The 144,179-nt window shown below is 43.5% G+C and overlaps 3 protein-coding genes and 1 long non-coding RNA gene across 10 annotated transcripts; all 4 read right to left on the minus strand.

Annotated features, from left to right (window-relative positions):
• Positions 1-623: 623 nt before the first annotated feature.
• TRIM45 (tripartite motif containing 45) lies at positions 624-9,274 on the minus strand. 5 transcript variants are annotated; one of them, XM_049095980.1, is made up of 7 exons: positions 9,081-9,274; positions 8,305-8,352; positions 5,711-6,444; positions 4,309-4,438; positions 3,602-3,716; positions 1,897-2,060; positions 624-894 (listed from the first exon to the last, which is right to left on the minus strand). In XM_049095980.1, exons 1-7 carry the CDS (start codon positions 9,272-9,274, stop codon positions 663-665), a joined length of 1,617 nt encoding a protein of 538 aa, XP_048951937.1. In that variant the 3' UTR covers positions 624-662. The 5 variants fall into 5 exon arrangements, 3 of the variants coding, with proteins under 3 accessions (XP_048951937.1, XP_025309177.1, XP_025309178.1); XM_025453392.3 differs by lacking the exon at positions 9,081-9,274 and having other exon boundaries at positions 8,102-8,894; XM_025453393.3 differs by lacking the exon at positions 9,081-9,274 and having other exon boundaries at positions 1,897-2,023; positions 8,102-8,891.
• A 9,117-nt stretch (positions 9,275-18,391) lies between these two features.
• On the minus strand, positions 18,392-20,323 carry LOC112664132 (60S ribosomal protein L17-like). Its single transcript, XM_049095982.1, has one exon. The coding sequence runs from the start codon at positions 18,866-18,868 to the stop codon at positions 18,428-18,430; it is 441 nt and encodes a 146-aa protein (XP_048951939.1). The 5' UTR covers positions 18,869-20,323; the 3' UTR covers positions 18,392-18,427.
• Positions 20,324-33,491: 13,168 nt separating this feature from the next.
• On the minus strand, positions 33,492-88,617 carry VTCN1 (V-set domain containing T cell activation inhibitor 1). 3 transcript variants are annotated; one of them, XM_025453396.3, is made up of 6 exons: positions 88,385-88,614; positions 58,000-58,064; positions 46,553-46,900; positions 42,909-43,187; positions 37,692-37,861; positions 33,492-35,027 (listed from the first exon to the last, which is right to left on the minus strand). In XM_025453396.3, the coding sequence occupies exons 1-5, from the start codon at positions 88,414-88,416 to the stop codon at positions 37,737-37,739; spliced, it is 849 nt and encodes a 282-aa protein (XP_025309181.1). In that variant the 5' UTR covers positions 88,417-88,614; the 3' UTR covers positions 33,492-35,027; positions 37,692-37,736. The 3 variants fall into 3 exon arrangements, with proteins under 3 accessions (XP_025309181.1, XP_035556354.1, XP_035556355.1); XM_035700461.2 differs by lacking the exon at positions 37,692-37,861 and having other exon boundaries at positions 88,385-88,617; XM_035700462.2 differs by lacking the exon at positions 58,000-58,064 and having other exon boundaries at positions 88,385-88,613.
• Positions 88,618-89,399: 782 nt separating this feature from the next.
• On the minus strand, positions 89,400-90,919 carry LOC112665044 (uncharacterized). The gene is made up of 4 exons (XR_007403239.1): positions 90,864-90,919; positions 90,586-90,710; positions 89,822-89,900; positions 89,400-89,636 (listed from the first exon to the last, which is right to left on the minus strand). It is a non-coding gene; the product is annotated as an uncharacterized LOC112665044 (long non-coding RNA).
• Between the last annotated feature and the right edge of the window lie 53,260 nt (positions 90,920-144,179).

Raw genomic sequence — 144,179 nt, forward strand, 5'->3', positions numbered from 1 at the left:
CAGCCAAGCAGGCACGTTCTAGGACTTAGGGCTTCTAGCTACCTTCCCAGCTTTACAGACAGAAGTGGAGACTCCTCTCTAAATAACAAAGGGTTGAGAGGGAGGAGGATGAAAGGAGCTAGGTGCCTGGCATGAGGAGAACTCATGCCATAAAGGGGGGGGGATGTATTGCTCCCCTTTATTTACTTACTACTTGTACACCCTTGGCCAAATAGTAATCTAGGCTTACGAGGACGAGATGGAGTGGTACAGGGGTGAAACTGGGGGAACTGCCCCTAAACAGCAAGATCACATTACAATCCACTTGAAGTGTGCTAGGGAAAAAAGGAGACACGATGAAAGGAAGTTTTAATTCTTTAAGGGAAACAGCAAACGTGTGGCACCGAGAGAAATACAAGAGTTACAGACCCAAAAGTCCAGAACTCCACTACCCCTGTGATCTCTTGAGTCCCAACAGCACAGATCGCTCCGTTCCAACATGAGAGAAGGGAGCCTCAGGTGTAGAACAGACACTGCCACCTGTCACGAAGAGAAATGCGATGTCTCTGGTGCCCAACCAACCATCCATCCATCCAATTAGCACATAACTCCCAGAAAAGGACTGAAACTCAGAGAGTAGAAGATAAGGTAATTTGTTTTTAATTCTATCCATTTCTTCAGCATTAGTCAAGGTCTGGGGTCCTCCGGTACCATGAAGTTGCTCTGGCTGCAGCTCTCGCAGGCTGGCCACCTGTCCAGGAAGGCGTCAGAGGGCCACAGTCCTGAGCAGACTCCTTGGTGCGCTCTGCCCACCTGTCCACGTGCATTCCGACTTCTCCGTGACCTTCCCACAGCACGACCAGTGCGGGCGACCCGGGTGGCCTTTGTGTCCGTGGCCACAGCCTAGGTACCCACCTGTGTGGTACAAAGAGGAGACAAAAGACAACCATTATCAGGCTGACCGTGGAAACTAAAGTTTCTGGCAACAGGTTGACTCGTGGATGTGAAAATATTCAATAAAAACCTGGCGAGAAAAAAGCTATTTGATGCCTCGGGAAGAGGACGCTGGCCAAGGATTGAAGACTGCAAATCAACAAAGGTTTGCTAAAGTTCCGAGAAGAGTGTTGTTTTAACATTCTGCTAACTTGGGGCACCTGGGTGGCTCAGTGGTTGAGTGTCTGCCTTCGGCTCAGGGTGTGATCCCAGGGTCCAGGATCGAGTCCCGCATTGGGCTCCCTGCATGGAGCCTGCTTCCCCCTCTGCCTGTGTCTCTGCCTCTCTCTGTGTCTCCGGGATCAGGACCTGAGCCAAAGGCAGATGAGCCACCCAGGCATCCCAAGCATCCAGCTCTTGATCTCAGCTCAGATCTTGATCTCAGGGTCGTGAGTTCAAGCTCTGTCCAGCATGGAGCCCATTTAAAAAACAAAACAAAACAAAACAAAAAACAACTTAGATCTCTTGCTTGAGTCAACTCCCCTCCCTGCAAGAAAAGAGCCAGATCTGGTCAACTGATTTAATCACCCACTTCCCCATCCCTGACGTGCTTGGACTTTCTTTAAGGTTTTAAAAGCAACAGAGCGGGTTTGGATTTTTTACACGGCCAGGTTGCTGGAAAGGGTAAGGAAGCAAATCGAGCCACCCAGGGAGAAGCACAGGGCTCTCCTAAGATTCATGAGCTGTATCCGAACTAAAAGGACTCAGAACTTTTAAGTTTACTATTTGACTTCTCAGAATAAAGAAGCTTTAAGTGAAATTTTTAGAACTGTAGTGTATTTATATGCACAGATTATATCGCTATAGAAAGAAAGTCTGAGTCTGAGTATCCTAAACCTATGGCATGTGGCCGTGGACCCCCACCGCTGGGAGACAGGCCCGGGGGGCTGGGGGGTAAGGACTTCCCAGAGCATTCCTCCTCACCTGGCATGGTGCCTCCACAGGCACAGCGAGCAGTTTTCTGGCCTCCGCTGGAGCAGAACGTGCAGCAGTGAAACACACCTGGGTGTGGGCGATGCCTTTTCCTCACGGTCACGGTGAACGGTGAGCCCTTCAGTGTTCAGAACAAGAGCAAAGAACAGGCGACCCTATGAGTCAACAGGGACGGTGCTGAGCATCACCCGTGCTTAAACACAGCCTAAGTCACAGGGCCTGGCCACGGGGAGACAAGGACAGCAGGAGGGAGACAGACGAGGAGACAGGGACTAGCTGGGTACTCAGCTGGGTGGCCCCAGCCACAGTGAGAGTCAAGGACCCTATGCTGCCCATCTATCATGTGGCCCACCTGATACACGAATGACCCCAGGCTGTGTTTTGTGTCCCCAGTGTCACTATCTTCTCCGTTCTCGAGGAGTCTCGGGGGTCACTAGTAGAGCGCTGCAACCACAAGCCTAGGCCATCCTGTGATCCTTCCTCCTCCCCTCACATACTGAGCCTCGCTCCCTTCCTTCCACCCCTCCGTCCTGGACATAATCAATTTTCCCACCCGATTATTCTCAGTCTGTGAGGATAGAGGCCAGGGAGAAAGGTAAAGAGTGTGTGGTTTAATAATTCTCAAATTTGAAACTCTCCTACCCTGCCCCTTCCTTTCCAGGACAACTTCTGTTCTCCACTTTCCATCCTTGTTAGACAATAAAAATTAGAGCGTAGCTTATGTGTCTATCCCTGAGCGAGAAGTACGCAGTCTGCAAAAGCACCAAACAGAGAGTCTGGCACATGAGACGCCTTTCAGATGTTCAATCTCTCTTCCTTTCAAGAGTTTATGATCCGCCTTAAAAACAACTTGGAGTTCAAAGAAAGGAGCTGAAATTCTAGTTTTGCGTTATAGGTACTGTGTACTGTGGGCGATGCTTCGCATGCCTGAGTGGCTTGGAAGAAAGGCGTAAGAATGTACTTGAAGGGACCTAACCCACTCCGGCATATGTGATTAGACAAGCAGTAAGTGGCTATAGAACAGGAGTCTTCCTGGTGCCCACACCACAGGCTCAACCTATCACACCACAGTGTTTTTATCATCTCTGTCGGTGTTGCTCTCTGGTCGAGGAAAACCTGAGACGACTCGAGATTCCATTGGACATGCTGACTATTGCCCAGTTTTTAAAAATTTGTGATCTCTGAACCAGAAAGTGTAATCCTTGTCTGTAGAGGTGGTGCAGTAACCCTGGTAACAGCAACGCACACATGTAAACAGGCTAAAGGGTTACGAGGGCAGATGGTCAGGCGGGTAGATGACTGGTCAGTTGCAGGGAGAGGGTGTAACTCCCCCAAATTGTGTTCTAGGACGTCTGCTCACGCTCTGAACCAAGCCTGGAAAATTCTGAGCTAGATTATATTGCTTGAATGTGTGTGCCTGTCCCCTGGCAGACTGCCCCCCTGTGATTAAGGTGCTTGCCCAAATGAAGCATGCTCCCAACTGGGACACTGCCAGGAGAAACGAGAAACAGGGATAGAGTTCTTATGGTCACCGGCAAAATCTGGGTCATTTCTAACATGGAGAGAAGACAGAGAATCCTACTCAATCCGTCCGTACAGCTGATCCTGGGCGACATGTCTCTGCATCCCGAGACGGGAGAGGCCAGAGGAACCAGGGAGAGAGGTGGCCAGGGAGGCGCACACAGGTCCTACTCACCTGCACATGCTGCTCTTTGATGCAGACCAACACGGTATAGACACCAGGCTCCTTGGGGGTGTAGGAGATGTAGTACGACCCATCCTTGTTATCTTGTACCAGCGTTCTGACCGGACTGAATATAGACGGGGTTCAAAAAACCACTCGCTCTCACAGGCCGGCTGCAGCTGCCCACCACTCTAGGATGCAAACTCTACACCATTCAACCCATTATTAATTTGAAGTGTCCCCCAAGCAGAGCGCTTCTTCCACTGGTTTCGGAAATTAATTTTACAATGTAGGGAAGTGACATAAATGCTGATTTTAATCTGTTGTACAGATGAATTGCTTTGAAAAATGCTGCTGTTCTCTTTGATGGGCTTCTGTTGTACCCTCCCTCTCTCCTCCCTCCTCTCATTCCAGACACATCTAAATATACTCCCGGCACAACACAAAAACCATTCCATCTAACGTGGAGTGTTGTTTCAGACAATCTGATGGGGGGAGCAGACCTCTGGGAGCGAATGGGGTGGTGGCATAAGACCCGCACAAGGAAAACACCTCTGCTCCGACTGGCCATATCACCTTTTTTAATAGCATCTGGAGGGCAGAAGAGGGGGTGGGTAGGACGTAACTACTGCAGGTGCACCTCCACTACCGCGAAGGGCCTCGAGTGTCCAGTTTCATCATCGCTTATCACCCTTGACACCTGACTGTGTAGTACACACCTGTCTTTCTTATCTTTAGGGACTACTGCGACTTGCACGCTGTCTCCTCCCCTGCCCATGCTCTCTCCTGCCGAGTCCTTACAAAGCAGGGTGAAAGAGGCTGTCTGTTTCTCCCGGGCTCGGTGGAGATCTGCGGAAGATAAACACCCACTCCTCACCTCAAAGGCCAGCCGCATCCCCAGAACGGACACCCACCATCTTGCTACTTCTCTTTAAAACAAAAGCCCATGCTTCCTGTTTACTGTAATCGCCCTGCTCCCTTTCTCTTCTCTTCCCGCTCTGTCCCCCAGAGCATACCCCTTGGGAGTCCCTCCTGGCAAGCCTGGTGCCTCTCAGCCAGGTGCTGTTCTTGGATCGCACAGGATCATGAGCCTTAACTGCAGCTCCCAAGGGAGCTTTGAAAATACTCCGGATAGACCTACGTGTTCAGAGTAGAAAACCTCCAGACCCCATGAGGGAAGCTCGTAACCCCCAAAGCTTCCCTCTCTGAGCTGCAGATCATGCTGTAGTAGGCAAGGGGGTACAGCTGATCAGCGTGGACTCCAGCACCTGTGCCAAGCTGCTGGGGGAACATTTGATAGGTACAGCCTCTGGTCCAGCAGATGCAAAGGGCCTTCTTGACTTGGGGCTCATGGACTGCCCTGTGGTCTCTGGAAGTCTTATGGGGAGTCTGAGAATCTCCTGAAGTGATGTGCCCAAATTAGTGGATGTTACTTGGAGAGAGATCATTCTCAAAGAGATCCATGACCTCCAAACAATGAGAAATTCCTATGCCAGAGTCAGGCTGTGTCTATGGTACAGTCTTCCCATCGGGACTGACCTCTCACATACATATGGTTGAATAACTGCCTCCCTTAGGAATAGAAGGGTCAAAGGAAACTGTTTCCCCCCAATAAACGAAATGCCTACCATCAACTTTTAAATGCCAGGATGTGGCTTCCAAAAACCAAGGACACAGAAGTACGCTCTAACCCTGTCTTCCTCACTCCTCTGAAACTCTTTGGAACTTGACCCAAGCATTCTGGGTCCTGCTCTCCTGCTCTCCAGGATTTCACCCCGGCCTCTCCTGTTATCATCTTTGGGCACTGTCTCTGCTCTATCATCTGATCGAAAGAGCATGCTCCTTGAGGTCCTTGCTAGTTACGACTTTGATCAACTGGAAAAGGGTCAGGCCTCACCCCCGTATGGAATACTAACTGGACCCTGCCAAGAACAAAACAGAAAGCAAGGGCAAGGGAGGGGTCACTGTCCTTTAGATCAGTATGGCTCTCTCCCTTGGTAAACTGGTCGGCAGGGAACTCTTTCTAGCTTAATGAAGGCCCCGGCTGAAAATGCCACACGTCTTTAAACAGCATGTCCCCGGCCACTGCCCTCTCCAGGCCAGTGGGAAATGCCTTCCTACCTTCTCCTTGAAGGACGCACTTGGCCGGATCGACCTCTTTGGTGTTGATGGCCCCATAAACTTCATAGCCGTGGCAGCGGCCTGCTTTCTGCTGAGGAGAGAAGCATATCTTATCGTTTACTCCAGGATGGGTGCTATATTCGACTTTGTTCAGCTTTGTGAGCCGTTCTACTACCACCCCCTTGGTGATGAGGATCTCCAAGTCTGAGCCGCTGGTCAGCAGGTGCTCCGTGAACTCCACGCCAGTCCGCATGTCTGCCAGCAGCTGCTCTAGCTGCGCCTTCTGCAGCTGCAAGGAGTTCTCCTTCTGGACCCGGATGTCTTCCAGCTGCTTCAGCAGCTTGTCCCGATGCTCCTCGATGGCCTTGATGTAGCCCTCGGAGAACGTTCGCACGTCGGCCGCCACAGCCTCCACTCGCTTCTGGAGGGCAGTGTTCGTCCCTCTGATCTGCGCTAGGGCCTCCTCCAGCGCCTCCACGTGCGGCTGCGTGCCCCTGAGGAGCTCCCGCACGGAGTCCCCGTGCTTGTGGATGACATTGCTCGTGAAGTCATAGGGATGCCCCCGGTGCTCCCCCACCACGCAGTCCCGGCACACAGGCCGGTCACAGAGCTCACAGAACAGCCTCAGCTCCTCGGCCGGGTGTGCGGGACACAGAATGGGCTTCCCGAGCCTGCTGTAGCCTTTCAAGTCCTTTAGGTCCACCATCGTATGGTAAGTCGTTTTCTTCTGCCGCCTACAGGCAAACAGAGTCAGGAGCAGGAAATTAGGGGCACGATTCAGTGGGGGAACAGTGCAGCCGTCTTCAGAGCATGGGCTCTGAAGCCAAACCAGTCTTGGATTTAATCCCTTGCTCTGACCCAGTTCCTCATCTGTAAGGGGGACAGGGGCAGAGTAACACCTACTCCCTACTCAGAAGGGCTACCACATCGAATAAAATGATAGTAGACTAGGGCTCCCTGGCCTGGGATGCGACTCTGCCAAAGGTGGCAATGCTAAGGCTACGCCCTGGAACTTTCTCTCAAGAGTTAGTTTGGCAAGTTGAGACAAGAGCCACGGCCTACTCCTTCAGCAAGCTAGAAGTGAGAGCACGGCGGGGGGGGGGGGGGACCCCAGTCACCAAGAGACAGAAATTATGCCACATGGCACAGCAATAAACCCCCTGCAATTAAAAAGTGTCTAGGTGGCTCCCACAGAAAGGCTCCTTCAACTTTCACTTGAGATTTTGGTAAAGCATTTCCTTGGACCAGCGCCTGCATCACCCAAAGCAGCAAGCTAGAACTTGCCCCAGGAGTCATCAGCATTATTTGCAAGAGTGAAATCAGTGGCTGGTAGAGCCATGGCTCCCTTTTCTGTAGCCCTCTAGAGACTCAAGGAAATCCCCCAGGAAACACAGGGACTATGGAGAGATCCCCCCGTTAGCATGGTATCAACTTGGAGCTTGCACGCCTATTCTGGCACCAGAAGAGTGGCTGTAGAGAAAACAGGGTCAGCTGTCTAGCTGGCAGAATGACAGTGGTAATTACAAGTTAAAAATAGGAAGACTGAAGACTACTAACGTGTTCTGTTGGTGAGACCAGAAAACAAATGGAAGGCAGAATTTTAAGAACTATTTTAAGCTAATCCTAAAACCTTGGCTATTTTATATTCTGATGTCCTAGAATGGGGGAGGAGCTTGAGAAAGGACCAAGAGTGATTCATGTGACCGACTATTCACCGAATGCCATAAAAGACATAAATCTGCACCCCAACAAGCACCGATGGGCCAACTTCACCAAGCTCCAGAGTCACCACTCTAGGGTGCAAGGCAAAGGCTGCGGTGCCCCCTGCCCCTAATACCACTTTATACTGGGAGGCAGCATGGATTAGTAGAAAGCACAGAATAAGGTCAGAAGAACTGGATTTAAACTTGGGTTCTGTTATATGCGACCTACCCGCTGTGGGACCTCGGCAAATCACGTATTGCTGAGCTTCGGTTTCCTCAAATAACAAATGGGAGCGAAAACAGGGCCTGCTTTTCTATAAGAGTTGCAAGGCAACAAATGAGATCAAGGCCAGGGGCTACGCTATTATTTTCATTCTTCTCTGTTTATCCAGCACCCACTACAATTATTCACTACACAAATGACTGATGATCCAAGGAAACTGTGAATGTGCTTTGCAAACTGAAAAGAACTATGCAAGCCTTTGCTTCTATTATTACTAGGGGTGTTAGGTAAGGCTGCAGGAGTTACCTGCCATTCTCAAGTACTTCTCAGAGCCTTCACTGCTCTTTGGCCTGACATGGCATTCGAGAGGGCTTTCCTTCCCATCTGCTCACCAAGGGATTTCTGGCTCAACACCTCTTTGTATTCTGCTTTGAAGCTACACCAGGTGGGGTGTCCCGTCTTTACCTATGAGCCTGGCAGCAGAAGTGGCAGAGATTGGCTTTGCAGGTCTGACACCTCTTCTCCACTTTCCTGTCGCTGCACAGGTCACACACCAGGCCCTGACCTTCCCCACGAAGGCTCTCCAGCATCACATCATTCATGGCCAGGTGATCTATGGTTAAAGCCTTCACTCCACCCATGGGCAGGTCCACCTGAGCGTCACATACCGGACAGAGGATGCCGATCTGGGGCTGCAGACTGGGTGGCTTGAGTTCCTGGAATATTGACCCCTCAGAGCTTGTGTCAGAGTCTCCCCCTCTGATGTCCACCACTGAGAAGGGTTCCAGCTGCTCCAGACACGTGGTGCACACTGTGTGCAAACAAGGCAAGAGCCTGGGGGCTTTGAAAAGCCCCATGCACAAAGGGCAGTGAGTCTTGCCTGAGTTCCCGGGTGCGGTCCCACCGGGGGGTTTGCCCACGAAGCCCAGCTGCGGCTTCCTGTTTTCTGACATATTCCCCACGCTCGCGCCCAGTATCAGGAAAGGCGCTGGGCAGCCCTATAAGGGAGCAGCAGGTGCTCGAGCGCGCCCACAGACGAGGCTCCCAGAATGCGAGCAGAGACCATGGGGGCTCGCGCTCCGGCAATGCAAAGGGCAAAACGGTAGGAGATCCGTCGGAGGACCCACCCGCGGCTGTCCCGAGGAGGGCCGCCGCCTCTCCACCGCATCCCGTACCAGGCGCGCGCACGCCCTCCGGCACCCCCGCCCCGGCCTCCTCCCCGGAAGCGCTCGCAGGTCTAAGCCCCGAGCCGGTCCCGCCGCCAACCCCGGGCCCCCCGCGCCCGACGCGCGACCAGCCCCCCGCCCCCGCTCCCTCCCTCGACCCGGCCCTCCGCGGGCGGCCCACGGCGGCAAGCGCAGCTCCTCGGCGCCGCCGCCGCCCCTGCCCCCGGGCCCCTCCCGCGCCCACCCCAGCCGGGCCCCGCTCGGGCGAGTCCAATCACCGTCCGGCGGGGGCGGCCCTCGCCGCTGGGGGCCCCGCCTCCCGCCAGAGTGACAGCAGCGGCCTCCAATAACGTCTGGAAGTCCCACATCTTCGGTCCACTCCGACGGCGAGGGGCGGGGCCAAGCCAGGGGCCGCGGGCCGCGGGCCGGGGGCCGGGGGGCGGAAGAGAGAGGGGCCGGGGGCGAGCGGCATAGTACAGCCAGCGTCACCCTTTTACGGGGACTGTCTATCGCTGTGGCGACCGGAGAAGCCAGGGGACCCCTTAAAAAGCCGCGCTGATAGGCCATGGGGACGACCTCCTTAGCGCCCTCGGATTGGGCCCACGGACCCAGACTGGGCCCTCCCATTGGCGGGGCGCGCTGTCAGTCGGCCCCGAGCTCAGCGCACTGCTTGCTGGGAGTTGTAGGACGAGGCGCCTTGCGGGCGGCGGAGGCCTCGCTGGCGCCGACGGTCGGGCCTGCTCTGCGGGAGTGAGCCCGCTGGTCCCCTCCGGGCCTCCCCGGCTTAGTTTAGTTCAGGAATCCCTCGGGCCTCGCGTGCCGGCCCCGGAAGCTCCGTTTCCCGGGGCTAGAGCCCCCGAAGCCCTGGTGAGCGTTGAGCCGAGGGCGAGGGCGGGCCTGTGCTGGGGGAGGCGGGGGCCGGGCCCGGGAGCCGTTGTTTCCCTCCGGGGCCGCGGCGGAGGCTTCGGGGCGGCTCCCCCAGAACCCGACGGCTGTGTGTGCCCGACGCGGGGCCCGTGGGTCCGGGCGGGGCCGGGGCCGGGGCCGGGGCCGCCGCGGGAGAGCCGGGGATGTCCGATGGCGACCGCTTTGTGGGCTCACGGGCGCGTCAGGCGGCGGCCGGTGGCCCTGGGCCCTGCCCCGAGTCTCCTCGCCGGAGCCTCCTGATGGGGCCTGGGGGCTCTGCCACGCCTGCGGTCGGGGGCCTGGAGCTCCACGGCGTCCAGCACCGGGAACACCGAGCGCCCTCCCCTCCGAGCTACTGTTCCTTCCTATCTCTGAGGCCTGATTATCTGTCTCCCTGCCGGTTTGGTTCATTCGCCTCCCCTGCTCCATCTGGACCCCTGGGCAGCTGCCTCATTGACGTCTGCATTACTCATCTCATGCCCCAGGCACGGTGCCTGCAGCCTAAGCTTACAAAAGTAGGGAAATCTGAAGCACACAACACGAAATAAAATAAAACTTGACTCCAAAATGCGAAGACTGTAAACATTTTTAGAAAGGAACTGTTGCCCATTTCCAAAATATAACATGTCAACGAGTCCAATGCCGCTTTAACATTTTTTTTTAAAGATTTATTTATTTATGAGAGAGAGGGAGAGAGAGAACATACACGGACTAGCAATCAGGGAGAGGAGGCAGGAGGGAGAGAGAATCGTCAAGCAGACTCCTCACTGAGGACTGAGCCCAACAGGAGTCTTCATCCCGGGACCCTGAGATCACTGACCCCAGCCGAAGTCAAGAGTTGGCCACCCAACTGACTGATCCCAGGACCCGGAGATCGCTGACCCCAGCCGAAGTCAAGAGTTGGCCACCCAACTGAGTGATCCCAGGACCCGGAGATCGCTGACCCCGGCCGAAGTCAAGAGTTGGCCACCCAACTGCATGATCCCAAGACCCTGAGATCGCTGACCCCAGCCGAAGTCAAGAGTTGGCCACCCAACTGCATGATCCCAGGACCCGGAGATCGCTGACCCCAGCTGAAGTCAAGAGTTGGCCACCCAACTGCATGATCCCAGGACCCGGAGATCGCTGACCCCAGCTGAAGTCAAGAGTTGGCCACCCAACTGCATGATCCCAGGACCCGGAGATCGCTGACCCCAGCTGAAGTCAAGAGTTGGCCACCCAACTGCATGATCCCAAGACCCTGAGATCGCTGACCCCAGCCAAAGTCAAGAGTTGGCCACCCAACTGACTGATCCCAGGACCCCGAGATCGCTGACCCCAGCCGAAGTCAAGAGTTGGCCACCCAACTGACTGATCCCAGGACCCCGAGATTGCTGACCCCAGCTGAAGTCAAGAGTTGGCCACCCAACTGACTGATCCCAGGACCCCGAGATCGCTGACCCCAGCCGAAGTCAAGAGTTGGCCACCCAACTGACTGATCCCAAGACCCTGAGATCGCTGACCCCAGCCGAAGTCAAGAGTTGGCCACCCAACTGCATGATCCCAAGACCCCGAGATCGCTGACCCCACCCGAAGTCAAGAGTTGCCACCCAACTGAATGATCCCACAACCCTGAGATCATGGACCCCAGCCAAAGTCAAGAGTTGGGCACCAAACTGATCCTAGGACCTCGAGAACACTGACCTCAGCCCAAGTCAGGAGTTGGCTGCCCCACTGACTGAGCCCCCCAGGAACCCCCAAGTGCCACTTTCATATAAAAATTACATGTGATTTCCAAAAAAATAAATATGCCTACAAGGTCCTAAAATAGTCCTTACCTAGATTTCTTCAGCTTCTCCTTGTCCTCACCTACTCTGACTCAGAAATCTGCTTTCGACTCTGGTGTGCTGGAGTAAGTCACAAAAGCCATGCAGACTTGTGTTTGCTATATATTTTTGGTCTGAACTTTACCTGATGCTTGGTGATGCTCTGCTTCATCTCTTATTCATGCTCTATCACATTTCCGATGGTAGGTGTTCCAAGCTTCTCTTGTTTAAGAACTGCTTTATAATTTACACGTGCATATTTCATGTAATCATTTAACAACTCTGTGAGGAAACAGTCTCAGGTCTGGTGGCCACGCCAGGGCAACACATCTGAGACTTGAACTCCTGTGCTAGATGCCATGTTTAAGATTCACCTCTAACTTCCCTTTCCTTTCGTAGCTTCTTAGGCATCTAATCCCTTATATACTGAGCAGGTAACTGCCTTTAATTGAGTGAGAAAAAGCAAAGAAAAGCAACACTATCCAGAGAACTCTTTTACTTTCTACTTAAAAATCTATGATTTGTTAGTGTGCCTGGGTGGCTCAGTCTGTTAGGTGCCTGTCCGACTCTTCATTTTGTTTTTTTTAAAGATTTTATTTATTTATTCATGAGAGACAGAGAAAGAGAGAGAGAGAGAGAGAGAGAGAGAGGCAGAGACACAGGCAGAGGGAGAAGCAGGCTCCATGCAGGCAGCCCGACGCAGGACTCAATCCTGGATCTCCAGGATCAGGCCCTGGGCGGAAGGTAGTGCTAAACCGCTGAGCCACCCGGGCTGCCCCTCCACTCTCGATTTTGACGCAGGTCGTGATTTCAGGGTTGTGAGATCAAACCCCATGTTGGGCTCTCCCTCTGCCCTCCTTCCCGCCAAAATTAAAAAATCTGTTTTGTCACACTTCCTCTTATGCACATCCTGACTGCCTCTCTTCTGTTCCTCAAGACCTTTGCTCTTTATTCCAACCTCCCCTGGCTCTTCAAAACCTTGCTGCTCCTGCATTTTCAATTGCTTTTTTACTAGCATGTTCTTTTTACCAGGAGTTATGATCAAGTCCTAAAGGAGGAAGCAAATCCTTCCTTGACTGAGCTGGCTTTCCACCTACTGACTTTTGTGACTCTCGCTCCTCTATTTCTCAAAAGAGTAGTCCCACTTTGTGTTCATCACCATCACCACCCATTTCTTTTCCACAGTTTTTGAACAAACTGCCAACTCCTCTTTTCCATTGAAACTTTTCTCTTGTAGGTTATAAGTGGCCAAGTCACTGGTCTTTTCTGAATATGCAATTTCTTTAGTACTCACCATAGTTATGTACTTCATCATCCTTCAGATTTGCTTCCTTCTTGACTTCTGAAATGCTCTACTCTCCTGGCCTTGGTATCTCTTGGGCTGCTTCTCCCACTCTCCTTCCTCACTTCATCCTCTTTATACCCTACCTTCTCTCTACATGCCCTCTTACACAAATAATTCCCAGATCCACACTTTCTTCCCTGAACTTTGGTCTTAACTATCTATTCTAAATCTGCATCCAAATGTGTCCCCATCATCAAGTCCCACATACCTTAAACTTCACTGAACCTTTTTTCTCACTAAGCGATACTCTCTGAATTTTTCTATTTTATTCTCTAAAGGATATCATTAGTCTCCCCTCTATCCAGCTTGAAACCTTATAGTGCTCCTGGCTTCTTTTCTCTTTTTCCATATCCAGGCAGGTATCAATTTCTTTCCATCCTCACTGCCAACATCTTACTGAATAGAACTTTAGGATGATACAGGACTTTCACCTCAATGTTGTAATAGTCTCTGGATTATCCCTGCCCTCTCTTTTTATTTTTTCGGTCATTCCTACAATTTTTCCCCAATTAATTGGGAAAACATGGTACAAGGGAGTCTTTTAAAGGTTCTGTAGCTCCCCATCTCCATAGGATAAAATCTGGATTCCCTATTGCACACATAAAACTGGCCTTTTAGGGATGCCTGGGTGGCTCAGCAGTTGCATGCCTGTCTTCAGCCCAGGGTGTGATCCTGGAGTCCTGGGATCGAGTCCCACATCAGGCTCCCTGCATGGAGCCTGCTTCTTTCTCTGCCTGTGTCTCTGCCTCTCTCTGTGTCTCTCATGAATGAATAAATAAAATCTTAAAACACAAAATGAAACAAAAACAACTGGCCTTTTAGTTATCCCCTAAACATTGCCAGACACACTTCTTTTTTGCCAGTTTTGTCTGCAGAATCCCTTATTATTTAAACCTATCCTTCCTTTGACGTCAGTCCTGCTTTACCTCCTTGAAACTCGCTGTTACTTTAGGGCTTCAGGTGTGAGTTGCAATGGTTTTTTTCCTATACTTTCCTCTTTTCAGTTTGTGTTACATTGTAGTAGTGTTTTTATTATGTATGTACTATACGTATATACAGGTGCATGTATATATATAGATGCTACCCACACATGCACGCACTTTGTCTCTGTATTAAGAGAGAAACCCTTAGCAACCAACCTAGTGCCTAATCAGTAGACCTATAATAAAGGCTTGTTACTGATGAGGCAGGAAATGATGATGGCAAATAGAGGAGAATAGACAGGACTACATGCAGCCAAGACTTTTGTGGTTAGTGCAGACCATAGGCGATGTGGGGTGAGATCACAGGAGAGCATTAGTTAAGGATTCTCCTTTCCCAGAATCAGTTCACCATTTTGCTCCATGCTCACATACATACTCATCTTTCTGGGGACCCCGGGGAAGCAAATAGAAGGAAGTACAGAAGTCACAGGATCACAGGAACAGTACTGATTAAAGTAATCAGGTCCATCAAGGCATCTAAAGAGCTTGAGCCCACTCTTGTAGCCCAAGACAAAGTACCGGGCGCAGGAAGGATGGGAAGGCAGGTCTTGATTGGACATTTTGATTGATTAGCACTATCAGACACTGCACAAGTATATAGAAAGTGAACCAGAAAGCTATGTCAGACTTAATCGTTCACCACTGCACCTCACTCATCATCCTTCTTGCTTGCTTCCTTCAAAGGAAAGAGAAGCCTTGTAGGATCTGTGCTCTGAAGCCTAACCTCATCTGCCTCCACCCTCTCCTCCGTTTTCATCCTTTGCTTCCTGGTGGATTTTTCTTTCAACGCATACTCGTGCTTCAGTCCCCTACTTTATGCTCCTCTCTAGCTCCTGATTTCCTTTGGCCTCTTAAAAAGAATAGTCTACATTTGCTTCTCTTAAGTCTTCTCCAGTTTTACTCCTAAACACTTGGATCTGGCTTTAGCTGTCACCACTCCTTCGAAAATTGCTTTCTCCAAAGTCTCTGATAACTTTCTACTTGTTAAATCTACCGGATACTCTTCAGGTGTTACTGAGGAGAATTTGCCATAGTTTTATTTTAAGTAAGTTCTTTGCCCATCTTGGGGCTGAAATTCACCACTTGGAGATCAAGAGTCCTGTGCTCTACCAACTGAACCAGCCAATCACCCCTTCTTGTGACATTGACAAGTTTCTTCTCAAAACTTTCTCCTCCCTTGGTGCCATAACGCTATTCTTGATTTTCTTTCTACTTCTGGCCTCTCTAACCATTCTTTTTTTTCTCCCTGCACAGCAAGACTTCTCCCACCCAGCTCTTAAACATCAGTATTTCCCAGAGTCCTCAACCCTATTAAAAAAAAAAATCTTCATCCACCCTTGATTGTTGTCAGATTTGGAGGTGGTGTTTCCAGAGCATTAGCCAGAGTTTGATACAGGGGCTCTTTTTAGTGTTATCATTATTACCCACATCGTATCTCTGAATTTACTCCTTCCCTTCCATCCCCACTATTCCTACTTTAGTTCAAGTCCTTATCATACTTCATTTGGATTATTAACTGGTATCCTTGTTTCCAATCCATTCTCTATAGTCCTGTCAGGTATCTTTCTGAAACTCCAATTGGAACATGATCTTCAGTGGATCTTCAGGACCTTCATTTATTCATTAAATATTCTTTAAGCACCTGGAATGTGTTTTCCCTGAATGTCTTCGTGGCTTGCTACCCCCTGGAATAGTAATGAGGGTGGGGCCTTTTGACTGTGTGCCAGGCTACATCATTGTTCTAGGACAAGCAAAAATCCCTACTTCCATGGAAGTTATCTTCTATTAGGGACTAACCTTAACTCTACCTCTGCCTGCTCCTCAACCTCATTTCTTCTACTGCCCCACCCTACCTTTTCTTAAGGAGCCTGATTCCTAAGAGAGTCTTTATTGCCATCTAGTGGAAGGAGCTGCAATAAAATGCTATACTACTTAAAAGTGTGGACAGTGCACACTTTTATTTTCCTTATTTTGAACTGAGATGGCCAAGAGAAAACTTGGTTGCATTGCGTTATGGCTGCTTTGTATCTCATCTAGAAATTCACTGTATCTTGAGATGTTATTAATTGTGAGATCTAACAAGTATAAGTAGTTCCTCATAACTGATTTTATGTTAAGTGGTCAACTCTTCAACCTTGAGAAGGTGTAGGATGAAATGGCTAGAATGATCTGAGCTTTGGAGCTCTCCTTGTGTAACTTCTTTTAGGTCAGACTGGAACTGCATGAGACATAAGTTCCATTATTACTTAATTACCCACCCTTTCAGAAAAAATTCTCCAGTCTTCTTTAAGATCTTTTAGCTCTTCTCATTTGACTCCTAGATGTTCTGCCCTGACCCTGATCATTCCAGAGTTGATGTAGTCAGGAAGCTGCACCCAATCTTAATTGGTTTGGCATAAATATAAGCTATTCTTAGACTGTACTTTATTACACACTTTATTCATCTTTCTGTGAATTCCTTTTTTTATGTTTATCAAATAATAAAGCTTATTAACCTTTCTTGAAATAAATGTTTCATAAAGCACCTGATATATTAACATATTTACTAAAAAATTAATGTGGATAAATGCTTTGTGATTACATTATCTTTATATAAATTTATCTTCCACATAAAATATACATAAACTGGGTAATAATAAAAAGAAAATGGCACATTTAGTGATTGGATTTTGAATTGTATATGGTGATAATTCTTGTGATTAAAATTAGAGCAGCGGTTGTGGATTGCTCATACTGGTATATTAGAGAACAGATATTAAAAGGCATGTTTTAAATGAATAAACAAACAAAAGGCAGAATCACACCTGTTACACAGAGAATAAACTGATAACCGCCAGAAGGGTCGGGATGGGGGATAGACAACATGGGGAGTGGAAGACCCAGGCTCCAGTCATGGAATGAAAAAGTCACAGGAATAAAAGGGACAACATAGGGAACATAGCCAGTGATATTGTAATAGTGCTGTAGGGTGACAGCTAGTTGCTATACTTAACAGTGAACATAGCAGAATGGTTAAACTTGTCAAATGACTATGTTGTACAACCGAAACTAATGTGATGTATCAACTGCACAAAAAAATTAACAAAAAAAAGAAGAAAAAATAAAAGGCATGTTTTGCACTCTTTATAGTACTGCATCATAATTTAACCTGTGCTCTTTTTCCCCTTAGGATTATTTTGTTATTTGTATTTAATGAACATGTCAACTTGTAAGATTAATCGTGGAAATTTTGATTAAGAAGAGACCCTTTGTCTGGAATACATTTGCCCGTGATGTCTTCATGGCGTGTTCCCTATCAGATTGGTAAGGCTTTGAAGGCAAGGACCATTGTCTGTGTATTCATGGTATCTAGATGCATGGCTGGCCCATAACTGGAGCCCAATAAATATTTCTTATATGGCTATATGAGAAAATTGAGGCACAGCTAGGTAAAGACATGCTCTGAGGTCACATAAAGTTGCTGGAAGAACTGGGGCTTGAATCCATGTCTTCTGACTCCAACCCTAACACCTGGTCTCCAATCAGTACAGCTCTTAGTCCAGACACCTGGTTCCCCTGGGCGCTTTGCTTTGGAAGGACCTACTCAGTCCTCTCTCCAGTCACATCCCAACCCAGGGGACAAGGAATACTAAGAATACATAATCCTACTCTATCTCCTCCAACTTTGCCTCAGGAGTGGTCAAAGGGCAGCTGTTGGGGATAGTGGAGCTTGATGGAATCTGTTGGGGTGTCCTCTATTGGGTGGAAAGAGAAAAACAATATAGCCAAATACCTGTTTTTCTCCTTTTGCTCATGACTCCTCAGGAGCCTTAGGGATGGGCCTATCTCCATAGTAAATCTACTTCCTATATATTAAATGTTGTTTAAACTGACATTCGGTACCTACATAGTGCCGGACACTGTGCTGGGTATTTTTAAATGTATTTTCTCATTTAAATGTTATTGTTACTTAATAAGGCTCGGAAGTGACTTGCTTAAGGACCCACAACTAATGAGGTGCAGAGCTAAATGCATTACCAGTTTCTTCAGGAAGTGTAGACTGCATTAATGTGTGTGTGTGTGTGTATGTGTAGACATATGTGTGTATATAGATTTTTTTATTGAGAAAATAATGTTTGATAAAAACATGTGACTAAAAGAATGTAAGTAAATCACCATGCCTTGAGTCAGAAATAACCAGTTAAGTTTCTTTTGTTAAAGATACCCACATATTTTAAAACTTACCACCAACAATTTTGAACTTTATTTGGAAAATTTTAGATATATGCTATACACAGTGGAGAAAATATAATGATCTTCCAAGTATCTCTCATTCTGTGTCATTTTTATTTCAGCTATTCCTCCAACTTTCACCTTTATTATCATTTTTATTTGTTGGAGTATTTTCTCCCCCCCCCCATTGGAGTATTTTCAATCAAATTCCAGACATCATGTCATTTTATTAAATTATATTGAGATTATATTAAGATACCTATTTGAAAATATTTAGTTATAATGATGGAAAATATTTTGACTTTTCATGTAGAAGTCTTTTTTTTGTTTTTGTTTTTGTTTTTATTTTTATTTGCATTTATTCTATGCAGAATTTACTCCCGGGCCATAAGTTTTTGTTTCTTCAGTTTCCTCTGGGATATCTTTTTCTTCTGTGCAACCTCCTCTTCTGGTTTAGGAACAATCGGCTCTTTTTCAGTAAGAATCATCTCAATGTGGCAGGGAGAGCTCATGTATGGATTAATCTGGCCATGAGCCCTGTAGGTTCTACATCGCATCTTGGGGGCTTTATTCACCTGGATGTGCTCAATGACTAGAGAATCTACATCTAAACCCTTAAGTTCAGCATTACTCTCTGCATTTTTAAGCATGTGCAGTAAAAATTCAGCACTCTTCTTGGGCCACCGACCCTGTGTCCAGCCCCACTGTTTGGCCTGCGCACACCTACCAACTCCACCATTGTAGCGACAGAATGGCATACACTGCTTCTGCAAAGTGACATCTTTCAGATACTTGGTGGCTTTTCGAATATGCATACCCTTGATGGCCAGGGCAGTTTCACATGTGTTCTTAAAGTGAACACGAAGATTTGAACCTCTTGACTTGCATGATTTTGTAGGGTTTTCTGGGTCCAGCGAGTAGGGAACAATCTCCGGAGGTCACCTCAGGCCGCTTGGGGGAAGAGCTCATGTAGAAGTCTTAATTTTAAAAATACAATATATAGTTAAATACAAATTTTATTTGTTTTTTAAAATTTTATTTATTTGTTCATGAGAGACACACAGAGAGAGGCAGAGACATAGGCAGAGGGAGAAGCAGGCTCCCATCAAGGAGCTGGCTGGGGGACTCAATCCCAGGACCCTGGGATCATGCCCTGAGCCAAAGGCAGACACTGAACCGCTGAGCCACCCAGGTGCTCCCCAATTTTATTTGTTTTATTTTAAAATTCCCTCCTTCACTTCAAAGAAAACTCAGATGGGAGCTGGGCATTTAATAATGATTTCTGTGACTATAAGTAAAATGTGTATGTATGCAGCCTGTGTCATATCATGCTGTTTTCTTCTCAGGATTCTGTGGGACTGTATGGGCCACTTTCTGGGTTTTTTTCTTTTCCCTTCCTTTGCAAGAGCTCTTCAAATGGCAAGCAAATAAGTGCCTTTTTTTTTTTTTCACTTCTCTGAATGATATAACCTGAAAATGATGAATATAAAAGGGCAGACTGTGATTTAATGTAGTGCCTTTTCTGATTCAAATGACAGCTAACTTTTCTGAGCTGAAGTCCACCCGCATCTTGGTAATAGCCTTTACAGCATGAGTAGATTATAATATATCATGGCTTATAGAGAAGTCTATACATTAGTTCCAGAAATGCGGCTAGGAAATATAAATAATTAATGTTCCTAGTTGCATGGAAGTATATATAATCCCCAACAACTGAGGCAAAGCCGAGTTATTTATTTCTATATTGACAGCAACTCTTTTTTTCTTAAGTACCTATTTTCTAGGTAGCATTTAAATCTGCACTGCATCTTAATAAATTCTTCATATTTTTGTAGACTGTGCAGGATGTGAAAGCTTTTTCTCCTTTTATTAATGAGGAGTACATGGTGTTTTCAGGAAACTCTGGTGTGATAAATCCCTTATATTATTCAGTGCCTCTCTTTTAGACAGAGTCCCATCAGGAAAATCTCTGGAGTGATAGTATCTGGAGGACTGAGCTGGAGAAGGGGCTTGTAGGGAGGATGCTCCTAAGTATCTTTATGAGAGGAGCTGAGAGGTAGCAATTGAAGTGGAAAGAGGATTCAGAGGCTTGATTGGAACCTGCATTTGCATAGCAAAAACATTTTCCTTATATAAATATCCAGTGTGGCTGGACTGCTGTAGACTTGGGCTATCCAACATGTGGCTTTTGAGCACTTGAAATGTGGTTAATTCACATTAGAAATGGTTTAAGTGTAAAATACATGCAGGTTTTTAAAAGATTTGTAATGAAAAAAGGAATGTAGAATATCTCAATAATGTCTTACACAAATTGCATGTTGAAATGATAGAGATTATAAATATATATATATATATATACATATATATATTTTAAAATATAGACTTTATTTTTTAGAGTAGTTTTAGATTCACATCAAAATTGAGCAGAAAGTACAGAGAATTCTCATTCTGTACTCACCCCCACCCCCTGCCCACCTCCCCTTCCACCACCCCTAGTTCGTTTCCCAGAGTTAGGAATATTGACACATTTTTATCACCAAAGTCCATAGTTTTTATCAAGGGTCACTCTTGGTGTTGTACATTCTATAGGTTTTGACAAATGTATAATGACATGTATCCACCATTATAGTATCACACAGAGTAGTTTCACTACCCTAAAAATCACTGGTGCTTCACTTATTCACCTCTTTTTCTCCTCAAACTCCTGGCAACCCCTGATTTTTTTTACTGTCTATCATCTTGTCCTTTCCAGAGTGTCATATTGTTGGAATCATACAGAAGCCTTTTCAGATTGGCTTCTTTCACTTAATAATAGACATTTAAGCTTCCTTTACATCTTTTCATGGCTTGATAGCTTATTTCTTTTTTACACTGGATACTATTCCAATATGTGAACCTACTATAATTTATTTATCTTTTTTTTTTAAAAAGATTTTATTTATTTATTCATGATAGTCACAGAGAGAGAGAGAGGCAGAGACACAGGCAGGGGGAGAAGCAGGCTCCATGCAGGGAGCTCGATGTGGGACTCGATCCTGGGTCTCCAGGATCGTGCCCCGGGCCAAAGGCAGTCGCCAAACTGCTGCGCCACCCAGGGATCCCTTATTTATCTTTTTAAAAGTGATAATATTTTAATAAAAATATATTAATAAAATCTATTATTAAAATTTTTACTTGCTCATTTTTAACCTTTGTAATATGGCTTCTAAAATGAAATTGTATACACTGCTTACATTAAATTTCTACTGAACAGCTCTGCTTAGACTTTGGTAAAATGATGTTGTTGGTAGTTTATCTACAAAACCATCTTCTCATTCCAACACCTGCCTAAATTTTGCTGCCTACTACAAAGAGCATTCTCCTTCTCTAGGACTTGTCTGCTTTGGATTGGTTCCTTTCTGTTGCCCCCAAACTACTTGGGATTACCATTGTCCTGTCCCTACCTTTCCCAACAGAGACTTATGTTATTTAATTCATTGTGTCAGGAAGGTGACAATTGATGAATTAAGTCCTTGATCACTGTACTAGGTTCTCTGGAGCATATTAATTATGGTGTCTTTGGCCAAGTGGCTTACAATAAAAAGTTTTTTGAGGAAGATCTGACACAAAGCCTTAGAAATTAACTTTTTTTGTTAGAAATCTTTGAATTTATTTTACTTTACACGTATATAAGTGACTAATTTGTTAAAATTGCCTCTAAAAGCTAATTGGAATGAGAATCCGTTCTATTATAATCTTTATAATCTGATTTATTCCTCTTTATGTTAGATCTGTTTATTTCATACATTGTCAGTGGGAGTGATATTGCCTGCAAGTGAGCAAAAATTTGTTCTGGGGTATTGAAAAATCTTACTCTTTTTTGTTTTTTTAAAGGTTTATTTATTTATTTGAGAGAGAGAGAGAGGAGGAGGAGAGTTAGAGGGAGAGAAAGAATCTCAAACAGACCACCACTAAGCACAGAGCCTGATACAGGTCTAGATCCAGCAACCCTGAGATCATGACCTGAGCCAAAACCAAGAGTCATTTAACCAACTGAGCCATTCAGGCGCCCCCAAATTTTACTCTTTTAAAGTATAAAGCATATATATTACTTATACATAACATATACAGTGCATATGTATATATAATACACACACATTACAAAGCCAAATATATATTATACCTGCATAGTAAAGTTCCCTGAAGAGACAATTAGAAGAAAAATCTGAAAATGTTCCTTAGGGGGTTGGTTATGAAACATCTTGAGAAATACTGGTTCATCTGGACTAGAAATCCCTGCAGCTTGCACATTACAGCAGAATGTTTTTATGATCAGTTAATCTTCAAAGTTTCCCAAGTAGGGAGAGGAGGAAAAAATAGAGGAAAGCGTAGAAAGATTCACATTTACAAATTGGGGGAGAGAGAGCATCTGAAGAGTGTTAGAAATCTCTATCACCAATTGATCACCAATTATTAACATTTTGCATTCATTCATTCATTCATTCATTCATCTTTCTATCTCTCCCTCTCCCCACCAACCCTCCCCATCAATCCCTAGATTATTTAGGTGAAATATATAGATGAAAGTATATAGATATTCATTGCACTATTTTTTTCAAGTGTTTTCTATGTGCGAACATTTTCAAAATAAAAGTCTGAGTAAAATGCCATCTTTCCCTTTACCCACTCCTATACCCTGATTCTACATTGGGACCTGTTGAACTACAATGTCTTGGTGACATGCTTTCTGTCACCTTTGATTTTTTGCATATATTGCACCCTCTGCCTGGACATATACTCAGCCTTTGCCTGAATAACTCCCAGAAGTGGGGCACCCGAGTGGCTCAGTGGTAGAGTGTCTGCCTTTGGCTCAGGTCATGATCCCGGGGTCCTGGGATTGAGTCCCACATCGGGCTCCCTGCAGGGAATCTGCTTCTCCCTTTGCCTAGGTCTCTGTGTCTCTCATGAATAAATAAATAAAATCTTAAAAAAAAAAAACAAAAAAACTCCCAGAAGTCTTTTAAGGCTTTACTTCCTCCGGGAAGCTTTTCATGACCACTTAGCCCTACTTAAATCTAGGTTAATAGTCCTGCATATATTCCCTTTATTGTGATTGTCCTTAGTATTGCCCTTGTCATGTAGTATTATACTTGGACATTGAACTTGTCTGTCTTCACTGGACTGTGAGTTCCATAAAGGCAAGGAATATGACTACTTTTATTCATCTTTTTTTTCCTTGCAGTTACCACAGGGCCTCCACAATATTTATTAAATAAAGCAACAATTAATTTTTCAATGAGATGCGTACTTGTTTTATAGAATTCTATTTACAAGGGAAAACAAGAAAAATTAAGGAAAACACTGATGTTTTATTTAGCCTGTAAAGCTTTACTGCTGATAACAGTATAATATCAGGTTAGACTTTTATAAATATTAAAAATAGCTCCCGGATCCCTATCATTACCCCTGTAAAACTCTTGGTGAGATGTCCCTGACAATTCCAGGAAAAATTGTTTCTCTCAGCTCCAAGAGAGCTCTGTTTCTGCTTCTATATTATAGCATTCTGGAGGGTGGAGTGGGGAGATACAAAGATAGGAAGTAAGGGTGTTGTTTCCTAAGGAATTTGGAGTTTAGTGAGAGATACAGACTTAGGAGTGATACTAATAGTTTTTCCTTACATTTATGTCATTTTAAAATAGTTTACCATGTAATTTCACATAATTTATTCCTCACAAAAGCCCTGGAAAGTAGGTATTATTAGCCTCATGTTGAGGATGTTGTTAGTAAGACCTAGCATGTGCTATAATGGTAAGAGATTCTCTTTTTTATTTCTTAGAGTTTAGGCACTTCCCCCATATTTGGGGTCCAAAGATGTTAATGGCTAGCACCTCACCATTACCCTTCCTTTTGTATAAAATTGTGTAGATACAACCAGGCTCCAACGTCACTCTTCACCATTAGGAGCTACTCCCTAATGAATGATATATACCATATTGAAAAGTCCTCATGTGGAATGCATGAGATTAGGTAAGGTCAATTATATTTATTTTTCTTGTTTTTTTAGTTTTTTAAATCTTTACTTTTAGGTTTATTTATTTTAGTAATCTCTAAACCCAACATAGGGACAGAACTCACGACCCTCAGATCAAGTGCTCTTCCAACTGAGCCAGCCAGACACCCAGGTCAATTGTTTTTCTAACTTAGCACATCTTTAGATGTATCATTCTATAAATTTACCCAAGACAAAGGCTATGATTGCAACTATATGAAATATATATGTAGTGGGAAGAGACTGGAAGCGTATGTACAGGCATGGTAGTCATTATCAGGGTGGTAGATTTAGGAGTAATTTTTTTCTCTATACATTAAAATTTGCCTATAATTTTTAGAGTATGTATATACTCAAGTTCTTTTGTATAATTAAGGAATGCTAAAGGTTACCTGTCTTTAATCCTAAAAGATTCTTGGCTATTTTTTTTTAAAGATTTTATTTATTCATGAGAGACACAGAGAGGCAGAGACACAGGCAGAGGGAGAGGCAGGCTCCATGCCTGATGTGGGACTCCATCCCAGGTCTCCAGGATTAGGTCCTGGGCCGAAGGCAGCACTAAACCACTGAGCTCCCAGGGCTGCCTGATTCTTGGCTAATTTAACCCACCAGTTCAGTAGCCATTTTCCTTCTGTCTTCTCATCTCCCATCAAGAATATCTCCTTCCCATCTCCTTTCAAGAAAATGCATAAAACTCTGCCAAAATCATTGAATCAAACCACAGCATCATGCCACATTGACTGGGAAAGACTTGCTCCTTTGTTTCTCAGCTCTGTCATTCTTCTCTTGTGAATTGGACCTAAGGAATTATTGCTTTTTCCCTCCTGAACCAAATTGCTTTGTTCAGGAGAGATCAAGCTTGTATTCCTATCCACCATGTCTCAAAAGGGATGGTTCTCAGATCAAAAATCAAAATGAAACTGGAAGCAGAAAGATTAGTTTAGAGGCTAGGCAATTGTTCACTTCAGAGGAGATACTGAACTAAGGAACTATAAGGATAAAGAGCAGTGGAACAATAAGGATATAGATGCATTTTGGCAGTATAGTTGATAAAAAGCAATGACCAATTAATTAGGACTTAGGGTTGAAAGCTTTCAAAAACTGAAAGCTCTAACTTGGATGACTTAAGTAGATAGTATTACTTAACAAAAATGAGCTTGTTTTGGACATGTTTAGAATGAGATAGCTTCAGATGGAGGTGCCTGGTCCATGTTGGGAACATGTCTAGATTGGGAGAGAGTGATAAAAGTTGGAGATAAAAATTTGAGAATTAGATGTTTTATTTGTTTGGTAACTACCAAAAATATATGCAATCTTTGGGCTAAAGTGACCCTCTTCCCTTGGTGTAAATTAATTTTTATTTGCTCTACAATATATATGTTTGAGACATTTTTATTGTTTTCATAGTGTTAATGTTAGCATTTTTAAAAAATATTTTATTTGTGAGAGAGAGAGCACAAGCAGAGAGAGGGGCAAAGGCAGAAACAAGCTCTCTACTGAGCAGGGAGCCCAGGGCAAGGCTTGATCCCAGGACTCTATGATCATAACCTGAGCCGAAGGCAGACACTTAAGGGACTGAGCCACCCAGGTGGCCCTAATGATAGCATTTGGACTGCCATTTGTCCAGGGAGCAACTGAGCACATGAAGCAGAGAGGAAGGTCAAAGGAAAAGATTCATCACTTAGTGAACTCAGAGAACTCTGAGGATGAGAAACTGTTGGTGGTCTTAAGATGACAAAAAGGAATGTAGAGGTCCCACCTTTACAGCCCTTCTGGCACGGTCACTCCAGAGGGTTTTCTTGAGTTTTCTGTTTGTTGTTTGTTTTTAAAATCACAATTTAGGCCCTACTGCAAAAAACAAGAGTCGTGCAGAGTCCTGGCTCACCCTGCATGTGTGGCCACACCTATGTAAGAGCGCTTAAAGAAAATCAGTCATAGGGACACCTGGGTGGCTTTGGCCCAGGGCGTGATCCTGGGGTTCAGGATCAAGTTCTGCTTCGGGATCCTTGAGGGGAGCCGGCTTTTCCCTCTGCCTATGTCTCTGCCTCTCTCTCTCTCTCTCTCTCTGTCTCTCATGAATAAATAAAATCTTAAAAAAAATCATATTTTGTGCTGCCATTTCAGCTGACCAGCAGTCCAATGACATTTATATGCAGTGAGGATTGCCCTGCCTACAGTGGCTGCTCCGTATTCCTTTTCCCTGACTAAGGAGATGTGCATCTGGAGGCCCTGAAAGCCGTTGGGTAGAAAATGACCTAATACTAGCTTCTGAGGGGCACCTGGATGGCACAGCTGGTTAAGCGGCTGACTCTTGGTTTCGGCTCAGGTCGTGACCTCATGGTCATGAGATCGAGCCCCATGTTAGCTGTGCACTCTGCATGGAGTCTGTTTAACACTCTCTCTCCCTTTGCCCCCTGCCCATGCCTGCTATCTCTCTCTATCTCAAGTAAATAAATAAATAAATAAATTCATCTTAAAAAAAAATACTAGCTCCTGAGCTTTGGGTGATCCCCTTTTAAACAGACCATTTCCTCAATTGGGGGCTTCTCTAGCATTATATGTTGTGCCCAAGATTGCGAATCCGAGAAACCACCGAGGAGCCGACGCCGATGCAAGCGCACGAAGGTTTATAGCAAGCTCAAGCTTGGGTCCAAGTATACCCGACACAGTGGAGCAGAGATTTGGACCCCAAAGTGGGTTACAGCTGGGTTTTTTATAGGCTGGTCTAGGGGATTTTCAGAAGGGGTGCACGAATTTCTCAAGTTCTGTTTACATTCTGATATGGGGCTTTCAAGGGCATTGAGCTCTGTTCTCATTCTAATATGGGACTTTCTACCATGGGCATGGGCTCTGTTGTCTTTCTGATATGGGATTCCCTGCCGAGGACATTCTGCAGTTTTTCCTGTAAAGTTCAGCTCTTATTCACAGGGGCCTAAGATGGCTGTACTTGTGCTAATGCTAAACTTTAGGTGGAATGGCCTTAATTTTTCTCGGCCTCCACATTATAGTTACCTACTTTTCTTTTTCCACAAATACATAGAGCATGGTTGGGGTGGGGGAGGGTCACTTTCCACTGTAGTGGGATTGGGTGGCTACTCTCTACTTGAACACTTGGCCCTATTGGGCCTAGTACATCTATGCCCTGCCTAACCAGGCCACTCTTACAAGAGTGCAGAGGCTTGCCCTGCTCCTTCAAATCCGCTTGGAATGTTTTCCCCAAATAAGCCCTGTTTTACGTTAACATTATGTAGCACTAGGGGTAAGTGTGTTTGTGTCCCTTTTGCATGATTTTTACCAATGCACAGATGTTTTTCATCTTCAAGGACTGCAAAAGGATTTTAGTGTAAAGGAAAGAAAAGAAGGAAAAAACTATTTTCTATCCCAAGAGCCCTAGGACAGAAAAGATTGTGATCTCCCTCTAGCCCCTGGACAGCTCAGTACCCAGCAATTTAGTTTAGTCTCATGCAGCCAAACTGCCACTATCACTCAATTCTCTCCCTTTGAAGATTGGACCCACACTGGTTTTATTTTTCATCTTTTCATGCTCTACGGTCTTTTGTAACATTTAAAATAGTAACCTATGGTTTGGGGAGGCCATTAGCCAATTCAGTTCTCTTAGCAGCATCTACCTGCTGAGCCATTGTGCTCTAGTCTTCAAGTATCCTCTGACCTGGTTGGGATCGGTAGCTATTTGGACAAGGCTTTCTGTTGTGTCCCAGCTGTTCAAGCATTAGACATCTATTCTTGGTCAGAAAAGAGGAAAAAGCAAAGTTGTTCCTATGTTTCTTTGTTATAGTTGCATCAATCTTCATTTGCCTTGCCCAACACATGTACTTAAGAATAACACATTTTTATTAGTTCTTTTATATATGCCAATGTTATTGTGTGAATTGTTTCCCCTCCAAACTCATAAATTGAAGTCCTTACACCCAGTATACCTCAGAATGTGACTCTTTGGAGATAGGGCCTTTGAAGAGGTAGTCAAGGTTCAACGAAGTCACATGGATGGGCCCTAACCCAATATGACCGGTCCTTATAAAAAGAGGGAGAGACACCAGAGATGCTATGTACTGAGAAAGGGCTAGTAAGGACACAGTGAGAAGGTGCCTTCTGCAAGCCAAGAAGATAGGCCTCAGGAGAAATGAAACCTGCTGGCGCTCTGATCTTAGATTACTAGTTCTTGGAACTTTTGTTGTTTAAGCCACCCAATCTATGAAATTTTGTTATGGCAGTTTTCTAGCAAACTAATACAGCCAGGCAATGTAGTGATTGCTTTTTATGAATTCTGTCTTTAATAGTTGTAGCTACCAAATGAGGTAGGTCCTGTTGAGACAGGGACTCCCAATATAATTTTTGCCCAGAGCAGGAACTCTGTTCAGAGTATGCTCAGGCCTGACCCTAAATGTAGGTAAGTAAATAGGGTACATTGGCTCATAAATGGGTAAGGGGGGGGAGAGGGGTTAAATGGAGCTGAGCATTTTTCCAATAGGTGTGTCTACCCTGATTGTCCTTCCTCCTTGCTCACCACATTAAGGGAGAGTGATAACATCTTTGTTTACACCAGGGCAAAGTCTTACAAGGATTTATTTTTTGAACTGCTAAGTCCCTTCGTTTTTTTGGTTTTTTTTTAAGATTTTATTTATTTATTCATGAGAGACACAGAGAGAGAGAGAGAGGCAGAGACACAGGCAGAGGGAGAAGCAGACTTCACGCAGGGAGCCCGATGTGGGACTCCATCCAGGGACTCCAGGATCACGCCCTAGGCCGGAGGCAGGCGCCAAACTGTCGTGCCACCCAGGGATCCCTGATAAGTCCCTTCTAATCATTCATTATTCATTTCTAATTTTCCCCTCTGTTTTGGTCTCTTTCTTATCTATCTTCATGGAGTAGCTGGGAAAAATGGATTTGCATATAACTATTCTTTTTTCCTTTCCTATATAGACTTGTTAAAATGGTAAGTCTCAAGGTTATTGAAAGTTCAGGAACAGACACAGCATATATGGGAACACGCAATGTAATATTTTAAAAAGTTAGTGGAGGTAAGGATTAATTAATAACTAGTATTAGAGAATAATTTGAAAAAACAGTAGTTAACTCTCTTATCTCACAGATTATACCAAAAATTAAGATGGAGTAAAGATTAAATGTTAAAAAAGGGGGCACTGGGTGGCTCAGTCGGTTAGGTGTCTGCCTTCCATTCAGGTCATGATCTCAGGGTCTTGGGGTCCTGAGATTGAGCCCCACCCTAGGCTCCCTGCTTGACAGGGAGTCCGCTTCTCCTCCCTCTGCCTCTGTGTGCTCTCTCTTGCCCTCACTCTTACCCTCTCTCAAATAAATAAATAAATAAAATCTTTTTAAAAATGTTAAAAAGAAACATGGAAGTGGGACACCTGGGTGGCTCAGCAGTTGAGTGTTTGCCTTCAGCTCAAGGTGTGATCCCAAGGCTTCGGGATCAAGTTTCACATCGGGCTCCCTGTGGGGAGCCTGCTTCTCCCTCTGCCTATGTCTCTGCTTCTCTCTCTCTGTGTGTCTCTCATGAATAAATAAATAGAATCTTTAAAAAAAAAAAGAAAGAAACATGGAGTATTATAATGTAAAGATGAATATTTTAACATAACCAGGGGTGCAGAAGTTATATCTAAACATACATAAACAAACCAAAAAAAAAAGGGATCTCTGGGTGGCGCAGCGGTTTGGCGCCTGCCTTTGGCCCAGGGCACGATCCTGGAGACCCGGATCGAATCCCACGTCGGGCTCCCGGTGCATGGAGCCTGCTTCTCCCTCTGCCTGTGTCTCTGCCTCTCTCTCTCTCTCTCTGTGTGACTATCATAAATAAATAAAAATTAAAAAAAAAACATACATAAACAGAAGTACTAAAAAAACCCACAAAAGTAGAAAAACTGATAGATTTGATTACATAAGAGCAGTATAGTTGGTCATGGCAGAGGAGATAGGACCATGTGTGATCCAGTGGATTCAAGGAAGAATATACAATAATTAAATGTGTTCTTTCGAGGTGTACTTGAGGCTGAACAAGGATGAATGTATAAACTGGTCTCAGAAGACATTTCGGATCAACTGGAAAAGCCTTCACCTCAGCAGATGACAGCCTTCTTCTGATGTCTTAGAGGTAGTCCTGGAAGGACTGTTGGCAACATAACAAGTGGTGTTGCCAGAGCCAGTTAGAAGAGGCTTGCAATTCCACTACCAGCCCCTCTGTGACCCAGGGAAGTGCCATGATGGGAAATGGCCCCAAGTGTAACCAAGGCAGCATTGCAGTCTCCTTCCGGGGAGAAGAGCTGTCCTCACAGAGATCTAAAAAATCTGCATGAGCAATGAAGCTGAAAGGTCCCAATGACTCCTCATATTTTAATACCTACCATAACATGATGGCCAATATTTATATAATGTTTTAAATCTCCGATAGCACTTTTACACATGGCCAGACTCTTTCAGAAATAGTATGGGTTGTGATGGTAGAGTTGAGCTTGAATTCTGGTTCAGCCTGTTGGCTGTGTGATCTTAAGCAAGTTACTTAACCTCTCAGGACCTGTTTTCTCCTCTGTAAAATGGTGATGGTGATGGTGATGGGTCAAGGGGATACCCTCCATATAGGATAAGGCTTGAATGAGAAAAATACTTACCAGGACATTTGATATTTGATTTCCTTTCCTTCTCTGAAGGTAGCTATTTGTATTGGTTGACCTCAAACTTCCACAAAATAGTCCTGTGTTTGTAAGGGTAACATATTCTCTTCAAGTATGTCTCATGTCACACAGTGATTCTATGTTGCAATGGAGGTGGAAGTAGTGATGTCTGTACTGTTAAAAAGCCTCCGTACCCCTACCCCCAGACTTCCTTGCTGAGAATCACTGGTCTACACTTTGACATTCCAAGTATTTCTCAGTAGTTTAATATTTTTGTTCAAAATGTTCACTCATGGCTTTATTTTTACAAAGTAAGGACTTGCCTTCATGGGTGGGCAATACAGTAAGCTAATGAAAAAGGTAGTCCATAAATTACCTTCTCATGTGTAGCTAGATGCCAGGAAGCATTTTTTTCTTGGGCAGTGGTAGGTGGGGCAGTTAATGGAAAGAAGGGTGGAAACACAGCAAGTACTCAGGGCCTAGAGGAGAGTTGAGGCCATGTGGGAGGAAAAAGAGAAGGGAGAGGAAACTGAAGACAATTATCATTTTTCTCACAGATCGTCATTTAGCAGGTTCTGACTTGGCTTTTTCTGGGGCACCACTGCCTCTCATTAGAAACTACTGTCTGTATGCTATAGCCCTGTCATGCTTCTGGTCTCACCTACCCTAGGTGTGAGGCCTGGACCCACCACTGGTGTCTTTTATGGCTACCTGAACCAACTCATCAAAGTCATATTAGGTACCATAAGGACCTGGAATTGTATCCATCAAAACCTAAATCGTTCTCCTTAGAATGACACATGAGTAGTTACAAATAACTGTTTGCTTAACTGCAAATATAGAGGGCAAAGAGAAGGGAAATGCTCTCATTCTGCTATGAACTGCTCATAGGCTAGATTAACTGAGCATCGCTTTTGGCTTGTTCTAAAAAAGAGATATAGGACCAAGGCATTCATAATGTTCTTACTTGAAACGTTTAGAGTTTTGGGTAAGGGACCTTATAATTGAAAATGCTAAGGATACGCCTTAGACCAGATGGTTAGATTGGAACTGAAGAGATAATGCTGAAGGTCAAGTTATGACTTTGAGAAGACACAGACATATCATTTTCTGGGGGAGCCGTACCTTTCAGTAGACACAGGGGCTCCTGTAGTGATAAGTGCAGAGCCCCCTTCTAGACTGTAATTACCTGCTCTGTCCCAGCAAACACCATCAGGGAAGAAGGCTTCCTGGGTGTATCTGCTTGACCCCTTTTAAGAGCAGACTTCCAAGGGCTGTCTGCCTGGACCCTCATCTTTATTTTGTCATCATCTTCAAGAGAGTACAAGCATACAGCAGTGAAAACCAATAGATAAAACAGAGTGTGATTTTGTGCTAAATTGCACGTATAGACCAAAGACAAGAGTAAAATCATGTTGTGTAGAACTGCTCAGAAACAGCTTCATGGGGAAAGCATTTTTGCTGAGGGTAGGTAGAATTTAAAGAAAGACAGGAGAGAGCAGGCATAGCTTATGCTCTGTTTTTGTGACAGTTAATTCTCACTCATGGCTTTCATACTGAGACTCCTGGAGATGACTGACATGAAAGAGGCCATAAGACCAAGTCAGAAGGAGCAGGAGCTCAGGCACATAGGAAGATATCTGAATTAGGGCAGCCAGTTGGATGCGTGGAGGCTTCCCCAGCCAGAGAGAGATTGGGAATTACGCTTCCTCAATAGACCTGAAGCATACCACATATGCCATCAAGCGGAAGCTTTATTATGCAATAATGCACCCTGTAAACCCTTTCCCCCAATTAATAATGCACAGCATGAGGTCACTATGCACTATGCATTTAATCTTCAAATGACGGGTATAGTTGGGAGCTGATGCCTCAACTGAAGTTTGATGTGTTCAGTCAAATATGTTAATACTTCTGAAATGTTTTAGCCTTTGGCATCCAAATTTGAGCTTCCCCACATGTTTGTGGTGTGCATCACATTCTGGTTCTTGTGTTCAGCTGATATGATTATGTCTGTTGTCTTAATGAATCTGCCATGTGCTCATGGACAAAGCCAAAGAATTAACCTGGGTTGGGAGTGTTTCTTCTCTTACCATTTGCTCTTTCAATTTGGTTCAGCATTGGTCTCTTCTTGCAAAAAGCCGATTGGAACCAGATTGGAAAACCAGATTTTCCAGATTGGAACCAAGCTGAAAATATAGCAGGGAAGAGTTGTTCTGGAAGTCCCTTGAGAATTTGCCCTTTGGCAACTAAATTTATATAGATTTTATCCCTCTTCCAACTATCAGTGCAGTTTTTGGCAAGTCACATACCCTGAGGGCAGACAATTATATATACTTCACCCTGGGCCTCCGGGTCTTCATCTGAAAAGTGAAAGGACTAGGAAAGATGATTTTGAGGTCCTCCACCTCTAAGATTTGAAAAGTTGATAGTTACTGAATAGTAAAAATCAGATTTTTTTGACACTAGAACAATAGGTTTGTCCAGCTTTTTTGTATTCTCCTAAATTTAACTGCCTCAAGCCACTAAGACCTTTCCCAGATGAACATGTTGCAGGCTGGGAAAGTCTATGGAGTTTCCTTAAAAAACTAGGCTCAGCCACTTGGCCCATACTCATAGGCTCCTATTCATTTATCTCTTCATTCAACAAGCATTTATTGAAGGCCTGTTATGTGCTAATTTTTAGAACTTGATCCAAAGTTTAGTCCTTTATCCATCTTCCCTTATGCTCACTTCCTTTGACAAACCAGGCAGACAACAGTATAGGAAATATGTATTTAATCCTCATGAAGGGTCAGAACTCAAAAATTAAGTTTTCTATAACAAAATGGAATACAGACATGGTGGGTCCAAAGGGAGGCAGACATCAACACATGAAAAGTATGGAAAAGGGGGATGTGAACAGAACATTCTTAATCAAAGCTTTATTCCTCAGGGTCTCATTTTGAAGGTTCATTGCCCCTGCTTTCAGAAGTCTCCATGTATTTCAAGGAAGGGACATGTTTTTGCTGCCTTAATTTGAGTGGGACTAGACAGGATCCTGAGACCTGAATTCACAGTGAGAGAGCTTGAGATAAAACGCAGGAAGTTTTCACAGAACCCGATTTGTACTGTAGAACGAATGGAAAGGAACCAGCTGGAGATAACCCCATCAGGAATTCCTGGTTGCCTGAAACTGAGCTCTGGCTCTCTGTGCTGACACAGCAGCCAAAGGAACAGAGGATAGTGTATATTTGTAGGAAGCAAACAGGTTTGGTTGCTCCCCTCTTTTCTAGATCTTTTCTACTCTACATCAGGGTTTCTCTTGTATCAGCACGACTGACATTTGGGGCTGGATAATTCTTTATTGTGGGTGGCTATCCTGCTTTGGATGTTGAGCAGCATCCCTAGGTTCTGTCTATAGCATTAGCACCCTCCCCTCTCCCCCAAGTTGTGACAACTAAAATTGTCTCCAAACATTTCCAGACATGTGTCCTGTATTGGGGGGGAAGGGGTGGGAAAAATCACCCCAGCTAAGTCCCACTGCTCTAGATGCTGTTGAAGGCTGAGGTTATCGCTGTCCATGCAAGACAGAATGCTGAAACCTCAAACCTTGTGATGGCATAATGCCATATACAGTGATGATGAGAGGTCCTTTCCTGGGCCACTTAAGGATGCATGTCATCTGAGGAATAAAATGGCATTTGTTTATTTTAAAAAGAAGATGCTGACATAATTGAGAAAACCAATGTCTCTAAACTACATGTTTTATGTTAAAATTAGGACCTTTTCCATATTTCTTTAGCATTTGTCAGATAGGAGGCAATTCCAAGGCATTTTTGGAAGCATCCTAATGAAAAGTGAATTCTTTGACCCAAACTAAAATTTAGCTACCTCTGAACTATGAAGTGGCAGCTAATTAGCAGCTTCTTACTATATCCACTATAGTTTATGGATTATAAGAAGTGGAGGTATTGCAGTCAAAACTTTCTTGGAACTCAGAGCAACATTATAACAATATAAAGATTTAGAGACAAGGGAGAGGCACTATCTCATCCTGTCACTCCCTGGATGGTGGTGGTGGGGGGTGGCTAAGAGAAGGTCCCTGAGATATGGAGATCCACTTATCTCCATGTGCATTTTACTTAATCCTAACACTTATCCAGTTCAGATGAATTATGTTCCCAGCTTTTAATATATGTCTTTGAAGATAGATTTATCTTGTTTATATTGGAGTCTTCTGTGGGTTGCTTTTGGCTTCTTTTTGCTTCTTGATCTTATTTGTTCACTCCAAACTTCTAGACATGAATTCATTTCCCCCTAGAAATACAAAACTAGGTCATATCTTGTGGTAAAATAGTTCTGCAGATTTCTTGGAACTCTGAAAATAACAGAAATAGGATATCATCATAACCGTTCAGCATTTATTGAGAACCGGTTGTCTCTGCCACCGTATGAGGGTATCTCTTGTTTAGAAATGGGCTTGTTTGGGGATCCCTGGGTGGCGCAGCAGTTTGGCGCCTGCCTTTGGCCCCGGGACGCGATCCTGGAGGCCTGGGATCGAGTCCCACGTCGGGCTCCCGGTGCATGGAGCCTGCTTCTCCCTCTGCCTGTGTCTCTGCCTCTCTGTCTCTCTCTGTGTAACTATCATGAATAAATAAATAAAATCTTTAAAAAAAAAAAAAAGAAATGGGCTTGTTTTCCAGTATTTTGAGGATGTCCTATTGAGACCACATGGTACTATGGGTTGCTGGGGGAAAGGAGATGGCTTGAGTCTCTTCTTAAGGAAGGGGATCATGCTGAGAGCAAACAGGAACTGAGAGATGAACTCTGAGCAGACTCCCAGGTAGAAGTAGAAAGATGACTTCTGCCTGAGTTTCCAACCCAAATATTGTGATTAGCTTTGGTTCGCAACTCTCCCAGGAGCTCCCCAGGTGTAGTCTGAGACGGCACCCCTACACCCCTTACTTGTAGGGCAGGAAGACTCAGAAGAAAGAAGCAGGGTACTCCAGATTGGTTGGCAGTTTCAAGTAGCAAAGGGCATTTACATATGAGGCTTGTCTTGGGCAGCAAGAAGATGAGTGGATCCCCACAGGTCTTAAAATTTTTTATAGGGGCCTTTACTAGGTTCAGTCACGTATACCGTGCAAGGTGTTCTCGACACCACATTATTATCTCAAGGCCATGTCCTTGCAGCAGCCTCTGGGAGTGAGACAGGCAAGTGGGACCCTTGTTCCAAGGACAGGGGTGGAGGTGAGGAGCCTCTGATCACCTGGGTGTAGCCCATGGGTCAACTGATAGTTATGCCTTTTCAATGGCCTTCCCCAACAGTCACTCATGTGTTTCCTAAGTAATGATCTATTTATTTTTAAAAAATGATTTAAGGTTCCAGGGTTCTCTGTAGTTCTAGGGAGAAAGAGGTGGAGAGCTGTAGCTAATCAGGCAACAGTATATAACCTATGCATACTGCATGTGAACATCATCTCTTACTTGTATGTCATGGCTTTTAAACAAGGCTGCAAATTACTGCTCAAAGGGAGTACAAGATGAAGATGAATAAGCTATACTCCCTATAGGTCAGATTATCTAGTTGCAGGATATTAAAAATTCATTTACAGTGTTGTGGGGAATCAAGGAAAGAAGAAAGAGTTCCTTTTCTACCAGTGAAATCCTCAAGAGAGCTTCCTCAGGGAAATTTTCTTCCAGTGACAACCATGGAGGTGGGAATGGGCGGGTTTCTTTACCAAAAGTCCATTTTGTGCACCGCACTGTTGTGTTTGGAGAACAGGAGAAAGAAGGAAAAGCAGATCAACAGATTTGCCTGCCCTGCTTAACAATCTAGGCAAGGAATATATGTGCATTATTCATGCATGCCAAGGGGATGTGGGCCAAAGGGACCATCAGGAAAGTGGGCTATAGAAGCTGGGAAGCACTGGATTGAAATGGGTGAAGGAAGTGTGGATTTGAATTGTCATAGAGTAGAGGAGACTTCCAGAAAGGAGCAGTATGAGAGGGAGCAAGGCCAGAGAGTGCAGCAGGCAGTTGAGAGAAGTAGGAAGCTCAGGAAAAGAAACTATCAGAGAGCTGTGACGTCATGGCTGAGGACTTTAACTTTGACGTGATAGTACCCAGGGAGTCACCTTAGGTTCTGGAGCAAAGGAATGCTGTGATGAGAATAGCATTTGAATAATTTTATTTTGGCATCTTATTTCCTATCACTGGACACAGGGAGAGGAAGGGGCAAGTATAAGGTTTTAGAACTAATCTGGCAGATGAAACAATGAAGGCTGGATTAGGATGAGTCTGAAAGACAGCACAGGGAAATGCTATAGGGCTTGGTAACAAATGGACATGAAGGACAGAAGGGCACAAAAATAGTTCTAAGCTTGTAAGCCTGAGGGCGTGGTGGTGATGCCACCGAATGATGTGGCATTGCTGCCTGGAGCCTCGTGAGCTCAGCTGTATACAAATTCCACACAAGACCAATATTCAGAAAACAGCATCCTACCAATAATTGGATGCTTGAGTGACAGGGAGAAGTCTCAGCAGGAGGGGCTAGTTGGTGAGTCATTTGTCAAACTGCTGGTCAATGGGAGCTTTGTTGAGGTACCTGGAGGAGGTCACTGTGTGAGAGATTATGTGCACAGCATGATGCTTTGTAAAATAGCACTGAAATCCAGAGGAACTATGGGGACTAAACATCTCTTTCTCTTTCTCTTTTCACCTTGTGGATGGATGACTCAATAAATGAAAAGAGGTTTGAATTTACACAAATAGTTGCATCACGTAGTTGTTTTTGCTGTAAGTGTATCCATGAGATCTACGCTCTTTGTTCACCTTTCACAAGACCAGGAGGAATAGTACCCACTGCCCTGGCATTGTCAAGTGTTTCTTTCTGAGGCTGATGCTGGAGGTTGCTTGACTCTTGTTAGGAACACAAGCACACACAGATCCGATCCCCACACCATTCGTGATTCATCTCACCTGTCATACCAATGACTTTGCATGTTTCTGTGTGGCCAGGGCAGCTTATTTTAGCATCAGGTAAGAGGAGAGAGGCAGGAGTACCCAGCTGATGGCAAAGAAAGAAGAGACACCCAGGGAAGCCTTTGAGTTCAGCAGCTGTAGGTGACTCCGCCTTTTAATCTCAGAGTCTGCAAAGGGAGAGAAAAAGGTTCAGGGTCACAGAGGAGAAGCTGGATGTCTTCTTCACATGGCCGGTTTAGCAAAGAAAAGCACCTGAAAAACAGAATTAAGTTGTTTCTAATACAACTTATACCCCAGTTTGGAGGCAATTTTGTACCCTTTTCTCTACTTCTCTGTAACTGGCTTAATATTAGAGCTTTCTCTTTCTTCAGAGAAAGTTCCCTTCTGTTGTCCATTCCAGTGAACACTCAGCCACATGAAAAACGAGACCAATAAAAACATTGTTATTGCTTACCAAATAAAGAATAGGATAAGTGGTCATGGCCAGTGCTTGGTTTCAGACACACTTTTGCCTGTAGGCAGTGACCTTTACAGGTTCTATGTCATTTGCTTCATCACACCACTACAAAGTGATTCAAAAGTATTATTCTCATTTTGAAGAGAAAGGTAGAAGTGAAGAAATGAGATTACTCTTCTTTTATTTTGTTTTCTTCCCGGACAATCCAATCTCGTTTAGTTCATTTCAGCTTTCACACTTACTAGCTGTGTGACTTTAGGCAAGTTATTCAACCTATATGTGCCTCATTTTCTTTGCCTGGAAAATAAGGCTAAAATAATAATGGACTTCACAGAGTTCTTATGAGGATTAATCAGTTAATACATGTAAAGGACTTAGAACAGGACAACAGGACCTGGCATGTAATAAGCACTCGACAAATACCACCTGTAACAACAATAAGAGGGACCCCACTCAAGCCCAATAAGCTGACCATTTCCAAACCCACCATCTTAGTCTGAAGTCTGTCCTGAGTTCCACATCTGGATTTTTAGTTGCTACCATATATGTTTGTTAAAAATTTAATTATTCAGTAATTATATTGAGCACATGCTTTTGGGGCTCAAAGGAGTTTAGTAAGTAATATCCTCTTCCCCAGCTGAGTTCTGAATCAATTAAAGAGTAAGATAGAGTGAGGCAACTGGAAGACCAAAATATCATCTCTATCATTGGTAAGTCTGATAATAGAAGATGAAGCTTTGTCTGTAGGCAGATGGGCTGCAGCCCAGACTGTCCCAGTGATAGGTAGCACCAGATTGGGGCAGGCTTCCTGCTGCAAGGGCTAGGTTCTGTTTCTGAGAAATTGAGGGTTAGCTAGAGAAAAGGAAAAGAAGGAGCTAAACTATTTGTGTCCAGTTTCTCCTAGTAAAGTCACTAATCAAATTAATTCCTCTTCCTCTGGGGAGGAGGAGGAGAAGGATGAAGAAGAAGACTAGAAGGGTTATATTGGTGGGGTCTCTTCTCACAGGGGGAAATATATAGAGTAGGTTGGAAAGTTTTAGGGAGAATACTATCACATGCTGGGTAATGTACTAAGCATTGGACATCTCTACCTATGTGGACAATAGGCACTTTCAATTCAACATCTCCAAAACCCTCATCTCCATATCGCTTCTCCTACGTTTTAGTCTGTGGTTCATGGTATTCCTAACTTCCTAAGCAACCTGGTAGAAAGATCAGACCCATTTTGATTGCTCTTTTTCTTGTCCTTAGTATTTGTGTCACCAAGATGATTTTTTTCATTAGCTTTTGATTCTTCTCCCTTCTTTTCCATTGCCTCTGCCCCAGTTAAAGCCCTCATAATTTCTCCTCTGAACAACTGACATAGGCTCCTGACTTCATACCTTCCTATTCTATTGAAACCATTCTTCTTCAGAGCCCAACTTGAACTCTGCCTCAACGACTGAGCCACAGTCATAATTAACAACTAGACACCGTATCTACACTGTGATTAGCTGCTCTTACAACATTTATGCTATTCACCTCAGTATTTCATGGGACTTAAAAAATTGCTTTGTACGTATTTGGCGCACAATAGATCCTTATTGATGAATGACGTAAATTAGCAGTATAGTCAGAGAATATGAGATGTAAACTCTGCTGTCTCATCCAATTGTTTAAAAACATGTATGGAGTACTTACTTTGTACATGGCAAGAAGTGATTGTGTTATTTTCTGAATTTTGAGCTATATCCTACTACCATATTGTATTTAGTCCTAGTACTCATACATGGGACACTTATCCTGATGTATTCAATAAGCATAGATGGAAAAAGAATCTGCTCACTGAATAAAAGGTGTGTTCAATTTCTGTAGTTTCTTCAGTTATTGTCCTTTCTTTTAGAAGCCATTATTTATACAGTTTGGAGATATTTATTGAGATCTAAATGAGATACTATCATTACCATCCATTGTGCTAAATGCCCAATGCTTCATTCCCCCTTTTTCTTCTGGGAAGGCCTTCCCAGGTACTGCCTTATTGGTCTATGTGTGGGCAACTGACCCAAGTTGAGCCTTTCTGGGAATGTGGAATAAGACTGTGGGATTAAGGCTCATTCTGGTTACTCTATTGAATGAGAAAGACTTTGAAAGCTAAGAACTCTCGGGAATCACATTCTGCCCTATAGACTAAAACAAAAGAAAGTAAATTAGAGAGTAACAAGAAAATAGTTGAAAATCCCAATGGAGTTTTAAATTCCTGGTTCCAGTAGTTCCTGAAGCCAAATTGCACTTCCTGTTCTTGGTTCCATGAGATAATCCTAATGTTCTTTTATTAAATTCTCCATTTACTTAGGCTTATTTGAGTTGGTTTTCTGTTAGAGTCAACTAAGAGCATTCTTTTCAGTAGTCACCAATTTGTTCCTTAGGATGGTGGAAGAGCTCTCTTTTTCTCCTATGTATGCTTTTTTGTTGTTGTTGCTTATTTATTGTGGTAAAAAACATAAAATTTACCATCTTTACCATTTTGTAAGCATACCATTCAGCAGTTTTAAGTGTATTCACATTATTATGAAACAGATTTCCAAAACGTGTTCATCTTGAAAATCTGAAACTCTGTACTCATTAAACAACTCCTTTTGTTTCCCCACTCCCCACAAGCTTCTGGTAACCACCATTCTACTTTCTGTTTCTATGAATTTGACTACTACTTTAGATATCTCATGTAAGTAGAATCATAGACTAATTATTGGATGGGCTTATTTCACTTAGCATAATATCCTGAAAATTTATTCATGTAGCATGTGAAAGAATCTCCTTCCTTTTTAAGGGTAAAGAATATTCATTGTATGTATATACCACTTTTTTTTTTTTTAAGAGAGAGGGAGAGTGCAGGTGAATGAGGGGGTCAGGAGAGGCAGAGGAATAAAGGGAGAGAGGGAGAGAGAGAGAGGGAGAGAGGGAGAGAGGGAGAAAGAGAAAATCTTAAGCAGGTTCCACACCTAGCACTTAGCCTGACACAGGGCTAGATCTCAGGGCCCCGAGATCATGACCTGAGCCGAAATTGAGGGTTAGACACTTAATCGACTGAGACACCTTGGTGCCCTAATGTGCCACATTTTGTTTGTTCATTCATCTGCTATGGACATTTTGGGTTGCTTCCATCTCCTGTCTATTGTGAATCATGCTGCTATGAACATGGATGTACAAATATCTCTTTGAGAACCTGCTTTCAATTCTTTGGGATATATACACAGAAATGGTATTGTTAGATCATATGGTAATTCTATTTTTAATTTTTTGAGGAATCTCCATACTGCTTTCCATAGCAGTTGCACCATTTTACAATCTCATCAACATGTGTAGTGTTCCAATTTCTTCATATCCTCACCAACACTTGTAATTTTCCAGTTTTTTTAAATTTCATTTATTTATTCACGAGAGACACACACAGAGAGAGAGAGAGAGAGAGAGAGAGGCAGAGACATAGGCAGAGGGAGAAGCAGGCTCCATGCAGGGAGCCCCACGTGGGACTCGATCCCAGGTCTCCAGGATCAGGCCCTGGGCTGAAGGTGGTGCTAAACCGCTGAGCCACCAGGGCTGCCCTCCAGGTTTGTTTGTTTGTTTTTTTTTTCTTTTTAATGTTAGCTATCCTAATGGTTGTGAGGGGATCTGTGATTTTGATTTGCATTTCTCTGATGATTAGTGATATCGAGCGTCTTTTCTTATGTTTGCTGGCCATTTGTTTATTTTCTGGGAGAACTGTCTATTCAAGGCCTTTGTCCATTTTTAAATTGGGTTATTAGATTTTTTTGTTGTTGAGCTGTAGGAATTTTTTATGTATTCTGTATATCAGATATATGATTTGCAAATGCTTTCTCCCATTTCATAGATTGCCTTTTCATATATATAATTTTAAATTAAAAAGTAAGCTGACAAAATTATGATTTATTCAGTTAAATTCAGCAAACATTTATAGGGTGTTTAAATGTGCAAGGTATTCCACCTGGTTCTGGTCTTGATATAAGACAGTGGTTCTTCTGACATACTCCCTCCATGATTGATTTAATTTAATTCATCTGCAGTAAAGATGGTCTTAAAAGTCACAATCCAGTCTGTGTATATTCTTGATACTAGCTCAACCTTAGCTTTTTTATGCACTAAGGTAGGGAAGCTAGGGTGTTGGGCCTCTCTAAGTCCTACCTAGTGTTTTGAGCCTGTGAGGCCAGTTCAACCTAGAGCTCTTCAATTAATCCTGGACCAATATTGGTGGGATCGTGAGCCAGTCCTAGATGGACTGAATAAGACTAAGTCAGAGTTAGACCCTAAGACTTTTAATCTTCAGATCAAAAGTCATCTCAAAGGCAGGCTAGAACCAAATCAGTTTTGGTTGGTGTGGGATGTAGACTATGAGCTGAATATAACAAATATGTCAGATGATTGTCATTTTCCCCATTGTTTCCCCAAAGCAGTCCTATTGAGTTAGACAGGGCCATAGAATCCTAAATACTTGCTCTCCAGGCAACTACCCCCAGTCAATGAGAAGGCATATAAGATGAAGCCTCATTGTGATTTTTGACCTATATTCCATAAATATTGTTTTGTGTTAGTCTTGTTATGTAATGCAATCCCAAATATAATTGTGGTCAAGATCTCCATGAAGAGGACTCTAGAGCTTTCTATGCCCCAATACATAATGTATCTGTTAAAACAAATTAGATTTTAATTTAGATTTGATTTTCGCCCCAATAAACCCATACCAAAAGCATGGAGAAACTCACCTGTCACTTTGATATCTCCTGTAGCTTTGGCAATGTCGTTCTCAATCATACAGGAGTATGTGTTGTTGATTGTGACATTGTAGAGTACAGACACAACCTTCATGGTCACATTCTCAGAGTTCAGCTCAAAGCTGGTATTGAAGACTTCTGAGAAGTTGGCTCCCTGGTCAGCCTGGGATGCCCAGACTACTGTAGGCTGTGGGAACCATCGAGGAGCCTCACACCGTAGGTTCTCAGAACTGGCATTGTAATCTACATTCACCTCTGGGATGCTGAAGGCTGCAGGGTTGGAGGTCAAAAGGGCAGATGTCAAGATCATACAGATAAAACAATATTGCCTTTGAAGTGCTAGGTCTTAAAGACAGTCATTTCCACCATTGAAATGACTCAGTTGGGACGCCTGGGTGGCTCAGTGGTTTAGCGCCTGCCTTCGGCCCAGGGCGTGATCCTGGAGTTCCAGGATTGAGTTCTGCATTGGGGTCCCTGCATGGAGCCTGCTTCTCCCTCTGCCTGTGTCTCTGCCATTCTCTCTCTCTCTATGTCTCTCATGAATAAATAAATAAATTCTTAAAAAAAAAAAAAAGAAAGAAATGACTCAGTACTTCCCCAGTGGGCCCTCTGTGTATGGCCCATTTTATTATAGATACAAATAATGATTTGTGCAACCCTTTGGCCAAAATCACAAACTCCAAAGACCTAAGTTCTAGGTATAAGTGAAGTTCATTCAATAATAAATAGATAACCTGATTAGCTCAATATTGTATACTGTTATCAAATATATCAAATAAAGAAACTACTTTGTACTTAAAAACCTTCCCACAAAGAAAAGTCCAGGCCCATGTGGCTGGAATTGTTATAACAGATAGATTTCTCCAACTAAGAGGAGTGCCAGTTCATCCCTTAAAGGATAAAGTTGATCATAAAATGTTTATTCTTTAAGGAAATTGGGCATTTTCTCAGGCACCTGTGAAGTCTCTTGGATTTTATGTTATTTTTCTGCCTGGAGGATAAAGTTAGGGTGGGGAGGGAGAGGGAGAAAGAAAAAACAAACAGCATTCACCCGTCACCCACAGAAATTCCATACACAGGCCTTGTTTTCACAGGGTTTGGATTTTGGTTGGGTGGAGACTCCAGCCCTGGTATCCAGGAGTAGAGACAGTCATTTGTTTTCTTCTAAGATAATCCTCCTTATTGGGGAGGTAAATGAACTTGAAGACTAAATGAATTTAAGACTAGCTTCCTCTAATATCCAGGCAATGAGATATTTGTGGGAAAATGTTAAGGCCTGAACTTTTGACTATAAAATCCTTACTATGACAAATGGCAAGATCCAATTAATTAATTTATTTAGCACTTTCCTTTGCCTGGGACTGTGCTGGAATGGAGTGAGTGGTGAAAGGAAAGCCTTTGCTTTGCCCTAGCAGAGGAGATGAGACTCATGCAGGCAGGGAATGAGCTCCTAGGAGATGATGTAAGGAATTACCTTTACGTGACAATGAACCACCATTTATTGAGGGTGGGCTCCGTGCCAGGTACTAAATTCCAGACATTATTTCATTTGATCCTCATAGCAGTTCTAGGGATATCTATTATAATCACCATTTTAAAAATAAGCTTTTGGGCAGCCCGGGGGACTCAGCGGTTTAGTGCCTGCCTTCGGCCCAGGGCATGATCCTGGAGACCAGGGATAGAGTCCCATGTCGAGCTCCTTGCAGGGAGCCTGCTTCTCCCTCTGCATGTGTCTGCCTCTCTCTCTCTCTCTGTATGTGTCTCTCATGAATGAATAAATAAATAATAAATAAATAAAATAAAAAATAAGCTTTTAATTTTGGAATAATTTTAGATTTATAGAAACGTTGCCAAGATAGAACAGAGAGTTCTTATAAACACCTCACAGCTTTCCCTAATATGAACATCTTAAACAACCATGGTACATTTGTCAAAACTGAGAAACCATCGTTGGTATATAATTATTAACTCATCTCCAAACTTTATCTGTATTTTAGCAGTTTTTCCACTAATGTCCTTTATCTGTCCCAGGATCCTGTATTGCATTGAGTTGGCATGTCCTCTTGGGTCCCTCTGATCTGTGAGAGTTTCTCGATCTTTCCGTCCTTTCCATGATCTTGATAGTTTGAGTGGTACAGGTCAGGTATTTTGTAGGGTGCCCCTCTATTGGAATTTGTCTGAGGTTTTTCTCATGATTAGATTGATGCTATGGGTTTTGAAGAGGAAGGCATAGGAGAAAAAGTGCCCTTCTCATCATATCACATCAGAATGCATACTGTCAATATGACTTATCACTGATAATGTTAACTTTGATCACCTGGCTGAGGCAGTGCTTGCCAGGGTTCTCTGGAAGCTGGACTTCACTAAGAAAAACACACCCAGAGTGTGATTATGGGGGAGGGAGGAAGTACTAAGCTCCACCTCCTGGAGTAGGGAGATCTGAGTGCATTATTTGGAGTTCATCTGTGAAGACGCTTTGTATCAGCTTGCTTGTATTTATGGAAGTATGGATTCATGTGTATTTTATACCTGCAGTTTTCATTTAATACTATGCAGTTTATTTTGTTGTTCGAATTGTTCTAGCTTTGCCACTGGAAGCTCTTTCAGATGGCTCCAGTGTCCCTTTGATGTGACCCTGCTAGTCCCTGTTTTAAGGTGAAGAAACTGAGTCTTGGTGAGGCTGCTTTGCCAAGGCCCTAGTACTTGCCTAGTTCTGGCTCTAGGTCTGTGCTTTCCATCATAGAAACACACGTTATGAAGTGTCCAAGAAAGGCCTCTGCAGACTGGTGTAGGCCAGGAGGCCTCAGGATACTTTCTGCCTATCTTGCAAAGGCCTTTCTCAAATGCCGAATTCTTTGTGGGGATTCTTCTATCCCTTCCTTCCCGATGCATTTGGGTGAATCTCTCTGAATCCCCAAATCACTCTATATTTCTTTTAAAAGCATTTGATGGACTTGACCAATTATTATTACCTATTATTACCTATCATTACCTATTTTTCTTATCTCTGCCCCAGCCCGCAACTCTATAAGTTGTGTACTGTGAGCTCTGCAAGAAGTGGGACAGTCACCTAGTTTTCTTAATCATCTTTTTATTCCTCTCAATACCTATCTGAGTTCCTTATACATAAATTCACCAAGCTGAGTTAATAAGGAAGGGTGGATTTCACTGGAAGAGGATTAGTAAGTTTATAGAACAATATTGTTTTTGGTTAGTTCCTTTTGAACTTCTCCTAAAATGGGTTCCACTCACATGAGTCCCTGGAGGTACTGATTTCAGACTTGGGCCAGGGTCCACTTAGCATAGAAAAGTCTCAGGCCAGATCAGTTTTCTCTTACTAGCAATAACCAAGGTTACCATAAAAGAGACCACGTTTATTTTGGCAAAATATTTCAGGGAATATACCTGAAAATCCAGAAAAGGGTATACCTGAAAAATCCAGAAGAGAAGACCTAATCTTATAGGGAGCTATTTTTGGAGTTGGTGCAGGTGTTGGATGGCAAGAATGGCTGCTGCCAGAATGGTCTATGTCTTATGGATCAGTCATAACCATAACATATTTCAGCAGCAACCCATGGTCTTTAGCCCCAATTACCTTTGGGTACTCTCTTTCCCTCTTTCCAAAAGTAACTCACCTCCAGTTTTATACTCAAGGTTAGCATTCCCTTTGCCTTTGGAGGTGATGATGTAACATTTATAGGTGCCAGCATCTGTGAGTTGCACATTTTTCAGCCTCAGAGAGGCATTGCCACCTATCACTTGATCAGCAAACACTGCTGTCCGGCCTCTGAACATTTCATCTTGGTCTGACAGGTCGTCTTTGCCTTCTTTGAACTCATGCACCAAGCCCATAACACCTTCCTTCAGCCACTGTATCACGATATCAGAAAGTTTGATGTCAGGCTCAAAAGTGCAGCTCAGGATTCCATCCTCCCCAATGTTTCCAGCGGAGGTGAGAGTGGTGACTGTAATGGAGTGTCTCCCTGTAATTCAGGAAGCAAGGGTCAATGCCAAGGGAAATTTTGGAATGTCGACAACCAAACCCCTCATTACTAAATTCCGAACAGAGACTTCTGTATTATACTGTATTATATTAGAAATATAGAAGAACAGGAGAGGCATTAAAAAAAGAAGAAGAAATAAGGATAGAAAGAACAAGAAGACAGCAGCCTTGATATCTAGAGGAGATCTGCTCTTTGAGAACAAGCAACCCAAGCCTTGAGAGGAAACAAGGGGAGAACACATTGAACTTTGAGTTTGAAGATGAGAATTCAAGTCCTGGCTTTGTCACTTGATAGCTGTATGACCTTGAATAAGTCATGTAACCTCTCTGGGTCTCAAAAAATGGAGGTAATGATATCTGTCTTACCTACCTTAAAGGAAGGGTTCTTGTGTGGATCAAATCAAATGGATGTGAACTTGATTTGCAAACTGTAATTACACACATAAGGTATTGTTATTCTTAGTTAACCAGAAGTGGCACAGAAGTGAAACCTCATGTTAACTAAATGTGGCCAGCAGTTCGGAAGAATGCTAAATTCTAAAGTGGGGTTTCTTGTATTCCATTTGAATGAATGAAGAAACCAAAGCAAAGACGAGATAAGTGACGTGGTTAAGGTTATAGTGCAAGCAATGGTATAATGAAGAATTAATTAAATTGATTTTTGGCTTAAGATAGAAGCCAGCCTCTCCTCTCCAAACATACCAGTAATAGAAATATAAATTATGCCAGCCATGTCCACGGCCTCTCCCTGACTTGCCCAGTGGATGGCCTGAGCAGACTGTGAGGAATTAGCCAACTGTTCTTTCCTCATTGAAGGCTGCTGACTGGGAATGTCTAGAGAGGTGATTTAATTAACTGAATCTTCGTGAGAGGCTCCTCCTGTGATTGGATGTGAAGTGAAGGAGAGGAGGGGTATCTGAGTCCAAGAGGAGAGTGGAACAGTTACAAAGAAGTGTGTGGGAGAGGACATGAGAGAGAAAGATGAAGAGAGTCCTCCATCCCTAGAGCTGTCTTAGATCCTGAGAGTTTTCAAGTCTAGTTTCCACTGAGTAACCTTTAAACAACACTATCTTAAAACAGTCTGCACAAATCTCTCCTTCTTACAACCCCAGAAGTCCAAACTGATGAGTCTTGGGTACTTCTCAACTGTACTTCTTAGCTTCCTTATTGGTATTCCTGCCTCTCATTCTTGCCTCCATCCACTCTATTTTGTAAAATTGCATTAATCCTACAGGTAGACCTTAAAACACAATTTGGACATGTCAGTTTTATAATCACTGATCCTTCATGGTTCCCAAGGGCTGTGGACTAAAGTTCAGACGAACCAGCATGGCCTTCAAAGCTAAATGCTACATGGTATAAATACTGCATGGCACACGGTGATTGCCCCGTAGATATTAGCTCTTCTTGCCACCTTTCCAGTCTCATTTCCTGCTACATCCTTTCATAGTCTCTACTGTTTATGTATATCAAGTGATTTATTCATTTTCTGCCTTCGCTGGAAAAATACGTAAGCAAAGTATACATGATATTTTTCAGATTTCAGAAAGAAACATTATGAACATAAGGATATCCTTAGCATTTCACCTCTTCTTGCCCCTCAGGGATTGGAACTAATTGGCTCCTAGTCCTTTGGAAAGTAGGTGAAGGTAATGGATGAGGGACAGCCCTGGAGAAACTGAGCCAGATGGATTTATATTAGAAAAAACAGAGTTACTGATGGCAGGAAAATTATAGGAGGATGTTATGAGGGCATTAGAGTGTGGGAGAAGAGAGACTTTGGAGCAGCTGCCATGCGTGGTGGTCATTCATGTGGGAGATTTGGGAGAGGAATTACGAAAGAGGAGGATAGTATGAAGTTTTGCTGTATAATATGAATGCAACACATCCCATCCCCTGTCTTGGCATTTTCTTGAACACTACTTTAAAGATTTAATTTGCTTTTCAATTATTTTTACTTGATAGACTAATATCTAAAACATTCCAGGCTAGTACTGGTTATACAATTATACTATGCATCTTCACACCCCCGTTCATCTTGCACCTACAATTTATAGTTTCCTCCTCTCCTTCATCACCGGTTATCCAAATTCTACTTATATTCAAGGCTATTCAGATGGCAGCCCTTGCATGAAACCCTCTTTTGATCTGCCAAGACAAAATTAATATATTCTCTACTCTCCCATAACACTTTCCCTTGCCTTTATTATAGCAGCTGTCTCCTTCTACCTTGTGTGTCGTCTGTCCCCAGAACAAATTTGTAAGCTTTCCAAGGACAGAAACTGTCTTAATGGTTTTTGTAAATCCTATAATGCTATGATGGTTGATTTTATGTGTCAACTTGACTGGGCCATGGGGTGCCCAGACATTTGGTCAAACATTCTGAGGTATCTGTGAGGATGTTTCTGGGTAAGATTAACATTTAATCAGTAGGCCGAGTAAAGTAGATCACCCTCCCTAATATGGGGGGGGGGGGGCTCATCCAATCAGTGGAAGACCTGAATAGAATAAAAAGCCTAAGAGGGAACTCCTACCACATAACTGCTTTCAGCTGGGACATTAGTCTTATCCTGCCTTTGGACTAGAACTGAAACACACTGTCTTCTTGGATCTTGAGCCTGCCAGTTTTGGGACTGGAACTACACCATTGGCTTTCCTGATTCTCAAGCCTCTGGACTCAGATTGGAACTAAACCATCTGCATCTCAGCTTGCTGATAACAGATCTTGGGATTTCTCGGCCTCCATAATCATGTGAGCCAATTCCTTCTAAATCTCTCTCTCTCTTTCTCTCTCTCATCACACACACACACACACACACACACACACACACACACAATCCTATTGATTCTGTTTCTCTGGATAACCCTGACTAATACAAATTTTGGTACTGAGAAGTGATACCTAAGAAGAGGCTTTGGAACTGGGTAATGGGTAGGGGCTGGAAACGTTTTAAGGTATATGCCAGAAATAGGGACGTTGAGGGAGATTCTGGTGAGGGCTTAGATGGAAACAAGGAACAGGTCATTGGAAACTAGAGGAAAGGCCATCCTGTTATAAAGTGGCAAAGAACTTGGCTGAACTATGTTCTAGTGTTTTGTGGAGGGTTGAATTTACAAGTGATGGAATTCGATATTTAGCTAAGATGCCTAGCAAAGGTTTGAAGGAGTATCTTGGTTACTCCTGACTGCTTATATAAAGTGTGGGAAAGAAGAGAGATGGATTGAAGAAGAGATTGTTAAGTAAAAAAGAACCAGGGAGGCCTGAGTGGCTCAGTTAGGCAGCTGACTCTTGGTTTCCACTCAGGTCATGATCTCAGGGTCCTGGGATTGAGCCCTGTGTCGGGCTCTCTGTTCAGCAGGGAGCAGGGAGTCTGCTTGAGGATTTCTCTCCCTCCCCCCTTTGCTTCCCACCCTTCATGGGTGCCCACATGTTCTCTCTCTCTCTCTCTCTCTAAATAAGTAACTAAATAAGTAAATTAAAAAAAAAAAAAAGAACCATAACTTGAAGATTTGGAAAATTCTCAACCTATCCAAATTGCAAAAAATGAGAACTCTGTTTGGAAGAGAACACTAAGAGTGTGGCTGCTCAGCCATATGATAAAGAGGAACATAGGTGCTACTCCTAGGCTTAATCAGCCACCTCAGCAGAAGCCAGGAATAGAGGAATACCATCAGCAGCAGTACCAAACGGGAACAGAGAAATTAAAGGGAATAGAAAAAATGAGGCAAAATGATGGAAGGCTGTCAGATTTCTTAGATCCTGCAGGACAGGACAGTAGAGCTATCTAGCCATAAATGTGTGCTATTCTTCCAGAAAAGGGAAGAATAACCCTAAAGGTGGTTGAGAGATCCTTAGGGCTCCTTGAAATGTCCTTGGTTTCAAAGGATGGGGCCATTGCCTCTGTTTCAACAGGCCAGACAGAAGGCCACAGATGGTGCCTTAGAGGTGAGGCCACCTGAAGCCTGGGGAGGACTTTCCAGCCTCCAAAACTGTGAGAAAATAAATTTCTGTTTTTTTTTTTTTTTTAAGCCACCCGGTCTATAATGTTTTGTTATGGCAGCCTGAGTCAAGTAAGACGAGTGTTTAGTGCCACATTTCTACAAAGAAAAATAGCACTTGTTGAGTGAATGAATAAATGAATGAATGGAAATCATTAGAAACCAAGGCACTGTTTGAGATAATGGTTCTATCCAAAAGGATTGTGGGAGTAAGAAACATTCGGCAGGATTATCACATCTAAATTTTGGAGAAATGGGAGCCATTGAAAAAGGCGGCAATGAAAATGCAGAGATTCTCAATAAAATCTTGGAGTAAATGTAACTGTGTTAGAACAAGAATAAATCTGATGGTAGTTTATAAAGTGCCATTAAAGTGGAATTGAAAAATTACTTTTCAGAAAACATACATGATTAACACAGTTTATGGGGGGAATGAAATGGTAATGACATATCTTAGTTTGGTAATTTTGCTACCGAATTAATTTTAATGTGTTGGCCCTGAGCCCAAAGGTAGAGAATTTGCTGGAATATCTCTTAGAGAATTTAATGATTGAAAGTAGGCAAGTGTGGAGTACCCCAGGGACCTGCTACAGGCTCTAGCCCATTTAAGGTTGCATTAAAGATGTGACAGATGGAAGGAGTATAATGATTAAATCCTCCCCTCATCAAATCAAAAAGAGGAATAAAAAACTATCTAGAACTTAAAAAACCAGGAGGACCTAGCCATTGCACCCAAAAAGCAATCAATAAACACTTTTTAGGTGAATAAACAATGATCAAAAGTGATTCAATGAAATTTAATTAACAAGCAACACCATATACATATTTCTTCTCAAAAAAAAAAAAAAAAAGAAAGAAATCTGTATTCAAACTCACAAACAAATACTAGCTCAAAAAGCTATGTTCTAGGAAACATAATCTGGCCTGGTAGGATTCTCCAATCTCTTAACCACCAGTGGCTCTTGTGTAATTTGGTGAGCCAAAGGATAAAAGGGCTCTAGGAGGTGGGTTTGAAGCAGTTATCTATTGATAGAGAATTCTGTTAATTGAAACAGTCACAGATTTGTACTTTGAAGTTGGAAGACCCAGCTACTTACTGAAAATGTACTCTCTAGCCCTTGAGGTTTAATCACTATGACAGCTCTGACTTGCATGGGAAAAGAGGCGCCATAAAAGAGGAGCAAGCCAAAATCTGAGTGTTTTTTTTTTTTTTTTTTCACACAGGGGGAGGACTATTCCATTGCCCAGTGCCATAGGAGCAGAAATTTCTTGGAATGTGAGATTACAGGTAATTCTGTCAAGGCAAGGATTCTTTACAGAAACTATGAATCTGGGATGTCCCAGTACCACTGGATAAAGCCTGGGAAATGAACTATCTTCTGAAATGGCTCAGTAAGGCAAGTGCTATACATTCCAGCAGCACAGAGAGCATCCTAGAGCCTTTCAAACAATGGTCGCTCAGGGTGGGCTGGAACCCAGCTGTCTAGAAGGACACCACAGCACAGGGCGTAAAGGTGGTAACAGGTAGTTTTAAACTGACACCAACTTGAGCACCGCTCTTGCCAGAGAAGAGAAGAGGTTTGGAGATAGCAGTTGTTTCCACGAGAAGAAATTCGGAAGGATGCTGGGCCAGGCTAGATGAAGGAACAATGTGGGAAGCAGCTGGTATTTGAGAATGGATATCAGGCTGTCTGGGTTCAAGTTATAGCTGTGCCACTTCCTGGATATGTGACCTTGGGCAAATCGTTTTTCATCTGTAAAATGAAGATGTTAATGATAGTAGCAGCCCCCTCCGTTGATCCCTGAAAGGACGGATGATGCAAGGTAGGTAAAGAGCTTAACAGTACCCGCCCTGCCCTATGTTAAGTCTTAATGTTATCGATAGCTGTTATGAACTAGAATCCTTTGGAAAGACTGCAGATCAGAGCACCAGGAGGAAAGGAAACACTTTATACTAAGTGCTTCAGGTATAGTGACTTGTTTTAAGCCTGCCAAGAACCATGAGAGGTAAGAATTACCATTATGCCCATTTAATAAATGAGGAGGAAGAGGCTCCATGGGAGTAAATGGCTGCCTACAGCCCCATATCTAGCAAGCAGTGAAGATAGTATCAAACGCAATCTCGTCTGGAACTAAGCCTGTCCTCTTTCTACAATGTCTTGCTGATCTCAGTGGCCAGACTGAGATAGGCAGAGATTGGTATCCCCACCTTATGTAAAAATAAAAGCAATTGAAAACCACAAAATAAAAATAAGAAAGGCCAACAGCCGTTTCTGAGATGACTACAATTAAAACAAAAATCTTGCTCTTTCTCTCAAATATTTTTCAAACAATTTGTTAAGTCTACTGTTTGGGTGCCATAAGCACATGCCTGCTTGGCTTATCCAGTGTCCAAAGATGCAGCAGCATTTATTAGGAGGCAGTGTCCTGTGGCTTCCTGCCCCAGCCTCTCTAACTTCAGAGGAAGCCAGCCCTGGTGTGGCCAGGAAATTGTGCAAGTTTTAGGAAGTGCTATATACATGCATTAATCATAACAAATGATTATTAAGCACCGATGCCATCCATATAAAAAACAATACTAGCCATTTACTATCTCACGTGCCAGGAACTTCACAAACACTTTTCTCATTTAATTCCCACAATGACTCTGACTATTTTACCAGTGAGGAAACTATTTTTGGGAAGTTATGTCCCAAAGGACATACAGTTAGTGTCAGGCCTGAGATTAGAATGTCTCTGTCTGATTCCTAAACTCTTCCATTACACAGAGCTTTCTGAAGTCATCCAGGGAGGGAGTGATAGCACAGGACTGGGCTAAATAGGGTCAGGGGCCTTTCTACCTATCTCCCTCCTCCTCAAAGGGTGTCATCCACAAAGGCTGTCCTATGCCCAGGGGTTAATGGGTGCCTCTCCACCTCTGTTCCAAACAGTCTACCTCAAACGCATTTTATGTTTTGTAGTGTCCATATTTGGTACGTATAAGGAGTAGGATGGCTATGAGGAGATGGCATAAATGGCCCAAGGAGAGTTTCAAAGAAATATAATTTTTTTCTGTACTTAGAAATATCTCTGTCTTTAAAAGCTATAGTCTCAGGAATAATGCCTTCAAGGCAAATCAGAAAACAACCTTCTCTGCCACAACTCTGTAGGAATGTTATTATTGGCACAGGTTGGCAGGGAGGAGTGTGGGTTCTGAAGCAAATTAGCAGGGCTTGAAACAACTGTCCCACCTGTTAGCTGTGTGCAACCTTGGGTGAGTACTTATCAGGATGTAGTAATAATACTTATCTCTTATTTCTTGTGAATAGTAAATCAGATAATTATGTAGAGTTATTTAGTACAGTGAGGTGCACATAGGAAGGATTCAAAAGATATCATCATCACCTTCGTAATGCCATTTCCTTAATTTCACTACCTTGTGTACTAAGCCAGCTAACATTTTTTGAATTTATATGAAGTGTGATAATATGATGCTCTCAGGTAAGGGTTATATAGTCTTTTTAATAAAAGCAATTGAGAAAAATCCAACTAGAGTGTTGAATTAATAGCTCATTTTATCCAAACAGCCCAATTTATCCATAATCAGCTTTTACCCCGTGAAATAGGAAGGAGGCAGAAAACCTCTTCATTGGTAGTAGGGTTTTAATATTATTGGTGGAATATTGCTGAGTAGCAAGTCTACTGAGTAGACTTGTTTTTATTTATGTATTTGCCTCTCCAAGCATCCATTCACTTGTCCATTCAAAAAGCACTTAGGGAGTACCCTCTGAACATCCTCTTCTGGGAGCTGAGTTACATACTCAAGGTCCCTATAGTTACGTAACAGGAAAAAGTATGAGTGGCAAAATGTTGACTTTTTTTCCTTAAGATTTTATTTATTTGTCCATGAGAGACACAGGGAGAAGCAGGCTCCATGCAGGGAGCCTGATGTGGGACTTGATCCCGGGACGCCAGGATCACGCCCTGAGCTGAAGGCAGACGCTTAACCACAGAGCCGCCCAGGCCTCCCAAAACATTGACTTTCATGGAGAAGCTGGGACAATGTGAAAAGTCTTGCTAGGGTAGTCAAAGCCACCGACAAGCAAAAGATACTTTTGGGCTCTGATGCCAAGCCATTTAGCCCTAAGCCCAAAAAAGGTCAGTTATTAAGATTCAGAGTGAAAGACAAACACTAGGCTTTTTTTTTTCTTAAGATTTTTATGTATTTACTCATGAGAGACAGAGAGAGAGAGAGAGAGAGGCAGAGACACGGGCAGAGGGAGAAGCGGGCTCCATGCAGGGAGCCCAATGCGAGACTTGATTCCAGGACCCCAGGATCACGCCCCGGGCCAAAGGCGGGCGCTAAACTGCTGAGCCACCCAGGAATCCCAAACTCTAGGCTTTTAATTCAAAGTGATATATAAGATCCAGAATAGGGTAAATTATAACTAAAGAAAAGTTAGAACCAAACGAGGAAGGCACCAAAATGTATGCATTGATATCTTTAAAAGTTAGCCCTAAATATTTGCTTTATCAGTCAATATTTTATTTCCACAAACATATATACACATATTTTATAAAATATATTTGTAATATATCTGTATATATATGAGTGTATTCAAGTATAGCATCTATACATAAAAATATACACATCATAACTATGCAGTTTGAAGAATTATCACAATTTCATTCCATGTAACTACAACCTACACCAAGAACTAGAACTTTACTATCCCCCAAAGTCCCCTCATGTTCCTCCTAATGGTTACCTCCTCCTTCTTCCCCTGCCTTTCTAATAGCACAGATTCATTTAGCTGTTTTTGAACTATACATACATGGAATTCTCCAGAATGTACTGCTTAGTGTCTGGCTCTGTCAATCAACATTATGTTTCTCATATGAACATGTACTCAGTCTCCTCTGTCATTGGGAAATAGGAACAACAAGATTCAACCATATTGAGTGTTGGTGAGGACATGGAGCACTGGATCGTTCATACACTTCTGGTGAAGAGTAAATTAGTCAATCATTTTGGAAAACTGAATGACAGTATCTACTAAAAGCTATTTATTGGCTTTCTTGGACATACTCTTTTACAAAGTGCTTATTTTAAGATTTTAGAAGAAAGGGTTAAAAGACAGCAAAACAAAGCAGAAAGACATCGGTAAAGATAAAAGCCAAAATTAGTAGGAAAACAATCAGAGAAAGTAAAAATCAAACGTAAACCTGGTTCTTTCAAAGCTACTGTTGACCTCATAAACCTCATAAACCTTTAAGATGAGACACACACACACACACACACACACACACACACACACACAAAATGCCCAAGATTAGGAATAAAGAGATAACGTAAAAAAGAAAATGAATTAGAAAGGGATATTAGAATGAAACAGGCTAGTACATTCAGAAACAGATCCATACACATTTAGATACCTGATTTATGACAAAAATGGCACTTGGTGAGAAGTGGGAGAGGGACAGTATTTTTAACAAATGGTGCTTGGTCAACTAGAGAGCCATATGGAACATGTGAATCTTGACCACTATCTTGCACAATACGCAAAATGAATTCTGGATGCTTAATATAAGATATAAATGTGAACGGTAAAACAGGGAAGATTCTATAAGATAACCTGGAAAAAACCTTCATAACCTTGTGATAGGCAAATGCTTCTTAGCCAAACAGATTATGAGAAGATCCAGTATAAAGGAAAAGATGGATAAAGTGGACGAGGTTAAAATTATGAGCTTTTGCTCATTGAAAGACATCACTGAGAGAGTGAAAAAGGGTGCCTGGGTGGCTCAGTCAGTTAAGTGTATGCCCCTGGCTCAAGTCATAATCCTGGGGTCCTGAGATCGAGCCCTGCATTGGGCTCTCTGTTCATTAGGAGTCTGCTTCTCCCTCTCCCTCTGCTCCTCTCCTCCCCTCTGCTCATGCTCTCTCTCTCTCTTTCAAATGAATAATTATTTTTTAAAAATAAAAAAAAATAGAGTGAAAAAGCAAACCATAGAGTAGAAGACAAGATTTTACAATGCATATAAACCAAATTGCACTCAAAATATATAAAGAATTCCTACAAATCAAAAAGAAAAAGATAATCCCATTGAAAAATGGATTAAAGACAAAAATACCCTTTTAAAATATATATTTTTATCTTATTTTTTAAGTAATCTCCACATCCAACATGGCGCTCAATCTTACCATGCCAAGATCAAGAGTCACGTGCTATACTAAGGCAGCCAGGTGCTCCAAAATAGCTATTTTTGATAAAGTGAGGAAAAGTGATAATGCCTCTTCTAGCCAAACACATCTATCATAAGTTTTCTTCATTTAGGCCTGTGGCCACTACATGGTGGCAGTACACTCACATCAGAGGAGAGGGACAGAGAGAAAAGGCAGGTGGAACCGTAAAAACTAAAGTTATAATGTGACAACTTTGGCTGCAGACTAAGTTAAAATAGAAATGTTGGCCCAAGCCAGGCAGTTTAGGGGAAATGGAGCAAACAGTTTGCCTCAGAGAAGACAGCTGCTGGCCTAACTCACTTAATGTCTTAATTAAGTGATGTCCATGATGGATGATTCCAAGACATGGTCCATACAGAAGAGGAAAGACAAGAGTATTCCTGCCACTGACATCAGCTGCACTCAGAAACTCACCATCCACACATGGTGGCATCTGTTCCCTACATGAACAGTGATCATAACCAGTGTTCTCTTTGCCTAAGACCCCTGTGTGCAAAGACCTGATAACTCTTCGATGTGTCAGAGGAAGCTTCATTGCACAGGAATCATCTGCCCAACCACTGATAGAATGGCTCAGCCACAGCCCTTTCCCACCACACCAGAGCGGCCTCTTCTACACTGACTGGTAGAGAGAACACTCTGATAATCATCCCATTTGGTTCTCTCAGCTACTTGGTGACGTAGACATTTCCCCACCTATACCGGAGGAAGAGAGCAGAGTCAATAAGCAGAAGAACCAGTGTGCTCTGGGGTTTCCTGAGTCCAAGCACACTCTTTCCATTTGACCCCATGGAGTAGTCGGGAATGTAATGGTGAGGGGTGAGTGGGTCACGGTAACACGAGAAATCACATACCTGAAATACCAAAACCGATGATAAGGGCAATGGCTCCAGCCAAAATAATGATGACGCTAATAATGCTATGGAGAGATAGAGAAACAGGAAATTACTCTTCATTTCACTTGACATGCCACTTTGTGACTAGGGTTTGTGTCTGTCATTTGTCAGAGGTCTACAGGGAGCATCTCAGCCTGTCTTCACCAGAAGCCCCTTCCTATAAAGAGGTGCCACAGAAAGGAATTGTCAACAATCCCTTTCCCCCTGGGATGCTGGGAGAGATGAGAGGAGTGACCCTTTTACCTGAGTTCGTGTGTCATCTGATTGTCCTATTTCCAAGTTGGGAGAGACCATGTACCAAAATCGTTGGGGCACTACTGATGACATCTCTGTAGTGCCAGGTGCCACTGGAGGGGTTCTAGGTACTCAGCCCACACAAAGCATTAATGCCCATCAATGATCTACCTGTCTTGTCTCCTTCCACCGACTTTACACTCCACTAAGGATGACAGTCATGTTTTTGCCTGTACCTTCTTCTCATCCCTAGTTCCCTCTCAACCCTGTAGATTCTCAGTGGCAGTTTGTTTTCTCTTATTTAAAAAGTAATAGGGCACCTGGCTTATTTATAATGTGGCTGAGTTGGGTAAGTGTCTGCCTTCAGTCCGGGTCATGATCCTAGGGTCCCCTGCTCAGCGGGGAGTCTGCTTTTCCCTCTCCCTCAGCCTGCCACGCTCCTTGCTTATGCGCTCTCTATCAAATAAATAAAATCTTAAAAAAATAAATAAAAATTAAATGAATGCATATCTATTACAGAAAATTTAGAAGATACAAAGAAGTTTAAAAAAAAAAGGACAATAAAATAACCTGCAATGACATCATCCGGACACAACCATGGTTAGCTTCTGGAGATGTATCCTGCCCGTTTTCAATGAACAAAGTAACAAATAACATTTGGGGGGGGGGGGGGAAGAAAGTATTGTTTGTATTTGCTAAGTGCTAGAATTACTTGGCAGACATGTTGTTCTAGGCACCATTTATGGATTATATCATTTATCTATTCAATAACCTTGCGAGGCAAGCAAATTTATCATCTCCATTTTACTGATGAGGAAATGACACAGGGAGATTAAGCATCTTCCCTTAATTCGCAGCGCTGGTCGGGGAGGGAGTAGATGAGTGCAGACGCCCAGCTCTGCCCGCTGCCTCCAGGCGGGCCTGGGCTCCTCGAGGGGCCCCAGCTTTAGCTGCTGAGAATGACTTGAGCAGGACAGAAGGTCAGAGCTGCTGTGCCCAGCAGAGGGGTTCCCGGGAGCTGGCCCATCGCTGCCCGCCCTTGTGCATAGTCACCAGGCAGGTGTCCTTGGCCACACTCGCTCACTGCTGGCAACTCACACAGTCCCCACACCCACACCGATGTTACTCAAGAGCAAGACAAAAGAGACGCACAGGGAGGCAAAGAATGATGCCACAGAGAGCAAAGGGAAGCCAGGAAGTTTTTACTTTCTGCCCTGAATGGGCTCATTGTACCCGCACACCACATACTGGCCCCCCGCCCCCCGCCCTGGGCTCAGGGAAGGGCCCACCGGACAGAGACAACAGACTTAGGAGAAACAATTTTGAGTCAACAGTTTCCCTGCAGGTCAAGCCATCACGAGGTGCAGCTGGAGAGACGGCAATGGAATAAGCCCAACGAGGCTTTTAGCAATCGGGTATCTGCCATTGATTCCAAGGGGAGACACATCTGACCACCTTCCGTACATCGACGCAGCCTCAGTTCTCACTGCTCCAAGTGGGTGAGAACAGCGACACAAGTTGAGCAAGAGGCACCATCTGGCTCCCTCTGACTGCCGGGCCAGAGGGCGGACTTGCATTTGTGAACCAGTGTCTTGCTTACCGTGGACCAACTACTTCTCTCTGAGACTCAGGTTCTTCATCTTGAAAATGGCAATAGGAGTAATTTCTGCTTTACCCGCTCTTAGGTCGTCAGGGATTGAAGTGTGTCCCCCGTGGCCCAAAGTTCATATTTTGAAGCGCTGACCTCAAGGACTTCAGAAGGTCACTTGACTGAGGAATAGGGTCTTTGAGGATGTAATTCGTTGGATGAAGTCATACCAGAGTAGGGTGGGCCCCTAGTCCCATATGATTGGGGTCCTTATAAAAAGGGGAAATTTACCTACACACACACACCATTCACACTCACAAACTCACATGCCCAGGGAAAACACTCATGAAGATGAAAGCAGAGATCTACAAACCGAGGAACAACCAAGATGGCCCACAAACCACCAGAGGCTCGTGGGGGACCTGGAGCAGACTCTCCCTGACGCTGCAAAGGAACCAACCCTGCTGACAAGTGGGCTGCTAGTCTCTAGAGTGGCGAGAGAACATATTTCTGCAGGTTAAGCCACCTGGTCGGTGGTTCTTTGTCACAACGGCCCTAGCAAACTTATGTCAAAGGGTTGTTTTAAGATCAAATTAGACAGTGGTTGTGGCATATCCATAAAGGGCTGTTCATATATTGCTTTTTACTATAAACAAGTCTACCTGCAGCTGTTGGCTTTAGGTTTGTTATTAAAAGCTATGACTTAGGGGCACCTGGGTAGCTCCGTGGTTGAGAGTCTACCATTGGCTCAGGGACTGAACCCAGGGTCCTGGGATCGAGTCCTACATTGGCTTCCCCACAGGGAGCCTGCTTCTCCCTCTGCCTATGTCTCTGCCTCTCTCTGTGTCTCTCACGAATAAATAAAATCTTAAAAAAAAAAAAAAGCTATGCCTTAACCCTGGGGAGTAGTCCATCTGGTAATAATGGCAACATAATAGTATTTTGATACATCAAAAATATCAAAAATACCCTGCACCAGGCTCAGTGCTGGTGTCCAATGAGCATTTTCTCCTTTGTATTATCAAGCACCGTTGAGTAGCTCCTTAATTTCTCTGACATCCCTTCCTTTCTGTCTTCACTGCCCCCCCCCACTCACCACTATGTCTCCCCAGCATTTTTACAGTGTTCTAACGGTTTCCCTTGTTCTCAGGCTGGACCTCTCCTACCCACTCTTCACACTGCCAGCCTCACGGTGACTTCAGAGTTTCTATACAACAGCGGTGAGGGGAGACAACCTAGCGGGAAGTGGGAGCCGGAGGGATCAGAGGGAGGGTAGATATGCTGAGGCCCCAAGCATGGCTTCTGGGCCAGGCCTGCAGGTTGGAGCCACGGCACCACCGCTTCCAGTCGAGTGACTTCCCGTTCCTTCTTGTTCAGATTAAATGAGTTAACACAATGCTAACACGAGTGAAGTGGTTTGTAAAAATCACTTGGAATAGTACCCGGAATGTGGGAAGCTTCCATAAATATCAGCTCTTCCCTTTCTTATTTCTCGGCTGTGGTTACATAACAAGCACATGCTTCTAAGTTAGAGTATGTGTCTCCTTGGTGGTGCTGTTTGGGGATTAACACCGTCCCCCTCCCCTCCCCGCTCCACTACTGAGCTTTTTGTAAGAATGATTCCAAAACTGAACTATAGTCATAATCGTCCTCTGCTTAAGACTTTGAGTGTCTTCTTCTCTCCCCTGTGATAACAATTCACTGTTTCTTTCTTTTTTTTAAAAAAAGATTGTATTTATTTATTCATGAGAGACACAGAAAGAAAGGCAGAGACACAGGCAGAGGGAAAAGCAGGCTCCCCGCAGGAGGCCCGATGCAGGACTCGATCCTGGGACCCCGGAGTCAGGCCCTGGGCCAAAGGCAGATGCTCAACTGCTGAACCATCCAGAAGTCCCAATGATTCACTCTTTGATGTGTCCTTCGATGGCCTCTCAAAGGGGGTACTTTGCTTTCTTTCCAGCCTCTGCCTCCCCTCACTTCCCCGGGGTTTCTGCACTCTAGCTGCCCCGAAGAATCGCGCATCCCCCCACCGCTGGCCTTTGCATGTGCTGTCCTCTCTCTCAGGAAGAGCAAAGGCTCTGAACAGATACCTGGCCACTCCGGGGACAAGAAGGCAGGCGACAGTGGAGGTAAGGGACCAGGCGGAGCGCAGCCCCGCATGTTTCTCTGATTGTCTCTCAGCAATTTCTCTAAGCAGGCATCACCTTGAGCTTGGCGCGGCACTGCCATTCCCATGGGAAACGGTGCAACCTCTAGAGCCTTGGAAAAGGAAGCAGGAGCCCAGAGCAGCCAAATTAAATAATTCCCGTCTGCTGCTTATTAATTTTTTAAGACGTTGAATAAAATATTCGCATAAGGTGTTCTGACATTGCTTTTTGGTTTTTACTTTTCCAGAATAATTTCCAATAACGATGCTGCGGGGACATTTTTAATGCAAAAACTGTCTTTTAACCGCTGCATTGGAATTCACAGTGCACACTTATTAGACACACCTTATGAAGGGCCCAGGTGGAAAATCAATGCTTTTGGAGGATCTGTTTAGGAAGCATTGATTAAGTATTTATTGGGTGAATGACATTCCTAGGCAATAGGGAGGACATATAGGGATGAAGGGTCTGCCCTCAAGGAGCTTACAGGATAGCTGAGATAAAACACACACGCACGCACATGCAACATACACAGACACACACAACATAAACAGACATGGACGCATTCAAGGGCATATAACATTCACAGACACACACGCACACAGCATACACAGACACACATGCACACACAACATACACAGACACACACACATGCAATGCAACACGCAGAGGCACACATGCAAACATGCACACACAACATGCACAGACATGCATGCACATGCACACCTGTGCACTGCAATAATACTAGACACATATGGGCAGGGCGTTGGTAAAGAGAGGAACATATTCTCACAGGAATCCCAGGGAGTAGGAAGTATTTTAAATCTGAGTGAAATAGGGAAATTCAAAGTGTATTTCCATTAACAAATTTCAGAGAAGGTTAAGAGAAAGGCTTCATTGAGAAATATATTTAGCCAATTCATGCTGCTACAGACTGTCTCTCTAAGCCCGAAACCCAAAGAAAAGTGGTATTTCTGCTGCCTGGACAGGGTCAGGACACAAGCATCCCACTCAGAGCTCTGGGCCGGGAGAAGGGGCTTTCAGGGGCTGCAGGACTCAGAGCCTTGCAGGGGGATGGGGTGGGTAATTGGATTCCATCAAACACGTCTATACCACCTGAAGATGGCCTTGTTGGGTTCCCTCCCACGTCTTTGCTTCTGCCGCTGTTGCCTTGAAAGAAATTAGGCATTTCTGTGACGACATGCTATGTGTGTTCCAGAAAGGCCTCATGCTGTACAAAGTCGCACAGCAGAGGAGCCAGGCTTGTGGGGAGAAAAAGGGTTCAGGGCAGAGCACTCAAAACCTACGTGACTTTGTAATCAGTCTACTAACAGAAACAACACTTGGAACATCGGGAGATGACTCGGACAGCCAAAGCAGACAGCTCAGTAGGGCCAGAAGCTTCCAGGGATATTAAAAATGCCCAGAAATGGGCACTTGGGTGGCTCAGTAGTTGCACATCTGCCTTTCGCTCAGGTCATGATCCCAGGTTCCTCTGGGGAGCCTGCCTCTCCCTCTGCCTGTGTCTCTGCCTCTCTCTGTGTGTCTTTCATGAATAAATAAATAGAATCTTAAAAAAAAAAGTAAAAATGCACAGACACTATTGAGGAGACACTGACTGAAGGTACCATGAGCAAGTGAGTTTTCTGGAACAGAGGGTACATGGAGAGGTGAGCCTAAGATGTGTTTCTCTGGGGAGGGAGCCCCAAGTACAGGTGTCTATTTAAAATTTTTTGAGGAAATCACAAACAAACCTGAAAGCCACACCAAGCTACAAAGTTCCCATGTGGCAGGAGGCCACTAGTTCATCCCCACCCCTGTAATAGCTCCTCTAGCTCCGGTTCCCAAAACAAGGGCTTTCTGGATCTGCTACACTGTGTATAGGGCACACATTCTGACAAAGCGCTCTCTGTTTGATCCAAACATTAGTGGTTTCTATGTTTTCTGGTTTCTGCCTCCTTCCCAAATACGAATGGAACCGATAGATACCACATTCCTTCAGATCGTCAGCTTTCCTCCACTTGAATAAATGATAAATGATTAAAACTCTGAAAAGTCAATTAAGTTAGCACACGTATGATTAATCTGAATAAATTATACTTTTAAATTAAATGTATCAAGCAGAGTATTTGAGTAAATCAAGTAAATATTTGAATAAATCAAATACATTACTTTGTTCAGAAACTAACCGAGTGACTGAGTTTATAAAGAATACTGAAATTGAAGACATTTTAGCCTATCTAAAACATTTCTCTTCTCTCCATCCCCCCCCATAAAAGGAGAAAAGGAATTATTTTTAAACACCACGTGGAAGAGAGTGTTGGGCTTCAAGGTAAAATGATCTATTTTCTAGATATTGATTACTACCGGTTTTAGGTTTCTGAGAGGCTTAGATTGTTGTCTCCTCAACACGTTTTCCCCATCTCTATAGTCCCCTGCTTTATCTCTTTGTATTGGTACAATCAGGGCCAGTATTGATCCAGGGAACTGAGAGCATGAGCATTTGAAGTGGTAAATGGAGGGTCAGGAACCAATTGGCAAAAAGGACACTGTTACGTGGAGCTTTAGCAGTGTGTGTGGGAGGGCGGGCCTCCTGGGAAGCCTTGCTCTGTCCACACTGCTTTCATGGCAGTGGACAGCATGGCTTTCTGTTTGGGGAAGACGTTTGAGAAAATTGCACAGAAGAGACTTGGGTGCTTTTGAGTATCAGGTTGAGGCATCCTGTCTTCCTTCAAGCTGCCACTAAGAATCACGACACAGTCTTATGGGGGGAGTCCTCCAAAGCACAGGCCTCAGGATTACATCCTGCCTGGGCCTCAATGCCACAAAACCAGGGAGACATGACCAGGAAATAGATTGCATCTTGCACACCAACTTCTTCTGAATGATTGATAGTAATGGCCTTGGATATTGTGTTGGAGAAGATTGCAAGACCGCCTCTGGCAGGAGAGAATGCCACCACCGATGAGTGATTTCTGAGTGGGCGTGTGGCCCCGAGTGCCATATCTGGGCTAGCAGCAAAACATGAAAGGGGCTCGAACTGACCACTGGCCACAAACTACCAGGGTCTTAGGCTAATTTAATAGCAAAGTAATGACAGTAAAATGGCAACATTAGAGGACACTTATCTGGGGAGGGATTTTTGGCCGATGCTTTAAGAAGAACATGGATTAACATATTTGTTTAGGACAGGGTTTCTCAGGCTCAGCACTATTGGCTATTTGGGCCAGATAATTCCTTGTTGCTGGGGGCTGTCCTTTGCCTTGTAGGATCTTTAGCAGCTGGCTTCTATCTTTAGATGCCAGCAGTAGCTCTGCCCTTCTGGTGAGAACTTAAAAGGTCTCTAGACATGTTGCTCCAGTTGAGAACCATTGATCTAAGTGGGACCAGCATGGCGATGTGATTAGAAGACATTTCTTTTGAAGAAGACTTGAAGGAACAGGGGTAGTTTAATTTAGAGGAGTCTAAATATAGTGACGATCATTTTAAAAACTGAAAGGTGCCGTATAGGCTTGTTCTCTATCACTCTGGAAGAAACGAAGCCTATAGGTGAGAATTGTAGGAGGTTAGATTTAGATTCTGTATATAGAGAAACTTTCCAAGGGTGCTCTCTGGTATTGGCTTGAGACTGCAGTTTCCTGTCACGGGAACTGTGCCTACAAGCAAGGACTGAGTAACTACTTTGGGGCACCAGAGAGGGGTTAGAAGAGTTTTGAAAGTCCCTTTCAGATAGTTAAACGATACCATAATTTGATATTCCTTGGGATTTGCTCTCGCCTTGCCCTTGCCACAGTTACCTATTCTGTATCTGCCTCCCAAACCCTATATTAATAACATAATGATGATAGCTGGTATTTCCTGAGTGCATGTTGTCATTTATTAATGAGAATTTAATTTCCACAATAACCCTATGAGATGGGTACTATTATCTTTCTTTTCAGATAAGGAAACTGAGGCCACCCTCATCCAAGCGCTCACCCTTAGATCATTAAATTAGAGCAGGATTAGACTTCGGTCTAATTTTCCATCACCCATGGCCTTAATATACTGTATGTTATACAAATCCAAAGTTTTCTAAATCCCAGGGTTCAAATCAGTTTCCAGGCTCATGTTTTGTATAGTTGTAACCGATGGAAGGACAACGTGCCCGATCTTGCACAGATTTTTTTTTTAAAGATTTTATTTATTCATGAGAGACACAGAGAGAGGCAGAGACATAGGCAGAGGGAGAAGCAGGCTCCTTGGAGGGAGCCCGATGTGGAACTTGATCCCAGAACCCCAGGATCACGCCCTGAGCCAAAGACATGTTCAACCACTGAGACACCCAGATGCTCCCCAATCTTGCACAGATTGAAGAAGTCCACCTCTCTCATGTGGTATCTCTAGTTTGAGCCTCTGGAAGGAAAATCGAAAGGAGGGAGTAGTAACAGATGGAAAAATACAAAACGTTAACAGGTAGATACCTCTCCCTAAACAGTATCTGAGTTTGCAGCAAGCCATTCTGTTTTATTCTTTGGCCACTCTATTTATACCTGTCCGCTGATTGCCCGTGAAGCACACATTAGCATTTCATTAGCCTTGTGCACACTGTTTTCCAGTGGCACAAACAGAATGAGACAAAAGTCAATCTAAGGTTGATTGCCAGTCTTTCCCTAATCATACCTGTGTTTCCCATTCCTCCTTATTCTCACTGGAGAGCAAAAATGCATTTCCAGAAGACTTCTCCAGCAGTATAAACTGGTCCCGTTGTGTTTAATAACAAACATACTTCAGAACGTTTATGAACCTCCCATGAAGTGTCTGAACTGTCAGAAAAGCCAGGCAGCCCCGAAGCAGTCTGTGTGGTCTGAACCGAAACAGCCTCGTTGTTAAGTTTTCCAGACCAAAGCCTGGGAGAGATTTCCAGAGGCGTTCACAGTACCTGGAGTGAAATTTGGCCACTAATAAGCACATCCTTCTCATGACTAGCGGTGATTTGGGGGCTACTCTTCTAGCATGCACGGCCTCCTTCCCACCTTGTCCCAGATCACCTTGCCCTCCTCACCCCTCCTGCTGAGCCCAGTCCAGATGAGGGCAGGCGCACTGCTCAGTGACAGCCTGGTCATCTCTGGAATGGATGGAACAAAGGGGGTGCTTCTATCCTTCTCTGCTTATCACCTGCACAGAGAACCTGGCATCCTTTTCCTAATGAAGCCTTGATGGGAGCAGGGGGCTTGTATATTGGAGCCATTCATTCATTCTATTGCAATTCATTCTACTGTATCTACGTCCAGACTAAGCACCACTATCGCCCCAGGATCGCTGTCAGGGTCAGAGAAACAACTGTGCTTTGTATCGGTATCAGTTATTGTTTCTAAATTATTAAGGCTAATTCTTATTTTTAGCCCTTCTCCCTCCAATGTAAGTGATTTCTCATGGCTTATAGATCAAGGTTCGCATTTTGCTTAGCATTGAAGACGATCGTAAAATGCTCCATATGATTGATGTGACCCCGTTCTCCTTCTGGAGCTGTGAAATCTTAGCAAACGGATCTGTGCATTGTCTCCTGTTGCTCCCTGCCTAGAACATTCTTCCACCACTTCTCTGGCTTTGAAAGGTGGGCCCCACTCAAAGCCCAGGGTGGCTCTGCCTCGCCTCTGACACCTTCCAGAAGGCCTCGTCCAGAGGATGCTCTCCTTTCCCTTTCATTAGTGGGTTTAAGGGGGTGAGGCAGGAAGGGGAACCTTACAGGGCAGGGCCTGAGGGAGACAAGGAGGGCCACTGAGAAGGTTGATGGGGGAGGACAGGGCAATTTCAACCACTCTGGGCTGTGTACATTCCCCTCTACCCTTTCTCTCTGTCGGTCATGGCAACCTGGGCCTCAGGCCGAGGGGTGGCCCACGGAGTGGATGATCTATAGTTTAGATTACCCTGCAACACCCGAAAGCCCCAGGGACAGTGGTGACGTTTCGTTCCTTTCTTGCCTTCAGGAAACCCATGCTATCACGAGAGAGATTCAGAGAAGTACTTGGGCTGTCTTCTCTCAGAAGGCCTAGTCCTGGGATTGGTTCATTGTTTATTCATTAATAAAGCCAGAACCAAGTATATCTGTCCCCCTAAGAACTTGACTCAAGCACATATACCTGTCACAGGCAGTCTGATACCTCTATGCTCTGAAAGGGGATGCAGTGTCATATTTGTACCGCCCCCCCCCCCGAGGCTTCTGTTATTGACTCTATTTCAGTCATGCCAGGAAATCTCCCCATTGATAAGCAGACCACTGGATCCTAGAAATCAATAGGGATATGTCGTTCAGTCTTCCCAAAGTCCTACCCAGAGTCCCCCCCCCACAAACCCTCATCTGCCAGGCCCCACATTCTCATTGTGTAGATGTGGGTACAGCTCTGCAGGGGTGGGGATGAATGTGTGGCAATTAGACAAGCCTGTCCCAATCCTTGAGGGCCTGGCCTGCTGGAGAGCTGAGCTCCTCAGTCACAGACCCTGGGGCTGCTCTCTCTATATGACAGGCCTTGGCTGCTTATTCCAAGGATGCTTGAGGAGACATACCCTGTCCTAGGATCCATAGTCATCCTTGAGTTAAACTCCTCTGTGGATCTGTTCATCTGTAACAGATGCAGAGAAAGTTTCCCTGGCCTTCCAACCTAGAATCTGCACCCTGCTTGTGCCCTGGAGCTGGCCTTGAACCCAAGTCCTCCTTGTGATTTCAGATGCTGCCACTTGGTCTTTTCCCTGTGGTCCAGCCTGACTTCTGGGGCACAGTCTCAACTTTCTCCTGTAGACTCCTGGTTGCTGCATTCCCACAGGCAGGGACTCCCAGCCTGATACTATATGCAAGAAGGTTCTGCTGTGTTCTCCTGTATTTGCTCCCAACCCACCATCTGAGACCCCATGGGCCACCCTAACCCATGGCAGGCCCAGAGTTTGGCACTAACCCAGCGATTAATGGGTTACTGGGCTACTATGAAACACAAAATTTCTGTTTTATCTTCTGATTTAGACCTTGACATATTTAAATACTGTATTTTAGTGAAAGCTTAAAATTTGAATCTAAATCTAAAATATTAATTTGAGCATTAAAAAGTAAAGAATGTATATGAATTCTGAAAGTTTCAGCAGTTTGAACACAAATATAAGCTCAAGAAGATGTAAATAAATGTGTGGATCCTTCATTCCATTTCTTGCCCCATTTCTGGCCCCCTCCCTCTAACCTACTCTGGGCCCCTAAAGATGCCAGGCTGTCTCTTCCCTCTGTGTTTTATTCAAGCTGTTTTTCCTGTTCTTCGACCATGGTAGGAACTTAATAAATGTTTGTTGAATAAATGCTTCACCTTAGAGAAGGCTTCCCTCAGAGTATCTAGCACATAGTATTTAAAAGTTGTTGAATTAATGAATAAATCAAATATCCATGCTGTGTTACTAAGGGAAACTAATGCAGTCTTAACTTTTGAGCAGCCTTTTATGGGAGAAATTATCATTTATATTCCTCTCTAAAGGAAGATAATCTTTTAAAAAATTAGGGTCTATGAAATCTTGCTGGTGCCTGAATTCTAACACACCGCCTCGGAGGGCTGGAAATAGAAGACCTAGTTGGCTGGTGGGGGTGGGGGCAGGAAGCAAACCTGGAAATGGAATTAATTGATAACAGCCATGCTTGATCACTTGTTAAATCTGGGTCTTTTCAGTCATCTCTCTCCGCAGATGATTTACAAAATAGAGGTGCCCCTCTAAAAAAAAAGGAACTTGTTGCAGAATGAAAATTTAAATTTCCAGCAATAGTGAATATAAATATTCTTTAAAAAATAACAGTCGTACTTAAAAACGCTTTACACGCTGAATCAAACAAAAAACCCCCACACACGTTTTTGAACACTTGGTTTTGCTGGTAAGAGAGTAGGAGAGATTAGCAGAGGCTAAAGCAAAGGAGACTCATGAATCCAGACAGAGAGGAGAGTGCTACACACAGTGGCTGTCTATGCATTCTAGTGGCCAAAAGCTTCAATCTTAAGAGCCATGCTGAAGAAGACAAAGCTACCATGCTGCACAAGCTGGGGACTCTTTTTTTTTTTAAGATTTTATTATTCATGAGAGACAGAGAAAGGCAGAGACATAGGCAGAGGGAAGAAGCTCCTTCTCTGAGCAGGGAGCCCTATGCGGGACTTGATCCCAGGACCCCAGGATCATGACCTGTGCCAAAGGCAGATGCTCAGCCACTGGCCACCCGGGTGTCCCCAAGCTAGAGACTCTTAATTGGAGACTCACATAATCCAGGATCCTCCACTCACCCAAAGGGTGACCACCTCATTTGGTCTTGGTTTCAGTGGAAGAGAAAGCAGGACTACCTGAGATGGTGTGTGTACCAACCAGTTGTCCTGCAGGTTTGAGGCCCGATTTCACAAGTCCTCCAGTTCCAAAAAAACCTAAACTAAGAATCAAGTGTAAAGGCTTCCTAGTTGCTAACGTGCCAATGCCTCATAGAAGCAAAAGCAAACCTTCTTTGGGATGCCTGGGTGGCTCAGCGGTTGAGCGCTTGTCTTTGGCCCAGGGCGTGATCCTGGAGTCTCAGGATTGAGTCCCACATCAGGCTCCCCGCATGGAGCCTGCTTCTCTCTCTGCCTATGTCTCTGCCTCTGTGTGTGTGTCTCTCATGAATAAATAAATAAATAAAATCTTAAAAAAAAAAAAGCAAACCTTCTTTGAAGACATGCGCTCTCAATCCAAGCCTCAAAGGATATCAGCAGATGAAATTCCCCAAAATATATAAGCTCATAATTAAAAAATCACAAGGAAAAAACTACCATGAATAAGAACTGGTAGAAAAGAGAAGCAGATTTGGAAGGTAGACTTCAAATACTGAAACCACAGAGCCCAGAATATAAAATAAGGCTTTTCAATGTGTTCAAATGAAAGTAGGAGGGAATGAGAAGCCTGAGGAAGGAGCAAGAGACTAAGTCTGACAGGATAAAGGTTTGAAAAACAACAAAACATAATGTCTGGAAGCGAAAAATAAATCATTGAGCTTAAAGCTCTAGAACAAGTTAAGTTACAACTGCGCACAACTGGAAGGGACAATCAGTCAAGCAGAGGTAAGAGTTGACTGATTACACAAGATGCAGTATAGAGAAACAGATGAAAAATATGAAAAGACACACCAAGACCAAAACGAGAAATTTTAGTATATATCTCATTAGAAGTAAAGAATGAGAGAGAGAGGGAGGCGCGATATCTGAAGAGAAAAAGACTGAGTGTTTTTTGGTATTTATGAAAGATCCCAATTTTCAGACTCAGGAAGCTCAGTGAATCTCAAGTAAGGGAAATGAAAGCTCCAAGACACTTCATAATGCAACCAATGAGCAAAGAGCAAAACGATCTTAAAAGAGAGAAGACAGGTTACCTAGAAAGGAATGACAACTAAAAGTCGCAAGGGATGCCGGAGAAATGATGGGATTATATCTTCAAAGTGCTACAAGAACAGGAAATGAGAGATATGAAGTCTGGCTACAGGGCTCAGCAGGTATTACAGACACAGCTATGATACGGAGAGAATATGGCACCCAACATGAAGCTTCATGCCCAATTGACAGGCTACTAGAAGCTGCTACAAAAACTGAAACGCAAGATTTGTACCTCCACCCCAGGGCAGAATCGCTCTTAATGGTCATCCAGAGAATTCATTTCAGGCAATTTTGTGCAAGTTAGAGAAACAAGTGACAGACAAAGCTTTGCTGTCCAGGGGTCTAAGCTTTCAGAACTTCAAGAGATGGGACAAAGCAGACCTTACTGAGCCGCACCGGGCTCTTCATGAGGCCAACCAAGTATGACCTCGTGGCACAGCAGGCACGGCAACCTGTCCCTCCCACCCCTGACCAACACTCACAATAGGACCGGAGATCAAAGTTAAGTTTCAGTTTGTCTTACAATCAGGAAAACTGGAAGGAAGTGTTTTTAATTTTAACTCGTGTATACTTTTTTTGTGTGTTAAAGTCTTGTGTTTTTTGTACTTTGAATTACGGGCTAGTTGATGGAGCATTAGTGGGTACCATTACCATCTTTTTTTTTTTTTTTTTTTTTTTTACTATTGGAAAGTATAGCAGTGTTTTTTGTTTTTTTTAAGATTTTTACTTATTTACTCATGAGAGACACATGGAGAGTGACAGAGACATAGGCAAAGGGAGAAGCAGGCTCCCTGTGAGGAGACTGATGTGGGACTGGATCCCAGAACCCCAGGATCATGACCTGTGCCGAAGGCAGATGCTCAACCACTGAGTACCCAGGCATCCCCATCTTTTTAATGCTCTGAACTCAAGAGAGAAATATTTGAAGGCCAGGAAGGGAACTACCTTCTTCACCTGGTGCCTTTCTTCATCATATAAATAACACCTGTAGGATAGTGCCTGGCATGTAGCAAGGTCACTAAAAATGTTATATTCCTTTGCTCTCCCAAGAGGCCAAGGCCCATGTGAAGAAGCAGGATAGCTGTGGATACAAACTGTGTTGTTTTCCAGGCCAAGGGGTGGAGGGTGAAGTCAGGAGAGGAGGGGCTCCTTCAGAGACAATTAGAAGCACATTCTGTTGAGGACCAAGAACGCTGCCAGGCCTGGGAGAAATGCCTCCCCAATTTTCCCTTGGTCTAGAAACTGATTAGTTTTGTTTCTAAGTTAGCTAGAGATGAGAAAAGGGAGTGATGTCAGTGCCCTTAAAACCGCACCAGCCACATCTATCTTGACCCAGATTTCAAAAATTAGGATAAAAAACTAGCCTTCTGGGCAGCCCGGGTGGCTCAGTGGTTTAGCGCCGCCTTCAGCCCAGGGCGTGATTCTGGAGACCCAGGATTGAGTCCGTCGGGGTCCCTGCATGGAGCCTGCTGCTCCCTCTGCCTGTGTCTCTGCCTCTCTCTCTGTGTGTGTCTCTCATGAATAAATAAAAATCTTAAAAAAACAAAAACAAAAACAACTAGTCTTCTCAGTTTCATATTTACAATGGCTTCCTAGTTTCTTTCCCCTTCCTACATGGATCTTATCCAGACCAAAGACAGAAATCTCTCACATTTCAGTCAAACATGACTATTCCAGTGGCCACCAGAGCCGAGAAACCCAGAATGACTGTGGGGATGTGGCAACACTGACAGGGGACCCAGAAGACAAGAGGCAGGAATGACAGGTGGGGATGTTGGAACTCCTCCATCCGGCCAGTTTTCCTGCTGCCCAGTGAGGGCCAGCCACACCCTCCCAGAAGAAGCTTCCAAAGCCTGCCAGAGGGGTCAGAATTTAACAGGGTTGTCAATACTTTGGGCATGAAATGCTGCTTCATTGCTCCAAAATGGTCTCTGGTTGTGGGAGCGATCCTTCCTAAAATGGAAACTGTGGTTTGACATGTGTGAGAGGTCTGAATGGGGTAGTTACTTGAATTTCTGGGCCCCTTCGATGGCTCAGACGGACAATAGGTAAAATAACTAAAAGTATAACAGGCCCTGTGGATGTGTGGCCATGGTAGGGCTCTCTCCGTGTGCGAAGTGGATTGTACCTGTTTGGACAGCCAGATGGGACATCTCTGGGGTTCTGGGCTCAGCAGCATAAACTTCAGCTAAGGCCCTAATTGGACACACTCTTTCCCCCCGCCTCAGCAGCCTTAGAGGAGCAAGCTCATTCTTAGATGTTCAGTATTTTCCTTATAATTTTGTAACGCCATGTTTCGGGTTGGGGTGGGAGGCTGAGAAAATGCAATAAGCTATTTATTGCAAAGGCAACAGAAGGAATTGGATGGGAGATAACATGCAGAGAATGAGAAGGTAGCTTTAGTAGACAGGGCTCCTCATTTTCCCTCTCCACTCTTCCTATCCAGGACTGTGTTTGTGCAGATGTCTTCTATATGGTCATGGATGCCATGGTGCTGGCAGCACAGCCGTGACACTCATCACAGTGGCCTTGCCTCCGAACCTGCCCTGTTTCTACAATACCTCAAGGCAGATTCAGAGAAGCTTGCTATTTTTACATTTGGCTGCCCAGATTTCCAGGGCTCCTTTAAAATACTTAGAAAAGGATCCTTTTCCTATCCACTGTACCCAATTATACAGTTTAATCCTAAATTTGTAATCTTATCATTTCCCCAGGCATGAGGTTCCTGGGAAGACACCACATTCTTTGAACTCCTGGTAAGCCACCCGGCCTCCTCATCCTTTTGCCCATGGCCTTCTTCTAGATAATGTTTGAAGGAAAGTGGCGACAATATGTATTAGAAGCTGTCTCCGTGTCCTTCTTGTCCCTGGTACCTGTTTCTAGCACGATGCTTGTCACATCAAATCAAAATGAGTGGCTTACACATTCGTGTCTCCTTTGCTCTCTTCTAAACTACTCAATAACAGGCACTGTATCTTTTTATTTTTGTGTAATAGGATATTAAGTTTCAAGTTTCAGCTGAAGTTCCAAGATACAATAGATGCTGCATACCTAAGCAAGATCCCACACTGCTGTGCAGATTTTGAAAGGGGGATCTTTGACAGCCAGCTCCATAATCCCAAGACACTTCAGTAAGATGAAGGATATAAAGGGGCCTCAGAGTAGGGAGAGAAGATTTGTGCAGTTGTTCCTGAGGACATAACTCCTCCCCTTTCTCGAAGCACAAAGCACAAAGTTGGCATGTGGTGGTGACACCATGAGCTAGACCCTAAATCATACCTGAGAAATTTAATGTAGTCTAGAACAGGTCAGTGAGAGAGAAAGACAGAGGCAGGGGTTCAGGTGGGGGCAGAAGGAACACAGAGCTGCATTTGGAGGTCATTTGCCCTTGTACAAAGCAAAGAAAATGTGAATTTGTCCAACAGGCCAGAGATCCTTGAGCCATGATGAGTGCTCACCCATCAAAATCCTGGGGAGGGGCAGCCCGGGTGGCTCATTTGTTTAGCACCACCTTCAGCCCAGGGCCTGATCCTGGAGACCCGGGATCGAGTCCCACATGGGGCTCCCTGCATGGAGCCTGCTTCTTCTGCCTGTGTCTCTGCCTCTCTCTCTCTCTCTCTGTGTCTCTCATGAATAAATAAATAAAATCTTAAAAAAAAAAAAAAAAGAAACACTGGGGAGAGGGGACTTGAGTATCGAGAGTCATGTGACAAGTGGACCTTCCAGGAACCAGGGGCGGAGGGAACATCAGCTCACTGATGGAGAGGCCAAGTTTTCATCAGAGCCTTCAGCAGTTTTATCATGTAGTTAGTTCCCTACTGAATGCACTTTAAAAGGTCAGAAAGAGATAAAAATAAAATTTTGCTTTGATTATAACCTATTGGTCATGCTGAATCAATATATCAGTCACATTTATTCCCCTAAGTGTCAGACATAGTGCCTGACTCATCCTAGGCATTTGATAAATACCAAACTGAGCTGATGTGATTTTGGAACATATTCTTCTAGTGAACCAAAATATGTCCATGAGACAGCCCAACTGAATGGCAGTCCATATATTTATTTCAGGGTTATCTCCCCTTGAATAACCTTTTCAGAAAGATTTTATATGAATAATTAAAATTAGTAGCTAAATATAAATACACATTTAGAAATCAGCTCTTAATTATTATACATAAGTACTGTCTAGCTCCAGAGACATGATCTTTTTTCTTTCTTTTTCTTTCTTTTCTTTTTTTTAAGTAGGCTCCATATGAGCTTCACATAAGTCTTGATCTCATGACTCTGAGATCAAGACCTGAGCCAAGATCGGGAGTCGGACACTTAACTGACTGAGCCACCTAGGCGCCCCTAAAGACATGATCTTATTATAACCTATAGAAAACCAAAATATCCTGTGGTCCATTTTTCACAATGTCACAGTCAAAGAAATAGCAACCCAATGGAAAACTTTCACCATTGGACATCTAGGAAAACATCAAAAGCATTACATGGACAACGCATAGCAAAACTGCTTTATTTATTTTTTTAGAGATTATTTATTTATTCATAGAGACACAGAGAAAGAGAGAGAGGCAGAGACACAGGCAGAGGGAGAAGCAGGCTCCATGCAGCGAGCCAGATATGGGAGTCCGGGTCTCCAGGATCATGCCCTGGGCTGAAGGCAGGGCTAAACCGCTGAGCCACCCAGGCTGCCCCATACTTCTAAGAGCTTTTAAAGAAAGGCAGTGGAACAGGGCATTTGGAGTTTTGGTACTGGGGTTCGTAGGGAGCTGGGCTCTTGGCAAAGTATAGCCATCAAGCCCTTGGACCTAAAGGCACTGGCCTCATGAAGAGCCACCTTGACACCAGCCCAGGCACTCTGACTTCCCCAATGCTCCAACCACTTAATCTTAGTATTAAAAATAAAATAAATTTCTTTCTAAACTAGGAAAGGGTATAGACTTTGAAGGTAGATATATCTAAACTCTATTTTGATTCCCTTTGCATTTATTATATTCAACAGTTGTGGTAAGGGTTAAGTAGTGAAATTTATGATCCCTTGCAGAAAGTATCAAATAACAGGCCTCACAGAGTCCTGCCATTAACCAAAGGCTTCCTGACCTCATCTCTCCTCACTCATTTGAAAATCGTTCTCAAAAGTGATTTGATCTCCTCTGCTAGTTTTGCACATCTTCTAATCTTTCCCAGACATTTCCCTTCACTTTCTCACAGCACCAAAGTCTTAACTCAGCTGCAAAATGGGAAGATAAAACCCAACTTCTTCCATAGTTGAGAAGATTAAATCCAGCATGCTGCTCTCTCCAGATACCACTCTGGTTTCTGCTCTGCCTTCCCACTCGTCTTCCCATCCTGCCCCGCCTCATAGACTTTGTACTTTGCTAGATGTTCTTCCCATTTCTTCTTGCTTTACTAATCTCCATTCAGAAGCCACCTCCTTCAAAAAGACTCTCTAATCACCTGCCACAACTACTACCAACACAACTACTACCATCACTACTACTAACACTGGATTAGAGATTGATGTCAAAGCATTCTGAAACTGGCCTGCAGTGGCATGTAGCCTACTGTATTATAATTGTGTTCTTACTTATCTATCTCTTCTTCTCATCTGTACTCTGAACAATGTTAAGCTCTATCCCTGGTACATGACTGCAACCCTAGATCTCTGTTGCCAGGTACAAAACAAAACAGTAAATATGTGTTAAATAAATCAATACTGTATGCAGAACTTGTAGAACTGTTCTACAATACAGTCCCACAATATATAAGGCCATGTATGACTGTAAGTGATCCCACAAGAGAGCCAACACCAGAATTGACATAAGTTGTTTGAGAGATCCAAAATGTGGGGCTACATCTCTGATATGGGCAGACCCTTTGAAAGCTAGACTCAAAGGGAAATGGACAATAGGACACATATGGCCTAAAATATATGGCCATATATTTAATGCTTTTAATACTTCTATTTTAAAGTCCATGGTATATGGGTCTTGGTGCTTTTTAAAAGTTATTTTCTTCAAATGGGTGAGACAGCTTCTCAATTAAAGATGTAGACATACCAAGTAATGTAAGAGAGCTATGTGTTGCCGTTAATGTCACTGTCATGATTATCTATTGTGCCTTTCATACCTCAGGGCAGTTTTGGGTCCATTATTGTCCTTACTTAAACAGGAGATATTAAGTGACTGGCATATTATACAATATAAATTTGGAAGGGGAAGTCAAGTCAGGCTCCTCTGGTGCCAAATCCTACCCTCTCCCCCATCTATCTTGCAGCTGAATAGATAGGGCAATATCCATGCCCTCTTCCCTTCCTGCTGCTCTCAGAGCTCTCCAAGTATTATGAAGATTATTTGACTTTAACAGGGAGAAGACAAATGAGATGTGAGGATCTGAAAGATGATGTGGCGTGTTCAAGGCTTATCTGTGTTTGCTCTTTCAGCATCCCTAAGTCAAAGGCTTTATTTTCATTTACATCATAAGAAATCAGAAAGGTGCGAACAAGGGGTAGTGGAAGGGGAGGTGGGTGGGGGGGATGGGGTGACTGGGTGACGGGCACTGAGCAGGGCACTTGATGGGATGAGCACTGGGTGTTATACTATATGTTGGCAAATCAAACTCCGATAAAAAAATACAAAAAAAATAAAGTGGACTATAAATTCTCAAAAAAAAAAAAAAAAGAAAGAAAGAAAGAAAGAAGAAAGGCTTGTTTTTACTCTTCCTGGCAACTGAATGTTTGTAGCAATGCCCCTGAAAGGCTAAGAATTTCTTTTGCAAGTATGCTCACTCTGGGCAGTGTCTTTCATTGCAGGACACAAAATGGTCAAGGCCCCATTTAATGTCACTTAAGTCCCACCAGACTACTATTAACAACTTTAATTAACTCTGTGCTCTCAGGGGGAAGCAAACTGTACCTATCAATCCTCATCCTCCACTTCCCCAGAGTACTAGATAATACCTACCTGCACCTAACACCTGCTAGGTGACCAGAGGGGCTGAATGATGTCAAAATGTTTAGTCACTCCACAGAGGGTCTGTCACAGTGATGGCCATTAGCCAGCATGTGAATGACAGAGAAACCTGTTAAAGGCTCTCTTGTGGGAAGAACTCCAGACAGTGGGACGGTGGGGGGGGGGGGGGTGGGGGGGGGTGGAAGCACTGAGGATTTAGTCCTGCCCAAGCCCTGTCTCACTCTCCTCCACCTGATTCTACCCCATCCAATTTCATGCTCTGTCATGGACATTTGACTCTGGTGCCTGCAGAGCAACAAATTCAAATCTGGCCATGTGCCCACATCTTTGATAGAGCATATGTGAGATGCTCCCTGAGGCACCGCATCCAGATTAGCTGAACTTATTTCCGAGTTGTAAGCAAATTAGATGAACACCTATGAACTGGGTTGATGATAATTCCCAGAAAAGATGAACTAATTAATAATGATACTAATGAAAGGGCAGTCAAAATAATACTCCTGTTTATTTAGTATCTGTCATTTGAGGATTATGGGGTGAGTCACTGATGTCACCTCATGAATCCTCCCTATGCTTTTGAAGGGAAGAAAGGGCAGAAGTCAGTTACACACAAAAAAAAGTCTATTTGGAAGAAGGTTGATCAAGGAAGAATTACAGTACAAAGAGAAGGTCTGAGGAATATGACTTTGGGTATCAAAGATGGGTGCGCATTCTCAGGATGGAAAATACCAGCCTGTTCTTTCCCTCCCATGCATTTGCTCAGCCCTTGATCCTGTTCCCAGGCTCCCACGTTAATGTGCTTTATTCTATGCATGACTTCTGTTCTTTCCTAATTACTCTGGCCCATAGTCTCCTGAAGTGTGTCCCGATGTTTATTAATAAGCATTAAATTAATAATTTTTAAAAGGATTACATTTGCATAACATTGCATCCATCACAATCAAACAGATTTCTTTACCTTTAGGACTTTAATATGCTAATATGCCTAAGTGAATGTCCCAGAAGAGTACATTTTAGGTTGGGCCATTTGAAATGACCATTTCTGTAGGTCAGAAACAATTGAACATTGACAATTTCATATGGTCCAACCCAATAATATTCAACACTTCCAAACTTGCTTGACTACAGAACTCATCTGGGGAAAATTTTGTTGCAGTATCAGTGTCCTTTGGACTCACTTTGGGAACCACTGTCTTAGGTACTTAAATATAGAGATTATAAGGTGTTGGAATCATGCATGTCACTTGGACTCCATGATGCTTTCATGCAACAGGATAATGGGTTGAGTAGAATAAGAAGCAGGCAGATGGGAGAATCCTGCTAGGCACTGAGGCTGTTTCCACGAAGGGTGGCCCAATGTGGCCATCCTCCTACACAGCACTTGCTAGTTCATGACTTACCCTAGCATCCTTATGGAACTATATCCCAACCCCGAAGCTTATGCCAGCCCCTTTAAAGGATAATTGTCCCTCTACTGTTATATTTTGTTTCTGGATCCTGAGGCTTTTTAGCAGAGTAGAGCAAACCATCAAATATAGGAGGAAATGAATCAAAGTCCTCATACCAGAGCAGGTTCCCGGAGGAAGATCCTGGTTCGCTTCCAATTATGTGGGGCAGCAGAGGCGGGGGGGGGGTGGGGGGGGTTTGGGGGGGAGTGGGGGGCGGGCAGCTATATCCAGACCAGGACCAGGCATAGAGAAGCAGAGGTGAACCCCAAGAGACCATACCAGTGTCACAGGGGCAGAGGGCAGAATCAGGAGAGTCTAGTATCATGGGAACCAAGAAAAGAAATCAAGAAGTAGATAATGGGACAGCTGTGCTGAATGCTGTTGTGAAAATAGAAACAGAGAAGTCCACATTAGGTTTGGCATTGACAGGAGCAATACCTTGGCATAGTGAGGACAAAATCATGGTTTACAATAAGCATCTGCTAAGTGTTTTACGTGTATGAATTCACATAATTCTCACAGCCTTATTATGCAGATTCTAATATCATTTTCACTTTGTAGATGAGGAATCCAGGCACAAAGAGAATAAATAATCTGCCCAAGTCCAAATGGCTAGAAAGTGGCAGCCTGGCTCCAGTCTGTGCTAGGAACCACATCCTACTCCCTCCATGATGCTGCAAATCTCAGATCAGTAACTCCAGACAGCTCTTTTGGCAAGTTTGTTGAGAAGGGAAAAGACACATGAGGTGGAAGCTGGAGAAGCATGAAGGCTGAGAGAGGGTTTTCCCTAGCAGATAGCAAATACTGACTGTGGGCTGCATGGTGACGGGGACGAAAGAAGAGCAGAGGGAGGATTGTGGGTGCTGGCTGGCAGAGGTGTTCTGGAACAGCAGGCAAGATTGGATGGATCCCATGGATCCAGGGCACAGAGGGGTTGCCTCCATACCAGGAAAGAAGGCAAAGAAAAAGGGCACAAGTGAGTGTAGCAGGTAGTTTTGGAAGTGGAAAGATGAAGGAGTACCTGTCTGCAGACTCATTTTCTCAGCGAAGGATACAGCAAGATAATCATCTGAGGCTGGGGTGGGAGGTGAGAACGGCAGCCTTGCAACAAGACTGAAGAGGTAGGAAATGGCTGTTTCGTGGTGGGGGGTGGGGGTGAGAGCACAATGAGGAGCCCATAGGAAGCTAAAAGAGACAATACTCCTAAATTTTATGGAAGCTCTCTCCCTTTCTCAAATCTTTCATGGTTTTTATTTGATGAAATTTTTCATTCTAAACCTGCAGAAAAAGAGGGGAAACCGTCTGCCCTTTCTCCCACTACTGCTGTGCTGGGAGTAGTAGGAATACATTTGGAAGTGATGGGCTAGTAAATCTGAACCGTTCCAGGCAGATGGCTTGGGATTGCGGAAAACTAATATAAAGAGAAATATGACCTGGGCCTCTTACCTGCAGCAACTTCATGTTTTTCTCTTTGTTTTCATCAAGGCCCATCTGTCCCTCTTTAGAACATTTCTTAAGGAGAAATGTGGGATGATAAATGATCCCAGGTGAAATTTATCTCTGTCTGGAGGAAATCCTCATGCTTTCCACGAGGAACCAAGGAGCATGGAGAGAATGCTAACACAGAGCTCCTGGAACCTGAGACACATCAGCATCACCTGGATGGCTTGCCAAAATGCGTTGCTGGGCCCTGCCTCCTGCTGTGATTCAGTGGGTCTTGGGGGGAGGGGTACCTGTGATAATTTGCATTTCTAACAGCCCCAGGTGGTGCTACTGGTGCTGCTGTCTGGAGATTGAACTCTGAAGTGTTGTAGATGGTATTGCCACCTTAGGGGGCCAGGGATGTTCCCAGATCTCATGCGACACGGACTAGAAAAGAAGGTATCTCCAGTTGAATGAAGCCCCAGAACAATTCAACGCTGAGCTCCCTTCAGCCCCCGCTGCCACTGTGGGACTCGTCCTTCCCCTCCCTCCCTCCAAATCACTTTGTTATTCTGTAAAAACAGCGGGTGGGAGTAACTGAATAAGAGTAACTCCTACATAAAGTGCTATGGGTGCCAGGTGCCTCTCTCAACATCTCCTGTGGGTTAACTCGTTTAGTCTTGACAACAGCTCTATAAAGTAGGTATTGTTATTAATCCCAGTTTCCTGGGGAAGAAATGAAGACACAGAGGAGTCGAGTAAAATACCCAGCTAGGAAGTAAAGACCTAGAATATGAACACAGGTCAGATTAATTCCAGGACCAACATTATTTCTACTTCTTCATGTGTCAAAGGCAAATATAAAGGAAGCTTCAGTCCCTCCAATGTGGGGGCCCTTGCTGTTGGGTAAATCGTGGTTGGCTGTGATCCAACACACTGTTTAGCTGGGGACACTGAGCAACATAGAATTATTGAAAGAGCTCTGTTGTACTCATTTTTTAAGCTGCATGACCCTTGGGCAAGGCACACAATTTATTTTCATTGTCTCAGCAATAAAAATGAGGGGGTGTACTATCTGAATTTTCAAGTTCTGAAAGTATGTAATTCTGAGTTTCAGTCACTTTTTCCTCCTGAGCTCATTTATCTAGAGCTCAAGTAGCTGTTTGCTACTTGAAATACTGCAAACCAGGGGCCAATAATCCAAAGGCTCTAGCCTGTTCTGGGGACAGCTCCTTCCTTAGTGGTTAAGAACCCTGGTGGGATCCCTGGGTGGCGCAGCGGTTTGGCGCCTGCCTTTGGCCCAGGGCGCGATCCTGGAGACCCGGGATCGAATCCCACATCGGTCTCCCGGTGCATGGAGCCTGCTTCTCCCTCTGCCTGTGTCTCTGCCTCATTCTCTCTCTCTCTCTCTCTGTGACTATCACAAAAAAAAAAAACCCTGGCAGTCACTTGTCCCAGAGGAAGTGAATTTTGCCACCGATGAGATGGGTTTTGCTTCAAGTGACAGGAGAGGAAAGAGAGCTGATTAGAAAGATTCTTTTCTAGTAATGGTCAGTATGAAGGTCTAGGTGGGAACTAGCGGGTTCCTACCATTGGCCGGCTGGGAGACATTGAGCAAGTCGTCTTGCCTCAATATTTGCATCTGGGAAATGGAGATAATTAGGAGTGTGGGGTGGTTTAGCTAATTAACCATTACCTAGTGCTTGGTCAGATCTCCATAGCTCCAACTGCCCCCTGGAGGTTGTGGCTCTTGATGCCAAAAGTGCCTCATCAGAAAGATCGAGATGCTGAGCTTGTACACACAAGGATCTTCCTCACTCACCTCATCTGATTTCATGCTTGATACTGGCAGAGCCAGACATTTATTCTAAACTATAGTCATTCTCGGGTTGAGAGATGGATTAGTGTCAGACTCATAAACAATAGAGGTGATTTTTTTTCCAAAACAAGAATCTAGAAAACTCTGACTATTCTCCAGAGTGTTGTTAGAGTTAACTATCTTTAGGTGACCCCATTGGCAATTATCCAAAATATAGTCTCACGAGAACATCTATTCAAGGGATGGGAGGGCCAGTGGGATCATAGAGTTGAGGTTAATAAGTTCTTGCAGAGAGCTAGTCATGTGTTGGGCATTGTAGAATTGCAAATAATGACTCTAGCAATAGCTAACATGTATAGAGGTCTTAGGATGTGCCAGGCACATAATCATCCCATGTCATTCACATAACCCTAGGAGTTAGGTACTATTGTCCCCATTGTACAGATAGGGAAATTGGGGCTCATAGAGGGTAAGTGTTCAAGATGGCAGAAGGATTTGAACCAGATAGTCTGATTCCAGAGCCCAGATTGTAGCCCTGGTGCTACACTGCCTCCATACAACAGTGAATGGGACAAAGGCCAGAACCCCAAAAGGCTAACCCTACTGAGGGTACCAGGAACAGAAATCCACCAACGTGGCCAACCATGAACATAAAAGGAGCAATTAACTGCAACCAGAAAGATCCAGGAAGACTTCAAAGTGGAAATGCCATTCAAGCTGAAGGTTGAGAGAGAGGGGTGGCATTGGAAGAGGTAGAAATGGGGAAATAGGGCCAGGCTCAGAAGATGATGTACCTCTGATAGGGGCAGGAACACAAGTACAACCTGTTTAAGTCTTTCTTCCAAGGTGCAGTTGTATCTCATTTTCTAAACTTCCTGTCCTGTTCATGAGGATGGGCCCCAGAGGCCCCGAAGTCTTAGACCTGATGGGCTGAGAGAGTCCAAAAGTTAGGCCCATCTCAGTGGGGTTTCAAGCATCATTGTAGCCTGTGCTGAGATCCACCCCAAGCCAGGCCTTTCATGATTTTCAGGCAAACTTTCATTGTGCGTTGTCAAGCCCTGTTTGCTCTGGCCACTAATGTCTGGGGTGTTTGAGCCAGCTGCAGCTTGAAAACTCAGGGGCAACAAGAAACCAGGACTGTGGAGCAAAGCTCCTTGAACTGCTCATGTTCTAGCCTCCCTCGTTGTGTGTTTCACGTACCTTCTTCTGGTAAAAAGATTCCTGCTCCCTCTCCACCCAGTAACTTCCTTCCTTTGACAGGTCTTCATGCATCCCATTGTTGCTGGTGACCTCCTCCCAGTCTTAAATGCTAATGCTCCAAAGAACTCACCTCAGATAGAAGAGTCAGAATAAGATAGATGAAGAACCCAGGGAAAAAGAAGGAAGGAAAGAAGGGAGGGAGGGAGAGAAGGATGGAGGGAAGGAAAGCAGAATAATAATTTGAAATCTGTGCCAGCTGGGCTTCACTTCTGCTACAGTCGTGTCTTTGCTTTCAGGAAGGGGAGCTACCAGATGTTTTAGCTATCTGGTGTTCTCTGCCGACTGTGTGCACTCGAGGCACTCATGAGCTAGACTCAGAGACACCCCTGTCCCTTCTTGGCCTCATTTGAGTACAGGATCTACTTGGCCTTCATTTTCTGGGCAAAGCCATATGAGTTTCCTGAAATGCTGCATAGGCCTTATTTTCATCTGGGTTGGATTTCTCTATCAGCACCAGACCTTACTGAGCCTGAATGACACCTCTTCCAGCCCTGTGACCTCTATGAAACTTTGCTCTGTTGACATCCCTGAGACTTGTCCATCCTGGTCTCTTTCTACCTCTCCCACCACGTACTCCCAGCTCTTTCTTTGACTCGTCTTCCTCTGCCCACCTTGAAAAGTTGATTTCCTTTAGCTTCCCATTCCTGGCTCCTTGCTCCTCTCTATGTGCTTTCCTCAGAAGACATCTGAGGTGACTGTTCCCTGCCTGTGAGTCATTGACACTCAATTGCTATCTCCAGCCCTGACTTCTTCCAGTTTCAGCCTCATGCTTTCCACTTCTTGTTGAGCATCTCCAACTGGAGGTCCCAGGGGAATCTCAAATTCGTCATGTATGAGAGTTAGCTAGCTCTCATCTCTCCTCATTCTTCCCCAACTCATTCTGTCCAATCCAGAAACAAGGGGATCATTCCAGGCTCCGCCTTTTGCCTCACCTAGTCCTACTCTGCACCACTCTACCTGCCCCTCCATTCAGTTATCATATATTACTGATTTTAAGTTCTAAACGTTTCTGGAATTTATTTTCCCCTTTGGATCCCTGCTATCATTCTCTACTTCAAGTCCTCATTATTCTCTACCCTTCTGATGGCAACTATTTCCCTACTATTTCTCCTGACCTCCAGGCTCAATGCCCTGGAGTTTCAGGGATAGAGTGGATTTATCCTCATGCTACCTTTGGAGTTACCCACCTAAGATGAAAACCACCAAGATCCCCCTGGTTGAGAGCCTTCTTTGGCTCCTCATCACAACAACAAATCCCTAACTTTGAGCCTGGCAGATGAGGCCCAGCATGACCTGACTCGGCCTATCCTGCCTCATCCTAGCACTCCCTGCCTCATGCTTCATAATTTAATGATGATAGGAGAGTAGCTTGTAGCTTTCCAACACCCGATGCTGGTCCATGAGTTCTATTCTATTCTATTCTTTTCTTTTCTTTTCTTTGCATAGAGTGTCTGTCCTTCCTACCCTTCTTCACCTGGATCACACTAACTCATCCTTCCAGACTTAGCCCAGCCATCAACTGGCTCAGAAAACCTCCCTCAAAGCCTCAGGTTAGGGAAGGCTGCTGTTGCCTCCTGCCCTTACTATCTCTTGACTTAATGAACAGCAGGTTGGAATGATCTGTTTGGGAGGCCTTCTCCTCCACTAGGCTATAATTTCATCAATATCATAGCTGCCTTTGCCCCAGTGCCTGGTCTAATGCCCTTCATATAGTAGATACTCAGTTAGTGTTGAGCAGAATATAACCTCTTTGAGCAGGGATCATGACTTGCACTCCTAGCAGGTACTCAACAAATGTTCCATGGGCAAATGCTGTTCTCGTTGACAGCCATAATGGGAAGAGGGGAGGAGAATTCTGATCATATGGTACTTAAATATACCAAGAAGGTCAGGCACAGTAGAAACAGTATTCCATGTCTGAGTGGCATACATTTTTGAGCATGAGACTTGAAGGTATTAAGCTCTCTGGTAATTAAGAGAGTAAATGCACTAGCGGGTCTGTGAAGCATGGCAGGCCCTCTCATAAGCTCTCCTGCATCACCAATGGTAATGATCACCTCAATAAAAGGAATTATTATGAATTGAGAAAATTATGGCAAATAAAGAGGGTTTGTTAGGGCCAAGAGTGGATACTGGGTTCCCCTAGGTAGGCTCCCTGGGATGAATTCTCCAGACCTGCTTCCCACCAAGCCTGCCCATTGACCCTCTTCCTGGTGGCCTCTTTGCACAAAAGATCTGCCGCCCTTGTGGCTTGTCATTGCTTTTGCAATTGCAGAGTATGAATAGCTAATGAGGCATGCTAGGGCCAACCAGAAGAGCCTCTGTTGATTCCATTTGGTCTCTAAAGGGTGGGGGAATATGCGTTTTGAACACCCACTTCCTGCTAATCCTCCCACCAAACCAGTCAGGCTGGTTATAATGTATTATTAGAAAGCCCACACATCCATCCTTGGAACAACAGAGCCACTTGTTGCTTGAGGAGTGTTTCCCATCTATGGAACCAGAATGGAGGAATGGGGGTTGGGGGAGGGGGAGTCTAGGTCAGGGAGGGGAGTGGGGGCGAGCATGCCCCAGAGGAGAGAGCTTGGGTTTCAGAGATAGAGTGGATTTAAATGCTGCCCTGCTTGCACAGTGTGTGGCCTTGAGCACATGACTTAACTTCTCTGAGGTGATAATGAACTCTCACAGGCTACCATGAGGATTAAAGGAGACTTCTGTAAAGCACCTACCTAGCCCAGGGCATGGAGATGAAGATGCTGGCACACCAGTTCCTCTGACGTCGATGCTTCCTTGGGCGTTCTTGCAGGGCAGAAAAGCCTCAGTGGAAGCCCTACCTCCTGGGAGCAGTGTCCTCACGAGCCACAGGAAGGGGAGTGCTGCCCAACACCCTACTGGCCCCCAGAAACCACCTCTCACCCTGTCCCTGCCAACCCCTGCTGCAGGACTAGCTATTGCAGATGGACACAAGTGAAGGAGCGGCTATTTTGTTTTAAGGGAGAGAATATTCTAGGCTGCTGCTGGGAAGTCATATCCCCTCAGCCTCTTCACAAACTTCACTGTTAACCTGAGCTTTCCTCCATCACCCCCTTCTTTTCCTCTCCCTGGAAAAGATATCTAGAAATTAGAGGACTGATCTCTCAAACAACCCTGAGACCTGACAGGTACCCGTCTTCCTAAAAACCGTCATCAGTTGTGTCAGACATTGAATCACCAGCCCTCTCGGGGGGAAAACCCTTCCTTCACTCTCCAGCTCTTTCTGTAAAGGGAAGTGATGTCCTGAGGGAAGAATAAGCAACTAGAGGTAGCTAAGTGGGAGGAGCAAAATGTAAGGGATAGGCTTTCTTCTTTCCTCCTGCAGGGGGGTTAGGCTCACCCCTCCTCTCAGCTCTGGGCTCTCCATCCTCTCAGCTCTACTAGCTTCCTGCCATTTGCGCCTTCCCTGTTCTTTCTTCCTGCGTCCTTTCCTACTCTGGCCTAGACCCCAGGGTGGGCAGACTCAGGCCTCGGCAGCAGCAGCAGCAGCAGCAGCCAGCAGCAGGGCTCTCCTCTCCAGGGAGCCTCTGGAGAACTAGGGACCCCATCCTGGAGTTGGGGGTGGTGGGAGGGTGTTGGCTGGGGTAGGCAGCAGTACCGGGAAGTCACACCCGCACAGAAGGGTCAGAGCTGCTCACCTGCTTCATCCTGGGGGCAACACAGCGCACTTGCCTGCATCCTCCCCATCATCGGTCACCGGTTCCCTTCCACCCCAGCAGCAGCTCCAGGCCACCATGCTGGGTGCCCCGCAAGAGCCTCCCCGTCTGGGATGCTCTCAGCCCCCCCCCCCCCCCACACACACACACACTCCCCGATCGGAGCTGCCCCGGCAGGTGCCACCCCCGGTGGTGGAAACCCAGCCCAACCCTGCGTAGAGCCCTGGGCGGCCGGGCTGTGCTGCGAGGTCCCATCTGGCGAGGCTCTGGTCCGGCCAGGCTTCTTGCCAGCGCCAGAAGGCAGCCCGGTAGTGCTCAGCGCCCCCCACAGACCTCCCCGCGACTGCGAAGACGGACAAGCAGACGCTACCTCCAGAAGATGATCTGCCCCGGGGAGGCCATGGCCGGGGGAAGCGCGCCTCGCCGCGAGGTGGGCGCTGGGGTCCAGGAGCCGCCGCCTGCTGGGCCGTGACTCACCGCAGCTCCGGCTCCGGCTCCCGCTCCCGCTCCGGGGCGACCGCCTTAAATAGCGCCTCGGCCGCAGTGGGGCGGCGGGGCCGGCCCAGGTATGAGGAAGCAGCTGCCGGCACCAGTCCCCGCAGGCACAGGGGCCCTCCCAGCCGCGGGGAGGCCGGCCGGGGGCTGCCTCCGGAGCCTCCACCTGCGGGGGGGGGGGGGCACGGCCGCCCAGGGCCCTGCATGCGGGGCACGTCTTCGCCTCCCCACTCTGGAGGGAGCTCGGGGATGGCGATTGATCACCCGAGAAAGGACTGGAACAGCTCCAAGTGTCAGGGCCCGCCAGGGAGCCGGGAGGCCCAGTCTCCAGCCCCGGGGGCAGGTGATGCTCAGACACAGGCGGCCCCCACTGGTGTGGACTCTCAAGGAGGGGCCGCACCTCTGTGGCCGGGAGGACGGGGCGCTGGTGTCACCGAGGGCTGAGCTGGCCCCGGGCCCCTGAGACAGCCCGGCCGGGTGGGCAGACCTCGTGGGGCTTCTTCTCGGAGCAAGGGGGAGAGGCTGGGCCCTGCCCGCCTCGCGGGCACCTTCACACCCCAGGGACACTGGCTGGCGCTGCCCAGGAGCTCTTGCTGCGGGTGAGTGGGCTGGAAGGAGCGATCTCTGACATCTTACCCAGCACTCAGATTTCCAAGGAGGCAGAAGTTCTTAAGGCATAAAGCCCTCTGGCTCGCACCGTGTTGTTTCAGCGCATGAGTTCAGTGTTGGCTTGTGGGCTGCTGGGATAGGCTTGGAGGATGCGGGCAGGAAGGCAGAACCGGGGAGACCACAGGGGAGACGGCGTTTAACAATGGTGAGATCTTTAGAGTCACCCAGAGCCAGGCCCACACCCTGGATTCTTTTTTTTATTTTTTTATTTTTTAGTTTGTTTTTGCTAATCTCTACACCCAACGCGGGGCTTGAACTCATGGCCCTGAGATCAAGATCTCAGGGGTCTCATGAGCTCAAGATCAAGATCAAGGAACTCAGGCTGATCCAGCCAGGCTCCCCCACATCCTAAGTTCTTAATTAAGAACTGCAACTCTGGGCGAATTACCTTTCTTCAAGGCATTGATTGAAGTGAGGAGTCCATGAGAGGGGAGTCCACGCGCCTTCCTTTCCCCAGACTTGAATAAAGGGAACACCAGGAACCTATGAAGTGTTTGCGCCAACTGGACTTCCCCAGGTCTGGGAGGCTGGGTAAGTGGGAGCAGGAGCAGGGATTTCCACAGTTCCTATACAGCTGACCCCACCCCAAAGGCACAAGGTTTCTGCCCAACTCCTCAAAAAGCCTTAAAAAGAGCGTCTTCACCTCAAATGTCCCGGAGCAGGGCCACTGAGTCTATGTCCATCAGTCATTCATCATCACTACAGGATGGGCTCAGCAGGCCCTGGAGGAAAAACCAAGACAACCCCGTGACATGCCCCTGTGGGAGTGAGAAAGGGACCAATGTTTGCGGGCTGGCCGGAGGAGCCCACCCACCATGAGGGGGGCTGGGGACATAGAGCTAAAGGCCTTCTGCTGCCTCTGGAGAAGTAGACAGACATTGCTCTGGTTCTGACTCTATAACCTGAAGAGCGATGCACATAAAATGATGGAAAGATCATTGCAAAGCACCAGACCAATATTGCAAGATGGTAAAACCACATAAATGTCTGTGTGTGTGTGTGTGTGTGTGTGTGTGTGTGTGTGAGAGAGAGAGAGAGAGAGAGAGAGAGGGAGAGAGAGAGAGAGAAAGAGAAAGAGAGGAAAGTATGTGTGTGTGAAAAAGAGAGACAAAGATAGAGACTTTGAGACATTGATCTCCCCAGGATTCAAGAGCCTCTCTTGACATTTTCTTCTCTGAGAAATGCCTAAACCTTTCGCTCTGTCCTATGCCCAGGCCATCGTTCTTAGCTTCTCCTGTAAGTGGTGGGGTTCTCTGGGGTTCCTGGCCTCTGCTTTCTCTTCTCACAGCGCATATGTTCCCGCGGTGACCCTGACTGTCCTTTGCTTCAACTGCCCCTACGTCTGGAGATCCCATTATCCGTATCCCCACACTCCTGTGTGAGCTCCAGCCTCACGAGTCCACTTACTTAGTGGGCATCTCCACTCATTGTTCGACAGGGACCCATGCACATGTCCCAGCTGGAACTGGACGTGTCCAAGCTAGAAGGCACCATCTTCCATCTCCAACCCCACCACCACTCCTGAGTTATACCTTTTGGAAAGAGGCAGCATCACATGTGGGGTGGCAAAATGAAAAACCTGAAAGCCACCTTCTGGTCTCTTCCCTCAGCCCCTACATTTGTGCACTTCCTGGATATCCATGCAGCCCCAGGACATCCAGGTGCCCCCAGGTCTCCGAGTCTACCTGCTTGTATTTGTTTGCTCAGGGTGCCATAGGGAAGTACTACAGATGGGGTGACTTAAACAATAGAAATTTATTTTCTTATAATTCTGGAGCCTGGAAGTCCAAGACATTCTATCAGCTGGATTGGTTTCTTCTGAGGCCTCTCTCCTTGGTTTGTAGATAGCTGTCTTCTCCCTGTGTCTTCTCGTGGCTTTCCTTCTGTGTGTCTCTGTGTTTAATCTTTTTTTTTTTTTTAAAGGTTTTATTTATTTATTCATGAGAGACAGAGAGAGAGAGAGAGAGAGAGGCAGAGACACAGGCAGAGGGAGAAGCAGGCTCCATGCAGGGAGCCCGAGGTGGCACTTGATCCCCGGTCTCCAGGATCACGCCCCGGGCTAAGGTGGCACTAAACTGCTGAGCCACCCGGCCTGCCCTCTGTGTGCTAATCTTAAAAGCACAACAACCATATAGGATTAGAGCTCACCCTAATGACCTTTAACTTTATCACATTTTTAAAGGTCTCTCCAAACAGTCACATTCTGAGGTACACGTGTATTTTTTCAGGGGAGGACATAATTCAGCCCATAACGCTGCTTTATGGCTTCTAAATCCACCCGTTCTCTCTGTCCTCAGTACTATTACCTAAATGCAATCCCTCATAATTTCCCATTTGAAGTGAATTTTAAACAGCCTCTTATGTCACTGTCTTGCCCCCAGACTGCTCCTGTATGTGCCCATCTACCCACCTCTGCTAGAGTGATCTTTCTAAAATGCAAATCCAATCTGGTCACTTGCCAGGTTAAAATGATCAATGGTTCCCCAGCCACTACCTGTGGCCTGGCCTCTGCCTACCTCTGTGGACTTTACTACTTTGTTGTCACCTTCCCCCTGCTCACGCTGTGTACCAGGCATGCTGAGTTGCTTTGGGTTTCTCCAAAATGCCACGCTCTCCCAAGCCACTCTGCCTTTGTGCATGCTGTCCTGCCTGGTTGGAGTCCACCCCCTGTTTTTTCCTGTTTGATATAAATTCTATGGAGAACTTTCCCCGGCTGCTTCAATCTGGCAGGTGCCATGCTCAGGGTTCCCACGTGGACCTCATGCTTGCTTTCATGTTCCCCAATTGTGACTGTTGACTTGTCTGGCTTCTGCCCTAGACACCCCTTAAAAATAGAAAAGGCATCTTATTCATTTTTGTATTTCACCCCAGTCTTAGGCATGCAACAGCATAAGGGATCATTATGTGTTTGTTTAAAAAAAATGCACATTTTTCTTTCACAGCACACAGTGCTAGTGCTACTTCCTGTTTATGCATCTATCTGATCGCCAGTCTGTGAGAGGCCAGAGGATAAAAACTATGCCTCATTCGTCTTTGTGTCACCGGGTCCTAGCACCGTGTCAGACACGTTAAAGGGACGTGGTAATGTTTGATGGATGGGTGAGCAGGGATCAGCGTGGGGTGTGATCCATCAAACACTTTCTGGAGGCAATGTCTCATGAACTGGATCAACACTGTTCGGAGCAGGAGAGAACACGTTGCATTTGAGGTAGAGGAACGATTTCAGATTGGCACAAAAGGAAAGCAGATGTGTGAAACAGAGACAAACTCTGTTTTCTTCTTGCTGATCTTGGGGAGAGAGACAGAGAGACCAAGACTAACTTAATGTCTCTTGAACCAAAAGGTCTTTTCATGAATTTTTAAAAAATTCATTAGAGCACATGGCCAACAGGCACATGAAAAAAATGCTCCACATCACTCGTCATCAGGGAAATACAAATCAAAACCGCAGTTAGCTACCACCTTACATGGGTGAGAATGGCTAAATTAACAAGACAGGAAACAACAGATGTTGATGAGGATGTGGAGAAAAGGGAACCTTCTTGCACTGTTGGTGGGGATGCAGCCACTCTAGAAAACAGTGTGGAGGTTCCTCCAGAAGTTAAAAATAGAACTACCCTGTAACTCAGAAATTGCACTACTGGGTATTTACCCCAAAGAGACAGATGTGGTGAAATGCTGGGACACCTGCACCCCAATGTTTCTAGCAGCAAAGGCCACAATAGCCAAACTGTGGAAGGAGCCTCGGTGTCCTTTGACAGATGAATGGATAAAGAAGCTGTGATCTATGTATACAATGGAATATCACTCAGCCATTAGAAACGACAAATACCCACCATTTGCTTCGACGTGGAGGGAACTGGAGGGTATTAGGTTGACTGAAGTAAGTCAGTCAGAGAAGGACAATCAGCATATGGTTTCACTCATACAGGGAGTATACAAAATAGTGAAAAGGACCATAAGGGAAGGGGGGGGGGGACTGAGTGGGGGAAAAGTAGAGAGGAAGACAAACCATAAGAGTCCTAACTGTGGGAAACAAAAAGAGGGTTATGGAAGGGAAGGGGAGGAATAGGGTGACTGGGTGATGGGAACTAAGGAGGGCACTTGATGAGATGAGCACTGGGTGTTATACTACATGTTGGCAAATTGAATTTAAATTTTAAAAAATTCATTAGGGGCACCCGGGTGGCTCAGTTGGTTAAGTGTCTGCCTTCAGCCCAGGTCATGATCCCAGGGTCCTAGGATCGAGCCCTGTGTGGGGCTCCCTGTTCAGTAGAGAGCCTGCTTTTCCCCTCTCTTGCTGCTCCCCTGCTTCTGCTCTGTCTCTTTCTCTCACTCTCAAATAAATAAATAAAATCTTTTTTAAAAACCCGCAAAACCTCATTAAACAGTTCCGTCTTGCAGAGCTCTCTCTTCTCATTGAGTATCTGTGCATTTCCCTGTACACCAGATTAAAGTTTCCCTCCTAGCCTCTCCTGGCTGATAGAATACCCACTGATGGCCTTGCACTTTCCACAAAAGGCTGTACACTCATGCAATCCTTCCTATAACCCGTATAGGGTGAGTTTTACAAATGGGAAACTGAGCCTTAGAGATGAAGGGATTTGACTGAGGCCCATCATTTGAGTTTCTCCAGGCCTACTTGCCTGTGCACATAGATGAGATCATAATAATGAAAGTAATAAAGCTATCACTACTTTCTAAGGCAGAAGCTCTAGCTGTCTGCAAATTTTACCTTGGAGAATCTCTGCACCTTTTACAAAGGTTCCCAGAAAAGCAAACTGTGGGAGATTCTTACACTGAAATGCCCCCAAGGAATCATGGCTACTTAGATCTAAACCTTTGTGCAATCTCCTCCCACACTGGCTCTGGGCTTGGCCACTGGGATATTAGCAAGGGTGATGCAAGCAGAGGCCTGGGAAGTGCTAATGCATTTGGGCTTGCCCTCTCTGGCTGCTGAGGACTCTTCTGCCACCTTGTGATAAAGCCTGTGGAACAGAAGAAAGCCAGCCCAGCTGAGATCCCCTACAGCACCCAGTCCCCAGCTGACCTGTCAGGTGGCTAGTGCCGCATGAATGATCTTGGATGACTAGAAGAATCACCCAGCTGAGCCCAGCCCAAATTACTGACCCACATAATCATGAATGAGTAAAATGGTGTTGTTTCAAGCCACAGTTTTGGGGGTGGTTTGTTATATAAGCAGTAGAATGCTCTTCTTAAGTCTTATTCTGCTTTGTGTGTTTTTTTTTAAGATTTTTAAATTTTTACTACTTTATGAGAGACACAGAGGGAGAGAGAGAGAGAGAGAGAGAGAGAGAGGCAGAAACACAGGCAGAGAGAGAAGTAGGCTCCATGCACGGAGCCTAATGTGGGACTTGATCCCGGGACTCCAGGATCACACCCTGAGTCGAAGGCAGGTGCTCAACTGCTGAGCCACCCAGGGATCCAATTCTGCTCCGTGTTTCTTTCTGGCATCACTGCCTCTAAGGTCCCTTCAGATGTCATCTCGCCATGGTTACTACTGCTGTGGCCTGTGGAATCAACCCTGATGTCAGTAGCAGAAGTGCTACCTTGCTTCCAAAATTGGAATGGTTGGTGAGCCCTGGGTGGCTTGGCAGTTGAGTGCCTACTTTTGGCCCCGGGGTGTGGTTCTGGAGTCCTGGGATCAAGTCCCATATCGGGCTCCCTGCGTGGAACCTGCTTCTCTCTCTGCCTGTGTCTCTTCCTCTCTCTGTGTGTCTCTCATGAATAAATAAATAAAATCTTTTAAAAAAAATTGGAATGGTGTCCCATGGAGCACCCAGTATGCTGAGCCATGTCACACACACACATATACATGCACGCACTAATGACTCAGGTCTAGCATACAGAAGTTTGTTGTTGAATGTGCCATCAGGAAGGAAATACAGATGGGCAACTGGGTGGCTCAGTCAGTTAAGCATCTGCCTTTGCTTCAGGTCATGATCCTGGTATCCGGGGGTCCTGGGATGGAGCCTGGTGTCAGTGTTAGGCTCATCGGGGAGCCTGCTTCTCCCTCTCCCTTGCCTCTGCCTCTCCCCTGGTCCTCTCCCCGGGCATGTACGTTCTCTCTCTCTCTCTCTTTCTCTCTCTCTAATAAATAAAATAAAAAAGGAAGAAAGGAAATAAAGAGGGGCCCTCAGATGCCAAAAGCAACTATTATACCCACACCTGTGTGCCTTTTCATGCACATTTCAGGCTTTCTCTTATATACTAGTGCATTCTAAGATCTGCTCTGAGAGACACCTTGTGGTTAGCAGGGCTCTGGAGTCTTATAATACTCTGCTGGAGGTGAAGAGATCTCATAATGCTCAGCAGAGCTGGGGAGAGCAGACATTGTCATCTTAATATAGAAAACTTCAAAAAGGATAATTGAAGGGAATGCTGACATCTGGTGAAATATTAAGGAGCTCTCATCTTGTTTGAGACTTTGACTTTCTCTTGCAAGTTGCTAGTGCTATCTTATTAGTAAAGGGCTGATTGCTTTATTGCTGAGCAAGGCTAGGGACCAATATCCCCGTGGATGCTATGCTGGCTCTCCATGCTCCCTCCCTCATCTTTCAGCAAAGCCCCTGTTTTCCTGGAAAAGTCACAACATCTTAGAACCCAGGTGCATTTCCTGGCCAGTTGATTCCAAATCCAATACTGCTCCCAAGCTCACTTTCATAAATAGCATCGATCGTTGGTCATGGATGTCTTTCCTGCTCATCCAGTGTGGCACCAGAAACACTTTTAAAAGAGCATCCAGGAAGCCCCTACCAAGCAACTGGAGGTGTTCCCTGTATTCATTCGCCTAGGCTGCCGTAACCCAGAATTGGGTAGTTTGCACGGCAGACACTTATCATCTCATGGTCTTGGAGGCTGGAAGGCTGACACTAAGGTGTTGTCAGGGCCGGTTCCTTTTGTGGGCTCTGAATGTAGAATCTTTTCCAGACCTCCTTCCTTGGCTTGTGGATGGCTATCTTTCCCCTGCATATTCACACTATCTTCCCCCAGTACATGTGTGTGTCCTAATTTCCCCTTTTTGTAAAGATATCAGTCATATTGGATCACTACTCATCCTAATGATCTCATCTTAACCTGAGTCTCTCTATAAAGACCCCATCTCCAAATAGGATAACATTCTGAGGCACCAGGAATGAGGGTAGGTACTCCAATATATCTTTTTAGGAAGGCATAATTCAACTCACAACAGTCCCCTGGGTGAGGCCCACTGTTCCTCCCTTTCTGTCCTTTGCTGCTCTGGGCTATACTTGTGCCCTCTGATCTGAGCAGAGTATAAGACCTGGGGACATCAGGTACAACGACAGGCTAGCAGTGATGTTCCTGAGCCAGCTGGTGAGATGGGGTCCCCAGCTGGCTGCAGACTCCATGTGTGTTTCTTTCCAAATCTGCACATTAGCAGAAAGGACAGTTATGAAAGATTGAATTGTTGTTCCCAAATATTTGCTGTCACTCCTCAAGGGACAATCCCATTGGCATCAAGATTGGTTGTGAGACTTGCTTTTGCAAATGACACTAGAGTAGAAAGGATGTGTTATTTCTGAGAAGATGCTGGAAGAGGCAGTCTGTGTTTGGTCATGATCTCTCTTCTGTGTGATACTGGGAATGTTCTAGATGGAGACTGGTTCATCAGTCTAGGTCCCTGAGTAAAGTTGATGTCCCTGAGCAGAGCTTATGGCAAAACCTGATGGACAATGTAGCATGAAATAAATTTTTCTTCTTAAAGCCACTAAGATTAGGATTTGTTTGTAATTGGGTTGTAATTAGGCATAACTTTGCCTATCCTGACCAATACAACAACTTTCCCAAATAGAGAAAGATTATGTTATGTGTTAGTTAAGAATATAAATGTGGGGGCTCCTGGGTCGCTCAGTCAGTTAAGTGTTCAATTCTTAATTTTGGCTAAGGTCACAATCTCAGGGTTGTGAGATTGAGCCCCACGTCAGGCTCTGCACTGGGCATGGAGCCTGCTTAAGACTGTCTCCCTCTGTCTCTTTTATTTTTTAATTTTTTTTTTAAATTTTTAAATTTTTTTTAAAGATTTTATTTATTTATTCATAAACACAAAGAGAGAGAGAGAGAGAGGCAGAGAGAGAAGCAGGCTTCATACAGAGAGCCTGACGTGGGACTCGATCCAGGGTCTCTGACGTGGGACTCGATCCAGGGTCTCCAGGATCACGCCCTGGACTGCAGGCGGCGCTAAACCACTGCACCACCAGGGCTGCCCTCTCCCTCTGCCTCTTGCCCCCACTTTCATTCTTTATTTCTCACTATATATTATACATATTATATATTTAAATATATATAAATGTAGAAATGTGGAGTGAACACAAGGATAAATTTCAAATGAATCAAAGTTTAAATGTAACCAGTGAAGCCATAAAAAAAGAAAAAAAAATTACCTTTGTAACCTTAGAGTGGAGAAGGGCTTTCTACCTATGACTCAAAACTCAGAATCCATGAAATTGTATTATATAAAAATTAAAAACTGTATAGAAAAACTAACAAATAGTAACACCAAGATAAAGAATCAAAACCCCAAACAAACAAATCCCATAAGTGTGAGATTACTTGCAAAAATGGCCACAAATTTCTTCCCTTTACTTATTTATTTTTAAAGATTTTATTTATTTAGTTGAGAGAGAGTGAGCACGAGTGGGGACATGACAGAGAGAGAGGGAGAAGCAGACTCTACGCTGAATGTGGAGCCTGATGCAGGGCTTGATCCCATGACCCTGAGATCATGACCTGAGAGGAAACCAAAAGTTGGATGCTTAACTGCCTGCACCATGCAAGCGCCCCAAATTTCTTCCCTTTATTCACACCCTCAGGTATTCCTTTTCCACCCTGACTCCAGCCTTAACCATATTACTTGCTTTGGTCATTGGGACAATAACAAATATGACACAACAGAAGCTTAAAAACATGGGCATTGGTGCTTGCTGTCTTGCTGTGTTTTGGAACCTGTGACCACCATGAGAAGAATACTAGGTTAGCCTGCTGAATGGCTAGTGATCTCCATTATCTCTACTGATGAATCAACCACCAGACCTGTGATTGAGGCCATCAACCATTCTGTAACTTTAAAGCATAGGTGAGCGTAGCTGACGCCTGGTGGCATAGAGATCAGTGGTCTCAGCTGAGGACAGACCATAGCATTATTAACAAATAAGTGCTTGTTGTGTTAAGCCAATATGTGTTGGGATGGTTTCTTACACACACACACACACACACACACACACACACACACACACACAACTAATGCTAAAAGCAAGATCAAAAGGCAAATGTCAAATTAAGTTAATTGCAACTCATACTACAAATGAAGGGCTTATATTTCTAACAAAACTTTCCTTATAAAAATTTCCTTATAAATACAGAAGTTCAACAACCCATTGGAAAATGGGCAAAGGATATGAGCATACATTTTGTGGTAAATAAAAACAAATGGTTTTTAAAATTATGAATACCTGCTTAAACTCATTTATAGTAAGATAAATTCAAATTAAAACTACAGTGAGATGCTATTTTCATCCGTCTGGCAACAATACAAGAGTTTGACAATAAGGGTTGTCAAGGGGGCAGCCTGGGTGGCTCAGCGTTTAGTGCTGCCTTTAGCCCAGGGCGTGATCTTGGAGACCCGGGATTGAGTCCTGCATCAGGCTCCCTGCATGGAGCCTGCTTTTCCCTCTGTGTCTCTCATGAATGAATAAATAAAATCTTTAAGAAAAATAAGGGTTATCAAGGGTTTGGGTAAACAGGCACCCTCATGCATTGCAAGCAGAAGTATAACCTGACAGAGGGCAGTTTGCCAGGTTGCTATTCAGGTTGATTAGTGTAGGCAAATGGAAATTGATTAATTTGAGGGATAGCACAAAGCGAAGCTGAAACCATAATTTCTTTTCTTTTTTTTTTTAAGAGTTTATTTATTCATTCATGAGAGACACAGAGAGGGAGAGAGAGGCAGAGACATAGGCAGAGGGAGAAGCAGGCTCCCTGTCAGGAGCCTTATGCAGGACTCAAACCCAGGACCCTGGGATCACAACCTGAGCCAAAGGCAGATGCTCAACCACTGAGCTACCTGAGTGCCCCTAAAACCATGATTTTAAGTGACTGTTTGACACTCTCTGAAATCACAATCTTATTTTCTTTTTTCCATCACAGCCAAGACTAGTTACCTCTGCCAGAGCCTTATGAATTATTCTTATACCCCAATAATAATGCCCAGAGTTTATTTCTCAGATTGCCATTCATGAGCTACAGGAAAACAGACTCCAGGTTGACTCAGGTGACACCATTCCTTTTTGCAGTGGTAACAGTTAAGTGAGAGCTTCCACTTGACCCAGCAACAGGGTTGGCCAGTGACTCCCATCACTACTAACTAAAGAAGGGGGAAAGCAGGCATCACATAAGGAGCTCTGGCCAAATAGTTAGGCAGTTGTTTAAGGGGCATTGGGGGCTGTGTGTTTATCACTAGGTTTTACCCCTGACACTGCTCTGTTGTGTGACCCTGAGAAGTCCCTTCCCCTTTCTGTGCTCAGTTTCTTCATCTATAAGGCTATACTAGTGATGATTATTACATCTATTACCCTCCTCCTCTTTTCCCACTATGAGTACTAGTTTGTGCTACCCGTAGAAGTTAAAATACAATGCTTGGCGCCATGGATGCTTGCGCCTATGCTTCATTCTCTTTCTCAAGGGCAGGGATCATATTGTTTTTAACATTATAAGCTGAAGAGCACCAGCAAAGAGCCTTTCCTGTAGTAGGCAAATGGAGGACTCTGGGCATGAGGATTCACTGACTTGGTTTTCCTTTCTTTCCTCTTTTGCATGTCATGAACTCTCATCCCATCTGTTCTTTTCTTGGATTTCAATAAGTTTGTTTGTTCAACTACCTTATTGAATGCTATAATGAATATTGTGGTATGCCATGCAGATCTTCCTTCAGAAATGAAGGAATTATTTCCCTAGCTTCTTGGAGTGCTGCTGGCAGCAAACACTCAGCTGTCAGCCTACTACTCAACGGCCTAGCTGAAGAGAGCCCTTCTGCCAAGGTCATGTCCCCTTCCTAGGGCAAACCCAGGGATGACTGATCTATGTGGGCTTACAAAGACCCTGGCTTGTTATCCCAATTTGGTACAACTCTAGAAGACCATCCCAGCTTGAGAGTTTCCTATGGGGTTGGCTAAGGCCTTCATTAAGACTGTTATCATCACTCAACTTCTCCTTCTGGCTAGTTCTGTTTCTTTCTCTTCGCCTTTATAGCTGTTCATCCCAAGAATACTCTCTAATAGAAGTCATGCACACCAAACCCTGTCTCAGAGTCTGCTTCCCAGGGGCTCCAGACTATAACAAGTGCCAGATACTGTTCTAGGTAGTAGGGTTAGAGTAATAAACAAGACAAGGTCTCTGCCCCCATGGAGCATTCATTCTATGGAGACAAGGCAAACAATAAAAAAAAAATACACTTATAAGAAGTTAAAGGGTATCATGAATAGAATAAGGGAGCTGGAAAATGACTTGCGAAGTGGATGAGGAAGTCATTCTTAGTGAAAGCTGAGGAGTCACTGGTGAGCAACAACCTGAATAAAATAAGAGAGAGGGACAAGATATTTTGGGAAAGAGTTATTCTAGACAGCTGGAACAGCAACTTCCAAGACTTTAAGCCAAAGGAACAGTGAGGAGGATGATAGCTGATGAGAAGTGAGAGTCCTGGTATAGATCCTGGTAATCCATTGCAAGGATTTTGGATTTTATCCTGCATGAGATGGGAAGCCATTGGAAGTTATGGAGAGAGAATTTATGTGAGCTGACTTTGAAGAATCACCTCAGATGCAATGAAAAGAATTGATCAGGTGGGGGTGAGAGTGGGAAGCAAAAGAAGAAGCAGGGAGATTGGTTAGAAGACTACTGTGTAAGTCCAGGAGACAGCTGATGTTGTATGGGACAATTATAATGATGGAGATGGTGAGAGGGGGTTAACTGAGGGGTGGAGGGGAGGATGGAACAGAGGAAGACCCTAGACTGTGATTTACATTATTGTCAATATTCTTATTTCTGTATTGGGCTGTGGGTTCATAGGTACTTATTATATTATCAAAGCAATTAATAAAAAATGTTTTAAAGAAGGCCAAGCATTGATAAAAACTGAGTGTGTCATCAACCAAAGGTTATGATTAATTCATTTCTAGGGAACCCTGGGTGGCTCAGTGGTTTGGCGCCTGCCTTAGGCCCAGGGCATGATCCTGGAGTCCTGGTATCGAGTCCCACGTCGGGCTCCCTGCATGGAGCCTGCTTCTCCCTCTGCCTGTGTCTCTGCCTCTCTCTCTCTCTCTGTGGCTCTCATGAATAAATAAATAAAATCTTTAAAAAAATCATTTCTATGCACCTGAATTTTTTTTTTTAAAAAGGAGAACAAAATGAGAGAGAGTATGAGAGAGAGAGAGAGAGAGAGAGAGAGAGAAATGTTTATTTGAAATCCAAGAGTAGGTATTGGATACATGAGTCTCACATTTAGGGCCTAGATTCAAATTTTAGTCATCAGCATATAGATAATATGTAAAGTGTGGGAGTAAGTATGATAGAGAAGAGATGTCTGGAGGCAGAAGCAAGAATCTTCCAAAACCAATTGCTGAGTAGGAACTAGCAAATGTGATTGAGAAGGAGGGGCCAATGAGGACAAGGTAAGGAGGCATGATTCCCTGGGTCAAATGATAGCTTGATTAGTCAAGTAAGATGAGGTCTAAGAATTGAATTTGGCAAAATTTCAAAATTTGGAGTCATTAGTGATCTCAAAATTGCAGTAGAGTGGTAGAGATGAAAGAATGATTGGAGTGAGATCAAGAGACAAAGAGGGTAGGAAGTGGAAACAGTAAGTACATAAACAATGCTTTTGTGGACTTAGCTATACAAGGGTGAAGAGGAATGGGATGGTAGTTGGAGGGATTATAGCACAAAGAGGGACCATTTAAAATGGGAGATATAAAAATAAATAAATAAATAAATAAGATATCCATTCCTCAATGAATATTTATTGAACATCAGCTAATTATCAGGTACAAAATTATGCATTAGAAAAACTATAGTCAGCTCCTTCAGCAGATGCTTTGGGTGGCGGTGGGCCACCTAAAGGCAGTTTTATTGGATAGTGCTGTGCAGGTTGCCAGCACCTAAGCACATGCCAAAGCATCTCTTTGCTTTCCTGCCTCAGAGCTTTTTCCTAACACAATCTGAATCCTACTGGGAATTATCCAGTTGAGGGGGAAAAACTGGTGACGCAGAAGAGAGAAGAGTCAAGTATAGGAGCGAAGTCTATGCCAGGGGCTGGGATACCATGTAAAGTCAGAAGAGTCAGCCTCGGGTAAGAGCCAGGAGAAGTTGTCCTTCGTGATAAGTGGAACAGAACAAATAATGGGTCGGCTTACAAGGGGGTGGCTGCCTCTGCTGTGGGAGTATGTATGTGGGTATTCTCCTTGGATTAATTCTATTTTCTTTTTCTTTTTTTTTGAAGATTTTATTTAATTATTTGAGACAGAGAGAAATAGAGAGAGAGAGATAGAGAGAGAGAGAGCATGAGCAGGGGCAGAGGGAGAAATAGACATCCCTGCTGAGCAGGGAGCCTGACACAGAGCTCAATCCCAGGACCCGGAGAGCATGACCTGAGCCGAAGGCAGATGCTTAACCAACTGAGCCACTCAGGTGCCCCAATTATCTTCTTGGTGAACTAAATAGCTGAGTGTAAATTGCAGTAAAAGGGTCTGAGGTCTTTGGAAATAGGAAAAAGTGCGAAATACTTGTCCATAACACTCACTATACATGCTATGTACCAGGTTCTGCTCTAGGCTCTTGAGATAGAGCAGTGAACAGAACAGAAATTCTTGCCCACATAGAGCTCACAGTCTAGTAAGTTTGCTAGAGAAATGTATTTAGATTGTCAGGCAGCACTTTGGATCCACCTGAGATCCGGCATCAGTCTATAAATACAAGAGGTCACATGATTGATTATTGGTCAGTTGTTCAAGGGTATTGTTGAATGGTCAGTGTAGGGAACAAAAAACTTTCTCTACCCTCTTATGTTCTGTTCCCAGAGCCTGCAAATTAAACTGACAAAGACAGATTAATAGGAGAAAGGTTATAAGTCAATCGGAGAAGGACAAACATATGGCTTCACTCATATGGGGAATATAATAAATAGTGAAAGGGAATAAAGGGGAAAGGAGAAAAAAATGAGTGGGAAATATCAGAAAGGGAGACAGAATATGAGAGACTCCTAACTCTGGGAAACGACCAAGGGAGTAGTGGATGGGGAGGTGGGAGGGGGGATGGGGTGACTGGGTGATGGGCACTGAGGGGGGGCATTGACGGGACGAGCACTGGGTGTTATACTATATGTTGGCAAATCAAACTCCAATAAAAAAATATACAAAAAAAAAAAAAAACAGGAGAAAGGTTTATTTAGTCTGCACAATGGGATTTTCCAGAAAAGAAGTGAAAACCCAAAGAAGTAGTTAGGCCCAGAGGTTTACATACCACTTTAACAAAAGGTGTTGCGTGGTGGAAAAGTGACTAGACAAAGGAAAGCAAGGGGCAGTTTGGGCTTCTAGGGGCAATAAATTGTGGGAAGGTAACTAGGAAAAATGCATGATAGATAAAAGCTGTTTATTCAATCAGGTTTGTTATGAAGACTGAAGTTAGTGCTGTCTCCAGTGATAAGAGTCATCTCCAGTGATTAAAAGTATTCTCTTCCTGGTGCTAGAGAGGGAGACACTTCTACAAATGGAAATTTGTGCTTCCTTTACAAAGAAAAATTTATTCACTCCTTTTAGGCAGTGAGGCGAGGGTAGAGAGTTCCTCCTGTGTCTGCAATTTTTTAATTGCCTTCAGCTCAAAATAATCCTTAAGCCAAAGTGGCATGTTTTAGGGTGTCATATTCTGATTTCCTTCATCAGCTAAGGAGGTCCTGATTTCCAACAGGAAATTATGAAGTGGGAATAGATAAATTTAACATAAAATGAACACTTTTTAATGTCTGCCTGAATGAAAGAAAGCCCAATTTTATTTATGAATCTGCCTCTTACTCCCCTGTTCTAGTTCAAATGCTCATTTCTTGGCCAGACTATTTCAAGAGTCTCTTGACTTATTTCTCTTTTCCATTATTTTCTCCTTCTAAGCCAGTCTATAAAACCTCATTAGATTACTTTTCTGTAAATATAACTGTCAAGGTGTCACTCTCCTGCTCAGAAGCCCTAACTGCTTCTCAATCCCTACAGGGTAAAATCTAAACTTACTTTTTTATTTTCAAGGCTCTTTTCAATCTGATTCCCAATTTACCCATGCCATTCCTGTATCCCCTTATTCCCTTATCTGTATGTTCTGTTGCATTTAGATTAATTTACTCTGTGGTCCTTAACCATTGCATGCTCTTGACATGCATCATGCTCTTCACTTGGAACACACAACCTCTCTGTGTATATTAAGCACTTCTCTGCACTTCACGGACTGCTCGAGAAGCATCTCTCCTAACCTCCCCCCTCCTAATACTGCCAAGTGTTTATATTACTCCTTTAGCTCTTACATGTTACCTAAATCACTAATTATCTTATATGTGTCTATTTTTCACCTCTCCAGCTAAATTATAAGTTCTTCGTAAGAAAAAGCCATGCCTTATACTTCCCTGTCTGACCCTTGGTGCTTTTGCACTTGGAAAGTCGACCCTTTTCCAGCACTTAATGTTGGATGCTGATTCAGAGACAAAAAAGCCCTCTTTCATTAGGGATCCCTCATGCAACACCTCTGATTGGTGGTTCCAATTACAGGAAGCTCACATGAGAAGCCACCCTGCATTTGTTTTCACTCCATTAGGAAATTCTTTGTGTTAATTCAACATTTTGTCCTATGACCCATTAAGTAAAGCTACTTTGAAAGCAATTTAATTAAAACCCTTGTGATTTTGCAAGACTGCCAAAAATGCTAGTAGCTCTAAGCAGACCTATGACTTATAAAATGCAGCATTTTCAGATATCAGCATAGCAGTGGAGGAGCTCAGCAACTCAGACTTGTTCAAAGATGAAGTTCTGAGAAGTTCCTCCTACATTGGCTGAGGTCACTTGGCTGGTAGACAGATTTTGCAAATACAGCTTACTGTCAAAAAAGCTGCAACATCTAAAATACAGCCTCTTCTTCCCCACACATATACACACATACACCCTCTCTTTCTTTGCCTAAATAAATATAATAGCAACCTGGGTGTGCCAGTACAGCCCAAGCAATTACCGTTAAAAACAGAAATTACCACTTTAGAGCATCTAAAGTTCTTGGTTCTCCAAATGAAAAGTTACCCTGTTTGAAGCTAAGTTTTTTTTTGCACCCAGAAAAGTCATTTTCCCAGCAAAGATAAAGAGCTTACAATTCACCAAAGATAAATGGAGTTGCAGTAAACAATACAAAGAGATAGAAGACCTCAAGGAGTTTTATAATCTACTTACAGGGGGAAGAAAATATAAGATTTTTAAACTCAAGTTCAAGTGCCAGGAGAGATGTATACATTGGAAACAGTGGTAATTCATTGAAGAAAGGATAACTTGGGTGGAAGGGGAAAGACAGGTCCAGAAAGACTTCAGAGAAGATTTCTTAAAAGATACTCAAATTGATCGTTATACATAAAATTACCATCCGGTTCAGCAATTCCACTCGTGGGTATGTAACCCCCAATACAGGTAACAGGTGCAAAGAAAAACCTGTACACAAATATTCATATTAGTACTACTCACAAGAGCCAAAAGGTAGACACAACACAAATGTCCATCAACAGATGAATGGATAAACAAAATATTTATATCCATAGAGTGAATATTATTTACCCATAAGGTGAAATGATGTGCTGATATATTCTACAACATGGTCACCCATGTTCATACCTTGAAAATATTATGCCAAGTGAATGAAGCCAGACACAAAGGCAACAGATTGCATGATTCCATGTATGAGAAATATCTATAATAGGCAAATCTATAAAGACAGGAAATTTAGTGGTTTCCAGGGGATGGGATTGGTGATGGAGGTGGGGAGTACTACTTAATGGGCCCAGGGTTTCCTCTTGGGATGATGAAAATGTTCTGGAACTAGGTAGTGACAATGCTTATCAATTAGTCAATAATAAACACATACCTATAGTTGACACAGGGATGGAGGCAGAACATCGCAGGAAGAGGGAATAGCACACAAAACTGCCAGGTAAGGGCCTTCAGGATAGTTGAGGTGACTGGTGCCAATAGCATCCTCCAGTTATCGTGACAACCGAAAGTGCCTCTACACATTTCCAACTACCCCTCACCCCAAGAACAAGGGGCTATGTCTATAGTCAAGAACTGCTGATTTAAGATTGGTAAGAACTTTCTTTTTTTTTTTTTTAATGATTTTATTTATTTATTCATGAGAAACACAGAGACAGAGGCAGAGACACAGGCAGAGGAGAAGCAGGGTCCATGCAGGGATCCCAGTGGGGAACCTGATCCCAGGACCCCGGGATCATGACCTGAGCCGAAGGCAGATGCTCAACCACTGAGCCACCCAGGTGTCCCTGTTAAGAACTTTCTAAATTAAATGTAAATATGCTCTTCTTGATTAACAGGGTATTTAAATTAGAACTGCTTTCCAAAGGAGGAGCCTTTGGCTCAAGGTCATTAAAAATAGGCAGGGCATTACTCCAGCTCCTTATTAGCTGTGCTATTGTATGTCTGCATAGAATAGGCCGATTGACCACTTAGGAGTTATTACTCTAGTAGGTATGGTATGTACTGAAATTCAGGAAATTGTATTAAAATATGGGTGGAAGGTAGTTTGTTATGTCAAGATAAAATGTCTTTATGATATTTTATTTAAAGATAATCTTATAGCAACACAAATTTGGAATGTGTCCCGGTTTTATGAGATGCTTAAAACTAATTTCATGAGCCACTCTGAAAAAAATTAAATGTTACACATATTGAAGCATTTCTTTGGGATTCTATCCATCAAGTTATAATAGATTCTGTTGGTTAGAACGGGGCAAGCCCTTCCCAAACCACATTTTCTGACCAAAATATTTCACAGGGGGCCCAGATGGGAGGGAACGGCAAGGTTCACCTCCACCTAGAAAGGCACTTGTGAAAAGGGCAGTCCACCAATATATTAGTTAGAAAGAAGCCTCGGGCTCTTTGAAATACACTTTACATCACAAATTCAGCTTGAAAGATAATATCCACTCTTATTTGTTAAGGTATGACATTGTTCAGAAGTCCTTTATTCCCTTCTTGATTACCAGGATATTTGAATTAGAATCTTTTTTCTTTTTTAAGATTTTACTTATTTATTTATGAGAGATACAGAGAGAAAGAGAGGCAGAGACAGAGGCAGAGGGAGAAGCAGGATCCATGCAGGGAGTCCGATGCAGGGAGCCTGATGCAGGACTCCATCCCGGGATCACAACTTGAGCCGAAGGCAGACACTCAACCGCTGAGCCATCCAGACGACCCTAGAATCTTTTTTCAAGGGAATATCTCAGCTCATTGATTCAAGATCTTTAGAAACCTGCATCAAAGAATGGGAAAAAGGAAAGAAAGAGAAAGAAGAAGTAAGGGATGGGAAAAGAGGAGGTAGAGAATAAGGGAGAAAGTTGTTTAAGCAATTGTAATTTGCCAGCACAAATATATATCCCTGTAGATATGAACATGCTTTCCTCCTAACAGACACTACTCTTGTGGATCCAAACCCCCACAATTTGTGTAAGCACTAACACTCATCTACACACACTCACACACATCCCTGTGAGAGACTGAAAAAAACAATCATTTAGCATGTAATTATGGCACTTTTTTCAGATGTCAGCCATTATTCAATTATCTTGGTACTACCCAAGGCACAAGGCACAAGCTCCTTTCTGTTATCTCTACTAGATCAGCTCTACCAAGGTCCATTCTCCACCATTGACCTTCCTAATTTCCTCCACCCACTGTTATCTTCTGGCCCCCAAAATGCAACTTCCTCTATGTCCCTCACCTAGTTAATAATCCCACCTTCCCCAATTCCTCCCAGCACCTCTTAATTATACCATCTAATGGCTTTTTCTAGTCCTCACCTTCTTAGCCATTCTGCAGCATTGAGTCTTTCAGTAATCAAGAAATATTATTTTAAAAGATTTTATTTATTTATTTGAGATGGGGGAAGGGTAGAGGGAGAGGCTCCATGCTTAAGGCAGTCTGCTGGAGATTCTCTCTCTCCCTTTCCTTGTGTTTCTACTCTTTCTTCTAAAGGATCCTCAAGGCTTGTTGATTTGACTTCCTTAGTATCTCTGGAATCTGTGTGCTCTGTTCACACCAGTCTCATTTGATTCAGGTATGTAAAGTTCATTTGAATCACTGCAATTGTTGTTGAGCTAGAGTCTATCTGCTTTCTAAACCAATCAGCTAACCCATGTTACTTCCCCTTTCTAAAATCATCAATGGTTTTCCATTTCCTCCTCCTTCGGGCCTCTCCCATCACTTTTTGGGTCTTGATTCTCCAATGGGAATCAGTTTATGCACCAATTTCTCCAAGAAACTTCTCTTGTCTCAGCTGAATATCCTCTCCCTCTCCTTTGTTGCCTGAAGAACTGTCATCTCTTACAATACTTACTTATTTTGCCTTTAGTAGGGCTATTTATTTATTTGCTGTAATTCATAAGTTCCATAAGTGCAGGAAATGTGACTTATTCATCTTAGTATACTACAGAGGATTCAGCCCAATAGTTGGTACTCAATAAATGTTTGTTGAATGAATGATTGAGCTCATGTTTGGTTCAAAATATACTTTATCATCGTGTGTTTTTTTCTTTTCAAGTAGTTAAAAGAGAAACCCACAACATATTAATTCAAAAAATTTTGTATCATTCATTTCTGCTAGCAGAAAAACACTGACAGTCAAATACTGACATCTATTTGTGATAATCAATTTAGAAATTGTAATGAAATTCAAAAACAAATTTATTATAATCAAGGTATATAAAACCATTTACTAGTTATAACAAAGAGCAAAAAGACCTTTGAGTTTTCAATCATGGTCACAAAACAGGATTCTAAATTAAAGCAAGACAAGCAATCTGTTGTGACTATTCGATTTATAGAATAATTTAAAAAATAAGAATGGGGAGAGTTGACCTTCACAACTCTACCCTTCTAGATAATTTTTCCTTGTTCCCTAATTTGGGACAACTTTGCCTTCTCTTAGGCAGGTATAAAGCTTAAGAGAACTGTGGGGGATTGGCATCACCTGTCCACAATTGTCCCCATTGCAGCAGGTCTGTTTCTACAGCTGCATCGAGGGAGATATGTCTGTGGTGTCGTGGCAGGAAACACAGGATGGGTTTTTTTTTTCCCCTAAGAAAATGATGCTGTAAATGAGGCTAATTATATCAAAATAAAGCTGTTAATGGTCCTTTTATATTACATTTTGGGTTAAATGACTTTTGGGATCTAGCCTGGTAAACTAGCCATATAATGGTTTGGGCAAATGGATTTTGAATTCCTATCAACATATCAACTTTTGAAATACTCTCTTTCTTCACATTTTTAAGCAACTAGAAAAGAATACTTTCCTTTAATTTTGTCCTATTGGCCTTGCAAAATGGCTTTTGATCCTGTGGCTTCTGTCCTGGGGTGTGGAAGATATTATAAATAACACATACCATTTGCTGAATCACAGTTGAAACCTCATAAAAACCTGGCATTTCTTAGAAAGTAAGAAAAATAAGACAAAAATGAAACTGTATAAGGCACTGAAGATAATTTTTGAAATGTTCTTTCTAAGATTTATTGCCATCGTATGCTGTTTGTGCAAAGAAAAATTTATTCCTTATACAGTTCACTTGAAACCTATGTTGCTGTTCTCATCTGCCCAGAAATAATAAACTAACAGGTTGGAGGAACCCTCAGAGATCATCTGGTCCAATGCCCTTACTTTGCCTACAATGAAATTGCTTCAGTTTTATTTTTATCATAAATTCTATATGCCATGAATGTTCTGAATGCTTCCTATGGGTTCCAAATGTAGCCTATTGGGTTTTATATTGAACCAGCTTTGTTTATAAAACTGTAGGGGGAATTAAAACATGGTAACTCTGTGGATAATGCCAGACAGAAAATGGTATTAGAATCAACTCTATAAATTGGAATTCTGGATATAAAAGACCAGAGACTGAAAAGTTTAAATTAAGACTCTGCATGCTGGAAGAATAAATGGGAGAGGCACCCAACAGCAATGGCTTAATTCCCAGACTCCTTGGCACTTTGGAGATGCACTTACTCTTTCATGTAACGTTTTGCAAATTAGCTTAGTAATTTGAGCAAATGGTCAGAGGCCTCTCTGTAAGAATTTTCTTTGTGGTTAAGAATCTCTTTGTCCAAAAACATTTCCCTTCCTCAGGCCCCCAGAATTGTGGATTTGTTATGGCACAGGAAAGCTGTGAGCAGGGATACCTGGTTACACAGAGGAGTTGTCTTTTGGGGGTCTTTTTGTGATACAGGAGGGTCAGGGATACTTCTAGAGAGGGCAGTGGAGTCTTTGTCAGGTGGTGAAAAGGACGTAGAGATACAGAAAGATGGCAGAAAAGTCTCTTATGTGTTGATCCAGTTAGAAAGAAAACTTGAATGACAAAATAGCCTTGGTATCAAACTCATTAATTTATTCTTTGACCAGATCAGTTCTACCTTTATCCAAATTATAAATTGAGATTCCTTGTAATGTTTTGTTTCTAATAAAAATTATATTGAGGACTGTTCAAAAAGACTTGAAAACCATTGATCTATTTGATTCCTTCAATTTAAATCAATTAAAAGACATTAATTAAGCACCTGCTACAATTTTGTGAATTATGCTAGTTTCTGGGTTTAGAAAGATGGATAAGACATCCTTCCTGTTCTTTAGAAGTTTATCATCTTCTGGGAGAGACAGACTCATCAATCACCACAGCAGAGGTGATAAGAGCTATGGGAACACAGATGAAGGAGCAATTAATTCAGCCTGAGAGACCAAATAAAGCTATAAAAAGGTCATGTTTGAGTCAGACTTTAACTCTGTTAGAAGTTTGTCAGGTGGACAAATAGGAAAGGAGTACTCAAGGGCAAATATGCCTGGTGTCGTTGGAGTTAGCAGCCTGCCAGGAAGTGGGGGACACCAGAGGTGCTCTAGAGGGGGATCCTGGGGCCAGGCTGGGAGCTGCAGTGGGCAACGTGTTAAGTCATCATTGGTTGTTGATACTATTGTTTTAAGAAGGGTGGATGGAAGGATCAGATCTATGCTTTGAATATGCAACTTTAGAAACAATATGGAGGGTAGAGCCTAGTTGAGAAGCCTGAAGAATCTAATTGGAGGAAGATGAGAGCCTGGATTCTCAGCAGGTCTGGATGAGAGAGAACAAGCACAAGAAATGCTCGCAGGTAGAATTGGTAGGCTTGGTGATAAACTAGATGTGAAAGATAAAGAAGAAAAGGAGCCAAAATGGAGTCTTTGAGTTCTTTCTTGGGAAGAAGGAGGGTATGGTTCTATTACTCTGTCTGTAAAGCATAGAAACTCAGCTTGGGCGAAGTGATAAAAATGTTAGCCCAAGAATACAAATTTGGGTCAAGATACCAAACTGAAAAGCAGCTGGGCATTTAGAACAGAAGAACTAGATACTATCTAAATTCATTCTTTCTCTTGATCTCCCTCTCTCCTACATATACACTCTGGTTTTTTCTGTGTCAATTTTTCCTCTCATGTCTGCTTTTTTAAAAATACTTTTGTTGGGCATCTGAGTGACTTAGTGGTTGAGCATCTGCCTTTGGCTCAGGTTGTGATCCCGGGGTCCTGGGATGGAGTCCCGCATCGGGCTCCCTGCAGGGATCCTGATGGAACCATCACCACAGTTAATACAGTAACATATCAATCACTCTCCAGTTTTCTGTATGCCTCTTTGTAACTTCTCTCTCCCACTCCATTCTGTTTCTCCTCACCCTCCTCTTCCTGGCTAACGACTGATCTGACTTCTGTCGCTCTAGATTAGTTTACATTTTTAAGAGTTTTGTGTAAATGGAATCATATAGTAGCTACTTATTTTTGCCTAGCTTCTTTCACTCAGATTGGTTCATGCTGTTGTATCTTTAGTTCATTCCTTTTTTATTGCCCAGTAGTATTCCATCACCCCTGCCTTTTTCTGTGTTAATTTCACTCTTTCACTACAACTCTGCTACCTCATGGGGAAGGAAGCCTGGCTCACACAAGTCCCAGGGTTCACCTTTAATGGCTGTTTCCACCAAGAACTGCCCGATTCTTGTTCTGGTCCCAAGTTCAGACATGCCTAAGAAGGTCTTTGATTGAGTTACATACTCACCTCTGGGCCAAAGAGCTGTGGTTAGAAGGGCAGGAACACATTACAAACATGGCAAAGCGACGAGAATCTTCTGGATGCTTTTGACTCCAGCTTTCAGCCCACATGGGAACATCCTTCTGACTTCCTTCCTTGTCCTTCAGGTTTTGAATTTGTGAAGTGCATTATACTAGGATCCTTTTCAAATGAATCAAATATTGAATGTAAAAACCAAATCCTAAAAGAAAGCTCCTGTATAAATTTAGAGTAGAGAAGCTCTTTCTAACTATGATACAAAATCTGGAAAGCATTAAGTAAAATATTTAAGAATTAAATTCCATAAAAATTAAAATCTTTGCTTAGCAAAAAACTCCTTGAAGAGAGTAAAAATACAAATGACAAATTGGGAGCAAATTATTTGTAATTCATCTCACAAAGTTCAATGTCTTTCATATTTTAAGAGAAGCACAAGTACAAATTACAACAAAATATCATTTTTCACTATCAACTTAGTAAAAATAAGTGTATTATAAGTAAGTGTATTAATGTATGGTATCAGCAAGGAATTTGTAATTCATCTCACAGACAAAGTTCAATGTCCTTCATATTTTAAGAAAAGCACAAGTACAAATTACAACAAAATATCATTTTTCAATATCAACTTAGTAAAAATAAGTGTATTATAAGTAAGTGTATTAATGTATGGTATTAGCAAGGAAAGAGGAAATGGGCATTCTCATACACTGCTCTTGCAAGTCAGTTGGTGACACTCATGGGTAATAACAATCAGAACTGGTTATTCATTGCAGTACTGTTTGCTATGGCAAGAAATTGGCAACAACCTAAATGTCCACCAATAGGGGATTGGTTATATACACTATGGTACATCTATATAGTAGAATTCTTTGTAATTGTAAAAAGAATATGAGAGTACTTCTTATGATTTGAATTGAAAGATTTTGAAGATGGATTATGAAGTTAAAAAAAAGTTGGCTGCAAAATAATATGTAGAGCATGCTCTCATTTGTGTAGAAAGGAAGACATTGCATTGTAAATTTGTATTTGCTTGTGCATATATCTAAAATCTCTGGAAGAATCCACAGGAAATATTGATATGGTGGCCATTTTGGGGAGGTAAGATGGAACTGAATACATTGAGGACATGGATAGAAAACAGACATTGATATATACATATTTATTTAACTTTGAATCTTATAAATGTATTATCTACTTACAAGATTAAGTGATTTTTGAAAAATTCTATTGCTTGTCTTAAATTGAACCAAGCTATTTTCTTCTAAGCTTTTCTTCTAAGAAAAGTTTAACCTTCAGATTTATCTTAGTTCAGCAAACCAGAATGTTTCCCTTCGGTTTGGCTTCCTGATTTTGGTTTAAGTCCCTGATAGCTACTCCTCTAGACCATACTGATACACATATTAACAAGCACACTGGGGGTACACACTATACATCAACATGTGTAGACACTCATCTAGGCCGCATACACAGAACTCAAAAATAGAGTTGAGGGGCAGCCCTGGTGGCTCAGCGGTTTAGCTGAGCTGCCTTCAGCCCAGGGCATGATCCTGGAGATCCAGGATTGAGTCCCACATCGGGCTCCCTGCGTGGAGCCTGCTTCTCCCTCTGCCTGTATCTCTGCCTCTCTCTCTCTCTCTCTCTCTCTCTCTCTCTGTGTCTGAATAAATAAATAAAATCTTAAAAAAATAATCAAAAAATAGAGTTGAGTGAGTGGGCATCTCTACAGAGGAAAAATTCAGAATCTGAGAATCTGTGGAGGTGTGATTTGGAAGGTAACTAGAAGAGAAAGCTGAGGGATGATGGGCTCAATAGAAATAGAACTCTGTCCCTTCATATCTGATGCACAATTACTACAGGTGCCTGTGAGAAGACAATCTTCTCTGACCCAGCAGATCTCTGAGCTGAGTCACCTGGTTCTGCAGCATGGTGGGAGCTCATCCAAGAGTGCCCAGCTGGCCCCACCCTGATGAGTCTACATTCTGCATGCTCTTTAATTTAAAGCACATCCACAGAGTTCAAGGCCAACCAAAAACCTTCTGGGCACACCAAGACCTATTATGATCTCTCCACCCTTTACTCCTGATAACCAGAGCTAAGACCAGAAGAGAATGCCCACTTTAATGGCCCCATTTAGGGAGGTGAAGAGATCACTGTGGCATTGCGCCAGGTTCAAATGGAGGACTCCTCCCTTCAGATTTCCTTTGTTGGCTTTAAGGCCTCTGGGGCTAGACTCCTCATTCCTGGCTCAGTTACAGGGTATGTCTCTTTGAAGCCTCCAACTCATTTTCTGAAACGTCTCCCTCACGTCACCACTGGAACATGTTCTCAGTCGGGTGCTTTGCTTACAGTAGAGTGTGATCTCAGTCCTGTTCCAGAATGCATCCAGCTAATATGAGAAGCTCTGGCATATAGAGTTTTAGGTTCCTCATGATAGATCTGTTAGGAGGAAAAATAGGAGAATGAATAATTGCTAATATTTATTGAGCTCTTAGTATGTGCTAAACAACTTGCATACATTAATTAATTTCACCTTCACTATTATCTTATACTTCTTATGTGCTGCTATTACCCCATTTTACAGATGAAGAAATTGAGGCTCAGAGGTTAACTGAGTTGCCTGTGTTTGGAAAGTTGATGAGAAGGAAACCAGCATTTGAACTCACATCTGTACGACCCCAGATGTTTGACTTTTAAGAATCATGCTTCACCCCAGATCATGCATGTGAAAGTACTCTGCAAACTCAGGTTCTGCATGCTTGACTTCTTGTTACTATGGAATGTGCTAACAGCTAGCAATTATTGGGTCCTTATAATGTGCCACATAGTTCACATATATTACCTCATTTAATCTTGACCGCAACCCTTCGAATTTCTCACTGTCCACACAGGGTGTCCTTGCCCAGGGTAACACAGACAATGCACTTGGACCACTGGCAGTCTGACACTAACTCCTGCTCTTCTCACCACTGCTCTATGCCGTCTTCCCCAAAACTCAAAGAAAAATATTCAATGAGGTGGTATTATTTCTGATTGGAAGCAAATGGAGAAGTGCAATATCCCTGGCTTGTTGCAGCTCAACTCTGGAACTTGTGCAGATCCACTTCGAGAAAGACAGAGGGGTATGTAGTCCAAATCTTGGCCAAGTATCTTTCTAATTCCATCAGTTATGTGTCTAGTTTCAGTGCTCTATATGCTTTCCATAAGACTGCTAAGGATCAAGTAGCTGGCATGGCTGTTAATTTAAGCAATGCTCTCCTTTCCTCTCCCCCTGGTAGGTCATTTGTCCCATCAAACAGGTTGACATGTCTTTTTTTTCCTGTGGGATTTCTTCTGCCTTCCCACGGAAGAGACTTAAAGTAAGCGAAAGAATTGATTGCCAGCAAATTAAAAGGCTTCAATCTGTCATTTCTCTGCTCCTCGGTCTTCTGCCTTCCACCCAGAACAATAACAAGGGCGTTGTTGAGTACAAGGGTGGCAGACTGGTGTTTCTTTCCCAAGCCACCTGGTTTTGCAGTTTGTCCTTATACCTGGGGACCTGGAAATGCGGGATAGAATTCTCTACTCCAGAAGCACTTCTATTTCTTAAGGGATTGTTGAGGCTCTCTCACTCAGGAGAAAAGGCTACAGCATATACTGTGAGTTCCTGGAACGGAAAAAGTACATTTCACTCCATTTGCATCCTCAGCAGCTGGAAGAGTGCCTGGCTTCTGTGCAAACCTACCCTCAACTCAATTGTGCACTAATAAACCAGCCTCCACCCTCCCAGGAAACCACATTCAACTGTTCTAGGGAAATGGTTCTATTTGTTCTCCATGTGCCACAAAAGTTCAGTTTAGGCACATATATGAATTTCATAACCCACACAATTACTCCTGTATAATCTAAGATTAGGCAGAGGGACAGGAGGAGGGAGGGCAAGAGTGTGAGAAAAAAGAGAGATGCTGTTTTTCCTTCTTCAAATCTACAAAATTCTTCTCCTTATTCTAAAGTCACAGGGTCGGCATAGCGTATGCATCTCTCACACTGGAGGCTTCTTGAAGACTGGGACTACTTTGTATTCACCTGTACCTCCCACAGTGCTTTGCACATAGCACTTGCTTAGTATTTATTTGCTGAATGAATGCAATTTGTAAATTTAGAAAACACTATTCCAGTTAAGGAGGGCTTATCATTTTTCTTAGAACTTCCTCTCTGCCATCAAAATTTCTACAGATCTGGGACACCTAGGTGCCTCAGTGGTTGAGGTTGAGATCCCAGGACACTGGGATCGAGTCACCATGTCCGGCTCCCTGCAGAGAAGCCTGCTTCTCCCTCTGCCTATGTCTCTCTCTCTCTCTCTCTCTCTCTCTCTCTCTGTGTGTCTAATGAATAAATAAATAAAATATTTAAAAATGTTTTCTACAGATCTAACAGTGCTAATATCTGGTCCTGTGCAAAACTCCTGCTATGTGCCAGGCACCCTTCCAGCTGCCGAGGATACAATCGGGATGCAATCTACTTCCTCTGATCCAGGAACTTACTGTCTACACTTTAGCTTTTTTCTTCCTGAGGGAGGAGTCCCAGCTACCCCTCAAGGAATCGGGGTGCTTCTGGAGTACTGAATTCATTATCACATGTCCAGGTCCCCAGGTATAGGCACAAGCTGCAAAACCAGGTGATTCGGAAAAAGAAACACCAGCCCTCCATGCTTATGCTCAACAACGTCCTTGTTATTGTTCTGGGCGGAAGGCAGAAGACCAAGGATCAGAAAAAATGGCAGATGAAGCCTTTTAATTTGCTGGCAATTAATTCTTTCACTTACTTTAAATTAAAATGTTCAGCCTTTCCCAGCCACTCATCAACAACTGTTAACATCAGTGTCTTTTCAGCATTGGAAGGCTTAGAGTACAAACAGCCCATTACCTTGCAATGAAAGATAAATTGTAGAACCTTGATTAAGCAGAATGCTCTGGAAATGAGCCTTACTGGTTCACTGATTCTTCTACATATCAAAGACTTCGCCAGAAAACTTTTTTTTTTTTTACTTTTAGCATTCATTCATTCATTTGCTCATTCCACCAATTAACGTAACAGTGGGGGTAAGAGCATTCTTTGGAGCCAAACTGCCTGCATGCAACCCCAGCTCCATCACTTGGTTACCTTGGGCAGCTTGCTACCCTCTCTGTGCTTCTGTCTCCCCATTTATAAAATGGAAATGGTAGTGGTACTTATTTCATAGCATATTTACAAAAACTCGATAGACTAACATACTGGTCCATACAAACCTATCTCCTTTGAAGTGGCTGCCTTTGCCTTCTATAATATGATAAACTATATATTTTTTATTTCATCCTCTTCCTATTGAGGCGTGTTAGGTTATTTCCACTTTTATTACTGATGCAAACACCAAAATGAACATCCTTATTAGTTAGGTTACAGGTGTAACCGTACAGCAAAGAAATCCAAAAATACAGCGATTCAAATAAGACAGTAGTTGAATGTTCCTGTTGTAAGTGTCCACAGAGAGGCTGGCGATGTGGAACAGACATATAGCTCTGTTCCCTGAGGTCATCAGAGATATAGGTACTGGGGCAGCTCTTCCATCCTCAGGGGTGGCTCCCACCTGTGGCTGGTGCAGTTGATGCCATTTCCCACACAGGAGGAGAGAGTGGGGTGCAGCTGTATCTCTATAAAGAATGTGGTACTGATGTTACTCATATCACTTTCACTCACTGTCCAGGAGCAGGATGCAATCACATGTGCCCCCCAGCTGCAACGGGTACTGGGGGATGTGGTTGTTACCTGGGTGACCATTTGCCCAGATAAATCTTGGCATCTTATTACAGAAGGAAAAAGGTGGAGGAGGAGGGGGAGGAGGCGGAGGAGGAGGAGGAGGAGGAGAGAAGGAGTGGAAGGAGAAAGAGAAAAAGGAGAAAAAGAAGGAGGAAAGGATAGATATTGGAGTTGTAGGATTTGGAGCTGGAGGGTAGACATGAAAGCATGGCACCAAGTGGGAGAATTAGCCAGCCAAACAAACCAATAACCAACATGATTATGTTCTAGGGCCAACCTACTAGTTCAAAGTGCTTTCACATGATAATTTTGTTTGATCTTGCCAGAAATTCTCTCAGACAGGCAGAGAAGGTATAGGCACAGAAAGAGAAGACAATTGCTCAAAAGCACTCAGGAAGGTTGGGTGGAGGAAAAGGTTGGGACGGGGGAAGCCAACGTTCTCTAAGGAAGGGACAACAGATGGAAGAAAGCTACCGGAATGTCAATTTTCATTTGCTTCAAAGGAAAGTTCTTGCTCAGGAGGCAGGGAGTCCTTGTTCCACATGTGTCCACATGTGCCAGCTGTTGTTGCACTGCAGGGCAAGAAAGCTCTAGAGGAGACCGAAGAGCAGGAATGGGGGGTCCTTACACATGATGAACTTAGGTTTCTCCCACCCCTAGTGTCTCTGGTTTTAGGAAGAAATTTCACCAGTTGGTCATTAGCTTATCCTCCAAGTCTCAAGGCAAGGAATGGCACTGTGAACTCCCTGCTGTCCAGGTGGGTGCTGCCTGCTGGGCCTCCCCTGATGCCCCACCCTCACCCTCACCCTCAGACTCATTCCCTCCCTGCAACCCTGGTGCTCGGTATAGCCTGGTCTCGCCTGAACACCACCGTGTGCTGCTGGAAAAGCACCCAGCACACTCTCTGGAGAACTCATGCTACTAGGAGTACCCTGGCCAGTTTGCCCAGGGCTCATGGCTGCCTCTACACCCCAGATCTACTGACTCAAAATCTGCATTTAACACCGATGTGTATGCACATTCAAGTATTGGGATCCCTACTCTCGGGCACCCTTTGCTCCTGCACAAGCCCTACAGGCAGGTGACCCTAGATACGGAGGCAAGGCTGTAAGATGAAGCCCGGTCGACTTGGCTTCCTTAAAGGGGCCACAAACAGGCTCTGTTGGTAGCAGGCTCCCTCCTATAGGCCCCCACACCCACCCTCAAGCCTGCCTGGGCTTGGGGAGGGGAATACTAGGAAGTCACACTCAAGATCAGATTTTCACATAAGCAGCTGAACTTCAGATTGTACACACCGCCCTTGACAAAGAGAGAATAAGGCTTCCTGTAAGGCACCAGCAAGTCTTACACTCACAGCGGGGTGACAGGCCCCAGGGAATGACGAAACCCACAGAGCTATGATGACATAGCATGTAGGTCAAATATATAATGTGGGTTTTTCTTGGACCCGTGTCTGATCTCTTGATGTATACCTTGGTTTCCTTTAGTGCAGTCTTGGGGATATTTATGTTCATGGCTCCTCTAATTTGAGAACCAGGTTCTTGCAGTCGTGGTGATGTTTGTGCTTTAAAGAGACAGAGAAAGAGAGAGAGAGAGAGAGAGAGAGAGAGAGAGAGAGAGAGAGAAAGTAGAAAACAACACAGTTCCTACAGGTTCCTCTGCATGCACCGCAAGATTGTGAAATTCTCCCTCCCAGAGTTCCCAGTGATATTGTTTGGGGTTGAGAAGTTTGTCCTGCCAAGGACTGGGTTCAGTGGTTGCTCTTATGGTTTGCTAAATAAAGAGCCGAGCCTCAACGTGAACCCCCTGGACTAACGTCAAGGAATTTGGCAGCCAAAGCAGGTGCGGTGACCCCAGCCATGGCCCTTCTCACGGCTGCTCTGAACCCTGGCCAGCCAGAGTTGTCTGCTACTTACCTGTCCCTTTGTAGCTACTGAGGGCAAGAGACAAAGACTTGTCCACTTCTCAAAGTCAATCTCTTTCAGGTGAAGAGATGACTTATGAGCAGGAGGACAGAAGAGTTTGATTTTAGTTTTTTAAAGAGTCTACTTTATTCATGAGAGACACACACAGAGAGGCAGAGACACAGGCAGAGGGAGAAGCAGGCTCCATGCAGGGAGCTTGATGCAGGATTTGATCCTAGGACCCTGGGATCCTGACCTGAGCCAAAGGCAGATGCTCAACCACTGAGCCACCCAGGTGTCCCAACAGAAGAGTGTTAGAACTGACATCTGCCTTCTAACTGACCAGCCTCACTCTCTCCCTTTCCTAGGGGCAGAGAAGTGACTCAGCCTGGCTCACACAAGCTGCTTGGGTGGAACTCAGAGTGAATTGCAGGTCTGCAGTCACTTCCCAGCATCTTTCAAGCCGCTCCTTCATCTTACCGCCCACCCCCCACTCCCACCGCCCCCCCCCCCCCCCCCGCCCCCGGCCCCACCTTCCGGAGATGCAGTGACTTTGGAATGAACCATAAACCAGTTCCCTGCCTTGTTGCTACCAACCGTCACTGGCTTACACTGTGTTCTGTGTTCCTAACCAGTCAGAGACACAAGTGTTAGCTCCAAATTCTGTTTCCAGGGCAGTATGGGTCAGGGACACACGCCTCCAGCCCCAAATCACAGACCAGAGGCCTGGAGAGCAGGACCGGGTAACCCAGAGGCACATGGAAGTCATGCAGGTGTGTCACCAGAATTGGCCTGCCATGCTGAGTTCTATGGAAACTGAGGAGCACAGGTGTCACCTAATGAGCCACCTCATGCTCACTTCCAGGAAGTTGGGAGCCTTTGGGCCTAAGGGCCCAATATCACCAGACACATCTATTCTTACAGAGATAATAGCATTTTGTTTGTGTTTATAAGGGAAATCTCTTGCATGTTAAATACTGGCTTACATTTTTAAATGGCTTTGAAAACACTGGCGGACTAACCACAGTCCAGCCCATGGGCTGCCCGGATGGCATCTGCAGCCCAGCACTGGGGGGGAAGGCAGACAGACCAGTGGGAATCCTGCTCAGCCCCTGTCTGTGACCTTGGGTAAGGCACCCCTATCACCATCAGTTTCCTCATCCATAAAGCAAGGATCACTTTGGGTTTATCTCATAGCATTCTTGGGAAGATTAAGTGACATAGTGTAGCCAAAGCACTTAGAATGCTGCCAGGCACATAATCAATACTCAATAAAATTAGTACTGCTATTATTAACACACTAAATCATGAAGACCTGAAGGTCCTTGGTCAGAGCTCCTCCCAGAAAGCTCTAAAGCAGAGCCAGCACTCATCATCCCTCACAGCCAGTTTCTGCAACAGCATCCTCTACAGCTGAAGATTTTTTTTTTTAATTCATGATAAACATAGAGAGAGAGAGAGAGAGACAGAGACAGAGACAGAGACAGAGAGAGAAGCAGCCTCCACGCAGGGAGCCCAATGCGGGACTGGATCCTGGGACTCCAGGATCGCGCCCTGGGCCAAAGGCAGGCGCTAAACTGCTGAGCCACCCAGGGATCCCCCATCCTCTACAGCTGAATGACCTCTGCTGAGCATTCTGTGTTAGGGTACCACAGCACACTATCCTATCTTTGGGGGACTGGATGAACAGAAAGAATGGATGCAGGGGGCTCCTCAAGCCCACTCTGGAGAGCCTTGGAAGGTACCAGGTCCTGGCCAGGGGCTATGAGCATTCACAGAGGAAAGCATGGACTCAGCTTTCAGAGGCCCGGGGTGTTTGGTCTAGGGGACAAATGTTCTTGCAGGAACAGCTTGGATTATCTGGTACAAGAATGTGGCCCGTGACCTGAGAGAATTTTGTTCTGTTCTTTCTCAGCCAGTCAGGCCTACGTGAATGATGTGGTTGAGATTGAGATCTGGCCTGCAGTACCTGATGGGGGAAAAGGAGGCTTGACAGCTCTTTGGAATGCTGCCAACTCAGGGTTTGGGTGTTACACTCCCAGTAAGGTCGGGGAGGAATTGAGAACAAGGCATGCTAACCTGACCCTGGGGTTTGGTTTAAGGGGGTGTCGGTGTGTTCTCGTGGAAATTTGCTTCTGCTTCCTGAAGGGTGGGACAGAGATTGGTTCTTCAGTGGACACAACAGCTAGGGAAGCAAGTGGGGTTTCCAAGGGCATTGCACACAATGGAGGTGTATGTGCAGGGCCCAGGCAGGAGGGATTGAAACACTGAAATGGCCTTGATGGAATGACCTCTCTTTTGAAGAGGTTAAAAAATGCACCCAAAGTTATTTTTGCTTAACAATGTCTGCATAAACCAAAGAGGCCATTGAAATTATGGATAGGCCCCTATCTCTTGGACAACAGATAGGTCTATTTTCAAGACGCATTGTTCTGTGGACACTACTGTCCTGAATAGTTTATAAATTCCCAATGTATTTCAATCAGAAAAAGTGCTTTTTATTCTATTTCCAGTCCTTTTCATAGGCTAGGGTAGGGGAGGAGATAGGCCAAGAGGAAAGGTTTAATATTTATACTGTGCCTGGTATCCCTTTTTGCTAGAAAACATAGTATATCTCCTCCCCCACCCCAGCTCTTTTTGCAAACCCAGTTCTCTTCTCAGTGCCAGAAAAGAATTTATTACTTATAGGAATTATAGGGAAACATGCTATAGCATAGTTTCAAGAGATGGTATTGTGAGCTTGTTAATTAGCCAGTTTTTTGGCATCAGACAGAATGGAGTTTCAAACCCACCACTTCCTAGAGGTGAACTTGGGCAAATTACTTAATCTTCCTAAGCCTAGTTCCCCACAACTATAAAATCAAACTAATATTAGTATCTATCTCAGAAGATTGTTCTGAGAATCAAATGAGCTAATGGATAGAGAGCACTTAGCAGGATCTGACACATATTAAATGCTAAATTAATGGTAGCTATTGTTAAAATTTTCCTTCCATCTGACTCTTAAAAAAAAATCCACTCTTTCAAAGATGGGTTTTTCTTAAAGGTAGATGCACCTGTACTCAGGGTATGTTAAAATTTCTGGAGAAAAAGCAATGAGAAAAAAATTTCCTCCGACTCTCCATGGCTCAGTGTTGGAGTTGGGCTCCAACTGAAAGTGATTTGGCTGTGCTGTCTCAGTGAAGGCCTCAGATGAATCCTCTAGAAACTGGAACTGAACTTTGGGATGTTTTGGGTTGGAGCAAAATGATATGAACTTTATATCCACCACTGATCAGTCTTGGGATGTGGGCCACCCTGAGACAGGGGCTCTCCTGGTGGGGAAGCTCTCCACAGTGAGGCAGCTGAGGATCATCTGCCAACAGCATTCCTAGCAGCTGGGACAGCCAGCCCTTCAGTGAAAGGGAGGGGGCATCTGGTGGCAGATCACAGTTTGCACTACAGCTCAGTTGTACTATTTGGTCTTTTTTTTTTTTTTTTTTTAACTGTATTTTGCTTCCAAACAGCTCCTAACACTTCACAAACTAGCACATTTTTCTCATCTATTTGCAGAAGGCTCTTGAGGAATGAGGTACTACCCTGCTCTGCTCATGACCATTTTTCACATCATGAAAAGAGGCATATAGCAAGACAGTGACAGGGACTCACACACAGTTCTGCCCTTCAGCCAGGGTTCCGCTACCGCATCATCGCTTCTTATTTGGCCACGGTGTCTAGGTGACACGAAGCCAAAGCTGAGCATTATTTTTTATTTCGTTTTGTGGAGAAAGATGACTTGGCAGGGCTCTGCCTCATTGCCAGAGCATCATGAACTTTCTCAAGCATCTTGCACTCCCACATCTCGGTACCAGAACTAGGTTTAGGTGGGAGTGGATGAGGATGTCTCAACCATTGCTAACCAAACCAAGCAAGGAGGTCTCAGGGAAGTAGACACCAGGAGCCTTCCACACCTTACCCCTTCCATATCCTGCTTTCTGAGCTATATGGCTACCACAAATCACAGTCAGCTCTAGGGACATGGTCACAAAAGAGTCAATTACATAGTCCAGGGTGAATCCTAAGCACAATCACTTTGGAGACAGTCTTTTTTTTTTTTTTTTTTTGATAGTAAATAATAAGTTAATTTCATAAATCTTTCCATACTAAAATCATTGTTTTCAAAGAAGTGAATGTCATGATTAACATTTGGGCACAAATAGTTTCATCTTCTGACCAGGACAGACATGAATTTTGCGTTGTTTTCTAGACGAAAGATTTCAAACATGTACCAGTTTTCACATCATAAAGTTGTAAGTTGGGTAACCCAGCTGTGCCATCTTTAGAAGTAGTGTGAGGCTGCCACATTGTTGGAACAGCATGCTTTGCTGAGAACTCCAGGCAAACTGCCTTTGAGAGGTGGAAGGGGTGCCAGTAGTTTCCCATTAATGCACAAGGTGCCATCCTTACTAAAGGTACAGACTTTGCCATTTTTCCCAGGTTCCCTTGGAAACAATGTGCTTTCCCTAAAATGTGGTGGTCCATTCACCATGTACTGGCCTCTGATCCTCTGAGTGTCAGGAGTGACATGAAGGGTGCCATCTTGTCCTGCAAAGCCAGTTAATCTTGGGTCTCGAGACATCAAAGGTGGGACGTTGCTAAACTAGTCAACAGGTATGCAATTCCTGGCTCTGGTAAAATTGTAATTTCAGCACTTCTGGAGAATTCACCGATATATGCTCTCTTTTTCCTACAAGAGAAACATTTCAAACATACAGTTCACTAAATTCCCCCTTTAAATTCAGCTGGCCCTTGGGGTATTATTTTAACCTTTTGTTGCACCTTAGGAATGGCTCTGGGAACCATCAGAGTTTGAGGCCAGAGTTTCCCAGATTCTCTCCTGAGACAAACACAAACACAAAAAGAGCAAGGAGTGGCCTATTTCAGACTAATAGACTCATGTTAAAAAGTATTAAATGGGTCAAAGAAAAATATCTTCTACCTTTAAACACAGATACAATCTACCATAAAGATCTAATAGCTGGAAACTTATTGTGACAATTACAGAGTATGTTAGAAGTGTCAGAAAAAAATGCTTGAAATATGATATTTGTAAGATTTTTAAACACATGTATCTCAAATATTGGCAGCTGAAATAAACAAAAACTGTCAAACACATAAAGAGTCTGGATCATAAAATTTTTCTCTTACAAAGAGAAAACATGCCATCTTTTTAAGCTTCTGAGGAACATTTACAAAAAGTGACCATAACTAAGACACAAAGATGAACTCCATATGTTTCAAAGCATAAAATTTATCTGAGCCATTTTATCATATAAGAAAGTAATAAAATTGGAAATTAAATAAGCAAATAAACCATCTACTTGAGGTGGAGGGCAAACTTCCAAGTAGTTATGATGACAAAATGAAATAAACATTCCTTAAAAATGTAATAATAACAAAAAAAATTTTAATTTAATTGCGGTATAATTGAGATATAACATTATAGTGGACTATTTTTGAAATAATGAAATGAGAACACTTTTAGTGCAATTCATGCAATAAATATTTATTGACCATCTACTAGATGCTAGACATTGTTCTAACAGCAGGATATATATAGCACTGAAAAGACAAATTCTGTTCTCATGGTCTTACATTCTATCACTAGAGTAGGAGAAAATAGCTAATGAATATATGACTAAAGCAAGAAAGTATCAGGGGAAAAAAAAAAAAAGAAAGTATCAGGGGCAACACTTGCTTTAATAAAGATAAAGCTGAGTAATGTGACTGGCATGGGGGTGGGTACTTTTGGTAGGAATAGCCTCCTTGAGATGGCATTTAAGTTGAGATCTGCACATCAGGAAGAATTCACCACATAAAGATGTGGGAAAAGAACATTCCAGCAGAGAGACAACCTACACTATGTGTTAGAGAATAGCATGCAGCAAATACAAAAACTGATGACTCTAAGTTTTCTAATAATTGAAGAAAGAATGGAAATTATTGAATTTTTAATTCAATTCAAGAAGTTAGAATAAGGGTAAAAAAATTCTTTAAAAAAGAGAGAAAAAATAAAAATAACTAAAAAAAAGAGCAAGATTTATTTTTAAAAATTCAAGATTTATTATTTTGGAGGAAAAGTGCAAAAGATAAGCATCTAATCAAAAATTGTTTAAAAACAAAAAAACTGTTTAAAAACACAGATATAAAAATAAATATAGAAAGTCACTTGGGGCTCCTGGGTGGCTCAATCGGTTAAGCATTTAATTCCCAATTTCAGCCCAGGTCATGATCTCAGGGTTGTGAGATTAAGCCCTGCCATAGGATCCCTGTGCTTAGCATGGAGTCTGCTTAAGATTTTTTCTCTCCTTCTCTCTCTACCTCTTTCCTCACTCCCCCATGTGCCCACACATGCTCTCTCTCTCCCTCAAAAAAAAAAAATGTAAGAAAGTTGCCCAATTTTTTTAACAGAACTAAGACAGCTGTAATACAAAATCTGAACACCTCTTCACAAAAAAGAAAGAAAAAGAAGAACATATCAAACTTTACAGCAATTTTATTTATGCATTCTACTATTTGATTCATTTATTTATTATTTATTCATGAATCTACTAAGTTGAATTCACACTATGTTAAATGCCTCATGCATCACAGCCCAAAAACCTTTATTGCAGAAATGTAAGAATAGCTTAGAATTAGAAAAAAAGTTAATATAATATGACGTATTTTTTTTTCAGTGAGTAAGACCTATTTTATTATTACAGAGGATGAAGAAAGTCTTTTGATAAAATTCAACACTTTTTTCTGATTAAGAGTTTCATTAGCAACTTGGAAGAATAAGCAATTCTTGGACCTCTTGCTTCACTCAACATGGAGAAATGGTAGATAATATACGATATATACAATAAAAATAATAGTAGGCCTCCAAAGAAAGAAAAAACTAGGTACATAAATAACGAATACACTTAAAGCCAAAATTATAAGCTAATGTAGTGATGATCTAGGAGATGGGGGGTGAGAGGTATTAAATCCCACTATTGCTCCAAGGGTCAAAAATCAGCATTTTGTTGTTGTTGTTCACTAAGGAATAAGGCAATGATTTGGGTCCTGCCTAAGATGGGAGGCTATGACTCAGGTCACTGCATAAAATTGGAACTTTGAAGGGTGTGACATCACAAAGATGTGACCATCTCCCTCACCAAGTGAACTAGGAATAAAAACATACTTCATTCTCTGGACCAGAAAAGTGATAAGGAAATTTGAATCTGCCCAGAACTCTGATTAGAGGAAAGATTCTTCCTGTAGAAACCAAATACAGAGCCTTTGCATGAGTGCACTTTGCATGAGTGTGGAGTCCAAATGCATATTCCCTAGGGTTGTAGGCGCCCCTGTCAAAAAAAGTAATGTTAAGCTGGTTTAGGGCTAGCAAATTCCTAGAATCCTCAGCAGATGGAAGCACACTCTTCTGACACCAATTGTGAGAGTTGGCATACTAAGGCTAAAGGGCCAAATACTGCTCATATCCTGTTTTTGTATGACTTGCTTGTTTAGAATGAGTTTTTGCATTATCAAAGGGAAGAAGCAAAAGAAGAAGGAGGAAGAGGAGGAGGGGGGAGGAGGAGAGATAGAGCTTTTATGAATGTATGTGACCTACAAAAACTAAAATACAATTCTTTCCTTTAACCACGGTTTCATTTTCCATGGCTTCGTACCCACAGTTAATCATGGTCTAGAAGCAAATGAGCCTTCTGAGTCTGGAAGGTCAATAGCAGCCTAATGCCTATACCATTCACCTCACTTCATCTCATTAGTAGGTATTTTATCATCTTATATCATCACAAGAAGAGTGAGTACAGCACAATAAGATATTTGAATGACAGAGAAAGAGACCACATTCATATAACTCTTATTATAGTATTTTCCACAATTGATCTCTTTCATTATTAGTTATTATTGTTAATCTTTTACTGTACCTAATTTATAAATTAAACTTTATCATCGATATGCACATATGTGTAGGAAAAAACAGTATATGTAGGGTTCAGTACTATCCATGGCTTCAGGCTTCAGGCATCCCTTGGGAGTATTCAAACATATACTCTGTGGATAAAGAGGGGCTGCTGGGTATATTGTCTGTCTCTTTATAGGAAAAACATGCCAACCCCTGATCCAGAGCACAAAGCGGGGGGAGGGTAATATCCCCCATTAAAGATCAGCTTACAACACAAAGTTACTGTGTGACCAAAAAATTTCTATGTGACAAGGTCATTCACTACTTAGGAAAGGCTATAAACTAAATAACTAGGAGGATAGCAGCCTTGCAAATTTCAGGCAAAAGTATGACATGAAGTTGTATAAAATAAGTATTTCTAGGGATCCCTGGGTGGCTCAGTGGTTTAGCGCCTGCCTTCAGCCCAGGGCCTGACTCCAGGGAGTCCTGGGATTGAGTCCTGCATCGGGCTTCTGGGAGGAGCCTGCTTCTCCCTCTGCCTAAGTCTCTGCCCCTCTCTGTGTCTCTCATGAATAAATAAATAAAATCTTTAAAAAAGATAAGTATTTTTAAATGATTAAGAGATAAAAGGAAGTAAATTTTACAGGAACTTCTATAAAAGAGAAATCTAGTAATTGGAATTAAAGTCAGAGGAAAAAATTAAATAACAGATTTAAACACAACTAAAGAAATAAGGTAAATCTGGGAAAATGAGCCTGAATGTAACACCAAGTGATAAAGGGATAGAATATATAAAAAAGAAGTTAAGAGTCAGGAAAGATATATTGAGAAGGAGCAATTTAGTTCCAAAGGGAAAGATTAAATAAAATGACAAAGACATTTTTGAAGAGAAAATGATTGTGAAATTTTCAGAATTGATAAAAACATAAATCTTAGATTTGAGAAGCATGCTAAGTCTTCAATGTGATGAAAAATATATGTCTACAACTAAACACATTTTCATAAATTACGAAACACAAAAGAAAAAGAGAAAAAATTAAAAGTAGAGAGAAAACACAAATTATTGATGTGACAGAGTTTGCTGTAGGTCCACCTAAACATATTCTAGATCTTCTGAAAAAACAGATTTGTAATTGGGCGTATGGATGTTAATGATAGAATTCTATAAATGAAACATGCTTTGCAGATTTGACTTTAGAATCATGTAATATTTTACATAATTATGAAACAAATTAAAAAATAAAAAGCAATCCCTAAAAATAAAAAGGAAAAGGAAACAGGGACACCCACGTGGCTCTGCGGTTGAGCCTCCGCCTTTGGCTCAGGGCGTGATCCTGGAGTCCCCGGATTGAATCCTGCATCGGGCTCCTCGCATGGAGCCTTCTTCTCCCTCTGCCTGTGTCTCTGCCTCCCTCTCTGTGTCTCTCATGAATAAATAAATAAAATCTTAAAAAAAAAAAAAAGGAAAAAGAAACAATTCTAATTTGTATTTAAATGGTGGCACATCCACATGGAAAGAACTAGTCAAAGTGACTTGACTAGTCACTAAGGGCAAAAAAAAATTACATAAAGAATTTAAACTATTTACAATAATCCTTTTTTTTAATTTTTATTTATTTATTTATGATAGTCACACACAGAGAGAGAGAGAGAGAGAGAGGCAGAGACACAGGCAGAGGGAGAAGCAGGCTCCATGCACCGGGAGCCCGACGTGGGATTCGATCCCGGGTCTCCAGGATCGCGCCCTGGGCCAAAGGCAGGCGCTAAACCGCTGAGCCACCCAGGGATCCCCTACAATAATCATTTTAGTAGTGGTAGCCATGGTATTATTGTGTATGCATTGTGAGATAAAGCAGATGAGTAATTATGGTACTGTACTGTTTTCTACAGCTATCATAACAAAATACCACAGCCTGGGTGGCTTAACAATAGAAATTTATTTTTCTAAGAAGTCCAAAATCAAGGTGTCATGAAGGTTGGTTTCTTTTGAGATCTTTTCTTGGTTTAGAGACAGCTGTCATCTTTCTGTGTCTTCACATGGCCTTTCCTCTGCCTACAAAGAGAGAGAGAGAGAGAGAGAGTCTTCTGTCTCTTATTCTTCTTATAAGGACACCAGTTCTATCAGATTAAGGTGCCACTCCTGTGACCTCATTTAATCTTAGTTACATCCTTAAAGATCCTATATCCAAATACATCACATTGGGGTTGGAGCTTCAATATATAAATTTGGGAGGGACACAATTCAGTCCATAATAGGTACACTGAGAACTGAAATGTATGATATGGGAGAAAGGAAACTTGGATGCAAGATGAATAAGGCTAAATAAAAACTCTGTGGTTCTGAATTTGAGTGAAACTATCAGTATGAGCTCATGTCATGTTTGATATTTATAACTTATATTATTTTAATATATATTATGTACAATATAATATCTGTGTTGCACAAAGAGGTATTCCATATGTATCTCCTGAAAAGGCAAGAAACAAAGACCAATCTCCTAGCAGTGAGACCACTAGTGCCCAGATTATAGTCTCTAAATACCATTTCCTATTAAAATGAACCAGAACTCCTTAGTGAATGTCCAATTCTAGGCCTGACAAGGGAAGTGTATAAATTGGGTATAAAATCCTGTCATCCAGGTAGCAAAGAAGTTATTGAAGTTATCATTTCAAAGGACTCAGGAACTAACTTAAATAGTCTTCCCCTAGCCAAAGATGAGATAATTTGAGTTTTGGAACTGATTTTGACTACTGAGTATTTGAGCCTGCTTGCCCATTCCAACTAGCAATTCTATGAATTATCCAATATACTTTAAATAAGTTCCCCTTCTGCTATAATAGGTAAACATTGTTTTTTGTTATTTACAAATTAAAAAAGCCAACAGATACTCTGAGGAAATTTGCCTTGCACAATGTAAGGCATGATAGATGTTCAATAGATGTTGATCTCCTTCTTAGGATTCAAAAATCTATTATGAGTTCCTTTCAGATATCCAAACTGTACAGGAAATTTTCTTTCATATATGAAGGAGATTATGCCTCTTTTCACACCCCTGTAGGTAGCCCCAATCTCTCCAACTTGAGGGAAGAATATCTGTATACTGATGGGTCACAGTCCAAGGTTTTGACTGGACCCTGATTATTAGCAGGGGCCATTGTGTTGAAATGTCAGCACCCATGCTATGCTTTTACACTCTCTGCTTCCTATCTTCCTGTGATAAGCAGACATAAGATCTCTTATCTCTTCCTCAACACTGTGCTAGGAGGGGTAAGTGAATTTAGTTCTTCTTGTAGGACCTGGATCTCTCTATCTACCATATCATGCCTAAGATTTCAAACTGAAGAGAAATAAAAGATCCCATACAGACAGCAAAACTTAAATCATGGAATCAAGCTTATCTTTAACCAGAAAACCCTATACTGACAATTATGAGGAGCTGGTCTAGCTACTGATTTGTATCTGCCACTGTTCCTTGCCTGGCATGAAAGTTCCTTGGGAGACTAAAGGCATGAAGGGACACTGAAAGGGCGAGGCTCGTGTATTCCTGGGTTCTCTAGGTTGGGAGAAGAAAAGAGGTCACATCACCAAGTCACACCAAACATCAAGTAATTCCCAATCTTACAGAACCACCAAGAGATGAGAAGCAGAAAGTACAAGAGAATACAGCATAGGTGCTGATATTTCAACACAATGATCCTTGAGTTTATATTTAGGGACTCTGATGAGTGGAAATAGGACAGAAAGAAAGAGAGGAGGCAGGTGGGAGGAGAAAGGAGAAGAAATGGCTTCCTTTATGTTGCCTACTCCATTTTCCTTACCTCACTCCCCTCCAATAATTCCCACCCACACAGCCAAGGCAGAGAGTGATAAAAAAGAGTAATGAGGATGAGTCAAGTTCATAGGTAGTTGATTGGCCACATCATTCTCTTGAATGTACGTCTTGGGAATTTCTCTTTTGTACCTCTGATGTGCTAAGAAGGGTTGTAGTCAGTAACTCACGCCATCTGTATTCCAAATCTCTAGAAGAAACTCATTTCTTTCTCTTTTCCTTGGAGTTATCTTTTCTTGGCATCAGAAAATTAAAATACGGAAGTCAAAGAAAGGTACAAACGAAGAGGTATAAATTTAGAGGAAAAGATGCTGAGGACATTCATCATTTGGTCTACTTGTAATACAGAGTTTTGCCTTTAGGTTAGGCAAAAAGAATCCTTCAGTGGTTGCTCTCAGCTTCTCAATGGACTACATGGTGCTTGAGGCCAAAATACCATAATAAAATGTACGTGTTTTCCTGGCCCTGTCCTCTAAACATATCTTTCTTGTGGACCCCACGGGCAAGGGCACATAGCTCTGGGAATAATGGATCTGGGGTTTGGAACCTTGGGCCCAACCCCAGTATTGCCCCCCAAGGAATACCATGCCCCCTGAAACATAGGTAATAACATAGGTAATAATCGATTTGCCATTTTGTGGCCATTTGTGGCTCATACTCTGGCAGGTGAGGTGACTGCTGAGCTCTGAGCCCAGCTGAGCAGTGGCTGCTCTTAGGGATCAGAGGGAGCATACACAACTGTGAGGAGGCCTTGTTCCTTGTTACTGTGATCCCAGGTCTGCCTCTTTGCTGGCCATGCCTCACTACTTTCTGCTATTTCCGTCAGTCTTGTACTGATGGGTCTCCAGGAGCTCCCCAAACTGTTCCTACGGAAGCTCTGGGAAATTCATGCTGCTTTGATAGGATGGCCTCCAACAACGAGACCTCACGTTCTGCAGACCTCAGGTTATGGTCCAAATGGGACCTGGTCACTCTGCTTGGGAAATGATGTCCTTGAGGCAAGTTCCTAGACTTAGCTGCCTTATCTTAGGTTTGTTCCCAAGTCACCACAGGGGCCTGAGATGCCATCGCAGGTCCTCTGCTTCCCTCTTCTGGTCAATTGAAGGGAATCTTTACAGCCATTCAGTGTTCAGGGAAAGGAGTAATATAATGGGAACTCATAATTAGATTAGATTATAATTTCCAAAAAGATCACTTTTCAATTCACAAAAAGCTACCCAGGAAGTGAGATTGTTAAGGACAACATTATTACATTTCAAATATGCTCACACCAAGACAGTCCTGACATCTACTCTACTGTGTAGACCTACAGGGAAGATGTTAGCTAAATCAGCAGTTCCTAAAGGTGATGTCAATGTGCATCTTAAATCTTAGATAGGGTGGAGTAAGTTACACAGGCTTCTTTGCTACAAAATTTCCCAGGACCTTTAAGTTTCTGATGTTCATTGGGAATCCCTGAGGAGAGGGAACATACAGCTTTTGATCACTGAGTTCTTTATTAAGGAGCATGCCAAGGCCTAGTGTTCCATCCTGCAGAACACCCTCAGGGAAATGCGACACCAGACATCAAAGAAGTGAACTAAGAAAGAGTGGTCCTCACAGTATGAAATGACAGGTGTTATCTCATCCACGCCAACACCAGAACCAATGAAACAAATGACCCATCTCTCTTGAGCTATTATAAGACTCAGTTTCAATCACCAAGCTCAGAGTTGGAAAAGGATTCAAAGGTCCCCTGCAGTCCAATCCCTTCACTTTGTAGATATGATGACTAAGACTCACAGTGCTAGAAAGAAGGTATAGTCTCAAAACCCATGAAGAAATACAACTGCAATATCTGTTTGTGGAAGTCTAAGACTTATGACCACTTTGCCCAGAGAAGCTATCCATGGTAAAGACTCTGCATTTTTACATATTAGATTAGCAGGTAGAAAAAAAATACTGTTTAGAAGAGCATAAAACAGGCCCACCCCTTCACTGGAAAGATTTTGCAGCATTGGACAAAACAAGATCAGATTTCTCATTCATTTATAAACTCAGAGGGGGCACTTCATAAAAGTCATCGTCCTCATTCAGACATGGAATGGAAAGCCAGAAAATGGAGTTTGTGTTAAACTCCAAAGTGCTTTGATGCTTTTTCATAAATGTTAGGACATTTGGGAGCGGACCATTGCCTTCTATATTAGCTAAGACTATTCTGGTTGCTAGTGACAAGAACCCAGATGGAACTGGCTTAGGCAGAACAAAAAGGAGTGAAAGGAGTAAATTATTGGAAAGCTCTCATAACAAAAGGAAGAGCTGGAAAGTAAGTGAATGAGCCAGCAGGATTCTCACTCTTTCTCTGGTGGGTTCTTTTCTGTTTCACTGCAGATGGGATCCACCACCCCATGGAGCTTATGGTCATCATTGGCTCTTAGCCTCACATCTTCTCCCTCCAGAAAAGAATAGTCTCTGCTTGAGAGATGTTCAAAAGTCCTGGAGAAGGGCTCTGGCTGGCATTGCATGTTGAGATGTTCCTTTCTGAGACAAGGGCCATAGGATCTTTGAGGCAGATAGCATGGTAGGTAAGAGGTCCAAATACTGACTCCCTTGCCTTCTAGCTGTATGATCTTGGGCAAGTTATTTCAGCTCTATTACCTCAGTTTCATTATCTGTACAATGAGGATAATAATGACATCTATTTTATAGGCTTTATGTGATAATTAAATGAGATAAAACATGTAAAGAATTTTATGTAGTACCTGCCACAAGGTGAGCAATCAACAATCATTCCTGGTTCAACTGGGAGTGTTAGGAGGTCATGCTTAAGTCAATCTCTATGGCAATTTAATGGAAAGACTGAAAGCATCAACTCCATGGTCTGATTATTTGGTTTCAAATTCCAACTCCTGCACTTACAGTTCTACCTTATGCAACTCATTTAACTGCTCTGTGTCTTTGGTTTCTTCATCTATAAGTTGGGGGCAATAATAATTCGTGCCTTGTCAGGTGATTTTAAGGAATAAATGAGACGATGAAAGTTAATCATTTAGCATCTTGCCTGGCACATAGTAAGCATGCAGCAAAAGTTGTCATGAATGCTATGTAGTGGGAAGCCTGGGTGGCTCAGTGGTTTAGCGCTGCCTTCAGCCCAGGGCCTGATCCTGGACTTCCGGGATCGAGTCCCATGTCAGGCTCCCTGCATGGACGTGTTTCTCCCTCTGCCTGTGTCTCTGCCTCTCTCTCTGCCTCTCTGTCTCTCATGAATAAATAAATAAAACCTTTAAAATAAAAAAAGTTAAGGCTATGTAGTGATCTGTGAAAAGATGATAGCTCTCATTTGGATCCATGATATTAGAAGGAATATTTCATTCATTCAACAGATATTATTGAGTGTTTCTGCTGTGCTAGGCACTGTGCAAATGTGAAGAATATAGAGTGATGAGCAAGACCAACAAGATCCTGATCTCAGGAAGCATACATTTTATAAAGCTTTTAGAAGAGGACTATTGTTCTGGACAGAAAAACAGTAGACATGCACTACACTTGACTTATGTCAATAACTACTAGACCAAATGTTCAACACTGATCTCCATTTTAAAAAAAGATTTATTTATCTATTTGAAAGAGAGAAAGGGAGTGTACGCTGCATGCGTACATGATTGGGGGTGGGCAGAGGGAGACGGAGAAAGAATCTCAAGCAGACGCCCCACTGAGCATGAAGCCTGATGTGGGGCTTCATCTCATGACCCATGAGATCATGATCTGAGCCAAAATCACAAGTAGGATGCTTAGCCAACTGGGCTATCCCGGGAACCCCAAGACACTGACTTCTGTCAATAGCCAGTTCTTTATATTTCTTGTTTTTTTGCATTCTCTCAAAACATAGTCACCTTCACCATCATATCTCTGTCTCCTTGCAAAGAGATATCTTTTTCTCTTCTTGGTAGATGATCATTATTGTTATTTGTTTGTACACATGTGTGAATCGCATGTACAAATGGCATTATATGTATACATTCTTTGTAGCATCTTAAAGACCTGGTAGGTCACTTCACTGTCTAGGTATTTGGTAGACCTGACATCTTAATTAGCCTCAAATTTGGAGTATGTAGAACCAAGGCTGCAGAAGCTCAGTTTCACCAAAAGACAGAAGAATGCTTTTAAAAGTGTTTAATAAATTATACACAGTATTCATTTCCAGCAGGATCATAGATCAAATAAGAAAAATAAGAACAATAAAGCTAACAGATAATATCAGAGAATATCTTTATGATTTCTGGATCAGGAAAGATTTCTTACACATGGTACCAAAGAATTTGCGATAAAAAAAAAAATTTGAAAAAGTTGACTATGCTAAGAACTTGCATTCATTAAAGAATACTACCAAAAGAGGTAGAGGCAAGCCTCAAAGTGGGGGCATTTCGCACTGAGTGTAATCAACAAGGGGTTCATATCCAGAATATATAAAGAATACCTACAAATGTATAAACAAAACAAAACAAAACCAGACAATACACAAAGGAAATGGCCAGAAGATGTGAACAGGCACAGCACAAAAGAGAAATCCAAAGAGATCAACATAAAAGGGCACTCAACCTCATTAGTTAGCAAGGAAGTGTGCACAAAGGCACACTGAAACACCACTACACGCTCACTAGGGAGCCAACACCAAGTGTTGCAAGGATACCAAATATCAAGAACTCTGATATCCTAGTGGTAGAAGTGTAAATTGGCACAATTACTATGGAAAGCTGATTGATATCATCTAGCAAAATAGAAGATATGCATCATTTATGACCCAGCAATTTCCCTCCAAGTTATATGTACCCATAAGACATGCTTATGTGTGCCAGTATACATATTTATAAATGTTCCTAGTGGTATTGAATAATAACTCCAAACTGGAAACAACCTAAATGTCTATTAGGAGTGGAGTAAACAAGAAATTGTGTTATATTCATACTATGAAATACTATACCATGAGAGATAGGGAGAGAAAGTCCAGCTACATGATACATACAAGATGAATCTGAAAGACAATATTGAGTGAAAAGAGCCAAACAGTACAAGACACATACTGTATGACGGGATCTATATAAACATTTTTAAAGGAAAAGTTAAACAATTTTAAGTAGAAAACTATAAGAAGAAGTAAAGACTACAAAAATTAAGGGAGTATTTAGCCCTGAGGGGATGGAGGGGTTACAATCAGGAAAGGTTTTTAGGGTGTCAGTAATGTATGTCTTTTTTTTTATGTCATATGTCTTTGAACAAGTAGGTTACACATGGATTTGTTTTACACATTGTTAAATCATATCTTTATTTTTAAAGCTTTCCATATGTTTGTGATATTATTTGCGCATACGTGAGTAAGTATACTGCAGATATGTCGGACAGAGATAGAGATTAATATAGGAGGATCAAGGGTAGCATTGTTCAAGCCCAAAGTCATGGAGATCTTTAAGAGAGGTCATCAGTTTAAAGATGATCACCATCCTAGAGCAAGCGCTGATGAGATTTGCTTCTAAATGGGGCTAGTGGTGTCTTGGCCAATCTTATTACACATTCTATTAGTCTAACTTATAGAAAAGGGTTTAGCTGTAGAGAAAACATGTAGCAAACATTAAATCCATAGGTTATAAATTATCAAGACTAACAGTCTCCCAAGAACCTGCATCAGGGAGTGGATGTCCTTGCTCCACAAATTTATAGTTGGTGGAGGGGAAACTCAGGCGATGCATGGACAGTGCCAGCCATCAGAGCCTCTGCTGACGGGACACACTCGGTTCTTTACATGCCTCTCGTTCACTGTCCCTCAGCAACTGGCCTGCTCCCCAGCTGCCATAGCAGGTCTAGCTGGAGCCACAATCATTTCCACCTTGAACTAGCACTTTCCACACACTTGTGATGCTTCCCTTTTTCATCCTCTGTATCTTCCCCATAGCATTCATGCTACAAAGGGGTTTGGTTGGTTGGTTGGTTTGGCTTTCACTAGGAAAAAAAAAGCTCCTACATGGGTGTGCTCCTCACATCTTCCCTATGATGCTTAGTCCATGGACTCTTCCTACATCATACTCATACTGCCCTTCACAGCCTCCCATGTGCCAGAAGCAGGGGATTCTCCGATGTTTATTGGGGTCTCACCATATTTAACCTTCGTAATGACCCACAAGATTGGCTCATTTTTATCCCCAAGTGGTTTAGAGAAGTGCTGTACCTCATTTTCACATCTCTGTTTCCCTGTCCCTATGCATACATATCAGTAATTTTTAAAATATCTATTTTTAATTTTCACCGAAATAATATCATAAAAATATTAAAGGTAATTTTGGAAGTAAATTTAATCTCTAACCTTACCATTATGGCATTTCAACATTTTTTCCCAAGGGTTTACCACGTATATGTATAATTATTTTGAATGATCATAATTTATATGCACATTTCTGTTTTTATGTATCAGAAATAATTTTCTGGTGCTTAAAAAATCTTCAAAGTTTTCATTTAAGGATAATATTTAGTATTCCACTGAGAAGATAAATAATAACTTACTTAACCACTTCCGTATTATCGAGTATTTAGATCTTTTTCAAATTTAACCGATTATGTATGTAATGATACATTCATTAAGGCTAAATGTAAAACTTTACATTTATCCCGGTTATATTTAACTTCATTAGTTTGGGTCAGTTATTGCAACACATTAACTGCTTTTTGAATTTTGACTTTGCTAATGTACTAATGTGATTTGTGGATTTGATGTTATTAATTAAAGCACTGAAATGACAGACTCTAGGACAGAAGCTTTAAGAGATATATGTGCCAAAAGGTATGCACTAGAATGTTCAAAGTAGCATTACCCATGGTATTCTCAATCTGGTAACAGCCCAAATGTCCATCAGTTGTAGAATGGACAAATTAGTCATGGTATAGTTACAGAATGGAGGACTATAGAGGAATGAAAATAAGTGAACTACACTAGAGCAATTATTTCGATGAATCTCACAAACTGATGTTAAGCAAAAGAAGGCAGACACAAAAGAATATATACTGTATTTTTGTTAAAAGTTAAAGAACAGATGAGACTAATTTATGATATTAAATATCAATATACTGGTTATCTTTAGGCAGGGGGTAGTGATTGGGAAAGGGTGCAAGATGGTGCTGATGAAGCGTTTCACTTTTAGACCTGGATGATTATATGGATGTGTTCACTTGATGATAATTCATCAAGCTGCACAGTCAGGGTTTGTGAATTTTTCTGTATGTCAATAAAAAGTTGTTGTTGTTGTTTTAAGATTTATTTATTTATTTGAGAGAGAAAGAGAGAGGGCCAGTGTGGGCTGGGGGAGGGGAGGGGAAGAGAGAGGAGAGAGAGAGAATCTTCCAGCGGACTCCCTCCACCCACAACTCGCGAGTGCAGAGCCCCTGAGATCATGACCCGAGTTGAAATCAAGAGTCTGCTGCTTAACCGACTGAGCCACCCAGGCACCCCAAAAGTTTATTTTTAAAAATAGCGATAAGAATCATGAATTCAAGAATTCATAGTGATGCTAATGAGTGTACCTAAATCAATTAAAAAAATAATAATACAGGGTTGGAACTATGTTGAGGTGGTGGGCAGTGAGTTCAGTTTGAATAAATGTAAATTGAAGTGTTGGAAAGATATGCAGGTACAAATAAGCGTTCAGTAAATAGTTGTATATGTGGGTCCTGGGCTCAAGGGAGGGAGCTGGGCTGGAGAGAGATGTTTGGGACTCATAAGTGTTTTGATAGTAATTGAAATCATGGAAGTGGATGAAAACTTCCACAGACAGGTACAAAGCAGTGTGATGAGAGGATTGGAGGATTACCAGGACTTATAGAAAGAAAGCTCAGGATGGAGGTGAAGTCATCCAAAAAACAGTGATAAGGAAGCCATGAGAAGAGACTTTCAGAGGAGGGAATGGTCCACAGGGTCAGATGCCAGAGATAGAAAAAGCTACTTGAGGACTGAGATGTCTCTGTTGGGTGTGACAGCTGGGTCACAAGAGACTTTAGGGGGAGCAGAATCAGTGGCCCTCTCAGGTCTGAGATGCGTTGTCCACGAGGGTATCATCTAGGAAGATATTTGGAGGCAGAGTTTGGAAAAGAGAGAAAGAACTAAAATTAAGCCAGATGTTGAGTTTTCATTGAATTTGAGGTATCCATCAAGATATTGGTGGGGGTAGTGATAAGGAATAGTAGCGAACAATGTAGCCCAATGACATGGATATGGAGTAGTTCTGGTCTGGAGGCAGCATGGAGCACCGGGAGAGGCCTGACCACCCATCTTGCAGCTCTGTGGTCCGTGGGACTCAGAAAAATTCTCAACCTCTCTTCAGGAGGTCAGAGAAGTCCAAGTACGTGTCAGAAGAGAGTGCGCTTTCGCGCCAAATCAAGAGGTGGAGGCAAACATTGTATGAAGTGGTCCAAAGAGTCTTCTTATCATGAAGGTAATTCTGCTTGAAACTGAGGAACAGACAACAATTCTCTCCACTTGGCTGCCTAAACTTTACGTCTTGTGGTCTGAATGGTTGTCTCTGTGGGCCCGATTCTCCTTGTGTCCTCAGGCAACAGATTACTCTCCCCTCCCGTCTGTCTGATAACTTTCCCTGCCACTGGTTATCTGGAGCTCTGCATTCCTGTTATTCCCAATCTTTTTCTGAGCCTAAACATTTCCTTCCTCCAGCCCCAAACTTCAGATTCCCCTTGGACTTTGTTACCTTTTTTTTTTTTTTAAAGATTTTATTTATTTATTTGAGAGAGAGAGAGAGATCACAAGCAGGGGGAGTGGAAGAGGGAGAGGGAGAAGCAGGCTCCCTGCTGAGTAGGGAGCACCATGGGAGGCTTGATCCCAGGACCCTGAGATCACAATCTGAGCCGAAGGCAGACGCCCAACTGACTGAGCCACCCAGGTGTCCCTTTTTGTTACCTCCTAAAGCCAAAGCCAGTTTCTCTGGGGGAGGTTAAGGTGTGTTCTGTTGACTTTTGAATGTATCAGCTACACAGCAGAAGGCTAAAGATCCAGAAGCTGTCCCAGACTTACAGGAAAATTGGAATTCTTCATTGGTCATAGGGAGGAAGCCTGTTATGTCAAGGAGTCTGGTTGTAGACATGCAGTCTATGCCCACGACCATCATGCTCAGAGGTTCCTTATCCTTCTACAGGACTATTCATGTGCCTTCACAGGTGGCTTCGCAGAACAAATATGAATCAGTGTTCTAGCCCTTTTCTCAAAGGCATTGATTTTATCCTTCACCTTCTCAGCAAGAGAAAAATGACCCCAAGCCACCTTTTGCTTAATTATCTCATTCTCTTCCCATTCCTTCTTTTGAGGTTCACTCCTGTGGGGAACACCAGCTACTGTGAGAATTTGGTGACTCAGAGTATGGGGAAAGCCCGGGATAGTGTCTAACATGCAATGAGTGTTGATTTCCTTCCTCCTGAAGTTGGACATCTGCTGAGAGGTCCTGTCCAGTGAGTTCACATGGGCTTCTCTTTCAGACTTCTGGGGCTCACTCCAATAAAAGTTTGATTCAACTAAAGAGGTATTTATAAAGCACCTGCTGTGTGTACACAGTAGCATAGGAAATATGGAGAAGATATCTGCATCGTAGGCTGAATAATGTCCCCCAAAGACATCACGTCCTGATCCCCAAAACACATAATGTTACCTTATCTGGAAAAAGAGTCTTTGTAAGATGTGGTTAAGGATCTTGAGAGGAGATTCTCCTGGGTTATTTAGGTGGGCCCTGGCTGTGATCACATGTATCCTTACACACGTACCCTCCTTTTTTAAAAAAAAATATATTTTTACATATTTATGATAGTCATACAGAGAGAGAGAGAGAGGCAGAGACACAGGCAGAGGGAGAAGCAGGCTCCATGCACCGGGAGCCCGACATGGGATTCGATCCCGGGTCTCCAGGATCGCGCCCTGGGCCAAAGACAGGCACCAAACCTCTGCGCCACCCAGGGATCCCACACGTACCCTCCTAAGGGAGGAGGGTAAAGATTAGACACACAGAGGAGAAGGTGATGATAACATGACACAGAGACATTCGAAGATCCTGGCCTTGAAAGTGGGAGCGATATGGCTGCAAACCAAGGAATGCTGGCGGCCACCAGAAGCTGGAAGAAACAAGGAACTGGTTCTTCCATAGATCCTTGGGAGGGAGTGTGGCCCTCCTAACCCCTTGACATCCAGCTCCAAAACAGTATTAGAATAAATTGCTATGGTTTTAAGGTGCCAAATTTGTAGTCATTTGTTCCAGCAGCCATGGGAAACTAATAGCACATGTAACAGTTTGGAAATAGTGCATCTCTCTGAAAGAGAGAGTGGAATTGTGTTGCCTTACGCACGCATACATGCACACATGCCAAAATAAAACAATAAAGGGTGACAAGTGAAATCCAGCGTTGAAGCGCACGCCATCCAGCAGCAGAATCTTATGAGCAGGTGGCTTACTTAATTCACATGGAAGCAGCAGTTATCTTTGGATACCTCACACTCAGCACTTGCTTATGGGCTCATCTCACACCCAACACCACTTGTGGTGACAAAACCCCACACAAGGACCACCCAGGACCTTGAGCCCAACAAAGACAGAAATTGTACTGAGGCCCTGGGAAGGAAGCCACTCTTTGGCAATATTGCTAGGGCTGGAGCAGTTGTCAGAGGTGAGCAGAAAAGGTAAAAAACTGACTTCTTGTTTGAAGAGTCCAGCTGGACAATGTGCAGAAGCACCAGCTAGAGGGCGCCTGGGGGGCTAGTCAGTTAAATGACTGCCTTGAGCTCAGGTCATGATCCCAGAGTCCTGGGTTCTAGTCTCGAATTGGACTCCCTGCCGAGCGGGAAGCCTGCTTCTCCTTCTGCCTGTTGCTCTCCCTGCTTGTGCTGTCTCTTTCTCTCTGTCAAAAAATAAATAAAATCTTTAAAAAAAAAAGGAGAAGAAGAATAATCAGCAGCAGCAGCCAGAATCTCATTGATTTGCTGGCCTTGGGCAGAGCTGGAGGTAACCCAGCAATGGGGAGAGATGCTTGCTCCAGGGTGGGGGTGTGGTGGTGGCGACCTGCGGCCAAGGAATCCTGCCACATGCTTGCAGGCCATAGACTCCAGATCTCAATTTTAGTTACCATCAGAGCCCTGAGGAGAGGGATGATTTATTTCATCTTTAAAAAGTAAATATTACTTAGCCACAGAGAGGAAAGACTTCACTTAAGTTCATGAACACTAATCAATAAGAATGGGAGAAGTGCTATGTGCAGTCAAGAGAATGAATAAACCCACTCGGCATCCCAGATGGAAGGTCTGGGGATGGACACTCCCAAAAGGTTATGGATATGCACATATCCCCCCAAACACTTCTGACTCCCTGAAAGGATGATCTGTTAATACCATTAGTATGCAGCAGTCTTGTGATCCTTGGGTTTGAGGGTTCAGGGTAAGGACCCTGGCCATTCTGTTTTCTGCTCAGACATTGGAAAAGGCAAGGCTTCCATTTATAATTCAGAATGGTCAGTGGTACCTTCATATAGTACTGACCAAGTGGTCTTAGATTAAGGTCTGTCTGTACGAGCCTTGGCCAAATGACAGCTTACTTCCTGTTGCCATCTGCTGTTGAGAACAATGTGAGCTGTCCCATGACCGGTACATTATGCCACCTTTGATTGTGATTGTGCAGGCTGAATTAACCTTCTTGTGATTTAGAAGCTGATGGGTCTGAATTTCATTTTAGTTATATTTCCCTGCTCTTCTCCTCCACTGGGACACAGGGATTCACTTGGAGAAGTATTGTAATTACTATGCAGATTGCTTTCCTATCATTTGATTGGACCTTCAGGAAGAAGGAAGGTCATTAATGTACCTTCTTCCTCAATTTCTCATTTTAGGGACTCTGAAAGCAGAGCCAGGCATAATTCAGTATAGTTCAGCCCACTGAGCCACTCTCCACAGAAAATATAAATAGAGCACAGAAGTTCTGAAATGGATTGTAACCACAGAGAGAAATTCTCAAAAGACCCATTTCTTGGAAATAAGTTTGCCAGATAGAGCTGTATCCACGGCCGCTCTTCAAGGCCTGTATTCCTCAAGAGGGCTGTTCTGGCAACTTTACCTGCTTTGTCATCCATCTGGCAGTAAAATGTAAAGG

Source organism: Canis lupus, chromosome 17 (genome assembly GCF_003254725.2).
Source record: "Canis lupus dingo isolate Sandy chromosome 17, ASM325472v2, whole genome shotgun sequence".
NCBI classification, from domain to species: Eukaryota; Metazoa; Chordata; class Mammalia; order Carnivora; family Canidae; genus Canis; species Canis lupus.

Coding starts and splice junctions, on each gene's coding strand:
- TRIM45 (XM_025453392.3), bottom strand. CDS start 8,589: ATGTCAGAAAACAGGAAGCCGCAGCTGGGCTTCGTGGGCAAACCCCCC. Junction 6,445..8,101: donor TTCTGCTGCCAGGCTCATAG/GTAAAGACGGGA, acceptor GTTTGCCTGTAG/GCGGCAGAAGAAAACGACTT. Junction 895..1,896: donor CTGTGGAGGCACCATGCCAG/GTGAGGAGGAAT, acceptor TGTACCACACAG/GTGGGTACCTAGGCTGTGGC.
- LOC112664132 (XM_049095982.1), bottom strand. CDS start 18,868: ATGCATATTCGAAAAGCCACCAAGTATCTGAAAGATGTCACTTTGCAG.
- VTCN1 (XM_025453396.3), bottom strand. CDS start 88,416: ATGGCCTCCCCGGGGCAGATCATCTTCTGGAG. Junction 58,065..88,384: donor GGGCAGATCATCTTCTGGAG/GTAGCGTCTGCT, acceptor ATCTCTCCATAG/CATTATTAGCGTCATCATTA. Junction 43,188..46,552: donor CCTTGAGTATAAAACTGGAG/GTGAGTTACTTT, acceptor CCAACCCTGCAG/CCTTCAGCATCCCAGAGGTG.